Raw genomic sequence first — 144,179 nt, 5'->3', positions numbered from 1 at the left:
CAAGCAGGGGGAGCAGCAGGCTCCTGGCTGAGCAGGGAGCCAGACATGGGACTCGATCCCAGGACCCTGGGATCATGACCTGAGCCAAAGGCAGACGCTCAATGGACTGAGCTAACCAGGCATCCCAACAAAAAGCCATTTTAAAGGAAATGTAGAAAATGTGAGTTATGAAGGGTAATATTGTTGTTTTTAATAAAAATAATTGAAGAAAATAGTAGAATTGCACTGTCGATGCATTTGCTTGCATTCGATAGGGACAGCAGTACACATTTACTCTCCTGGCTCAGGTTATTTAGCTCTTGTTCTTTGCTACATGTAATTGACTGGCTCGTTATTCTTCAGGGCACCACCCTAACTTACTACATTCATAATGGCAGGCCAGTGGGATCCAGAGCTAGCAGGCCCCCAAGATGCCATGTATGACACAAATTTCCAGCATCCAAAAATAAAAATCTGTGAAAATACAAGACCCTGCCACATTCCAGAAGTTATGCCTTTAGTGGAAGAGACTGTGTCATGATATTTTCACCTGTGTCACAGAAAAGTTATTTCATCTTTTGCCCACAACCTCAGAGAAGACGGGACAGTAGTTGCTGGGTCTTTGAATTCTGGAGGCAGCATTTTTAATTTCCTATTTTCCTGCTCCAATACATTTGCCAAGTGACTGAGAAAGCTGCCAGATTTGTTTTGTGTCTAGCTGGTTCAGACTACAGTACAAACAGTTCTGGTACTTGGTCCTTGTGCCTCAGCAGATCTAATACTTCTCAAAGAATCTGAGCTAACTTGGATGCTCTAAGAAGTTTGTTGCAAGTCCCAACAGGACGATCACAGTGTAGGGCCTGAAGATTTTGAAACAAGATCAAACCTCTTCACAGAGGTCTATTTTTCTTTAAAGAAACCACCTGCTTAACTCACAAAAATTCAACCTTGCTTCTCTTACAATGATTGAATTCAGTGACACAAATATCCTTCTAAGCATCATTTTAGCTGTGTTCCCCCAAGTTTTCATGTATTTTTTTCATTTTGTTCTGTTTAAGTATTTTTAAATTTCCAATACAATTTCTTCTTTGACATATTATTTTAAATGTGGTTTTAAATTTCCAAAAGTATGCTATTTTTTGTTTGTTTTATCTATATTTTGTTATTATTTTATAAGTTTAATTGAATTCTGATCAGGAAAGGTGGTCTTTCTGAAACCAATTCTAAAATTTGTTGAGATTTATTTTATAATTAATACATCTTCCATTTCATTGTGACTTTAATCTGCATTTTTCTGATTGTTGATGAAGTATGTTTTCATATGTTCAGTAGTCATTTGGCTATTTTCTCATGTGAAGGGCTTGTTGAAGTCTCCTGCCCATTTTTAAATCCTCTTCAATGTTTTTAAAAATTGCTCTGTAGATTTTTTTTTTTTTGGCATATTCTGTACACAAGTTCTTTGCCCCTTATATGTATTGAAAGTATCTGCTTCAACTTTTTGGGCTACATTTTTATTCTTTCAGTGGTATCTTTTGAAGAATAGAAGTCCTTATTTTTATTGCAGTTAAATTTAAAAATCTATTCCTTTATTGCTAGCATTTTTTATTTCTCTTTTAAGAAGTGTTTCCTGGAGCACCTGTGTGGCTCAGTGGGTTAAGCGTATGATTCTTGATTTCAGCATAGGTCATAATCTCAGGGTCCTGGGACAGAGCTCCACATCAGGCTCCATGTTCAGCGGGGTGTCTGCTTGAGATTCTCTCTCTCTTCCTCTCCCTCTGCCCCTCCCACCTGTTCTCACTCTGATCTCTCCAAAATAAATAAATAAATCTTTTTTTTTTTAAAGAAGTGTTTCCCTATGCCAAAGTAATGAAGATACTTTCCTGTTTCAATTTCTAGAAGCTTTGTTATTTTGCCCTTCACATCTGATGCTACAATCCACTTGGAAGTGATTATCACATGTAGTTTAAGAGCCAAATTTGATTTTCTTCCAATTTAGATGTCTAATTATGCATAATTTATTAAAATTTACCTACTGCTCTATAGCATCACCTTTGTCATAAATTATGTGTCCATGATGGGGTGGCTGGGTGATAGACATTGGGGAGGGTATGTGCTATGGTGAGCGCTGTGAATTGTGCAAGACTGTTGAATCACAGATCTGTACTTCTGAAACAAATAATGCAATATATGTTAAGAAAAAAAAAGAAGAAGATAGCAGGAGGGGAAAAATGAAGGGGAGTAAGTCGGAGGGGGAGACGAACCATGAGAGACAATGGACTCTGAAAAACAAACTGAGGGTTCTAGAGGGGAGGGGGGTGGGGGGATGGGTTAGCCTGGTGATGGGTATTAAAGAGGGCACGTTCTGCGTGGAGCACTGGGCATTATGCACAAACAATGAATCATGGAACACTACATCAAAAACGAATGATGTAATGTATGGTGATTAACATAACAATAAAAAATAAAAAAAAATTATGCGTCCATATACCACACTGTCAAACTTATCATAATTTTGTATTAAGTCTTCGTATTCAGTATAGCAAATGTTAAACCAATCTTCACTACAGGAACAAACACAATAAATAAACACAAATTTGTTGAGATCCATTATCCTTTTAGACAAAGCTGAATTTGCATTGCTGTTGTTTTGCTTAGGATTTTTGCATCTATCTTTATGAGAGATTGTCCTTTAATTTTCCTTACTGGGTTTTGGTATTAAAATGATGCTGCCCTCTTTTTTTTCTTATTCTATTTTTCTGGAAGAATTTCTGTAATATTGGCATTATTTATTCCTTAAATGTTGGTGGGCTTTAATCACTGAAATAAATAGTCCATGAGTTGTGTGTTTGTATGTGCATGTGAAGGTTTTTATATTTTGAATTTCTTTAATAATTATAAGACTATTCATATTTGTGCTTCATGTCTATTTTCATAACTTATATTTTGCCAGGAGTTTGCCCATTTACCCAAATTTCTAACTATTTAGCACAAAATTCTTCCTCATTATCTTTTTTAATGTCTGTAGGATATTTAGTGATGTCTCCTCTTTTGTTCCTTATATTGGTTTTTGCAGCACAACCTGATCACCCAGTGAGCAGTAAAACAATATATATATTCAAGTTAGCTCCGTACAAATTATATATACTTATATGTGGATTTTACCCACACACAAATGTGTGTGTGTGTTCCTATTAAATTGAACCATTTTTCATTAAGAAGTGAACTTCTTTATCTTCAGTAGCAGTTTTTGCTTTAAAAAAATCAACTTTTTATGTATTAATAAAGCAGTGAACCAGCTTTCTTCAGATGAAGGTTTGCATTATCTTTTTCCATCTTTCAGCTTTCCTGTACCCTAATATTTTAGATATGTTACTTATAAACAGCATATACCTGGGCTTTCTTCTTTTATTCAATGCACCTATCCTTGTATTTTAATTGGACCCATTAATACAATTACATTTAATGTAATTACTGACATACTCACTTTTTTTTAAAAGATTTATTTATTTTATAGAGACAGAGAGAGAGTGTGTGTGAGCAGTGGGAGGGGCAGAGGGAGAGGGAGAATCCTCAAGCAAACTCCCCGCTGAGCAAGGAGCCCGACATGGGCTCAATCCCAGGACCCCAAGATCATGACCTGAGCCAAAATCAAGAGCTGGCCACTTAACCGACTGAGCCACCCAGGTACCCCTTGATATATTCACTTTAAATTGCCTTTTTTTTTTTAATAATCTCTACACCAAATGTGGGGCTCAAACTCACGACCCCAAGATCCAGAGTTGCGGGCTCCACCAACTGAGCCAGCTAGGTGCCCCTGACATATTATTCATTTTAAATCTACCATCTCTCTATTTGCTTTTTTTTTAGTTTCATCTACTCAGTGTCACTCCTTTACTCCTTACTTGCATTCTTTTGGATTGACATAATTTTTTAAAATCCTTTCCCCCAGCCCTCTTCCATTTCTTAGTCTTGCAATTATATATTTGACTATTCTGTTAGTGGTTCCCTAAAGATTGCAGAATAGGGGCACCTGGCTGGCTCAGTTGATTAAGTGTCTGCTTTCAGCTCAGGTCGTCATCCCAGGGTCCTGGGATAGAGTCCCACATCAGGCTCCCTGCTCAGTCGGGAGTCCGCTTCTCCCTCTCCCTCTGCCCCTCCCCCCTGCACATGCTCTCTCTTTCTTTCTCTCTCAAATATATAAAATCTTAAAAAAAAAAGATTGCAGCATATACCCTAGACTTATAAAAACCTACTGTTACTTTTACCTTCCTCTTGAACAATGCGAGTACCATTCTCCTCCTTTTAATTTATACGCTATTGTCATATTTTAAATGTTTTATGTCTTTTAAATCCCACAAGCTATTACTAATGTTATTATTAGTTTAGATAATGGGTATTGATTGGATTAACTGAAATATTTACCATTTTCACTACTCTTTGTTTCTTCTTGCATTTCCAGTTTTCCATTTGGGATTGTATTTTCTCTTGCCTGAATAATGGGTGTGGGTCTGTATCCTTATCAACACTTGTTGTATTTTGTCTTTTTGATTCTAGCCATTCTGACAGGTGTACAATGATATCTTATTGTGGCTTTCATTTGCATTTCCCTGATGGTTAATCATGTTGAGCATCTTTTCATGTATCTGTTGGCCACACATATGTCTTCTATTCAGGTCCTCTGCCCATGTTTTGTTTTGTTGTTTTTTTTTTTTTTTTACTAGGCTCCATGCCCAGTGTGGAGCCCAACAGGGGACCTGAACTCACAACCCCGAGATCAAGACCTGAGTTAAGATCAAGAGTTGGATGCTTAACTGACTGAGCTACCCAGGCACCCCCCTCTGCCCATCTTTTTAATTGAATTATATGGTTTTTTGGTGTTGAGTGCAGGACTATTCATGGCCAATTCTATCAACTTTTTTTGGCCAAAAAAAATTTTTTTTTCTCTTGTTGAAGGATATTTACTCTGGATAAAGAAATCTAAGCTGGGAGTTATTTTCTTTCAGCCATTTAAAATATCATTGCATTATATTCTGACTTGCATTGCTTTCAGGCTAGTTGTCAGCCAATCAAATTGTGGCTCTTTATTATTTTTATTAATAAAATATTTTAAAGTCCTTTTGTTTTGGTCTTTTGGAAAAGAGGTAGAAAAATAGAACAACCAACAAGTTTACTTATTTACCATTCTCTATATAAGCCACTGGTGTATGCTAAAGGCCTAAAAGCTATGTTTTAGGCTTTTAGAAGAGGAAGCAAGGAAAACACATTTTTGTTTAATGTTAAGAGCTGTTTTTTAAATGTATTGTTTATTTCTTGTTATTTGAAATCATCTTCAAATTCTATACAATCAGTAAAACTAGTCAAGCAGAAATGTCTCTACTGGTCATATTTGAAGAGCTATAAGAGGGTTTCTTTATTAAGTGCATCTTTATTTTTTAACCACAAAATACACTGTAGGATTGTTTATTTGTTGAAAAACTGGATTACACATGCAATAGAGTTTTCTGTACTCTGGATTTTGCTGATTGCACTTCCGTGATATGGTTTAAAATGTTCTTCTCTCATCATAGACAATTTTCTGTGTTTTGGTAGTTTCTGAGATTCAGGTTAAATTTTTTGGCAGCTACTTCAAAGATGGTGTTATGTTCTTCCACGAGGAAGTACATGTTTGTTTCTTTTTGTGTAATGTTAGCAGCTATTGATGAGCAATGACAAGATCCATTAATTTATTGCAAATGAATAACATTCAATTCAGTTGCTTGCTCTGCTTATTAGCTTGAATACTTCTCTAAAAAACAACTTGCTCTCATTTATGAGTTCAGAGTGTGTAAAGGAAAGGCAGAATAAACGCCTGGTTCTTTCCCTTTATTTACCAGTTTTCTAAATGATGTATTGCCTTACTACATCCTCTAACAGTGACCTATGAAGAGCTTAACTGGGGGAGGGGAGAGTGTAATTATGAGCTTGTGGATTTAAATATATCTAGCATGTTTCGATCTCTTCCAGTTTTCTTAGTTCTCAAATTGTCCCAACTTTGTCTTGAATAGCTATCTCTTAATCTTCTGTTCTTTCTTATTTCTCCAGCAATTTTCCACTAGCATTTGATTAACTTCAGCTTTAATTTTATTTCTTGTTGTTTCCCGCGTCTCATAGAACTTTCATTTAGGATCTCGGCAGTGGCCGGTGGAGTGTGTTCCTCCATGGAGGAATGTCTGGGCAGAGGAAAACAGAGCAGAGGTCAAGTACCACAGAGCACAACAGCCTACCACACTTGCTGTGAATCACTTTCATTCTCCATTCTTAAGTCTTGTCCACTCAAGAGTGAAACTTCATCTCTACCACATCCATCAATCTTGTTCACTAATTCTTGCTTTGGCTGTATCCATCTATTTGTTTTATGGAACCAGAATATCTGTTTATCTTTATTTTATTTTTTTAAAGATTTTATGTTTAAGCAATCCCTACACCCCAATGTGGGGCTCAAACGTACAACCCCGAGATCAAGAGTCACATGCTCTACTGACTGAGCCAGCCAGGCGTCCCCAGAATATCTGTGTTTAAATCCTAGCCCCAACCTGAGCAATTTTCTTAACCTCTTTGTGCCTATTTCTTCATCTGTAAAGTAGAAATCATAGTAGTACCTACCTCATAGAGTTGTTGTGAGAACTTAATGTGTAAACATAGAGCATTGCCTGGTACCAAGTAAATAATACATACATTCTAGCTCTTACTATTATTATCATTATTGTGTGCTCTATTATATTTTTCATAACAGTCATTTCTACCTGCTCTTTTTTTTTTACCTCTCATACCAGCTTTATATCACTAATATCTTCTGTGAGAATATTTGTCGCTTATTTGAAATTCATGATCCATCTGTACCAATAATTCTGCTTTCTGAATTCATGTGGTGTATGCTATTCAGTTTTGTTGTTTTTCTAGGTAACTATATACATGTTAGAGAAGAGTCAGTGCCCAGGCCTAATCTATCTTCCTCTCGGTGACTTTAAGATAATAGAGATGAGCCTCAGGGCAGAGAACCCCAGGTACCACGAGGCCACAGTCTCCAACCCTATTTTCTTCCACCACACCCGGGAACTCCTGGTTGGTCAGGCTTTGCTCTTAAGTCACAGCAACACGCTCCTGTGCTGGGAAGAAACAATCTTCTTGGCACGTGACATACCAGTGCAGGTGTGGGTGCTTAGGGAAGCCTGGTCAATCAGTACCTGTCTCCCTCAGCGCCTCACCACACCCCAGCAGCCTTCTGGGCTGCCCTGATGGTTTCCTGAGACACCAGCTGGCCCGGCTCTTACTTCCATGTGATCCTCCCAAGGCAGTGTGGGGGAGAAGCAAGTGTAGAATTGAAAAGCTCTGGTCTGGCTCTCTGGGCCCAGTCTGTTCTCCTCCCCAGGCTGAGGCCCCTGCTTCCCATCCCATCTCCACACTCACACCAGTTTATGAATCCTCCCACCTCTACTGAGGTCTCTCGTGATCTTTAGGTTGGATCCTCAGAGCCTCACTTCACTCTCCTTCTGCTTTGGGGAGATGGAACCTCCAGCCGATATTCCTTATCAGGAGCCGGGAGTCTCCTCTTCACAGAAATTGTCTAGTTTCTCTTCGGTTTCAAAGATAAACTTGATTGTCAAACATTGTGAGTTTCTTGGATGAAACGTACTTTGAAAGATGTAGTCATTCGGAAGCTCAGTCTGACTTTACTCACTCTTAAAAGGGCACCGCTGACTTGGGCTCTTTAAAACGAGCTTCAGGGAAAGATCAAACACTCCCCGCTCCCCAGCCCAAAGGAGATACTGTTTCTCTTTCTGTGCTTTCTTCTTCTTCTCTTCCTTCTCTTTCCTTTCCCTCCTCCTCCGCTTCTTCTTCAAGCACAGTTCCTTGCATATAATGGCCCCTTGATAAATACATGTTGCCTTGATTTGGATCTATATCTAACTCTTGTCATGCGATGTTTTCAAATGAATTAAACCATCAACGATAGAAAGTATCTGCCTTTCTTAATTTTAAGTCTGAGTAACTGAAAATTCTGTTGAAGGGTGCGTACAAGCGTAAAACAAATTCCTTATGTGATTAGTCAAGCTACCTGACTTCAAACAAGTTTTATTTTTATCTATATTACTGGTAAACCACTTGGCCTACTTCTACTTGGCTCAGATCAAGTTTGATCAACATGTTTAGCAAGGGTAAATTAGTAAATCCCCAAATAAATCAACCTGTTTGGGCAAAATAAGCAAATCTATTATGACATGAGCCAAGCAGAAACTTCCCCTGCAACTTTCCTATGAATATGACACATGTTCGGTGTTTAAAGGTTTCGCCCACTATTGCAGGGAGCCGAGTCGTACCTGCCTCAGAGCACGTTGAAGTTTACACAAGTTTACGAGTGCGTGTCATGCTGTTGCTTTGACTCAGAACTAAGTGATGGACAGATTAATGTTACCTGGAGAGTATCCAATCGTAATCTCAAATCTGCCTCTGTTTTTGTTGAGACTGTTAAGAACTGAGAAAGAAGACAGAAATGCTCTCTTATCTGGCATGTGAGAGATAAATGAACTGTGTACATTTAATTTTTAACAGCACTCTTTGAAAGTGCATAAATGAGCCCATGAAAGTGGGAGTTCCTGCCATATGCATGTTGCTTTCAAGTCTACTAAAAATATAGTTTCTCACACTTGGTATTTCATAATGAATTATCTTTGGCTTTCAGCGATGAGTAGGTACCTGTATAACAAGAAAATCTGTGGCTCTTGACAGTTCACACACAGCCTCAGAAATTCCCTACTCATTTATAGATATTCGAGGTAGAACTGGCAGCTAAAGTATGTTCTTGGATTGCAGGAGGACTCATATTGAGAAGCAGCACAGGGGAGCCAAATAACATAGTTTTGAGTATTAGATGGACGTTGATTTGAACATTTGGCTCTCCCTCCAGGCTAAAGCTTCATGCTTTCAGACATGTAACTTCATCTCTCTGGGCCTCAGTCTCCTCATCTGTATATGATGGTAAATAAGTGAGATGGTGCATACAAAGTGATACATAAGAGGTGCACGAGCACTTAAGAGCCATTACGGTTATAACATTCACTTATTTATTAATATTGTGTGCAATCCCGTGCAATTGCCAGGAAAGAATAAAATACAAATGTTCTCTGTTTTTCAGAGATGGATTTCTCAATATATAGAAATTTATGTTACACATATGCATTTTGGATTCATACATATAAAAAAAGTCACATACCTCCCATATAACTCTGAGAATTAGAAATTGGAGAGTCATTGAAAATTGCCACTTCTTTTTATCAGAGTTTAAATTGTCCCAGATCCTTGAAATGGCCATAATATCAACTGAATATAAATTGAAGTATGGTATAGCCCCTGACTTATCACATTCACGTGTTTGGGAACACAGTAAATGTTTTAACATCTTATTTCATCACTTTTATTCATGATCTTGGTTTCAGCACTTTTTATTACAAATTGTAGAGATACATGAAATAAATTATGTTAGACCTGTTTAAGTTCTTGCATAAGAAAGAATACTTTCAGTGTTTTAATAAAATTAGCACAATCTTGTTACATCAAAACTTTATAAAGATAGCACCAAAAAGAAAAAAAAACAAAAACAAAGCCCAATCTCACTAATAAATGTCATTGCAAAAATTATAAATAAAATCTTGTTCAGTGGAACTCGGTAATATATTTACCAAATAATACATGAATAGCAGGTAGAATTCATTATAGAAACATAAGAACAGTGCAGTATTAAGAATTCTATAAATGCACCTTACTCTATTAGTATGTGAAAAGTGTATGATCTTGTGGTTGCTTTGTAATGTGTCCTCGCGGCTAGACCAACTCAAATTCCACTGAATTCCCCTTCCTTAATTATAAAATAAGTCAGCTGAGGTGATGGAAATATTAACAACCATGAACAACTTGTGCACACACAAGCAAGGACAATTCCTTCACCTGACTAACAGCAGTAATAAAAAGTTACCAATTTTAAGACATATTCTGATTTCAGAGGCTTTAAGAGGTCAAAAAGATGTGCATTTAATAATGAGTGAAATATTTCATGTGACATTTCAAATTGTTGAAGAAAAGATGGGATTATCCATTACAATTAATATATTTGGCAATACTAAAACATTTCTCTTTGACAAAATAAAAACATGATGTAAGACAAATGACAAGTTAGGGAAAAAATTTTTTAGGACAGTTATTTTTAAAACATGACAAAGGGGAAAACATTACAAAGGGTCATTACCTTACTATAAGAAGGATTCTTATAATTAACAAGAAAATGATCAATATTTAAGAAAAATGGGCAAAAGACATAACCGGAGAGATCTCTGCAAAACAGATATAAATGGACAATAAATCAGTGTTAGTGTACTCAACTTCACCCTTAACTATAGAAATGCAAATTAAAAGAAAATACTCTTTACACTTACCAATTGGCAAAAGTTTTAAAGTGTGATAACACCCAGTATAGCTAGGAGTAAGGGGGGAAACAAACATATTCATACAATATTATTGGTGGAAGTATAAATGGCACATCCTTTTTTGGGACAAATTGTTATGGTATGTTAAATTTTAAGATATGTTCTCAAATTAATTGAATTTAAATAAAATAAAATGTGTTCTCAGCTTTATAGAAATTAATCAATGTCAATGATTTAAAAAGTCCTCTAAAATAGAGCATTTAAATTCAAATTTGTCAATCATGTGTTTTTGTAATGAAATTAATCTGGACGAAGTCTAGGCCTTGAGATTTGTTGTAGAGAAGTTAAAAAGCTGGGGCTTCAGACAGCTGTAAATCTATATACTTCAGGGTTTTTTTAAGGTCCATGTAAGCACTTACTTACTTCTTACAGCTTACTTACTTACAGCTTCATGTAAGTACTTACATATGTTGTTCTGCCACTCATGAAAAACGATGCCTATAAATGCTGCTTGGAAATGGAGATGCCACAGAGCTTGGAGCCAGGCAGAACTGTGAATACCTCTCCTTTCTAGCACTTACTTGTTATGAGACTTGGGTAAGACATTTTCATCAAGATTTGGAAAATAGGTAGAACAATATCTACAGAACTGCGGTGAGGACAGAATGAGATAACATATCTCAGCCTTCTCTGATGTCACCAGATACGGATACACAATAAATACTATTACTTTATTATTAGCTTACAATCTTGGCTGTTGACTCATTTAGAAATGCTTTTCTTGTGCTTAATTTAATAGGGTTCTGGATAAAATGAGGGCATTTGAATTCAGTAATTCATCTGTAATGCCTTTCTTGTTGTAGACATACATGTGCTGTTTGTTATTTTTGTTTTAATTCTTGCCGTAAAATTCTCACCTTATATCTTTAGTCAACACTTAGGTACTGCTCCAGGCCTCTCTTGTCTGACTAACAGCCATATTCAAAAACATTCTGCATTCCATAATGGTTCAACCTCTTTGTAGGAGCCAAGTTGATAGAAGGGACAGCTAATCCCAAAGAATGTTACAGTTTGCTGGTGTTGGAATCTGTAGTTGGAACTCTGGTAGCATCTATTCCTAACAGTCCCCTGGGTGACATTACATTTATGTTTGGCAGATTATCTCAGGAAAAGCTACTTACTATTTTTTTGGAACTGAAAAATCTCCAGGTCAAAATCAGCTACAGTGAAGTTTTTATTTATTCAAAATATAGTATCTTGGGGCGCCTGGGTGGTTCAGTCATTAAGCGTCTGCCTTCGGCTCAGGTCATGATCCCAGGATCCTGGGATCGAGCCCCACACCGGGCTCCCTGCTTGGCGGGAAGCCTGCTTCTCCCTCTCCCACTCCCCCTGCTTGTGTTCCCTCTCTCTGTGTCTCTCTCTGTCAAATAAATAAATAAAATCTTTTAAAATATATATATATGGTATCTTGCTCTGAAATAAGAGAATCTGACATACTAGAGCCAGGTATGAAGAGTAGAGATTTGAATGGACTGTAATAAAGACCTTAATTTGAACCAAGTGGTTGAACATGAAATGATGTTTACCCTGGAATGTGTCCATGTCAACTGATAGGTGGATATGTCCTGTTATAGGGATGAGTGAGACCTAAATTATAGACACAGGTATTGTGTTAATTATATGAAGTCATTTTTTTTTAAGATTTTATTTATTTATTTATTTGACAGAGAGAGACACAGCGCAAGAGGGAACACAAGCAGGGGGAGTGGGAGAGGGCGAAGCAGGCTTCCCGTGGAGCAGGGAGCCCGATGCGGGGCTCGATCCCAGGACCCTGGAATCATGACCTGAGCTGAAGGCAGACGCTTAACGACTGAGCCACCCAGGCGCCCCTATATGAAGTCGTCTTAACTGTAGAACATCTTCTAGGCCTCAGACAAAAAGAGAAAGTTAATTATTGCTGAGTTAATAAAACAAAAACTGCTCTGGAAAAAATTGGTATTAATATATCTGAATGGAGAAGGCAGGAGTCAGAAGGAGATGGTGAGCATCGTAGAGTGTTGGGGTGGGGGGCACATCCAGCACTGTCTAGAGTAAACTGAAGAGCCATAAACATAAACATGACATCTTTTGTACTGATTGTTGTATCTGGAAGATGCTCTTGGCTGCAAGTAACGGAACGCTCCAACTGTCCTAGATGTGAAGGAAAGGTATTATTTCACCAAACAGGAAGTCTAAGTGTAGGACAGTCTCCAGATACAGCATAATGAAGGCTCTGGCTCTGTTTAATTTTATCATTCTGCCCTTTGTGATTTAGCCTTGTCCTCAGGAGGGGAGAAGTGGGGAGGAAGAGAGAGAAGAGGAGAGGAGGAGTGGAGAGAGAACTTTCCCATCAGCCTGATTAAGCGAATGCCAGGTGCGCAGCTAGCAAATCATGCTGCTTGTACTCCTTAAGCAACCTTCTGACTGGAAATCAAAATTTAAAAATTCACTGTCCATAGGGCATAAGGTCTGATCACTTTGCCGAATATAGTTTTCATAAGTTAATATATTTGTATCTGGGGCGCCTGGGTGGCTCAGTCGGTTAAGCATCTGCCTTCAGCTCAGGTCATGATCCCAGGGTCCTGGGACCGAGTCCCGCACTGGGCTCCCCGCTCAGCGGGAAGCCTGCTTCTCCCTCTGCCTCTGCGCCCCCCCATGTGAACTCTCTATCTCACTCTCTCTTGCTCTCTCAAATAAATAAAATCTTTTAAAAAAAGGATTAAAATATATATATATATATATATATATATATATATATTAGTAGCTGGGTTTATACTTTTATCTCTCAAGATCTCCACAGGACTGAACCACTTTTTTTTTTCTCTTAGAATTTTTTTTAAAAATTCCGGTATAATTAATTTACAGTGTTATACTAGTTTCAGGGGTACAATATAGTGATTCAACAAGTCTGTACATTAGTCAGTGCTCATCATGATAAGTGTGCTCTTAATCGCCATTGCCAGTTTCACCCCTCCACCCACCCACTTCCCTCTGGTGACCATCAGTTTGTTCTCTCAGTCTGACAGTCTTTTCTTCAGTTTGTCCCTTTTTTTCTTTATTCATTGGTTTTGTTTCTTAAATTCCACATATTAATGAAATCATATGGTATTTGTTTTTCTCTGACTTATTTTACTTATATAAATTATAATTATAATTTTTAATTATATAAATATATAATTGTATATAATGGAATATTACTCAGCCATTATGTATATATATACATATATATGGATATGTGTGTGTGTGTGTGTGTGTGTGTGTGTTCATCTATCAAATGGATACTTGGGTTGCTTCCATATCTTGGTTATTATAAACAGGTAAAGCATTCTTTTTTTTTAAGATTTTATTTACTTATTTATTTGAGAGAAAGAGAGCATGCATGTGCAAGCAGGGGGAGGAGCAGAGGGAGAGGGACAAATAGACTCTGTGCTGAGTGTGGAGCCTGATGCAGGGCTCAACCTTACGGCCCTGAAATCATGACCTGAGCCAAACCAAGAGTTGGTCGCTTAACCAACTGAGCCACCCAGGCGCCCGCAGGCAAAAGATTCTTAATAATCTATAGGAAAAGTTACAATTGTTCCATGACTATCAAAATTCACCTAAACAGTAAAGACACTCTAATGTCAGTTATCAGTGCATAGCAAAGTGAAAAAGTAGTAAAACTAATATTTAGTTTACTGTAATTTAAAAATTAGAAACATGGACAAATAAAATGTTTTATTTCTCTGAAAAAAGATGTTTATCAAGAGTGGTTTATACAGTGCTTACCTTCTCATTGTATAACTTTTCAGCTGGAATGGGTATATTCCCTATGCCTTGGCAAATTGTCATACTCCTTTCAAAGTTTGGATCAATTCTATATGATTGAACTTTCAACGTGGTGAGATACCTCTGAGAGTTCCTTTAACATGAAATTTTTGCCAGCCTCAATTCCTCTGGATCTTCATCTTTTTCAGCCACAATCACTTTCCTCATTTATGTTGTTCAGATTGCCTTCATAACTAGCTACAGCTGCATATTTAGATTTTCTCAGGTGGCGGTATTTCAGCATTCCCAGGATGAGCTATTTCTTGTAACTATGTGTGATTCGAATTTCACTTTCTGGGTATCCCTTTTCTTCCTTTGATTCACTTTTATCTTTGTTGACCAATTCCTCTTTCAGATACCCATTTTTGTAAAATATCATGTGGGTTTATCATTGGGAGACAGGAGGCAATGCAAGTAAAGGCTTTGCAGTCTATGCCTGAACTGAGTAACAGGTGCACAATGGGGCCAGTCCCTTGAAGAGTTCCGACAGACTTTAAAGAAGTGATATGAATGGTCACTGATGATGACGTGCATCTGTTATTTACCTAGTGATCTGAGGACTGAAGATCTAGCAGCAAAGTTTGTATTCTCTGTGACTACTCACAGTTAATGCACTGTAGTAAATGAAACTTGCCAGATTGTTGGAGGACTGGTGTTATTTATATATAAACTGGAGTATATAAACTCCAATAACTGAAATTCATGTGTAGTGATACAACTGTGCAAATTGAAGACTGCTTGTAGCGTAATGAATAAATGAATGAATAAATGACCTCTTGATTGTAGGGAAATATTTATTATATAGATAGCAAGGACCATTTTACAAAGTTTACATATCCAAAGCGGCTATTAGAATCATATTGTGAGCAAGATGGACACAAGTCGGACCCTCTGGAACTTACATTTTATGGGAGGATTCAGGCAAACAGTCAATCACAATACAGCATGATAAGCAATATAATGGGAAAATAGTAGAATTGGTAGAATTCACCTGTGGAACGATCTGAGCTTTGTGCATTTTGGGGGGATGGTTTCTTAATAATTGTCTCCATTTCTTCTGTGGAATTTGATTAAGACTTTTAACTCCAAGGGGATCAACCTAGGTAATATATATTTCCCCAAGAAATTATGCATTTCATCTAGATTTCCCAATCTATTTACCTAGAGGTCAGGAAAGTAGTATCTTAAGACATTTAAATTTTCTTCTGTTTAAAAGGTTTTTCCTGGGGCGCCTGGGTGGCTCAGATGGTTAAGCATCTGCCTACGGCTCAGGTCATGATCCCAGGGTCCTGGGATCGAGCCCCACATCCAGCTCCTGGCTCAGCAAGGAGCCTGCTTCTCCCTCTCCCTCTGCCTCTCTCCCTGCTCATGCTCTCTCTCTCTCTGTGTGTGTCTCAGATGAATAAATAAAATATTTTAATAAATAAATAAAAATAAATAAATAAAAGGTTTTTCCCTCATCATTTCTTATTCTATATATTTGTACTTTCTTTTTTCTTGATCCATCTAATTAGTGATTTCTCTCTTTCATTAATTTTTCCACAAAAAAACAGGATTTTGATACATTAGAGTTACTGTTTTTCTCTTCTCTAGCTCATTAATTTCTGCTTTTATCTTTCATATTTTCTTCCTTGTGCTTTCTTTTGTTTTACACTGTTCTTTTTCTAGGTGTTTAAACTACCAATCTAACTCATTATTTTTGGTCTTTCATTCTTATTGAAAAAGTATTTAGTGCTATTAATTTTTCTCTAATAGGTGTTTTAAATGCATTTCATAGATCCTGATATGTAAAGTTTCATTGTCTATTATTTATTTAAAGTGATATACTTTCAGCTTGTATTTCTCCTTTTAGCCAAGAGTTAATATGAGGTTTTGTTTTTATATTTCCAGGTTCTTTTTGTGTCCTTTTGCCTGGTATATTTTTGCTCATCCCTTTACATTTAGCCTTTCTGAATCACTTTGTTTTAGGTGTTATCTCTTGTATACAGCATATAGTTGAGTTTAGTTTCATGAGCCAAATTGAAGATCTTTTTGTTTTAATAAATTAAGCCCATTCACATTTATTATTATGACTAACATATTTGATATTAATTCTATCAAAACATTTTATTATATTTTGTTATACTTCCTGCTTCTTTCTCTATGAAATACGCATTCTTTGCTCTTTTATTTATAACTTTTTAAAGATTTTATTTATTTGTTTGTTAGAACAGAGAGGGTGAGAGCACACAAGCAGGGGGAGCTGCAGGCAGAGGGAGAAGCAGGCTCCCCACTGAGCAAGGAGCCCGATATAGGACTTGATACCAGGACCCTGACATCATGACCTCAGCCGAAGGCAGATGCTTAACAGACTGAGTCACTCAGGCATCCTTTATTTATAATTTTTAGGAAGGTTTATATTTTTGTTGTAGTGGTTACTTTTGTATTTATATCTTTTTTAATGCTCTTGGTCCCCTGTTTTGTTAATTAACATTTTATTATCTGGTTTACCAGGGTTTTTAATTTGTTCATTATCTTATATTTATTTTTTTAAGATCTTATTTTTAAGTAATCTCTACACCCAACATGGGACTCGAACTCACAACCCTGAGATCAAGAGTCACACACTCCACCAACTGAGCCAACCAGGCACCACAATTTTTTCATTATCTTTTAATACCCACCTAATACCTACCTAACAATGAGAGTTTTCTATTTTCCTTTTTCTCTCTTTCTTATCTTCCCCATTTTTAAATGCATTATTTCTACTGTTTCATAATATATAATATTTGTATGTTAGTGGTCTATCCTCATACCCCGCTTTATTTTTATCTCACACATATATATATATAGATTATTGAATGCTTACCCTCAGCCCTTTTACCCAAGCTCCCCCAGTGTCATTTGGTTGGATGAAGTTCATTCTCTAGTAAATTCTTCAAGAAGGGCTTATTGAGGGGCGCCTGGGTGGCTCAGTTGGTTAAGCGACTGCCTTTGGCTCAGGTCATGATCCCAGGCTCCTGGGATCGAGTCCCGCGTCGGGCTCCCTGCTCAGCGGGGAGTCTGCTTCTCCCTCTGACCCCATCCCCTCTCATGCTCTCTCTATCTCATTCTCTCTCTTAAAATAAATAACTAAAATCTTTAAAAAAAAAAAAAAGAAAGAAGGGCTTATTGATGGGGCGCCTGGGTGGCTTGGTCGGTTGAGTGTTGGACTCTTGGTTTCAGCTGACGTCATGATCTCATAGGCTGTGGAATGGAGCCCAACATCAGGCTCTGCTCAGCAGGGAGTCTGTTTGAAGAGTCTCTCTCTCCTTTGCCCCTCCCTCCACTCACAAGCTCTCTCTCAAATAAATAAATAAATCTTTTTAAAAAGGCAGGGGCTTATTGATACAGAATTCCCTACATTTTGTGTGTTGAAACTGTTTTTCCATAGCTTTAATATTTGGACAGCTTGACTGAATATAAAATCTTTGATTCAGGGGCGCCTGGGTGGCTTAGTCGGTTAAGCATCTGATTCTTGAATTCAGCTTAGGTCATGATCTCAGGGTCCTGAGATCAAGCCCTGTGTTGGGCTTCACACTCAGTGCAGAGTCTGCTTGAGATTCTCTCTCTCCCTCTCCCTCTGCCCCTCCACCCACTCGCACACACGTGTGCATGTGCTCTCTCTGTCTCTCTAAATAAATATTTTTTTAAAAAAGAAGATAAAATAATGGAAAATAATGAAGCTGAACAAAAGAGATAATGAATTTTCCAACACGAGAATATACTTAGGGAACTCAGTAACTCCATCAAATATAGTAACATCTGTATCATACAAGACCCAGAAGAAGACAGAGTAAAGGAGGCAGAAAATTTATTTGAGGAAATAATAGCTGAAAATTTCCCTAATCTGGGGGAGAAACAGACATTCAGGTCTAGGAGGCACAGAGAACACCCATCAAAATAAACAAAAGCAGGCCAACATCAAGACATATTGTAATTAGGTTTGCACAATATAGCAATAAAGAAAAAAATTCCTAGGGATGCCTGGGTGGCTCAGTCGGTTAAGCATCTACCTTCAGCTCAGGTCATGATCTGGGGGGTCCTGGGATTGAGTCCTGTGTCGGGCTCCTTGCTCATCAGGGAGTCTGCTTCTCCCTCTGCCTGCCACTCCCCCTGCTTGTGCACTCACTTGCGTGCTCTCTCTCTCTCTCCCTCTGACAAATAAATTTTTTTTAAAAATCTTAAAAAAAATTCCTAAAAGCAGCAAGATAAAAGAAGTGCCTAATGTACAAGGGAAGACCCATAAGGCTAGCTACAGATCTCTCCACAGAAACTCAGCAAGCCAGAAGACAGTGGCATGATATATTCAATGTGCTGAATGGGAAAAATCTGCAACCAAGAGTACTCTATCCAGCAAGGCTGTCATTCAGAATAGGAGAGATAGAGAGTTTCCCAGACAAATAAAAATTAAAGGAGTTCATAGCCACTAAACTTGCCCTGCAAGAAATGTTGAAAGGGACTCTGAGTGGAAAGGAAAAACTAAAAGTGACAAAGACAAGAAAGGAACAGAGAAAATCTCCAGAAACAAAAACAAAACAAGTAATAAAATGTTACTAAATACATATCTATCAATAATTACTCTGAATGTAAATGGACTAAATGCTCCAATCAAAAGGCATAGAGTGTCAGAATGGATAGAAAAACAAGACCCATCTATATGCTGCCTATAAGAGATTCATTTTAGACCTAAAGGCACCTGCAGATTGAAAGTGAGGGAATGGGGGTGCCTGGGTGGCTCGGTCGGTTAAGTGTCTGCCTTCAGCTCAGGTCATGATCCCAGGGTCCTGGGACTGAGCCCCGCATCAGGCTCCCTGCTCAGCATGTGGGTTTATCATTGGGAGACAGGAGGCAATTTGTGACCTAGTACGTGATCTAAACTGCTCAGCAGGGAGCCTGCTTCTCCCTCTCCCTCTCCCTCTGCCACCCCCCCACCTGTGCTCTCTTGCTCTCTCTGTCAAATAAATAAATTAAATCTTTAACAAAAAATGAAAGTGAGGGAATAGAGAAACATTTATCATGCAAATTGATGTCAAAAGAAAGTTGGAGTAGTAACACTTATATAAGACAAACTAAATTTTAAACCAAAGACTGTAACAAGAGATGAAGAAGGGCACTATATCATAGTAAAGGAGACTACCCAACAAGAAGACCTAACTATTGTAAATATTCATGCCCCCAAGATGGGAGCACCCAAATATATAAAACAATTAATAACAAACATAAAGGAACTAGGAGGAAATAATACAATAATAACACCCCACTCACAACAATGGACAGATCAGCTAAGCAGAAAATCACAAGGAAACAATGGATTTGAATGACACACTGGACCAGATGGACATAACAGATATATTCAGAGCATTTCATCCTAAAGCAGCAGAATACACATTCTTTTCACGTGCACATGGGACATTCTCCAGTTTAGATCACGTACTAGGTCACAAATCAGCTTTCAACAAGTACAAAAAGATTGAGATCATACCATGCATATTTTCTGACCACAACATTATGGAACTTGAAGTCAACCACAAGAAAAAAATTGGAAAGACCACACATACATGGAAGTTAAACAATATGCTACTAAACAATGAATGAGTCAACCAGGAAATCAAAGAAGAAATTTAAAAAATACATGGAGGGGCACCTGGGTGGCTTAGTCGTTAAGTGTCTGCCTTCAGCTCAGGTCATGATCCCAGGGTCCTGGGATCAAGCCTTGCATCGGGCTCTCTGCTTGGCGGGAAGCCTGCTTCTCCCTCTCCCACTCCCCCTGCTTGTGTTCCTGCTCTCACTATCTCTCTCTCTCTGTCAAACAAATAAATAAAATCTAAAAAAATAAAAAAATAAAAATTTTTTTAAATACATAGAAACAAATGAAAATGAAAACACAATGGTCCAAAACCTTTGGGATGCAGCAAAAGGGGTCATAAGAGGGGAGTATATAGCAATACAGGCCTACCTCAAGAAGCAAGAAAAATCTCAAATAAACAATCTAACCTTACACCTAAAGAAGCTAGAAAAAGAACAGCAGGGGCACCTGGCTGGCTCATTTGGTGGAGCATGCAACTCTTGATCTCAAGTTTGTGGGTTTAAGCCCCACATTGGGTATAGAGATTACTTAAAAATAAAATCTTCAAAAAAAAAAACATCAAATGAAGCCTAAAGCCAGCAGAAGAAGGGAAATAATAAAGATTAGAGCAAACAGAAATAAATGATATAAAAACTTAAAAAAAACCACACATTAGAACAGATCAGTGAAACCAAGAGCTGGTTCTTTTAAAAACTTAATAAAATTGATAAACCCCTAGCCAGACTTACGAAAAAGAAAAGAGAAAGGACCCAAATTAATAAAATCACAAATGAGAGAGGAGAAATAACAACCAATACCACAGAAATACAATTATAAAAGAGTATTATGAAAAATTATATGCCAACAAATTTGACAACCTGGAAGAAATGGGTAAATTCCTAGAAACATATAAACTACCAAAACTGAAACAGGAAGAAATAGAAAACTTGAACAGACTGATAACCAGCAAAGAAATTGAATGAGTAATCAAAAATCTCCCAACAAACAGAAGTCCAGGGCCAGATGGCTTCACAGGGGAATCCTACCAAACATTTAAAGAAGAATTAATACCTGTTCTTTTCAAACTATTCCAAAAAATAGAAATGGAAGGAAAACTTCCAAATTCATTCTATGAGGACACCTGAGTGGCTCAGTCTGTTAAGCGTCTGCCTTCGGCTCAGGTCATGATCCCAGGGTCCTGGGATCAAGTCCCGCATCTGGCTCCTTGCTCAGCGGGGAGCCTGCTTCTCCCTCTGCCTGCCACTCCCCCTGCTTGTGTGCTCTCGCTCTCTCTCTTTCTCTGAAAAATAAATAAAATCTTTAAAAAAGAAATTCATTCTATGAGGCCAGCATTACCCTGATACCAAAACCAGACAAAGAATCCACTGAAAAAGAGAAGTACAGGCCAACATCCCTGATGAACATGGATGCAAAAATTCTCAATAAAATACTAACAAATCGAAACCTACAGTATATTAAGAGTCATTCACCTTGATCAAGTGGGATTTATTCCTGGGCTGCAGGGGTGGTTCAGTATTTGCAAATCAATCAATGCGATGTATCACATTAATAAAAGAAAGGATAAGAACCATATAATCCTTTCAATACATGAGAAAAAGCATTTGACAGAGTACAACATCCATTCATGATAACAACCCTCAAGAAAGAAGGGCTGGGGGCGCCTGGGTGGCTCGGTCGTTAAGCGTCTGCCTTCGGCTCAGGTCATGATCCTGGGGCCGTGTGATGGAGCCCCGCATCGGTCTCCCTGCTCAGCCAGGAGCCTGCTTCTCCCTCTCCCGCTCCCCCTGCTTGTGTTCTCTCTCTAGCTGTCTCTCTCTCTCTGTGTGTCAAATAAATAAATAAAATCTTAAGAAAAAAAAAGAAAATAGGGTTGGAGGAAAAAATTATAATAAAGGCCATATACAAAAGACCCACAGCTAATATCATGGTCAATGAGGAAAAACTGAGAGCTTTTATTCTACATTTAGGAATAACACAGGGATGTCCACTCTCACCACTGTTATTTAACATAGTACTGGAAGTCCTACCCTCAGCAAATCAGACAACAAAAAGAAATAAAAGGCATCCAAATCAGCAAGGAAGAAGTCAAACTTCCACTATTTGCAGATCGTATGGTATTCTATATAGGTAACCCAAAAGATTTCACCAAAAATTGCTAGAACTGATACATGAATTCAATAAAGTCACAGGATACAAAATTAACCTATAGAAATCTGTTATATTTCTATATACCAATAATGAAGCAGCAGAAAGAAATAAAGGAATCAATCCCACTTAGAATAGCACCAAAAACCACAACATACCGAGGAATAAACCACAAAGCAAAATAAGTCAGTCTGAGAAAGACAAATACTGTATGATTTCACTTGTGTGGGATTTAAGAAACAAAACAAACATAGAGGGGGAAACAAAAGAGAGGAAAACCAAGAAACAGACTCTTAACTATAGAGAACAAACTGATGGTTACCAGAGGGGGATCGGCAGGGGGTGGGTTAAATAGGTGATGGGGATTAAGGAGGGCACTTGTGATAAGCATCAGGCCTCGTATGTGTTGAATCACTAAATTCTACACCCGAAACTAAATTTACACTGTATGTTAACTTACTGGAATCTAAATAAAAACTAGGAAAGAAAAAAAATATCATTGTCTCAATGTACAGTTCCTGATTTTGGTCATTATACTGTTAGTTGTGGAAGAGAATGTCCTTGTTTTTAGGAAATATGCAATTAGGATCTAGGGATTCCTGGAGTAGCATGTGTACAACTCAGAAAAAAAACAATATGGATGGATGGATGGATGGATGGACGGACGGACGGACGGATGGATGGATGGACGGATGGATGGATGGATGGATGGATAGAACAAATGTGGTAAAATGTTAACATTTGGGGAACTTGGGTAAAGGACATATGGGAACTTTTTATTATTCTTGATACTTTTCTATCAGTCTGAAATTATTTCAAAATAAGAATTTGAAAGAGTGAAGGCAACTTTATGGAAAGGGATGTAAAGAAAAGTTGAATTTGCTGATTTATGGAGACAAGGTAAAAATATACAGAAATCAGGGAACGCTGTGCAGTAAGCAATTCCAAGACAGAGCATGTGGTGGGACTGAGCCTGGAGAAAGCATGTGGGCTGAAGGTACATGGCTGACCCCGGTGCATTTGTGGACTTTGCATTCAGCTGCTATCATGTGGTGGCACACAGTATGGGCCGATGCTACTTCAGCTCTCAGAGGTAGCATTACCTGGTTTACCAATTACATATGGGCTAATTTGCCTTACAGAAACAGACATGCAGCAGAATAGGTTGGATTTTTATTCCCACTTCACAGATTGAAAACTGAGGCTTAGGGAAGATTAGAAACTTAGCTTAGGCCACATTGCTATAGGTAGCCAAGGTCATTGTGGCCGAGATGCCACGCTGTTCACCAAAGACCCATGCTTCCTGTCCACGGTGTGGAGCTGCTGCTGGGAAGTGGCTGCCTCTCTGGAAACTGCCTCAGCCAGGTTCCTCTGCATGTCAGTGGAGCCCTGTGACTAAGTTCTGCCTAGCAATGTGGAACAGCGATGCACACTTCTGTCGGAACTGGCCCATAAGAACTCCTTCATGATCCTCCACATACTTGCTTTTATAATCTGCTGGCTGAATGGAGAGAAGTCCAAGGACCTAGAAGGGGCTGAGAGCCGCGACACAGGAGAATGGGACCCTGATAACCATGTACATAGAAAGCCGCCTAACCAGGAACGTCAGACCCTGGAGTGAATGACAAACGAGTCTTGTTACTGTAAAGCCTCAGAAATTGAGATTTATCTGCAATGACCACTAACATCACTTTAACTAAATCACTGGTATTGGTCCTTGAGGCTGTGTCAGACTGACACCAAGGTCCATGCCTTGAGCTACAATCCTGTGCTGTTTCCAACAAAAAACCCCAGGAAAAGTTGTGAGAAATCTGATTCACTTAGGCGATAAGATTATGGAGTAACAGGTTCCACATTTACCTCTATACCTACTTACCTGTATTCTGCACATGTATACATTGTCCACCGTTCTCTATATCCTGGGAGTGGGAGCTGGAGGCCCCCTTAGTTTGCCTAAACAGTGACTTCACCCAAGACCCTCCTCCTTACATTTGGTCCTTGGTCACTGGCTCAAGCTTAACCCCTAGACTCCTGTTTCACACCATCTTTGGACATTTTGGACAAGAACCCATGGAGAAGGTGCTCTGAGACACTCAACTCCTGCTGTGTTGTCATCCAACCCCTACAAGCAACCACCCAGGTAATAACTGTTTGGCAATTCCAGTATAATGACATTTCTTGAGACACATTTATGAACCATTCTCTACAAATCTGCACGTTCAGATGCCGTAACAGGGACTGTTCACTAAGAAGATAAGCCTGTTCAGTGCATTTTACTCAATAAACTACAGTTGAGAGGTTTTCCTTTTGCAAATATCTTACATCATTAAAAAACCTCTCTGGCTTTGACCTAGTTACTGAGTTAAAAGTAAAACCTAGATCTTGATAATGAGAATTACTATAACTTATCATTTCCAGCAAATCCATTTTCCCCTTAGTTTTCTTGTTCAGAAATTTGCATTAACCCTGACATTCCAAGAATTGGAAGCCATACACAGTGGTGGGGAAGGCATTAGCAATCTAATCTTGATTTTGCTCTCAACAGTGATGCGACCTTGGGAAAATCATCTAAGCTGAAATTTGTCATCTGCAAAAGGAGACTAAATAAGTTCTCTCTAACGTTGTATGGAAGAGGAAATGAGAGACTCTGATAAGTTGTAAAGCACACCATTCTGACCTGGGGCCTACACAAGGGGTATACCTCTTTTAGTGGCCATGCCCATCACCGTTCACAGCCCAGGGTAGATTAGAAAATGTTTGACTAAATAAAAATATCAACTTACAGAGTGTTTTCAGAGTTGATGCTGGTGTGTTCTAACTTGTTTAAATGCCTGGCTTCTCTGACTGTGATAGTATAAGACAGTAAGGAGCCAGCTACATGATTTGTAAAGCCCAGTACAAAATGGAAATGTAGGTAGGGTCCCTTGTTCAAAAATTATTAAAAATTTTAAGATGGCAACAGCAGCTCATGTAACTAAGTGAAGATGTTTCTAAGTGTGGGGCCGGGATGACTGAAAAGATCCCAGGTCCCTGGAGGAGGCTCTGAACATAATTAGGAGAAGAGACTCAGGAGCTAGATTTCTTGTGTTCGAATCCCAGCTCTCCTGCTTTTTAGATCCATGATCTTGTGCAAGTGATTTAACCATTCTCTGCCTCAGTTTCCCCATCTGCTAAAAGAAGGTAATTAGAATATCCAACTTATAAAGTTATTGTGAGGTTAACTGAGTTATTTTCATAAAATGATTAAAATTGGCACATTGAGAGCACTCAATTACTGGTAACAATTATTACCATTAGTTTTTATTTTTGTACTGAGCCCTGTGAGATAAGTGTTATTATTATTCCACTGGAGACTAAGGGCTATATGTATCTTGGTATCTTGTGTAGTAATGTGTACCCAGGGCTTAGAAAAGATGCTGGTGCTTTTACTGCATGAAGCCACTGAAAATTAAGGTTGATCTCAGATAAGGTAAACGCAACTCACTTTACTTTAATACACTGGTATTAGTACTTGAAGCTGCATCAGACAGACTCAAAGGTCGATTCTCTAAGCTAATATGCTATACTCTTTACAACATTAAAAACACAGGATACCTGGGTGGCTCAGATGGTTAAGCGTCTGCCTTCAGCTCAGGTGATGATCCCAGGGCTCTGGGATCGAGCCCTACATCGGGCTCCTTGCTCAGCGGGGAGTCTGCTTCTCCCTCTGCCTGCTGCTCCCCCTGCTTGTGCTCTCTCTCTCTCTCTGACAAATAAATAAAATATTAAAAAAAAAAACCCACAGTAAAAGGTTTTGGAAAAAATGTATGTGAATCCCTTAAACAAGATTCTATAGCACCATTTAACTTAAATAGACTGTCCCTGGAAGATTTAAAGTACAGATTGGCCAGGTATCCATCCTGGGAGTGGGACTCTAGACATGAGTTTGCCTGAGAAAAGGTGACTTCACCCAAGATCTTCCTGTTCACAGTCAACCCTTGCCCATGTTGGTTAAATAAACAATGAAGCCTCATTTTACCCATGAGGAAACTAAGTTTAGAAAGGCTCGATTACTTGCCTAAGTTCACATACCAACTACTTGGTCAAATCAGTATTTGAACTTGGATGTCTCAGGGTTTATCATAATTTTTCTACTCTGTTCTACAGCCTCCCAAATACATTGTCTCCCCTCTGTTGCTTCGCCAGGCTGGGGGCTTGTTGAACTGTAGCAAACGCAGAGTTCAGGGCAAAGAGAGAAGTCCAGTTTCTAGCCTCTTTCCCACCTCCACCACATTTTGCTCCATCTGACTATTAGCAGATATGGAACGTACATGTTAATTTTGGAATGTGGTTAAAAAAATAAAGAATACTTACTGCTTGCTCTTGTTTGAACAGCTCAATTGTTGGAGTCATTGAATCTAACTACTTGATAAAATATTTAACCATTTTAAACTAGCCACCTTGATGAAGAATCGAATCATAGTTTCGGAAAGGGCAGCACAATGTGTGTAAGTCACGATCCCAGTGGAATTTTCTACTGGAAAAGATCCATTTCCACTTTATTTATAGAGTGCATGTTCTGGAAACTTCTCTGACCCTGTAACAGAGATGGCAGCTCCCACAGCTTTGTCCATAAAGTTACCAATGTAGCATAATAATAGCTACATGACATTTATAGAGTTTGATTTCTGCTATGACACTTCTTACTAGTTTTATAAGGAGAGAGAATATCAGGATGTCTAGTTTCTTGGTTTTACCAGTGTGATAAAATTTGACAGGATTAGAGAATTAGTCCTAAATTATTCAGTCTATTAATTTATATTATTATTTTATATTATATGAATCTATGAAAGTGTTCCTGTGTTGGGCTACTTTTTCAAAAATTTTTATTTATTATTTTCTTAATTCCAGTGAAGTTAACATACAGTGTTATACTAGTTTCAGGTGTAGAGTGTAGTGATTCAGCAGTTCAGCGATTCTGTACATTACTCAGTGCTCATCACGGTAAGTGTATTCTTAATCCCCTTCACCTCTTTCACCCATCCCCCCTCCCACCCCACCCCCCACCTTGCCTCTGGTCACCATCAATTTGCTCTCTATAGTTAAGAGTTTGAGTTTTCTTTTTGTTTGTCTCTTTTTTTAATTGTTTGTTTTGTTTCTTAAATTCCACATATGACTGAAATCATACCGTATTTGTCTTTTTCTGACTTAGTTCACTAAGCATTATACTCTCTAGATCAATCCATGTTGTTGCAAATGGCAAGATTTTGTTCTTTCTTTATGGCTGAGTAATATCCCATTGTATATATATACCACTTGTTTATCCATTCGTCTATCTATCGATGGACATGTGGGCTATTTCCATAATACGGGTATTGTAAATAATGCTGCCATAAACATAGGGGTTCACATAGCTTTTTGAATTAATGTTTTCATATTCCTTGGATAAATACCCAGTAGTGGAATTACTGGATCATATGGTAATTCCATTTTTAATTTTTTGAGGAACTCCATACTGCTTTCCACAGTAGCTACACCAGTTTGCATTCCCACCAACAGTGCACAAGGATTCATTGTGTTTTGTTTTGTTTGAACATCCTTGCCAACATTCGTTGTTTCTTGTGTTTTATATTTTAGTCATTCTGACAGTTGTGAGGTGATATCTCATTGTGGTTTTGATTTGCCTTTCCCTGATGATTAGTGATGTTGAGCATCTTTTCATGTGTCCATTGGCCATCTGTTTGATCTTCTCTGGAGAAATGTGTGTTCATGTCTTCTACCCATTTTTAATTAGATTATTTGTGTTTTTTAGTGTTGAGTTGTATGAGTTCTTTATATATTTTGGGTACTAACTCCTTATTAGATATATCATTTGCAAATATCTTCTCTCATTCAATAAGTTGTCATTTTGTTTTCTTGATTGTTTCTCTTGCGGTGCAGAAGCTTTTTATTTTGATGTAGTCCCAAGTATTTATTTTTGTTTTTTTTTTCCCCTTGCCTCAGGAAACATATCTAGAAAAATGTTGCTACAGCGGATGTCAGAAAAATTACTACCTCTGCTCTCCAGTTTTTTTTATGGTTTCAGGTCTCACATTTGGTCTTTCATTCACTTTGAATTTGTTTTTGTGGGACACCTGGCTGGCTCAGTCCGTAGAGCTTGCAACTCTTGATCTCAGGGTCTTGAGTACAAGCCCCATGTTGGGCATGGAGCCTACTTAAGAAATAATAAAATAATGAATTTGTTTTGTGTATGGTGTAAGAAAGTGGTCCAGTTTCATTCTTTTTCATGTAGCTGTACACTTTTCCCAGCATTTGTTGAAGAGGTTTTTCCCATTGCATATTCTTGCCTTCTTTGTCAAAGATTGATTGACCATATAATTGTATGTTTATTTCTGGGCTTTCTATTCAGTTCCATTGATGTATATGTCATTTTTTGTGCCAGTACTATACTGTTTTGATTACCACAGCTTTGTAATATAACTTGAAGTCTAGAATTGTGCTACTTCTAGTTTTGTTCTTCTTTTTCAAGATTGCTTTGGCTACGTGGGGTCTTTTGTGGCTCCATACAAATTTTAGGATTATTTGTTCTAGTTCTGTGACAAATGCTGTTGGTATTTTGATTGGGATTGAATTAAATCTCTAGATTTCTTTGCATAATACAGACATTTTAACAATATTTGTTTTTCCAATTTGTTAGCATGGAATATCTTTCCATTTGCTTCTGTCATCTTCAATTTCTTTTTCTTTTTTTTTAAAAGATTTTATTTATTTATTTATTTATTTATTTGACAGAGAGAGACACAGCGAGAGAGGGAACACAAGCAGGGGGAGTGGGAGAGGGAGAAACAGGCTTCCCACCAAGCAGGGAGCCCGATGTGGGGCTCGACCCCAGGACCCTGGGATCATGACCTGAGCCGAAGGTAGGACGCTTAACAACTGAGATGCCCCTTCAATTTCTTTCATCAATGTTTTAATAGTTTTCAGAGTACAGGTCTTTCACCTCTTTACTTAAGTTGATTCCTAGGTATTTTATTCTTTTGGTACAATTGTAAATGGGATTGTTTTCTTAATTTCTCTTTCTGGTGCTTCATTATTGGTGTTTAGAAATGCGAGAGACTTCTGTACATTGATTTTGAATTCTGAGACCTAACTGAATTTCATTTATGAGTTCTAGTAGTTTTTTAGTGGAGTCTTTAGGGTTTTCCATATATAGTAGCATGTGATCTGCAAATAGTGAAAGTTTTACTTCTTCCTCGCTAATTTGGATGCTTTTTATTTCTTCTTGTTGTCCGATTGCTGTGACTAGGACTTCCAGTACTATGTTGAATAAAAGTGGTGAGACAGGACATTCTTGTCTTGTTCCTGATCATAGTGGAAAAGCTCTCAGTTTTTCACCAGTGAGTATGATATTAACTGTGGGTTTTTCATATAAAGTCTTTATTATGTTGAGGTATGTTCTCTCTACACCTACTTTGTTGAGGATTTTTATCATGAATGGATGTTGTACTTTGTGAGATGGTTTTTCTGCATCTACTGAAATGATGTGATTTTTATCCTTTCTCTGATTTTTTTAAAGATTTTATTTATTTATTTGACAGAGAGAGAGGGAGAGAGCACAAGTAGGGGGAGCAGGAGAGGGAGAAGCAGGCTCCCTGCTGAGCAGGGAGCCCAATGCGGGGCTCCATCTCAGGACCCTGGGATCATGACCATGACCTGAGCCGAAGGTAGATGCTTTAACTGACTGAGCCACCCAGGTGCCCCTATCCTTTCTTTTATTTTATATGATGTATCATGTTGATTGATTTGCAAATACTGAACCACCCTTGCATCCTGGAAATAAATCCTGCTTGCTTGTGGTGAATGATATTTTTAATGTATTGTTGGATTTGGTTTGCTAATATTTTGTTGAGGAATTTTGCATCTATGTTCATCAGAGATATTGGCCTGTAGTCTTTTTTTTTTTTTTTTGTACTGTCTTTATCTGGTTTTGTTATCAGGGTAATGCTAGCCTTATAGAATGAATTTGGAAGTTTTCCTTCCTTTTCTATTTTTTGGAACAGTGTGAGCAGGATAGACATTAACTCTTCTTAAAATATTTGGTAGAATTCATGTATGAAGCCAGCTGGTCCTGGACTTTTGTTCGTTGGGAGTTTTTTGATTACTGATTCAATCTCATTGCTGGTAATTGGTCTGTTCAAATTTTCTGTTTCTTCCTGCTTCAGTTTTGGTAGGTTATATGTTTCTAGGATATAATTTTTCATAATATTCTCTTATAATCCTCTGTATTTCTGTGGCATTAATTGTTATCTCCTCTTTCATTTCTGATTTTATTTGTATCCTCTTTCTCTCTCTCTTCTTTGTTTTTGTTTTTTTAATGAGTCTGGCCTAAGGTTCATCAATTTTGTTAATCTTTTCAAAGAAGCAGCTCCTGGTTTCATTAATCTGCTCTATTGTTTTTTAGTTTCTATTTTATTTATTTCTAATCTCTTTATTTCCTTCCTTCTAATGGCTTTGGGCTTTGGGTTTTGATCTTTTTTTTTTCCTAGCTCCATTAGGTGTAAGGTTAGGTTGTTATTTTGAGATTTTTCTTGCTTCTTTTTTTTTTTTTAAAGATTTTATTTATTTATTTGAGAGAGAGAGAATGAGAGATAGAGAGCACGAGAGGGAAGAGGGTCAGAGGGAGAAGCAGACTCCCCGCTGAGCAGGGAACCCGATGCAGGACTCAATCCCGGGACTCCAGGATCATGACCTGAGCCGAAGGCAGTCGCTTAACCAACTGAGCCACCCAGGCGCCCGAGATTTTTCTTGCTTCTTAAGGTAGGCCTGTATTGCTATCAAATTGCCTCTTACAACTGCTTTTGCTGCATCCCAAAGATTTTAGACCTTTTTTTTTCATTTGCATTTGTCTCCATGTATTTTTTTTAATTTTCTCTTTGATTTCTTGGTTGACTCGTTATTGTTTAGTAGAATGTTATTTAATTTCCATGTATTTGTGCTCTTTCCAGATTTTTTTCTTGTGGTTGGTTTCTAGTTTCATAATGTTGTGGTCAGAAAAGATGCATGGTATGACTTCAGTCTTTTTTAATTGGTTGAGTCTTGTTTTGTGATCTGGAGCATTCTGGAGAATGTTCCATGTGCATTTCAAAAGAATGTATCTGCTATTTTAGGATGAAAGGTTTGAATACATCTATTAGATCCATTTGGTCCAATGTGTCATTCAAAGCCACTGTTTTCTTGTTGATTTTCTGTTTAGATGATCTATCCATTGCTGTAACCGGGGTGTTAAAGTCCCCTACTATTATTGTATTTACTATAGATTACTTCCTTTATGTTTGTTATTAACTGCTCTATATCTTTGGGTACTCCCATGTTGGGTACATAAATATTTAAAATGGTTATATCTTCTTGTTGAATTATTTCCTTTATGATTATGTAAAGTTCTTCTTTGTCTCGTTACAGTCTTTGTTTTAAAGTCTATTTGTTCAATATAAGTATTGCTACCCCAGCTTTCTTTTCACTTCCATTTGAATGATAAATGTTTTTCTATCCCTTCACTCTCAACCTGCATTTGTCTTTAGGTTTGAAATGAGTCTTTTGTAGGCAGTATATAGATGGGTCTTCCTTTTTTATCCATTCTGTCACCCTCTATCTTTTGATTGGAGCATATATCTGTTTATGCTCAAAGTAATTATAGATAAATGCACATATTGCCATTTTGTTACTTGTTTTATGGTTGTTTTGTACCTCTTCTCTGTTCCTTTCTTCTCTTGCTCTCTTCTCTTGTGGTTTGCTGGCCTTTTTTAGTGATATACTTAGATTCTTTTTCTTCACTTTTTGCATATCTATTACCAGTGTTTTGATTTGTGGTTGCCATTACGTTTATATATAATATCGTATGCATCTAACTGTTTATACTAAGTTGATGGTTGCTTAAGTTTGAACCCATCCTAAAAGCACTAGATTTTTACTTTTCTCCCACCCACCATGTTTTAGGTGTATAGTGTCACACTTTACATCCTTTTAGTTTGTGAATCCCTTGACTGATTTTTATAGATATACTTAATTTTATAGCTTTTTTGTTCCATACTTTTCTTATTCCTGCTTATGGTCTTTCCTTTTTCACTCAAAGAATTCCCTTTAACATTTCTTGTAAGGCTGGTTTAGTGGTGATGAATTCCTTTAATTTTTGTTTGTGTGGGAAACTCTTATCTCTCCTTCTATTCAGAATGATACCTTACTGGATAGAGTATTCTTGGCTGCAGGCTTTTTTCTTACAGCACTTTGAATACATCATGCCCCTCCCTTCTGGCCTGCAAAGATTCTGCTGAAAGATTAGCTGATAGCCTTATGAGGTTTCCCTTGTATGTAACTGTTTTCTTATCTCTTGCTGTTTTTAAAATTCTCTCTTTATCACTACTTTTTGTCATTTTAATTACTATGTGTCTTGGTGTGGACCTCCTTGGTGTGGATCTCAATTTCTGTTTCTTTCCTCAGACTAGGGAAGTTTTCAGCTATTATTTCTTTAAATAAATTTTCTGCCCCCTTTTCTCTCCCTTCTCCTGGTATCCCTATAATGCAAATGTTATGCTTGATGGTGTCACTGAGTTCCCTTAATCCATTCTCATTTTTTATTAATCTTTTTTCTTTCCCCTGTTCCACTTGATTGTTTTTTTTCTTCTTCTTCTTTTTTTCACTTGATTGCTTTCTATTACTCTGTCCTCCAGGCCAATGATCCATTCTTCTGCTTCATTTAGTCTTCTTTATTTATTCCCTCTAGTGTGTGTGTATATATATGTATATATATTTATATTTAAAATTTTATTTATTTATTTATTTATTTATTTGACAGAGAAAGAACAAGCTGGGGGAGCAGCAGAGGGAGAGGGAGAAGCATGGGATCCTGGGATCATGACCTGAGCCGAAGGCAGATGCTTAACCAACTGAGCCAGCCAGGTGCCCCCTCTAGTATATTTTTAATATCAGTTATTGAGTTCTTCATCTCTGATTGGTTCTTTTTTAAGCTTTCTGTTTCTTTGTTGGGGTTCATACTGAGATCCTCCACTCTTTTCTCAAGTCCAGTAAATAACTTATGACCACTACTTTAAATTCTCTATCAGACATATTATTTAGCTCCATTCCATTTAGCTCTTTGATGTGATTTTGTGCTGCTCTTTCATTTGTGACATACTCCTCTGTGTCTTCATTTTGTCTAACTCTCTGTGTCTGTTTCTATGTGTTAGGAAAGTCACCCATGTTTCCTGATCTTGAAAATAGTGGCCAGGAAGGAAGGAAGGAAAGGAAAGGAAAGAAAGAAAGGAAGGAAGAAAGAAAGAAACGGCCTTATGAATAGATGTCCTGTGGTGCCCTGTAATGCAGTGTTGCCTGTTCAACAGAACCTGGCACTTCATGGGTATCTCCTGTGAGTGTCACATGCACCCTACTGTTGTGGCTAAGCCTCATTTGCCTTCAGTCCAGTTATCTGCAATGGCTCTCTTTGTCTGTTGTAGGCAGGGTTAGGTCCCTGTGTTGTTAGTAGGCCAGTCTGGGTTTGCCTTGGGCTTGAGTTGAGTCAGACTAGGCATTTGCCAGAGCTGCTGTAGCACCAAAATGCAGGGTACTCTCCCTGTGTCATTCCCTGAGAAGTTTTGTTGGTGGGCAGGGCCTGCAATCAGACTAGATGTCTGCCCCCCAACCTACCGCTTGGGCCACAGTGGAAGTGGTGTATGTGGTTATCTTCCCTTATCTACGGGGCAGGAGTCATTTTGGGATGTGCTGGCCCCTGTCAGGGCTGTTTGCACAGTGCCAGCCTTGGGTGGATTCCTGCTAAGGACGGGTTAGAAAGGGTGGGGTGCCTGGTGTTAGCAAGCCAGGTGGAGAGTGTTGGTGCTAGTCTGTATCTAGCCTGGAGGGCGGGGGAAGGAAATGGTGCTCCCCAGCTCTTTTGTTCTTGAAGAAATCTCCTAAAGATCTCTAACCCTCCAGCACATGTTCTGAGATTAGTAGATAAATCTTCCTGTATACCCCAGGCATTTTTCCAACTGCTGCTTCTGTGCGGTATCTCAGCAGGGCTGTTTGTTGTGCTGCCTCTTTAAGGGCAGGGACTCAGTTTCCTACCACCCTCTACCTATCCTAGAGCCAAACCACTGATTTTTAAAGTTCCAGATGTTAAGTTCCACTGATTGTAAAAACTCACAATGTTAAGCCCCTCTGGTTTTCAAAACCAAATGTTATGGGGATTTATCTTCCCAGTGCAGGTCTCCTGTGCCTGGGGTGCCCAGGGATGGGTCCGCTCCTCTCTCTTCTCCCTGCTTGCAGTGTCCCTCCTTCCCACAGACATCTTGTAGGTCAACTTTGTTCCCATCATGTCTCCACCCTTCCTTCTGTTTTTGATGTGGCTTCTTCTCTACGTTTAGCTGTGGAGAGTCTGTTCTTCCAGTTTGGGGTTCATTTTTTTGGGTTATTTACACTTATGTGGGTGTTATGTAGGTGTATCTGTGGGACCAGGTGAGTTTACAGTCCTCCTACTCTGCCAGCTTCCCCGGAAGTCCTGTGTAGAACTACTTTCAATGGAAAACCTGGCATTGGTAGTCATCAGCTAGCCACTAGGTTCTGATGTCACCCATGTTTCCTGATCTTGAAAATAGTGGCCAGGAAGGAAGGAAGGGGGGTTCTGATGGGGGTTGTGGGTAGGGGGGTAGATTTTGTTAATAGCTTTCCTTATCAAAGCAATGTTGACAATATTGACACTTTGGTATCTTAGATAACAAAGTGAATCCATCTTATTATATGATAAGGTAGCAGGTGATTCACAGTCCTTATCACCACCTTCAGAAAGTTTTAAAAATAGATTCAGAATATTAGGTTTTTGTTAACTGACAACTTTTATAAGAGTGAAATCAACCTGCTCAGAAAACATGGGAAAAGTAAGGTAAACCTTATTCTGAAGTATTCTTTTCCTCTTAAAATATACTGAAAGGGTTGTATGATTTATTTTCCATAGAAACACCATAAATTTTATTGGGGAAAAGAATCACAGGTCATCAACAATGTGTTCAGAGCTATTGTCAAATTCATTCTGAGTAAAATGTGGAAAGAACCCAATATTCTTTGTTTGGTTGTTTGATTCATAATCCATAAGCCACACTGAACTGAGTTGGAATTAATCAATTTTAATTGATATCAAAATTTAAAAATTTCTAAATTATTTCTCAATAAAACTGGTCAGGGGGGAATGGAGAGTTCCATGTTACACATGGTAAAAAACCCAAAAAACTTCTGTGCATCAGAGGACATAACCAATGGAGTGAAAAGGCAACCTATGGCATAGGAGAAAATATTTGCAAATCATATCTCTAATAAGGCGTTAATATCCAGAATATATAAAATCTTCTATAACTCACCAATAAAAAAACAACCAACCAATTAAAAAGTAGGCAAAAGACTTGAATAGACATTCCTTCAAGGAAGACATAAAAATGGCCAATAAACACATGAAAAGATGCTGAATATCACTAATCAATGGGGATATGCAAATCAAAGCCACAATGAGATACTATTTCATACCCATTAGGATGGCTAGTATCAAAATAATGGAAACAAAGTATTGGCAAGGTTGTGGGGAAATTGAAACCTTTGTGTACTGTTGGTAGAAATGTAAAATTGTGCAACCACTATAGAAAACAGTATGTCGGTTGCTCAAAAAAATAAAAACTAGAATATATGATCTAGGAATCCACTCCTGCGTATATACCCAAAAGAATGAAAAGCAAGGTCTCAAAGAAATATTTTTACACCCATATCCATGACCCATTATTCACAAAAGGTGGAAACATCCCAAATGTCTGTTGACTGATGAATGGATAAAGAAAATATGTTTTATACACAAAATGGATAACTATTCAGCCTTAAAAATGAGGGAAATTCAGACATATGCTGCAACATGGATGAACCTTGAGGGCATCATGCTAAATGAAATATGCCAGTCATAAAAGGGCAAATATAGTATGGCTTCATTTATAAAAAGGTGCCCAGAGTGGGGCTGGAAGTGGGGGGAGAGGGAATGGGAGAACTCTCCCATTAGTACTCATTGGTTAATGGGTACAGAGTTCCAGTTTTGCAAAATATAAAGAGTTCTGGAGATGGATGGTGGTAATGGTTGCACAACAATGGGCATGTACTTAATACCACTGAATTGTATGCTTAAAAATGGTTAAGATGATTTATTTTATGTCATTAGTGTATTTTACCAGAATTTTTAAGATAAAGGAATATATGACTCTTATTACAGCAGCTTATTTATGTTCATTGCAATGATCTCCATATCTAATTAATCTAAACCCTTTTGAAAATAAACCTATCAATTTCTTCCTTCTCTGTATTGTGGCCTTGGGTTAAAAACTCTCAGTGCTACTTAGTACACTGCACAAGAGAATTAATTAAATCCCAGACATCTTAGCAACTTTAGACACAGCTGATCACTCCCTTCTGGAAAGACTCTCCACTCTCAACTTCCAAGGTATGACAGTATTTTGGTTTTCCTTCTACTTACTGATGATTATTTTTTATCTTTGCTGGTCTTCCTCCTCTACTTGATCTCTAACATTTCTAGTAAATTTAGACTCCACTATGGGCCTCTGTTCCTCTCTGTATGTATTCCCTCCCTAGGTGATTGCATCCATTCCATGGCTTCAATTCCACTGAGAAATCCTGAGAGGGAAATGGTATGGATGTGATGTGCAAATGGAAGGATATTTGTGGATGTTACTGGGACAGCGAGTTGGCCCTACTCCATAGCTAGGCTCTCAGGGGGTGCTGGAGAATCTCTGATACCCTGTAGGATTCTCTACAACAAAATGGTCAGACCAGCTATTCTATAGTTGCCACATAATCATTTAAAAAAAAAAAAAAGCAAACAAGATTCACTGTATTTAGACTGTCTACATTCTTTTTTTTAAATCATTTTTCCCTTCCTCCCCTCCCTCTTATCAATCCTGTTTTTGTCTTTATTCCTTAACACCAATAGTCTAAAGACTGTGTCCCTCACTTGAAGTTTCTTGGAAGCCATCTATACCCTGCTGTTTCTCAGAATTGTCTAGATTGAACCTGTCTTCTGAGCACCGTACATATATGGAGGTCCAAAGGAAGATCTGGTAACTTCATGTCACGGGATGCTTGAATTATCGCTAAGGAATCTGAATTCCCAAATGCCCTCGAGCTTTTCCCTCTCTTAGTCATCCCCTCTCAATAAATGGTACAAACATCCACCCAGTTTGTCAAACAAAAGCCATGGGAGTACCCTCAAGTTTTCTTTTTTTTTTAATTAATTTCTTTTTTCTTTATTTTCTTTTTTCTTTTTTCTTTTTATTTAAATTCAATTAATTAACATATAATAAATTATTAGTTTCAGAAGTAGAGGTCAGTGATTTATCAGTCTTATATAATACCCAGTGCTCATTACATCACATGCCCTCCTTAATGTCCATCACCCAATTACCCCATCCGCCCACCCCCCACCCCTCCAGCAACCCTCAGTTTGTTTCCTATGATTAAGAATCTCTTTGGGGGGTGCCTGGGTGGCTCAGTCATTAAGCGTCTGCCTTCGGCTCAGGTCATGATCCCAGGATCCTGGGATCGAGCCCTACATCGGGCTCCCTGCTCAGAGGGAAGCCTGCTTCTCCCTCTCCCACTCCCCCTGCTTGTGTTCCCTCTCTCGCTGTGTCTCTGTCAAATAAATAAATAAAATCTTAAAGAAAATAAAATACAAAAAGGATCTCTTATGGTTTGTCTCCCTCTCCGATTTCATCTTGTTTTATTTTTTCTCTCTTCCCCTATGATCCTCTGCTTTGTTTCTTAAATTCCACATATGAGTGAAATCATATAACTATCTTTCTCTGACTGACTTATTTCACTTAGCATAATACCCTCTAGTTCCATCCATGTTGTTGCAAATGGCAAGATTTCAATTTTTGATGGTTACATAATATTCCATTATATATATATATACATACACACACACACACACACACACACTCACACACCACATTGTCTTAAGCCATTCAATGTCCATGGACATCTGGGCTCTCTGCATAGTTTGGCTATTGTGGACGTTGCTCAAGTTTTCTTTTCACTCCCTTATTCAGTCTCCCACAACAGCAAACATTTGGTTGAATGAATGAAATGAACTAATGAATGATTTATAGCAAAGGAACACATTTCATAGGTGGGTTTAATGGTGAAATTTTTTGATAGTTTATTCATGTTAGAAATTTATTTTAACCGTCTACCAGGAACATAGAACTGTTAGGGGAGCCAACAGAAGAAGTAAGCATGGCATATACCTTTGAAAACATTCTAGCTAAGTAAAATAAGATAATGCGCAAGGTATTCTTCAAAAATGAATTAGCTTAAGCTTCACCCAAGACTGTGGAATGCAGAAGAAACACTTGAAAGATGAGCAAAGGAAGAGAAGATGAGAGAAGGAGATAGGGGTAGGTACAGGTGCCCATAAAGGGATCCACTTGACGGATGGCTTTACTGATTAGTGAGGCTTTTACGTCTATCCCAGAAATAGCAGGGAGGCATTGCATTTATTGTGCATGCAAGTGACTTGATATTTTAGGGTAAGTTCACTGACATTCTGACACACCTTCATTAAAAATACTCACCATGATGGTTTTCATTTATTTTTAGATGCTCTTTAGGTTCTTTTCCAGCACCAAAGTCAATAATAAAATAATTTGTGAATATTTGTGGAGTGTTTATTCACTCCCCAGCCTCTGTGCCTGAAAGTTTTGAAAGATGCTACACAGATGGGCTTTTCCTTTTGGACTAATGGAGGTAGGAAGCATTTTTTGTGCTTAGGCACCTCGGTGGAAACCCAAAGCCAAGACAAGGTATGGGAGAGGGTGGTTCTGGTATCTTGAGAGCAGACATGAACCAGGGCTGACCAATATTCTCAAGTGAATTGCTGAAATTAACCTCCAACAGGCAGCTGGAGTGTAGAGGAACTACTAGGCTTGCCTCTGAACACACTCAGAAATACCTGGGGACTCAGCCTCTAATGGTAGGGGCCTAAGCAATCAGCAAATGTGGATTTTAATATCATTATCATCTCAGTTAAATCCACAGGCTGGTGAGAGAGTGATATTTGAGCAAAGATCAAAAGAGGGAGCCATGTGGCTCTCTAGCAAAGACCATTCCAGGCAGAGCCTAACATGAAAAGGCCCTGGGGACAGAGGGTGGGGGATTGGAGTTGGGAGGGCTTGCTTAGTGCATTCAAGGACCAGCAAGGAGTCTGTGTGGCCCAGTGATACTAGGGAGGGTAAAAGCATTAGGAAATGCGATCCAGAGGAGGGGGCTGGGAGGTAAATCACAGTAAACCTCAAAGATCATGGTTAGTTATTTAGATTTTACTTTTTTTTGAATGACAAGGAAGTTCATGGAAGGGTTTCAAGCAAAGGAGTAACAAGATCTAACAACATTTTAGAATGGATCTTTTTGGCTGCTCTAGAGAGTATACACAATAGGGGGCGAGGGTAGAAGCAGGAAGACCAATGAGGATGCTATTGTAATGGTCTCAGCAAGAGGTAAATGCGCTTTGCACTATTCTCTCAGCAGTAGAGAGAAGTGTTAGGTTTAAGATATAATTCCAAAGTAAAGTTGACAGAATATACTTGCAGATTGAGTGTGCAGTGTGACAGCCAGGTTATTAACCTAAGCAACTGGAAGAATGGAGTTGCATTTTGTTTTATTTTATATTTATTTTAAGATGGGAAAGGAGGGAGAGGGGCAAGTTTGAGGGAAATGGAATGAAGAGTTTTACTTTGAACCCGTTCAACTTGGAAGTGCTTCCTAAATGGGTATCTAAATGGAAGTGTAGAGTGGGGAAATGGATATAGGAGACTGAAGTTCAAGGGAAAGATCCAGGCTAAAGATACATTTCTGGAAGGTATCCTTGTACAGATGGCATTTAAAGCTGTGGGACGAGAAGAGTTCATCTGGGCAATGAGTGGAGGTAGAGAAGAGAAGAGAAAGGCAGGCTACCTGCTTGATGCTGGGCTAGAAGGCAACTATCTGTTATAACCACCAACAAAATACTGTGAATTTTGTAAATATTGTGAATATTGAATTCTTGTAAATATTGTGAATTTTGTAAACATACCAAGACTTGTAAATCATTTAGCTGGATTTGTTCCCAAACCTATTGTGTCAGTTGATCTGTTTCCATAATTACAACATTTAAGTGAACATTAGAAAAATGAATTAGTACTCATCTAAAGTAAAACCTGTTTCTTTGACCATAGGAGACTCTCAATGATAGACAAACTGAGGGTTGAGGGAGGGAGGTGGATGGAGGAGGGCCTAGATGGGGGATGGGCATTAAGGAGGGCACCTGTTGGGATGAGCACTGGGTGTTGGATGTAAGTGATGAATCACTGAATTCTACTCCTGAAACCAATATTGCACTGTATGTTAACTAACTAGAATTTAAATAAAAATTTGAAAAAAGAAAAGGAAAAAAAAAAGACCTGTTTCTTTGAAAGTTACAGATATTTTCAACCATGGCGAATGGCTAAAAAAATTATTAATAAAAAAATTAATTCTGTAGAATTAAGTATAACAACTCTAAGAGATTAGAGAATGAATGAAAATTTTTCATAAAAAATGAAAATCTGGATAAATCTGTATTCAAAATGCTTCTCCTCACAGTGCTTTTTTGTCTTTTGCTGTAGTTTCAACAACTAAAACTGGAAATAAAAAGTATGTAGTTTGTGCAAGAAAGGTGGCGTGGAACTCCAATCAGTGGGTCTATATTCAAAGAAAGGGCCTTGACCTTACATCACCTTAAATGGCAGTGTATCCACTGCCTTTCTGGGTGGAAAAGAAATCTAATAGCAAACTATTGGGAACTGTCACCCACATCCCCCCTTACTTACATGCCTCAGTTTGCAAAATAGTGAAGAGCAAAATGCAGGACAATGTTATGCTACTCAAAAATCCAGCATTTTGTTACAGCAGAGGTGATTCAGGAATGTACCATGGCGAGGGACAAAGCCAGATGTTCAGAACGTCCTCTCAGATGCAGGGCTGCCTGGCACCGTCCTATGCCTGGGCTGCCATCGGGAATTTGTGAGCAGCAAGGATGGTTAAATACCGGCACTTGAGCATTCAGCAAAAGACAGATCACAGCAGATGGGGGCAGTCACTCGCTCCATCCTTTACAGCTGGATTTCTAGCTTGTACTTTGGCTTGTCTTTGAGTCATTCTTTAGTATAGCCTAATCAGAGAAAACTGATGTTTAAAATCTTAGTTGATCCTCACCTCGGCATGTCTACAATGTTCAAAATTCAGAATATTATGTTTAGTCATCACATATAAATAGTGTCTCCTAACAACTTCACTGGAAATCCCCAGGATGTTAATTTATACTCATGACTTTATTATGAAGCCCTACCATCACCTACTAAGAACTATTTCTGGAGCCAGACTTGGCAAAGCCCCAGGATCACTGCCAAACTTTTGCAAAATTTCCTCATGGTTTTTTTGTTGTTGTTGTTGTTGTTACAATGTTTAAATTGTGGCAAGATGTACATAACATAAAATTTACCATTTTAACCGTTTTTAAGTGTACGGTTTTTAAGTCTCCAGAATTTTTTCAGAACCATTAAATGACAATTCCCCATTTTCCCCTGCCTCCGGCAACCAGTACTTTCTACTTTCTGTCTCTATGAATTTGACTACTCTAGGCGCCCCATATAAGTGAGATTATACCATATTTGTCCTTTTGTGACTGGTTTACTTCACTTAACATGATGTCCTTAAGGTTCATCTGTGTGTAGCATATATCAGAATTTCCTTCCTTCCTTATTAAAGCTGAATAATATTCCTTGTATGTATAAACCACATTTTTTTTTATCCATTCATCTGTCTGTGGACACATGGGTTCCCTCCACCTTTTGGCTATTATGAATAATGCTGCTATGAACTTAGGTGTGCAAATAGTTCTTTGTGTGCCGGTCTTCAATTATTTGGAGTGTGTCCTTTAACTATAATTTTAACGTAATTTTTATGCTTCTAATTTTTAACTTCATCTCATTATTATTTTCTATATTCTTTTGTATAATTTGAATTATAGAGTTGTAAGGGACTTTACAGATCTGGCCCAACCCGTCTCATTTTCCAGATGAAGAAACTATCACCCAGCAGACTTTAGGGAATAACGTCTCACAGAGAGTTGACAGCAGAATTGAAACTAGAACCCAAGCCTCTGAACTCCTAATCCAGAGTGGGCTATCCTCTAGGTCCGCCCTGTGGCCACCTGGTAGTAATACCCAACCCCTCTCCTGCTTGAATCTAAAAGTTGTCAAAGATGATCTTATATTCTCCCACCTACTGTCTTACTAGATAGTTGAAAAACTGGGCAAAGTTGTACTGCCTGTGCCTAAATGAGTAATTTTTATCTCTGGAAGAGAATTAACCAGCAACTAGCAATGTACATGCCTCGCCAATGTAGGTTTTTAGTGTCAAAAGCAAGACTCCCAAAAGCAGAGAGGCTACAAGATTTGTGAGTTACAGAGCTACAGCTTTGTGACTGGTTATTTCTCATGGCAAATGCTCAAGGCGGTAAAAGGAAATTCTAAACTCACACTGGATGCTAGGCAAAGGTATGCTGGAGCTTGCAGGAGCTAATTGTGACCATCTCTCTCCAATTCCAAGCTCAGTGACATCACTTTGGTAGCTTGAAATCAGCCATCTTAGAAGTATTTATACCACAAAAACTGTGAAATGCTGTAAATCGCACCCGTGTTCTCACCAAGAGCTGGTTGTTAAGCATTTATCAGCACGCTACTGTTGCCAGGGACTATGTTCAGAGTTTTGGGGGCTGGGGGGAGACAGTGTTACATAGCCAAGCTTATAATTATTTTAGAGAGAGTGTGAGTAGGGGGAGGAGCAGAGGGAGAGAGAGAATTTCAAGCAGACTCCCTGCTGAGCGCTGAGCCGCAGAGCCCGACATGGGGCTCAATCTCATGACCCTGAGATCACAACCTGAGCGAAAACCAAGAGTCGGACACAGCCGACTGTGCCACCCAGGTGCCCCTCCAACACATTCTCTTAATAATAATTATCTGCCGCCTTATGGCACCAATTTTATTGTTGTATTTTAAAATAAAAATTGAGTTCTTATTATTGGATCCTCTACGGCACCTGGAAAGATGCCTTATATGTAATAAATTCCTAAATAATTATTGACTTGATGTGAAACAGAAATTCTGGTCTTGTTTAACCTTGTCCTTACCCAATGAACGGCTATAAACCCAGTAAAATTTAATGAAGTGATTTAAACCTCCCAAATTAAAGAATATTATATCTTTCTGTCTTGTTTTGACATTTCAAGGAAGATGATTTGTAATGTCGGTGGAAATAACTGATATCTGTTCCTTTCTCAAAGTGAACAATACTTCCTGCAGGGTGAAAAGTGTATCTTTGTTCTTACACTGGCCGGTTTGGAGTCCTTAAAGCTCAGGATTTTCGCACCTACCATAACTTTTTCCAGTATCACATATTGCCTCACGTTTCGTGAGCCCTGCACTCTCTAAGTCATGGTAAAAATGAGTTTGGTTTATTTATTTTCAGAGTTTACTTAGTTGCCTGGAAGACAGATATGTTGTAAAACTTTGAAAATATTTCTATATATGTTTCATGGGGGTGAGGGGGTGGTCTGTGAATTTCATTCACACTGCAACTTTTGCATGAACAGAAAAAAATGTTTATTTTTCTTTATAACTGATTTGGTCTTCCTGACAAGCCCCTATTGTTTGAGGAGTGTGAAATAACATTTAATTTTTATCCTAATATGGTAATTTTTGCCTGAGGCAGTACTTTAAAGAGGTCTTTTTCATAAATCTTCATTTGTTTAAGATAAAAATCACCAGTCTCAGATTTCCTCTCTCCCCTTCCCTTGCTCCTCTACAAGAAAGGAAAAGGTGTGGCTTACTGGAAATGTGCTCTTTTCTCTGGCCTCTTCAGCAATGACAGCAGGCTCCTGGTCATATTTTGTCTTCCCAACACCCTGGGGTGAGGTCTGCAGTCAGTGTAATTTATAGTTGGGGCTCTTAGCTTTGGGATGCTAGTGGAGCTCCCTGTATAAATGGGCCTCACTGGTAATGAAGATCCTTCTTCAATGTTTACTTTGCCTTCCTTTATGTTTTGGCCCAGGTAACCACTGCTCAGCTGTGACTGTTTTTCACATATTAGGCCCCCATTGCCCCCAGTGGAGCTGCCTGGCATATTCTCTATTAGGTGCTTATGGAAACTCCTAGATCCTTCTCACATTACCCAGGAACTGAGGGATAGCTAAGGAAAATTAAAGAGCTGCCCTTACCAAACTCCTCCACCAGTGTCAATGTGATATGGCCTTGACCTAGTTTGTTGGCAAAAAGGGATGGCGATCAGGACGCATCAGCCTCCTCCTTCAAGCTCTCTCCTTTTCCCCACAACACTCCAAGACCTAGAGCAAGCTTTCCCCCACCTCCATTTTCCCCTTCCTAAAACTCTTGTGGTGTCTTTCCCTCAAGATTGGATCTAGATATGCTGGGTTGGGGAAGGGAAAGGACACCAGGTTGGTCTTTTGGTAGAGCATGTGACTCTTGATCTTGGAGTTGTGGGTTCAAACCCCACATTGGGTGTAGAGTTTACTTAAAAAAAAAAAGATATGCTAAGGGGGAAATGAAGGAATTTGAAAAATCCTCTATCTTAACAAAGCCTCTCTTGCAACATTATTGCTTTTGTGTGAAATTTCATCTTAAATGTCACAGCCAAATATGAACTCTATTTTCCTTTTACATTCTTCTGATGCTGTCCTAACTGACATTCCCTGATTTTCTGCAGGTTACCATTCTCAGCTAAGGAGAGGGATGAATGCAGAAATATAAGAGAAAAAAAATGTATTACATGCTATTATCCCTGTTAATGACTGTATTAACTTTGAGATTAAGATAGTATAAATACTATAAGCAATATTGTAAAACAAATATTTTATTGTAAAGTAAGACAGAGTTCTAAGTCAGGGGTGGGAGACACAGACTAGAGAAAACATTCTACCTGCTAATCAGTGTGTACTGCAGAGTTTCACACGAAGGAATGCAACCTGGGATAAATACCACTCTAGAGAGTTAAGAGATAAAAAAAAACAAACAAACAAAAAACAAAACTATGAATTCTGACAGTCCCATGGTGTTATCGTAGATCAGTTTTTTTTTTTTAAGTAATCTCTACACTCAACATGGGGCTCAAACTCATGACTCTGAGATCAAGAGCTGTTCGCTCTTCCAACTGAGCCAACCAGGCGTCCCTAGATCAATTCTTTTTAATTTAATTAAAATTAATTAAATCAATTTTTATTTTAAGTCCAAAATATGGGCTATCAGTTATTTTAAAAATAACTAAGGTGAAAAAATGCAAAATAAGAAACTATAGAGTTCGGTAAAAAATACTGACAATGTGCAATTAATTCTCACTTTGTTGCAAGTGGATTTTCACTTGGTGGATTGTCTGAGTAAACCCAGGGGCACTTTTCTTATTTTGACTTTCTCCCCATCCAGGCTGTTCATTGGCCGTGCCCTCCCACGTCTAGGTTATAGTTTCCAGTTTTGGACTATTGAGAGTTAGATAAAGCCAAGACTATGGTTTTAATCCTACACAAAGAAAATTTAGTTTGCATTGTGGAGGAAGGGGGTTGGGCAGATATTTGCCAACATTTCAAAATTAAATACCAACTGTTTAATATTGATTCATTAATTTGTCCATTCTTTCATTCAAACATGTTTTAAACATCTGTCATATAGTCAGCATAGTGCTAGGTCCTGGGTGAACACTGATGAATATAAAATAACTCACAGTCTGGTGGGAAAGACTGATTTATAAAATTAATACTTTTAAAAAGATTATTCTGGTGATATGCATGATGGATGGGAAGAGACAGGGGCTAAAGAGGGGAGTATTATCATAATCCAAGTAAGAGTAATGCGGACTTAAACTAGATCACTAGGACTAATAAAGAAGGAAAGAATTTATTTCAGGGAACTTCCTGAAGTAGAACCAGAACTGGATTAAGATACAGACCAGCAGGGCAGCTGCCCAGGTCCCCCATCTATAAAGAGTTGCTAAAACACCATTCAAAAATTGGAACTGTTGGGTCACTTCCTCTAGATTTCTACAAACTGTTCTTTACATAACTGACAAAATATAAACCAGTATTCTCTCATCAAAGTAGATAATTTCTCAAAGAAAGAACTGTGAAAGATGTCTTGCCTCTGCCAGCATAAGCCTACCACTATCTACTATCTCTATAAAAAGCACATACGAAACTTATGGTATGACTATGTAGTAGGCTGCTATTTCTAACCCCACTAACCTGATGATCACATGAACTTGGCAGTCATGATAACAATCAGAAATTCTAGATCACCATTAACACAAGCAACAGTAAACACATTCTTTCCAAGTGCACATGGAACAATTTCCAGAACAGGTCATATGTTAGCTCACGCAACAAGTCTTTTTTTTTTAAGATTTTTTATTTATTTATTTGAGAGAGAGAGAGAGTGAGAGAGAGCACGAGCAGGGAGGAGAGGGAGAAGCAGATTCCTTGCTGAGCAGGGAGCCCATTGCAGGACTTGATCCCAGGACCCTGGGATCCTGACCTGAGCCAAAGGCAGATGCTTAACCTACTGAGCCACATGGGCGCCCCTCACACAACAAGTGTTAATAAATTTAAGATTGAAATATCAAGCATCTTTTCTGAGTACAGTGTTATAAAATTAGAAGTAAATTACAAAAAGAAAACTGGAGAACTTCAAATACATGGAGATGAAACAACATGCAACTGAATAACCAGTGGATCAAAGGAGAAATCAAATATCTTAAGGGTGCCTGGCTGGCTTAGTTGGTGGAGCATACAACTCTTGATCTCGGGATTGTAAGTCCAACCCCACATTGGGTGTAGAGATTACTTTAAAAAAAAATCTTTAAAAAATATATTAAGACAAACGAAAATGGAAACATAACATACAAAACTTACGGGATATAGCAAAAGCATTCTAAAAAGGGAAATGCACAGCAATAAACACCTACATTAAGAAACAAGAAAGATCTCAAATAGACAACCTAAATTGACATATCAAGGAACTATAAAAAAGAAGAAAACAAAGATCAGAATGGAAATAGATGAAATAGAGACTAAAAGATGAAAGAAAATAGTGAAACTAAGAGCTGGACTTTTGAAAAGATAACAAAACCAACAAGCCTTTAGCTAGATTCACCAAGAAAAAAAGAGGACTCAAGTAAAACAGAAATGAACGAGTAGACATTATAACTAATACCATAGAAATGCAAAGGACCATAAGAAACTACTAGGAACAATTATATGCCAAAAAATTGGACAACCTAGAAGAAATGGATAAATTCCTAGAAACATATAACCTATCCAGACTGAATCATGAAGCAATAGAAAATCTGAAAAGACTGATTACCCATAAGGAGATTGAATCACTAATCAAAAACCTCCCCCCCCAAAAAAAAGTCCAGAGCCACATGACCTCACTGGTAAATTCTACAAAGATTTATAAAGATTTATTTATTTATTATTTGAGAAAGAGAGAGAGAGTGCACATGCAGTGGGGAGGAAGGGGCAGAGGGAGAGGGAGAGGGAGAGAGAGAATCCCAAGCAGATTCCCTGCTGAGCATGGAGCTCAACATGGGGCTCAATCTCAACAACCCTGAGATCATGACCTGACCTGAAATCAAGAGTCGGACACTTCACCAACTGAGCCCTCCAGTCAGTGCCCCCTACCAAATATTTATGACTAAAAATTCTCAACAAAGTGGGTGCAGAGGGAATGTACCTCAACATAATAAAGGCCATATATGACAAGCCCACAGCTAACATTATACTCAAGTGGAATGCTAAAACATTTTCTCTAAAATCAAGAACAAGGCAAAGATGCCCACTCTTGCTACTTTTTTCCTACATAGTATTGGAAGTCCTAACCAGAGCAATTGGGCAAGACAAAGAAATAAAAGGCATCCAAATCAGAAAGGAAGAAGTAAAACTGCCTCTATTTGCAGATGACATGATTTTATATATAGAAAACCATTAAAAAATTGGTTAGAACTAATAAATGAATTCTGTAAAGTTGCAGGATACAAGATCAATATACAAAAATCTGTTGTTTCTATACACTAATAATGAACTATCTGAAAGACAAATTAAGAAAACAACACCATTTATAGTTACATCCAAAAGAATAAAATGCCTAGGAATAAATCTAACCAAGGAGGTGAAAGATCTAGACACAGAAAACTATAAGACACTGATGAAAGAAACTGAAGAAGACACAAATAAATGGAAGGATATTCCGTGCTCATGGATTGGAAGAATTAATATTGTTAAAATGTCCATACCACTCAAAGCAATCTATAGATTCAGTGCCATCCCTCTAAAAAAAGTCTGATGCATTTTCCACAGAAATAGAAAAAACAAATCTAAAATCTGTATGGGGCAACAAAATACCTTGAATAGCAAAAACAGCTTGAGAAAGAACAAAGCTGGAGACATCATACTCCCTGATTACAAATTGTATTGCAAACCATAATCAAAATACTATGATATCAGCATAAAAACAGACACATAGAGCAATGGAACAATATCAAGAGTCCAGAAATAAATCCACACATATATAATCAATTGATTTACAGTAAAGGAGCCAAGAATATACAATGGGAAAAAGATAGTCTCTTCAACAGATGGTGTTGAGGAAAGAATGAAACTGGAACGGGGGAGCCTGTGTGGTTCGGTTGGTTAAGCATCTGACTTTTTTTTTTTAAGATTTTATTTATTTATTTGACAGAGAGAGACACAGCGAGAGAGGGAACACAAGCAGGGGGAGTGGGAGATGGAAAAGCAGACTTCCCGTGGAGCAGGGAGCCCGATGCGGGGCTCAATCCCAGGACCCCGGGATCATGACATGAGCCGAAGGCAGACACTTAATGACTGAGTCACCCAGGTGAGCATCCAACTCTTGATTTTGGCTCAGGTCATGATCTCAGGGTCATGAGATCAGGCCCTATCTCAGGCTCCATGCTCATAGGTGAGTCTGCTTGAGACTCTCTCTCCCCCTCTCTCTCTTCGCCCCTCCCCCCACTTGCACTTTCTCTCTCTCTCTCTAAAATAAATCTTAAAAAAAAAAAGAATGAAACTAGACCATTATCTCACATCCTACACAAAAATCAACTGAAAATAGAATAAAGACTTGAATGGAATAAAGATCTGAAACCATAAAATTCCTAAGAAACCATAGGCAATAAGCTCCTTGACATTAGTCTTAGCAATGCTCTGTCTTTGACACCAAAAATAAAGGCAACAAAAGCAAAAATAAGCAAGTGTGGCAACATCAAACTAAAAACCTTCTGCATAGCAAAGGAACCCATCAACAAAATGAAATGGCAGCCTATGGAAGGGGGGAAGATATTTGCAAATCATGTATCTGATTAGGGGTTAATAGCTAAAATATATATGAAGAACTCTTACAACTCAACAGCAGAAAATTGGTGAAGGTAGTAAAAAGGTACCCATATCCGGTTATAAAATAAATCAATCCTGGGAATGTAATGCACGGCATGGTGACTATAGTTAATAATACCATACGGTATATTTGAAAGTTGCTCAGAGAGTGGATCTTGGAAGTTCCCATTGTAAGAAAAAAATTTATAAATACGTGCAGTAATAGACACCTATGACTTTCAGTTCTAAATGCTGGGGGGGAGGAAAAAAGGACTGAGAGAAACTCTGCTCAAGCAATCCCGTTTTCCACAGAGTGGAAGGCAGCCGTCATCCAAAGACTGGTAGCAGTACAGAAGGACAGAGATTTCCTGAGGTATAGAAAGCTAGAGCCAGTACTAGAGAACAAAGATCTCTTCAATAACCCCAAAAGTTGGCAACCAAGCTGTAAGGCAGAAAGAGATCACCCATGTTTTAAAGAACCAATAGCCCAGCTATAAAGTACAAAGAGACCTCTGGAAACTTGCCATTGCTCAGATCTTATGCCCTGTAGAATGGAAAGTACTGATTCCACCATCAAAACATTTAGAGACAATGGTGAACTAAATCCAACTAATGATGCAACAAAGCTCAGACCCAGGTCAACTACTAAACAAATTGACTCAGCCCCCAACTCTAGGGGCCTGACATAAAAAGGGCATGCACTTTTCTAGAAGAAAATATTGTTTATTTAATTCTTTATGATTTTTTTAAGATTTTGTTTTTTAAGTAATCTCTACACCCAACATGGGGCTTGAATTCATAACACCAAGCTCAAGAATCTCATGCTCTCCTGACTGAGCCAGCCAGGTGCCCCTTTATGATTTTTTTAGACATATCATCCAGTACGCAATCAGAAATTATAAGATGCATGAAGAAGCAAGAAAATGTGACTCATTGAAAAGAAAGTCAATAGAAACAGACACAGAAATGGACCTAGAATTGGAATGACCAGACAAGAACTTTAAAATAACTGTGTTATTTTATGCTTATGGATCTAGTAGAAAAGGTGGACATCTGCATGCAAACATAGAGAAATTTAGCAGAAGCATGCAATCTATTAAAAAAGAGCCTCATGGAAAAGTCAGAAGTAGAAAGTATATCAGAAAAGAAAATTTCATTAGATAGGATTAACAGCAAACCAGACAGCAGAAAAAAGGATCAATGAAGTTGAATACAGGAAAACAGAAAGTGTCCACGCTGAGCAAAAATAATGAAAAAAAACCCTCAATGCCCAATATATATGTGGAACAATATCAAAGGCTTTAATATATGAGTAATGTAGGTCTCAGAAAGGAGAGAGAAAGAATGCAGAAGCAGTATATAATGAGATAAGACAATGTTTTAAAATTTGATGGTAAAAGGTATCAGCTAATAAATCTAAGAAGTTGAATAAACCCCAAAGAAAAAAAAAATCTAGGCACATCATAATAAAAAGTTTAAAAAACAAAGAGCAAATATAAAAAGCAGCTAAAGAAAAAAAAATGGCACATTAAATCAGGAATTGGGGGTCCCAGGGTGGCTCAGTTGGGTTAAACATCTGACTTAGTTGGTTCAAGTCATGACCTCAGGGTCGTGGGATCAAGCCCCATGTGGGGCTCTGTGCTCAGTGCAGAGTGTGCTAGAGATTCTCTCCCTCTGCTCCCCTCCACTGCTAGCGTGCTCTCTCTCTCTCTCTCTCTCTCTCTCTAAAATAAATAAATAAATATTTTTAAAAATCTTTAAATACAGAAAACAATAGCTAATTTTTCATAGAAACAATCGTGAATAGTTGAAAATAAAAGATAAAATGCTAAAAGAAAGAAACTTAATCTAGAATTCTATGTTCAGTGAAAATATCCTTCAAAAACAGGGGAAAATAAAGACATTTTCAAATAGACCACAGTGAAGAAAATTTATCTCCAGCAGACCTGTATTATGAGTTTTTCAGGATGAAGGAAAATAATGCCAGATGAAACTCAATATATGCAGGAGAGAATAGTGAGCAGAAAATGTAAATATGTGGTTTAAAAAATGTTTTATTTCAATCTTCATCTCTTAAATATATTTTATTTTTCCTTTTAAAAGTTGCTGATGTTTTAAAACATAAATAATGCATCATAGCGTTTATGATATATGCAGAAGGAAAATACAAGAAAATAAGAACACTTAGAGTGGAAGTGGATAAATGAAATATACAAGCATAAGGTTCTAATACATAAAGTTAATATTATTTAAAGATAGACCATGGTAACTGAAAAATACTAAAATCTCTAGAGCAACCTCTAAATATAACACAAAATGGGATATAACATTAAAAAGTGAATAGATGAGGTAAAATAAAATATTAAAAATAATACATGAGTTATAAAAAAGAAGAAAATACAAGAAGAATGGAGAAACAAAGAATGAACGGAAAATAAAAACCAAATAACAAGATAGGATACTTAAACCCAACCATATCAGTAATCGCATTACATGTGAATGGAATAAATGCCTTATTCAATGGCAGTGATTACCAAATAGACAAAAAGCAAGACTGTTATTTACAAGAAATACACTTTAAGTGTAAAGTTAGAAAAGTATTGAAAAGATACGCCATACAAAATGTAAAAACTGCTAAAATCTAAATAAAGTCTAGTTAATAGTATGGTACCATTGTCAGTTTCCTGGTTTTCAACTGTGCTTCTTTTTATGTCATATGTTACCATTGGGGAGAGCTAGCTGAGGGGTACATGGGAACTCTCTGTACTATTTTTGCAAGTTCTATGTGAGTCATCCTTCTCTATAAGAAATATAGAGAAGAGTCACGTGCTTTACCAATGGGCTCAGTGAGTAAAGCATGCGACTCTTGATTTCACAGTCATGAGTTCAAGCCCCATGTTGGGCATGAGCTTATTTATTTATTTATTTATTTTTAAAGATTTTATTTATTTATTTGACAGAGAGACAACGTGAGAGAAGGAACACAAGCAGGGGGAGTGGGAGAGGGAGAAACAGGCTTCCCTCGGAGCAGGGAGCCCGATGCTGGGCTTGATCCCAGGACCCTGGATCATGACCTGAGCTGAAGGCAGACATGCTTAATGACTGAGCCACCAGGTGCCCTGGGCATGAGCTTATTAAAAAAAAAAAGAAAGAAATACCTTTTTAAAAAGAAAAAGAAGAAAGAAAGACTGGTACCTACAGCCAAGTGGTTTTTTTCTGATTTGGAGTTTTTCAGTTTTTAGATTGTTTCCTGCTCATGGTAGTTCAGAGAACCAAAGGCCACCTTTTATTTTGTAATGTCTCTGTCCCTCTTAAACTGCTGGTGATATTTCCACCAATGCAATTCTCTTACAAGCTTGGTGGACTTCTTAAGAATCTTATTGGGGTTTATTACATTCAACAAAACCACACCCACAAATATCACAAAGATAAGCTCTTTCTACCTTGGGCTTCCTGTGAGATTGCTGTGGAACTACAACTTTAAGATTCTTCCAAGCCCTATTGTTTCATACAGAGCTTTTAAGGTTTCAGAGAGACTTTTTTCTGTTTGAAAAGGTCTATGATGTACCACTGACACCTTTCTGGGGTCTTTCCCCGCCCCCCTTTTTAAAAAATATTTTATTATTTATTTGAGAGAGATAGAAAGATAGTGAGAGAGAAAGTGAGAGAGAGCACAAGTGGGAGGGATGAGCAAGCTCCCTGATGAGCAGGGAGCCTGATGCGGGACTCGATTCCAGGACCCCGGGATCACAGTTTGAGCTGAAGGCAGACGCCTAACTGACTGAGCCACCCAGGTGCCCCTTTCTGAAATCTTTTTATTATTATTATTTTTTAAAGTAGCCTCCATGCCCAACATGGGGCTCAAATTCACAACCCGGAGACCAAGAGTCACATGCCCTACTGAAATGTGCCAGCCATGTGCCCCAGATCTTTCTGAGATCTTAACAAAAAGTTTTATAGTCACTCTTGGTTTCATCTCTAGGCCTTGTTTTCTTGACAGTGCACTTGACTTGATCTCTGCCTAAAAGTAATTTCTTAATTTCAACATGTTTTTCACTTGGAGAGTCTGAAAATAACAGTGTAGTGTTTTAACCCATTAAATCTTAGATCCTTAATATTTTCTGATTGTGGTAAAATATCACAAAATACACTCTCCCCAAAATTTCCAAGTGTAAAATGCTGTTGAACCGCCTTAAACACATTGTTGTGTAACACATCTCAAGAGCCGCTCACCCCCACCCCCGCCCATGCTGCTTGACTAAACCTCTATATACTCACTAAACAACAACTCCCTACCTCCCTCTCTCCCAAGCTCCTGGCAACCACCAACCTCCTTTCTGTTTAAATTAGTTTGACTACTTCAGCTCATATAAATGGAATCATGCAGTATCTGTCCTTTTGTGACTGGCTTTTTTCACTTAGCATAATGTTCTCAAGGTTTATCCATTTTGTAGCACGTGACAAAATTTGCTTTCTTTTTAAGGCAGTAATATTCCACTGTATATAAATACCACATTTTTATATTCATTCATCCATCAATGGCCATTTAGATTGCTTCCACCTTCTGGCTATGGTGAGTTATACTACAGTTGGCATGAGTGTGCAAATACCTCTTCAAGATCCTATTTTCAGTTCTTTAGGCTATATACCCAGAAGTGGGTTTGCTGGGTCATATGGTAGTTCTATATTTAATTTTGCTCAATCCTTACTATTTAACAATACTTTCTTTTGCTTATCTCTATCTGTACCTTATGACAAGCAGCTTAAAGAAACTAGGTAACACTTTTGACATCTGATTGGAAATACCCTTGGCTGGATCCATCAGTTTATTAGGTACTTCATCTATTTTCCATGTTACTACAGGTAGCAACATTGCTAACCTTTCCACCACTACATAACAAACATCTCCTTTCATCCAGGTTCCAGTATTTTCTTCACTCCCTTTAAGTCTTCATCAGCAGTCGCCTTGAGGGCCATCAGGATTCAGCTAATGGTATCTTTAAGGCCCTACTACCTTCGTCCCACTGCCTGTTCCCAAAGCCACTACATGTTTTATTATATAGCAGCACCCCAATTTCAGTTAGCAAAATCTGTTCCAGTTATATATCCTGCATAATGATCACCCCATTCTTAATGGCTTAAAACAACAATTATTGGATTAAATTTTTTCTCATAGTTGGGGGCATGCTGAATGAGCTCAGAGATTCTTGCAACTGTTGATCTCACGGTCATATAGTCAGAAGGGGGCTAGCATCATCTCAAAGCCTTCCTCATTCACATTTCTGGTGGCTGATGTCGGCTGTCATCTTGACCACACTTGTGCTATTAGCTGGAACACTTACATGTGGCCTTTTTGTGTGACTTGGGGTTCCTTCCTCATGGCACTGAAATTTAAGGGTATGCTTCCTAAACAGAAAGAGCTGGATGGGAGCTGTATTGTCTTTTATGACTTAACTTGGGAGGTTTTATTTCTGAAGTCATCACAAGGAATCAACCACATTCAAGGGTAAAAGACCTTCCACCAATTAACTGGGTGAGAGGCAAGTATCTGGAAGATCACGTAAGACTGGAAATATTTTTTGCAGTTTTATTGTTGTTGCTGTTTTTGGAAAAGACATGAATCTGCCTCAGGTGTCATTTGATGAGATGGTGACTTGGTTAATTTCCAAGTTCTGTGCCATTCCTACAGTATTTTCTATATGGCCCTTTACAGAAAAAGATAGATTATTCATGTCTCATCATAGGAGCAGGTGGTGAATGTACTTTCCCGGCCTCTAGATCTTAGGATCAGAAAGATTTATCCAGTCTCTTTCACTCTCATCTCTTTGATTAAGGTGCATGGGGGGGAGGGGCTGATGGAATGCTCTACCACTAAGAGGTGGGAGGATGGTGGACATCTTGGCCACCAACTTCTCTGATGAAACTAAACAGACCACGAACCAGAGGTGGATGTTTATATAGACCTTTCTAAAGAAGACGTCAGAGTAGATGGAGTCCTATTCACAGTCTCCAAATCACTTCTTGTCACATCTGTTTAACTACAAGTAAATGAGAGGGGCATCTGGGTGGCTCAGTCGGTTAAGCACCTAACTCTTGATCTCAGGTCAGGTCTTGATCTCAGGGTCATGAGTTCAAGCCCTGCATTGGGATCCACACCCATAAAAAAAGAGAGAGAGAAAGAGTAGATGGCAAAGTCCGTGAAACAGTTTTTAATGAGGTTGGTATGGGCTGACACAGGAATGAGTCAAAAGAATCGACTCAGAAGGCTTCTCTGTGGAGGGATTAGAGGGATCAGGCCTTCCTGATCATTGCTTTTAGAGCTTAGTGGTTGAAGGGGAGGGAGTTCTTTTTATCTTATGCTCATTACTTTTTTCTTCTCTCCAGAAAGGGCTTTCCATAGCATAAACAGGGAGTCAGTTGTCATGGGTTCTCTCTTAATAATAACAAATTGCTATTCATGGAAACTCTTTTGTTTTCTGAAATCATCCTCCATGTCTTGAATTCTTCTGCCTGTAAATTTTTGTTTCCTCCACATTGACAATTTCTGTTCATTCCACATACTCTTCATAAATTAGTTCCTTTTAAAGAATGTCTGTTTGCTCAGGGAGTTCTTTAAGAGTTTCTGTTTTCAGCTAGAGGGCTTTGTATTTTTTTTCCAGTTGTGCTTTCGTTAATTGCAGAGGTCAAAAGTCAAGTTACAACTTTTTTGTTGTTGTTCTCCCCATTCATGTGTAGAGCTCATACCCTATCACTCATTTTGGATTGTGATTTGAATTGTGATTTGAATCTATCATTTCAACTAATATTCATATAGTTTCTGCACACGGGACATAAATCATCTCTTTTTTTCTCATCTTTCAGTACCTCATTCCAATGATCTACCAGTTGTCAACTAATTTACACCTTTCATTTTCTATTTTATTATATGGTATTTGCCGCCTGATTCAGAATGAAGATCTGGCTATTGCAGTCGCACAATGCAATGATTACAATGTTCAGTTTCATTTTCCTTGTAAACAAGAGTTCTTCTGTGTCTTTCTGAGAGTTCTGAATTAATTAAGTTTGTCCTCTCAGCAAGTTCTGAATTCCAGGCTGCTACTTCCTCCTATATGCTCTTTAATCTTGTATTTTCTTCTCCAGTAGGAAGGAGGACTTTCAACTTTACATCGTCTTTATTGCCTTTACTTCATTAGGGATATTTTTATATTTTTGAAAATTTTGTGGAATTCCTTAGAATCCTTCGTAACATGTGTATGGATTTCTGTCTTTATAATATTTTTTAAAGATTTTTTTTTTTTTAAAGATTTTATTTGACAGAGAGACACAGCGAGAGAGGGAACACAGCAGGGGGAGTGGGAGAGGGAGAAGCAGGCTTCCCGCGGAGCAGGGAGCCCGATGTGGGGCTCGATCCCAGGACCCTGGGATCATGACCTGAGCCAAAGGCAGACTCTTAACCGACTGAGCCACCCAGGTGCCCCTGTCTTAATAAAATATTTTTATCCCAGTTCTTTACTCCGTATTCTTTCTTGGTTTCAAGATGACAAGCATGTAGGGCACCTGGGTGGCTCTGTTAGTTAAGAGACTGCCTTTGGCTCAGGTCATGATCCTGGAGTCCCAGGATCGAGTCCCGCATCGGGCTCCCTGCTCAGCGGGGAGTCTGTTTCTCCCTCTGACCCTCCCCCCTCTCAAGTGCTCTCTCTCTCAGGTAAATAAATAAAATCTTTAAGAAAAGAAAAAGATGACAGGCATGTATTTCAACATGTTTTGGTCATCTTAATCAAGCCCAAGGATTGTATCTTTTTTTTTTAAGATTTATTTATTTGAGAGAGAGAGAATGTGTGGTGGGGGAGGAGCACAGGGTAAGGGAGAGAGTCTCAAGCAGACTCTGCGCTGAGCTCAAGCCTGACATGGGGCTTGATCTTAGGACCCTGAGATCACGACCTGAGCTGAAACCAAGAGTTAGATGCTTAAACAACTATGCCATCCAGGCACTCCATATCTTTTTTTTTAAGATTTTATTTATTTATTTTGGAGAGAGAGTGAGAGCACAAGTGAGGGGAACAGAGGGAGAGAGAAGGGAGGGGTAAAGAATCTCAAACAGACTCTGTGCTGAGCACACAGCCTGACACCCAGCTTGATCTCACAACTGGGAGATCATGACCTGAGCCAAAATCAACAGTCCAAAAAAAGACGCTTAACTGACTGAGCCACCCAACCCCCCCACCCAAGGATTTTATCTTTAATCCCAGTCCCTCCATCGGAGATATCTCTATTTTTGTTTATTGGTTTCTTCAAATATTTACTCTTAATATTCCATGTTTTTTTTTTTAAGATTTTTTATTTATTCATGAGAGACAGAGACAGAGAGAGAGGCAGAGGGAGAAGCAGGCTCCCAAGGAGCAGGGAGCCCGATGCGGGACTCGATCCCAGGACTCTGGGATCATGACCTGAGCCAAAGGCAGACGCCCAACCATCTGAGCCACCCAGGCGCCCAATATTCCATGTTTTTTAAAAAAATTTGTTTGGGGACGCCTGGGTGGCTCTGTCGGTTAAGCGTCTGCCTTCGGCTCAGGTCATGATCCCAGTGCCCTGGGATCGAGTCCTGCATCAGGCTCCTTGCTCAGCAGGGAGACTGCTTCTCCCTCTGCCTGCAGCTCCCCCTGCTTGTACCCTTGCTCACTCTCTCTCGCCCACGTTCTCTCTCTCTAACAAATAAATAAAATCTTAAAAAAAAAAAATTGTTTGTCCTCCAGAATTTTAATCAAACTCCCAGATCTTGATTTTCAAATATTTGGAAGTTTCAAATTTTCTTCATTACATCAGAATGTATTTCTTTAAAGAACTGAAGTTCCCGTCCAGGTTATTTACCACATTATTGGCTAGACTTCTTCCTGGACTCACTTTAACTTTGGCTTAATGGTGTGTAGCATGACTTTAATTAGAAGGAATGTTGAGAACCAATATACTTCTTGAACTATCATATAGTCCATTTGTCAACATGAGATGTCTTTATTATAAGCAATGGTTTCATGGGATTACTTTTTCTTCACCCTATAGAGGCAGATAATCAGGTTATATTTAAGTTCCTTTGAGTTGATTGATTCTTCTCTATGAATTTCTTCGAGTTCTCATGACATACTTAACAGAATTCTATGTTAGGTTTTTTAGTAAGGCTGAAGATTTTTATTTCCATGGAGTTATTTTTCATTCTAGCAAAATCCCTATTTAGTTAATAAATCTATTTCTCTCTCTCTACCCCCCTCCCTCTTCCTCTCCCCCTCTATCTTCCAAGCAGGAAAAAAATTGAAGGGAGTCCCAGGCAGAAGAAAGAACATACCCAGACACAGGCATGAGGAAACTGCACTTATTTGTGGAAGAACTCATGTGAGCATAATGGGAGATGTGGCAGGAGCCTGAGGTTGGAAAATCAGAGTGGAGCCAGTGTGGGGAGGGTCCAATATGGTCCAACCCTACGGAGTCTAACCTAGCTTGCTGAATGGACAACCACCTAAATGTATTTGTTTTTACACAGGAGCAGCATGTAATTTCTGTGTTGAGGAAGATAATTCAGAAGGTGGATTGATAGTGGGAGACAGGTTTTGGAAGGAGGGAGACCAGTCAGGAGATAGCTACAGTAATTTAGGGAGAGCTGGGGAAGGTCAGTTGTGTTCCAGCTCAAGCAGCATCTTTGAAACACTGAAGGGGAACGCTCCATTGATCCACATATGAGAGGCCTAACCTAGGGTGCCAATGAGGAGGAGGGGAAAGTCATTGGAAAGAATTGGACATAGACTGAATTCTTGGTAGCCTGAGTAGTGCCTGACTGTTCTTCAAGGTGCTATCCCTACTAGGGGCACCTGGCTGGCTCAGTCGGTAGAGCATATGACTCTTATCTCAGTGTTATAAGTTCAAGTCCCACGTTGGGTATAGAGATTACTTAAAAAAAAAAAATCTTAAAAAAAAAAGACACTATCCTGACTGAATTAAATCTTTCTGACCTTCCTGACTCTTGCTACTCATTGCTACTCCTGTGCATTGTTTCATCAGTTGTGGTTACATTTATGTAACTTCATCTGACTATGAATGACTTCCCAATATCTGTCTGTGCAGCGCATACACTGTACCAGGTAAAAAAGTGGTAATGGAGCCACTGGAAGACTGACTTGAGAGCCCTTTCATCACTATGGCTGGTAGGGCTTACTTGACACCTAAACGGATGTGAGAGATAAACAAGAAGCCAATGGTGACTCTAACATGTCCATCTCAGGGGCGCCTAGATGGCTCAGTCCGTTAAGCATCTGACTCTTGGTTTTGGCTCCGGTTCATGGGATCAAGCCCCACATTGGGCTCAGTGGGGAGTCTGCGTGAGGTTCTCTTTCTCTCCCTCTGCCCCTACCCCTGTGTACCCTCTCTCTCTCTAAAATCAATCAATCAATCAATCAATCTTTAACATTTCCATCTCAGACAACTGCTTGATTAGCAAAGGTTAAGCGTTACATAGTGTATGAGGCTCTTTAACAAATGGACCATGATCAATTGTGAGAGAAATCTTAATCACCAGCCACAACCTCGACCACAGCTTCTTCGCAGTACACATTGTGGCTACCCTCAGAAGATGACTTGCACTTTAATGCCCTCCCCTGCCTCTACTGCCATCCTAACATTTCAAGGAAATTCACAGGTCACTCTTAGACATTCTTTTTATAAGGATTCCTTAGACCATTCCTATCCAAAAATAGTTTTTCTCTCCCATCTTTCAAAAATACCTCTTGCTCCATTCCACTACTCCTTTCTTTTCTTTTTTTTTTAAAGATTTTATTTATTTATTTGAGAGAGAGAGAGCACGAACACACGCAACAGAGGGAGAGAGAAAGGAGAAACAGGCTTCCTGCTGAGCAGGGAGCCTGACGTGGGACTTGATCCCAGGACCCTGAAATCATGACCTGAGCCTAAGGCAGATGCTTAACCGACTGAGCCACCCAGGCGCCCCTCCACTACCCCCTTCAATTACTGCCCTATTTCTGTCCTTTCTAGAATAAAGGCCCTATTATCATTATCAGCAATTCTCCTTCCATTCTCTCATGAACCAGCTACAATCAGGTATGCAGCCACGCCACCCCCAAACCTTGAGTCACCTATCATCTCCACCTTTTCAGAGCCACTAGTCGCTGCCCAGGGCTCATCTTACTCACACTATTAGCAGCATTTGTCATAGTTGGTTGCTTTCTCCTCCTTGAATCACTTGCATTTCTTAGCTTGCAGGACACTTCTCTCTCCTGGTCCCTTTCCCATGTTTCTGCCTGCCCTTCCTCAGTCTTTTTTCCCCATATTCCTCCTCATCTCTCTAACCTGTAAATGTTAGTTCCCTATCACAAACCTCGGTCTTCTCTTTCCTATCTATACCCATTCACTTGTGACCCTGTTGAGTGTCATGGTTTTATATATCATCTATAGGCAGGTGACTCCAAGTTTCTATCTCCAGCCTGGACCTTAGTCTTTCCACATTCCACATTCCAGACCTGTGTATCCAACTGTCTGTTTGAATCACCATTCAGACAGTAACATATATTTCAGATTTTGCAAGTCTAAACTGATTTTTTTAAAGTGATTTCTACTCCCAGCGAGGGGCTCAAACTCATGACCCTGAGAGATCAAAAGTCACGTGCTCTACTGGCCGAGTCAGCCAGGCACCCCTAAAACTGATTTCTTGATAGCTGCCCTTCACAAGGGCAACTCCATCAGTTCTCTCCATCTCAGTGAATGGCAACTCCATTCTACTGTTGCTTGGTAAAAAAATAAAAAATAAATATGTTGGTGTCATTTGACTTGGACTCATTTCCCTCTCTTTCTCGTCCCACAGTTGATCTGTTAGTAAATGCTGTCAGTTCTACCTTCAAAATAATGGGACCACTTCTCACCAACCCTTTTATTGTCACCATGGTCCAGGTCACTGCCACCTCTTGTCCAGATAATTACAAAAGCCTTGGAGACACCACAGTGAAAGGAAAGAAGAAAGCTAAATTAAGGGTCTTGAAAAATAGGTTACACCAATACTTCTACCCTCCAACACTACCAGAAACTCATTAAAAAAACAACTGTAGTTTTGGGGCACCTGGGTGGCTCAGTCAGTTGAGCTTCCAGCTCTTGGTTTGGCTCAAGTCATGATCTTAGGATCGTGAGATCAAGCCCTGCATGGGACTCTGTGCTCAGCATGGAGTCTGCCTGAGATTCTCTCTCTGTCTGTCTGCCCCTCCCCCTGCTCACACACTCTCTCTCTCTAAAATAAATAGAAATCTTAAAAAAAAAACAAAACAAAACTGTACTTCCATATCTTGGCTGAACTCCATCTCCCAAGAATAGCAAAATATTAAACCAACTCTATACAAAGCAACTATAAAAACACAAATACAAAAAAAAAAAAATACTTTTAGCTGATAAAAATTCTCCTCCCAAAATGAAACACAAAGTAGTATACTGTTACACAAAACTCTATACTGAATTACATATTCTCAAGCATATAAAAACATTTTTTTAAAAACCACTTAGAATGATAAATTTCAACACTAAGAAGAGATAAAAACAAACAAATCCAGGATGAGTTACAAGAATTGATCAAACTAAGAAAAGTAGTTGAAGAAAAAGGTGTAAGTGTCTAAAAAAATGAAGGATAAACTACAGTGTGCCCAAGGAAAAAGGAATTCAAATAAAAATTTAAAAGAAATATTGACTCCATTGATGTATGAATGGAATATTATTCAGTGATAAAAAATTAAGAAAATTCTATCGTTTGCAACACCATGGATGGACCTTGACGGCATTATGCTAAATGAGATTAGTCAGACAGAAAAAGATAAATACTGTGTAATCTTACTTACATGTGCAATCTAAAACACACATCTCCCCGCCAACACACACAAAACAACCAAACGCATACAAAAGAGATCAGATTTATGGTTACCAGAAGTGGAGGGTAGAGGAAGAGGAATTGCAGGAAGGTGGTCAAAAGGTGCAAACTTCCAGTTATAAAATAAACTGTACTAGGGCCAAGATGTACAATATGATGACTATAGCTAACTCTGCTGGGTGATACAGAGGAAATTTGTCAAGAGTAAATCCTGGGCGCTTGGGTGGCTCAGTTGGTTGGGCGACTGCCTTCAGCTCAGGTCATGATCCTAGAGTCCCTGGATCGAGTCCCGCATCGGGCTCCCTGCTCGGTGGAGAGTCTGCTTCTCCCTCTCACCCTCCCCCCTCTCATGTGCTCTCTATCTCTCAAATAAATAAATAAATAAAATCTTTTAAAAAAATAAAATAAAATGTTTTAAAAAAAAAGAGTAGGGGCACCTGGGTGGCTCAGATGGTTAAGCGTCTGCCTTCGGCTCAGGTCATGATCCCAGGGTCCTGGGATCAAGTCCCGCATCGAGCTCCCTGCTCCTTGGGAGCCTGCTTCTCCCTCTGCCTCTCTCTCTCTCTCTCTCATGAATAAATAAATAAAAAAATCTTTAAAAAAAATAAAAAAAATAAAAAAAGAGTAAATCCTAAGAGTTCTCATCACAAAGAAAAAGAAAGAAACATTGAAGAAAGTGAGTAAAACAACAAGAGAATGAAACTGAGATAAAGATATTTCAAAAGAAATCAAGAGAATGTGATGGGAATGAAAAATAGACAAAAAAAATCAGCGTACACATAATTGGAATTCTTGAAGAAGAGAAATGAAACAACAGAATAAAACTCATGTTTAAAAATTTTTTAAAAAACTTTCCAGAAGGGAATTTAAATATATTTCAATATTTTGAATTTGTCACTTTATTAAGGGTCCACCACATGCTTGGGGAAAATGACCTATTATAATGAGCTCTGAGTCTTTAAAGCAAAGGAAAAAGGCTTAGAGCCTTCAGGCATAATGATAAAATTACTTATAAAGGTAAGAAAATTAGGCTGACATCAGACTTCTCAAGAGCAACCTACAGAACTTTAAAGCTTCAAAATACATATAAATTCATGCCAGAATAAATCTAATCCTCTTAACACAACAAAATAGCACTCAAAACTGAAATACTCACAATGCTTAAAATACAATTAAAAATTACTAAACATGCAAAGAACCAAGGAAATGTAATCCATAAGTAAAGAAAAATTGGTCCAATTGCAAGAGACCACAAAATCACATGTAAAGTAGCAGACAAAACACCTTTATAAATACATCCAAGGATGTAAAGGAAAATGACATAATGAAGTGAAAAATGGAAGCTAATTGGAAGAAAAAGCCAAATGGAAATTCCAGAGCTGAGATGACATGTCTGAAATGAAGAAATTCATTGGATGGGATTATCAGAAGGTTAGACACTGCAAAAGAAAAGATTATGTACCTGAAGATATAGTGATAGAAATGTTTTCAAATGGAAGCAGAGAGGGGGGATAAGGGTTGGGGGGAAGAAAAGCCTCCTCTTTTTTGTAAATGAAGGGGCCACGTGCATATTTACTTCAGTAATCTGTGGAACATTAAGTTATCTAATATATGTATAATTTGAATCTCAAAAAGTGGACGCAGAAAAATATTTAAAGAAGTAATAGCCAAAATGTTTCCTAATTTGATGATATATAAATGTATATATCCAAGCAACTCATGAACCTTAATCAGAATTAAAACAAATAAAACAACACCAAGTCATGTTTTCATCAAATTGGTAAAAACTAGTGAAAAAGAGAAACTTTAAAAAGCTTTTGGGTTTTTTGTTTGTTTGTTTGAGAGAGAGAGAGAGAGTGCACCCGCGCACGTGCATATGCACGCATGCGGGAGGGGAGGGGTGGGGCAGTGGGAGAGAAAGAATCTTTTTTTTAAAATTTTATTTATTTTATTTGAGAGAGAGAGAGAGAATGAGATAGAGAGAGAGCATGAGAGGGGGTTGGGTCAGAGGGAGAAGCAGACTCCCCGCTGAGCGGGGAGCCCGAATGCGGGACTCCAGTATCATGACCTGAGCTGAAGGCAGTCGCCCAACCAACTGAGCCACCCAGGCACCTGGGAGAGAAAGAATCTTAAGCAGGGTCCACACCCAGCGTGGGGCTTGATCTCAGGACCCTGAGATCATGACCTGAGCCAAAATCAAGAGTCGGTGGCTTAACCAACGGAGTCAGCCAGGTGCCCTAAAAGCATTTGAAAACAAAACTCATTAGTAGTGGACCAAAGGCAAGAAATAACAAAGACTATTTTCAGAAATAATGGAGCCAGAACACAATGAAATGACATCTTTATTTCGCTAGAAGAAAAACTCTCAACCTAGAATTCTATATCCAGCAAAAACATTTTTCAAAATAAAGGTAAAATAAAGACTTTCAGACAAACACTCAGAAAATTTCTCTCTCTCTCTCTCTCTTTTTTTTTTTGCCGGCCAGACTTGTACTAAGGAAATATTTATGGACGTTTGTTGTGCTTAAGGAAAATCAGACCAAGAAAACATCACTCTACCAAAAGAAGAAAAACAAAGAGATAGAGGAAGCTAAGGGGCAGAAGAAAGGAGAGGAAGAGAAGAAAAGAGGAGGGAGAGGAGAAAGAAGGAAGCAGAGGAAAAGCAGAAGCAAGAACAGAATGAGCAGGTAGAGAAGCAAAACAAGCAGAAGCAGAGAGAGCCTCCTCTTTTTGTAAATGAAGGGGCCATGTGCATATTTTTATGTACTTTCTATAGATAAACACCACAATAGCAGAGCTGAGTAGTTGTGACAGAGACCAGTTTACCCTCTGGCTCTACAGGAAATGTTTGCAAAAGTCCAGTTTATAGAGCTCAAATAGAGATCATCAGACTGGATATAAAAGCAAAATCCAACTACATATATTACCTCCAAGAAACATGCCTCAAACACAGAGACATAAGTAAAAGGATGAAAATTATATGCCAGCAAACATTAATTGTAAGATAAAGTGGCTATATTAATGTCAAAGTAAACATTGAGATAGGTAAAATTAACGTGAATAAAGAGGGGTATTTCCTAAAGACAAAAGGAACAATTCACTAAGAAATAACAGTTTCAATTGTGTATCTAATAACAAAGCATCAAAATATAAAAGCAAAAGCTCTCAGACCAGAGAGAATATGAAAAACCCATATAACTATAGCTGGAGATTTCAACACTCCTTTCTCAACAAGTGATAATACACAGAAAATAAGTAAGAATATAGAAAACTTGAATCCTGTCAACAAACTTGACCCAACTAACTTCTGTAGAACATTCCACTCAGCAACAGTAGAAGATAGTTTCTTTTCAAGCACACATGGACCATTCACCAGAGCAAACCGTTTGCTGGGTTATAAAATAAGTCTCAATAAACTGAAAAACAATTGAAACAATAAAGAATATGTTCTCCATCCAAAATGAGATTAAATTAGGAATCAATGGCAGAAAGATACCTGGAAATTCCAAACATTTAAAAATTCACACACACACACACACACACACACACACACCCCTTTAAAAATTAAATAACCCATTTCTAAATAGCCATGGGTTAAAGAAGAAATCACAAAGGATATTATCTCAAAACATATTTTACTGAATGAAAATGAAAACACAACATATCAATATACATGGATTGCAGCTAATGTAATGTTTACAGAGGAATTTATACTTTTAAGTGTTCATTTAGAAAAGAAGAAAGTCTAAACATGTTCCCAAGTTTCTACCTTAACAAACCAGAAAAAGACAGTTAAATCCAGAATGAATTGAAAAAGGAATTCAGAAAGTAGCAGAAATCAGTGAATAGAAAATAAACGATAAAGAAAATCAATGAATCAAGAAATTGTTTTCTTACAATCAACAAATCTGACAAAACATTAGCTAGATGAATCAGGAAAAAAAGAAAGAAAATAAAATTATCAACATAAGGAAATTACCTAAACATTCAAACACAGGAGACTAGTTGAATACACTATACTATATTCACGTGATGGAGACCCATGCAGTTATAGCAAAAAATGAGGAAGGTCTCTGGGGAAGAAATGTGCAGTGGTTTCCAGAATATATTAAGTAAAGTAAGTAAAATGCAAATCAGTACATGTAATATGCTACCTTTTATATGAGAGAAGAGGAAGTTAAAAATATACATAAATCTCCTTATAAAGAAACTTCTACATTTATAAATTTATTATTATTATAGATTTCTTTATAAAAAGAAATACAGAAGAAATTACAACTGAAACCACAAAAATACAAAGAATTATGAGAGACTACAATAAATAATTATATGCCAACAAGCTGGATAAACTAGAAGAAATGGGTAAATTCATAGAAACATAGTGTCTACCAAGAATGAATCATGAAGAAATAGAAAATCTAAACCTACCAATAGAGGTAAGAGGGTTGAATCAGCAATCAAAAAACTTAATTCTGGGGTGCCTGGGTGGCTCAGTTGGTTAAGTGACTACCTTCAGCTCAGGTCATGATCCTGGAGTCCGGGGATCAAGTCCCACATCGGGCTCCCTGCTCAGCGGGGAGTCTGCTTCTCCCTCAGACCCTCCCCCCTCTCATGCTCTATCTCTCTATTTCATTCTCTCTCTCAAATAAATAAATAAAATCTTTAAAAAAAAACTTAATTCTGACAAACAAAGAATTAATGCCAATGCTTCTCAAACTCTTCCAAAAAACTGAAGAAGAGGAACACTCCCAAATTCATTTTATGAGGATAGCCTTACCTTGATGCCAAAGACAAATACACTTCAAGAAAAGAAAATTATAGGCCTGATGAATGTAGATCTAAAAATTCTCAAGGATACATTAGCAAACTGAATTCAATAGTACATTAAAAGGATCATTTCACCTTGAGCACATGGGATTTATCCCTGGGATGCAAGGGTGTTTCAACATCTGCAAATCAACCAGTGTGATACACCATTAACAAAATCAGTGACAAAAATCATATGATCATCTCAATAAACGCAGAAAAAGCATTTGACAAAATACATTTTTTCATGATAAAACATTCAACAAATCGGGTTTATAAGAAATAAATGTTCCTCAGCATAACAAAGGCCATATATAACAGGCCCACAGTGATACTCAATGGTGAAACTTAAAATCTTTTCCTCTAAGATGAAGAACAAGAGAAGGATGCCCATGTTCACCACTTTTATTCAACATAGTATTGCAAGTCCCAGCTAGAGCAAGTAGGCCAGGAAAAAAAATAAAATCCATCCATATTAGAAAGGAAGAATTAGTTATCTCTGTTCATAGATGATGTGGTCTTATATATCGAAACCCTAAAGACCCTACTAAAAACTGTTAGAACTAAGAGATGAATTCAGTGAAGTTGTATAATAAGAATACAAAATCAACATACAGAAATCAACTGCATTTCTATACACTCACAAAGAACTATATGAAAAAGAAATTAAGAAAATAATTCCATTTAAAATAGCATGAAAAACAATACTTAGGAATAAATTTAACCAAGGAAATGAAAGCTCTGTACAATAAATTTAACCAAGGAAATGAAAGCTCTGTACACTGAAAACTGTAAGACATTGATGAAAGAGATCAAAGAAGACACAAATAAATGGAAAGATATCCCACATTCTTGGATTGGAAGAATTCATATGGCGAAAATGTCCATACTACCCAAAGCAATCTACAGATTCAAGGAATCCCAATCAAAACTCCAGTGGTGTTTATTTTCACAGAAATAGAACAAACAACTCTAAAATGTGTATAATCACAAAAGACCCCAAATAGAGCAATCCTGAGAAAGAACAGAGCTGGAGGCATTACAGTACCTGATTTCACGCCATATTATAAAGCTGTAGCAATCAAAACGGTATAGTACTGGCATTAAAAACAGGCACATTGATCAGTGGAACAGAATAGAGTCCAGAAAAAAACCCTACATATATGGTCAATTGATTTTGGACAAGGAGGCCAAGAACACACAGTGGGGAAAGGACAGTCTCTTAAATAAATGATGTTGGGGAAACTGGACAGCCAAAAACAAAAGAATGAAAGCGCACCCCTATCTTACACTACTCACAAAAAATAACTCAACTGGATCAAAGATTTCACTATAAGACCTGAAATCACAAAGCTCGTAGAAAAAAAACATAGGGGAAAAGTGATTTCCTGGATATCAAATGTAAACCACAAGCATCAGATGCAAAAATAGACAGGGGACTACATTAACCTAAAAAGCTTCTCCAAAGAAGATATATAAATGGCCAACAGGTACATGAAAAGGCGCTGAACATCCCTAATCATCAGGGAGATGCAAATCAAAACCACCTGTGAGCTATCACTTCACACCTGTTAGGATGACTGTCATAAAATTAACAAAATGCAGTTTTCCCTCCTTTGGCTCCCCCATATTACTTCGCATTTATCTCTCTTATGGAACTTATCATGTTTTGCCAGGGGATTATACATCAGATCCTTCAGTTTAATTCCTCCTCCTCCTCCTTGTGATCTTGGGAACTATGGAACTTGTTAGTACCTCACTTTCCCTAAGTGTAAAGCAGAGGTGGTAATACCCACCGATAGGTTTACTGTGAGGGTTAAATTAGATGATGCATGGGAAGAATTTAGAACAATGTCTAGCTATATGCTATGTACTACATAATTAAAGGCAATTATATCAAAAAGGAAAAAAAAATCAATCGCCTAAAAATTGAAAATGAAACTGGAAGTAAACTAACTACATCTCAAGTTGATGGCACAGTCATACAGAGAAAATAATTAGATCAGGTGACTCTAAAACACACCGTTTTAACTATCTTTCCCTAATGGGATATATTACATATACAAAAAGAATACAATAAAGGCAAGATAAAGCAGATAAGTAGTTTTGTAAATGTCATCAGGAAAAAAAGTTTCATCTGAGAAAATAAAACACAAATATAAAATCAAATAAATTAAGATACAACCTTATAGGGACACCTGGGTGGCTCAGTCCCTTAAGCGTCTGCCTTCGGCTCAGGTCACGATCCCAGGGTCCTGAAATTGAGTCCCACATTTGGGCAACTTGCTCAGCGGGGAGACTGCTTCTCCCTCTGCCTGCCACTTCCCTGCCTGCGCTCTCTCTCTGACAAATAAATAAATAAAATCTTAAAAAAAAAAAAAAGATACAACCCTGTAATGTTACATTTGAACTAGAATATTAGTATGAATTCAAGACTTTTTTCTCTTGACAAAAATTACCTATTTCCTAGCTCTATTCATTGAAAAGATCTAGAAGCAATAACAACTCAGTGGCAATGAGTACTACTGATGGTGGTTTCTAACTACCAGTTCCTACTAAAAGGAACCCGCACTTTTTTGGAGAAATGACTGATTCCGGGTCAAGAGCAGGAAAATGTACAGGATGAGTCTGGGCCTCTTATGCCAGAAGGCAAGAAAATTATCAAGGATTAATGTGAACACATCTAAAATACAGAGGAACCAGGATGCCTGGGTGGCTCAGTCAGTTAAGTGTCTGCCTTTGGCTCAGGTCATGATCCCAGGTCCTGGGATCGAGTCCTGCATCCGGCTCCTTGCTCAGTGGGGAGCCTGCTTCTCCCTCCCCCTCTGCCTGCCACTATCTCTGCTTGTACTCTCTCTCTGACAAATAAATAAAAATCTTTAAAAAAAATAATAAAATAAAATAAAATACACAAGAACCACCTTGAATAATTTCTACTGGCCAAGCTAAGCATCAAAAAGAATAATTCAAATAATTCAAATATATGAAAATCCATGCATTCACAATTTTTTAAAAGGCCTTAGTCACAACTGAAGTTGCAAGGGCACCAGTTCATTATTCTAAAAATTGATAAATGAGGGGCACCTGGGTGGCTCAGTTGGTTAAGCGTCTGCCTTCAGCTCAGGTCATGATCCCAGGGTCCTGGAATCAAGCCCCACGTCGGGCTCCCTGCTCAGCGGGAAGCTTGCTTCTCCCTCTCCCACTCCTCTGTTTGTGACCCCTCTTTCTCTGTCAAATAAATAAATAAAATCTTTAAAAATAAATAATAAAAAAATTGATAAATGAAAAGAAACACGTACCGATGCTTTCTTTCATCTACGAATTGTTTTTTTTTCATCTATGAATTGTATTTCAAGGTAACAAAACAGTTGATGATAAAAAGTTCTCTATGGTGGCTTTCTACCTGGTAAATTCAAAAGGAATGATAGAATTATAAATTCATTATTCTACAACCTCTAATAAAATATTGGATCACAATCATCAACTGATGCTAAAACAATCAGGTGAAAGGTTGATGAAAAACTTCATAATATAGGAATCAAGCTGACACCACTTGAACCCATGAGCCAATATTTCATCAACATCGACACTACAACATTATGTGCCTCAAGATGTGATACATTAGGAAGTATAGAGCAAGTACTAGGAAATAATCTTATCTAAAATACAGAACTGAATTTAATAAAAATTATAGATCTAACTACCTTTCTACAGAAATAAGAGGAATATCTTAAGGAAGGGATATAATAAGGAAGGAATCAGCTAAATCCAGAATATGTAATTTGTCATTTCTCCAGCAAATCAATGGTAAGAACAAAAGGGTAGGGTACTAGTAAAACTGAGTAAAAGGGACTTAACTAAGTGCCATGTATGAACCTTGTTTAGATCTTGAATAGAATAAAGCAACTGTAAAGAGAATCTTTGAGTCAATCAGAAAAATTTAAACACTTCATGGATGATGGATAATATTGAGATTTTCTTTTTTTTTTTTTAGTATTTTATTTATTTGTCCGAGAGAGAGACAGAGAGAATGCACAAGCAGGGGGAGCGGCAGGCAGAAGGAGAAGCAGGCTCCCCGCTGAGCAAGGAGCCCAATGGGGGACTCGATTCCAGGACTCTGGGATCATGACCTGAGGCAGATGCTCAACCGACTGACCCACCCGAGTGTCCCTCAAGCGTTTCTTAATTTTGTAAGTGTGAGAATGGCACTGTGGATATGGTTTTACTTAAAGTCCTTATTAGGGGCGCCTGGGTGGCTCAGTCAAGTGTCTGCCTTTGGCTTGAGTCATGATCCCAGGGTCCTGGGATAGAGCCCTGCCTCAGGCTCCCTGCTCAGTGGGGAGCCTGCTTCTCCCTCTCCTACTTCCCCTGCTTGTGCTCACTCTTTCTCTCTCTCTCTCTGTCAAGTAAATAAGTAAAATCTTAAAAAAAAAAAGTCCTTATTAGACACACACATTGAAGTTGGGATATGCTTTATGATACTTCAGCCAAAATAAGGGATAAATTTGGAGGCCACTATGAATTATATGCCAACAATTTGGACAATCTAGAAGAAATGAATAAATTCCTAGTAACGCACCACTTACCAGGACTGAATCATGAAGTAATAGAAATTTCTGCTCCCTGATTTCAAAGTATATCATAAAGCTATAGTAATTAAAATAGTATGATATTAGCACTAAAATAAGATCACTAGAACAGAATTGAGAGCACAAAGATAAACCCACATACATATGGTCAATTGATTTACAACATAGAAGCCAAGAATATACAGTGGGGAAAGGACAACCTCTTCAATAAATGGTGTTGGGAAAATTGGACAGCCACATGCAAAAGAATAAAATTATACCACTATCTTACAGTATACACAAAAATTAACTTAAAATGGATTAAAGACTTGAATATAAGACCTGAAACCATAAAATACTTTGAAGAAAACTTAGGCAGTCAGATCCTTGACATTGGTCTTGGTGATGACTTTTTAAATTTGACACCAAAAGCAAAGGCAACAAAAACAAACAAGTGGAACTACATCAAAATAAAAAGCTTTTGCATGGCAAAGGAACCCATCAACAAAATGAAAAGGCAGTCTATGGAATGGGAGAAAAAAATATATATATGTGATATATATATATATATGGTTGTGATATATGGTAGAATATTATTCAGCCATAAAAAAAGAAGGAAATTTTGCTATGTGTGACAGTATGGATGGCTCTTGACTGCATTATACTAAGTGAAGTAAGTCAGACAGAGAAAGACAAATATTGTCTGATATCACTTATATGTGGATCTAAATTTTTAAAAGCCCACTAAGCTCATATATGCAGTCAACAGATTGGTGGTTCCCAGAGGTGGGGTTTGGTGGGGTGGGCAAAATGAGTGAAGGTGGTCACAAGCTACAAACTTCCAAATAAGTCTTGGGGATCTAATGGACTATGTGGTGATTATAGTTAATAATACTGTGTTGTATATTTGAAAGTTGCTAAGAGAGTAGATCCTAAAAGTTATCACAAGAAAAAAAAATTGAAACTATGTGAGGTGATCGATGTTGACTAAACTTATTGTAGTGATCATTTCATGGTATATACATGTATTAAATCCTTATGTTGTACACCTAAAACTAATACAAGGTTCTATGTCAGTTTTATCTCAGTGAAAAATATATTTTAAAAAAGTCAAAATGGGGGCAGGATTAGGCTGTTAAAATGTTAACTGTTGAACTAATCGGGGTTGAGGTTGATTATATGATGATCTCTATTTTTATGTATGTTTACATTTTTTTCACACAAAACGATGTTACGGAAAAAATTATTTAGCTGTCTCCAGCCTGGATTGGTGTAAGTTACTTACTGGTAATACAGTAAAAGTCAGTTCAACGTTAAGTAATGTTTGTTGGCGGGGGGGGGGGAAGCCCTCATTGTGTAATTCCATTAACACGTAACATATAGTATCCCATGTTTGTGAGTAATAAAAAAAAATTCACTATAGTGAGAAATGGTTTAAAGTTTTAGGTTCTGTCTCTTGAGATGATCAATTTTTAACTGGATTGCTAAGTTTTAAACCGTAAGCTGATAAAGTTGGGTGATAGATATATTTTCCGGAATACGTAAGAAGTCTTTTGAAATATCTTATTTTCTAAAGCAACCTTAGTAGACAGCAAAGCTGGCTCCACATATGTGGGGAAGCACACAGCTTATGTGTGCATCTGGCAGAACCCCCAGTACAGAGAAGAGCAGGTACTATTTTCCAATGACACCTACTTGTGCGTGTCCCAATACTATAGTTAGAATATGGCTCAGATTTTTAGTTGCTTTCCCAGAACTCAAAGATCGTCTTCCTGTTTATCTTGGTGGGATGCCTATGTTATACTTGTGATTTTTCTGTTCTCTGTAACATATTAAAACAAGATCGTCACAGATGGGGAAACAAGAGGTCATTAGTTAACAATCAGATGTTTATTTCCTGAACAGCAAAGATACTCTCTTGTGAATTTTTAACATATTTTTCAAGGAGAAATGGGTCTAGTCCCTTGAAGGTAGGTTGTTCCTTGGGCTTTCCTCAAGAGTCAACACAGTCATTTGTAAATTCGTTTCCTCACTTAACTCTGTCCTGTGCATTGACTCTCAGCATTGCCTCAATCTTAGTAAGTCTCTGGTCAGTTTGTAGTGGTTACTGCTTTATAGTTTACATAAACATTGCCAGAAGAGCAAAGGGAAGCCAGATAGGTGGTGGGTTAGCTTTGGGCCAAGCCAGTGTGCTATGGAGATGACAGCACTTTTAATTCATCCTTCGGTTTCTAGAACAGTTGATCTGGATTAGATTGGGGGCAGGAAAAAACTCGTAATAATTCCTGGCTTTGGGAGACACAAGCCTTTGTTCTCCCCCAGAGTATTAGGTAACACTCCTAATGCTACTAATCATATAATCCTGAGAATTGGGAGGGACACTCATTCATTGCCTTACTCTTGTTTCACCCTCTGTAAATGAGCATAATAATAGTACCCACCTCACAGTGTTTTCATGAGGATTAAATGAGTATTTGTAAAATGCTTAGGACAGAGACTGACATAATACAAGCACCATATAAATGTGTATAAGGTTAAGTTCCTTCATGCCAACGTAAATCTTCTCTATAACATCTGAGTAAGTGGTCACTGCTACAGTGCTGGTAGAGTTCCAGAATCTCATTGGTGAACTTCTCATTGGCTGTTGCATTGCCAGGAGACGGTTTGGTGAAACCTCACTAACTTGGAAATAGTTCACAGATTATTGAGCCTGAATAAGTGAAAAATCAGAAATTGCAGATCTTTGGAAATATCTGAAATAATATTTTATATTTGACCGCTCTGTTCATGAAAATTTTGCCAGTGTCATATTTGATTAAGTATTTTCAAGGTATACATGTTCAGTTTGTGATTTTGTGTACTTGGTTGGTACAAAAGGGAAGCTAATGAAGGTTTGTTTTTTTTTAAAGATTTTATTTGAGGTGTTGGGTGGCTCAGATGGTTAGGCATCTGCCTTCAGCTCAGGTCATGTTCCCGGGGTCCTGGGATCAAGCCCCACATCGGGCTCCCTGCTTGGCGGGGAGCCTGCTTCTCCCTCTCCCTCTACTGTTCCCCTGGTTTGTGCTCTCTCACTCTCTGTCAAAATAAATAAATAAAATCTTAAAAAAAAAAAGATTTTATTTATTTGGGGCGCCTGGGTGGCTCAGTCATTAAATTTCTGCCTTTAGCTCAGGTCATGATCCCAGGGTCCTGGGATTGAGCCCCACATCGGGCTCCCTGTTCTGCGGGAAGACCGCTTCTCCCTCTCACACTCCCCCTGCTTGTGTTCCCTCTCTCACTGTCTCTCTAATAAATAAATAAAATTAAAAAAAATTGTTTTTATTTATTTGTCAAAGAGAGAGAGCACAAGCAGGGAGAGAGGCAGGCAGAGGGAGAAGCAGGCTCCCCCATGATGAGAGAGCCCCACATAGGGCTTGATCCCAGGACCCTGGGATCATGACCTGAGCTGAAGGTGGACGCTTAACCGATTGAGCCACCTAGGCATCCTGCTAATGAAGGTTTTGATATGAGCATCTGTTCTTTTAACTAGACATCAATGAAAAGAGCATACGGAGATGTAAGTACACTTGTTTGCACACCATAGACCTAAATAGTAATTTTTAACAAAATTGTTGGACTACTTTTAGTACCTACAAATAACTAAATTTAGAAGAATCAAATGTTTGTGGAATGAGTGTTCTCCAGTAAAGTTCCTGCCCTTGAGAATAGTTAAGAATCACTTATAATTACTCTAGCAAAAGGACTACAAAGTAATTGATTTTACTTGTATTGGAATTATAATTCATATAATTTATTTATATCAAAAATGTTTTAAAAGTTTGCTTTTTTAAGCCATTGAATAGCTTCTTTACCTTTTTAAGAATTTCTTAACTAATTTGCCTGGAATCTTGCTTAGTGCAAAAGGCAGACCTAGCAATTCCTTTCTCTTTGTTCCCATCCCATTCTATCCATCCCTCTCTTATGAAACTTAGTCCACATTCTAGGTTGTCATTATCTGTTTACACGTCTGCCCCCTGCACTGGACTATATACTTGCCCTGTGTACATACTAAAACTAGTTCATTTGTGTGTCAAACACAGTGTGGCATGTAGCATGCTTCTAATGCATTTGTTGAAAAGCCTAATTAGCAGTATCTGAAACAATATTTTACTGTATTTAATAAAGCTCTGGGAAAGTTGGATACACAACTGAGATTGATCCAGGTCTTGATTCTTTCCAGAAAGTTGGGACTTTTAGTTTGGTTTGGAATTTGAAACTGTGACTATAACATTTACCTCAGTTCCCCAAAGTCCAAGCTAATTGGAATTACTGTCCTCTTTCACCAGACTGGATCCCCAGGATACTGGTTATTTATATAGAAGAGTTGAGTGACACTTGTAAGTTCTGTATAATTGATGGAGAGCTGTGATTTTTTTTTTATTCAGGCCAGTTTAAAAATTCTACAAAGTAGCTTATAATTATTCCTTATAGTCTTCTGCCTTTGACCTACACCTTTCAACTCTGCGTTAGTTTGAAAGGCTATCATCTCAAGGACTGATGTTACTTTCAATCTCTTCGGATGATATGCAAGCCTCGCACAGCATTTTCCACATCAGCAGGTGTTCAATAAAAACTGTGAAAATCTAAATTGCAGCTCTTTTTATTCTTAAATGGCAGGTGGAAAGAAATCTTCGGCTTATTTCTGAAAAAGTTTTTATGTTCTCCAAAACAAAAATTGTATTCATCGGCGTAGCACAGATTCTAATCCGAGATTTTTAATTTAAAAAAGTCGTTAATGAAGTAGTACTCGTTGACCGCCAAAATCCCATTCTCCGGAGTAATTCCATCAGTTTGAATTTAAATGCCCGAATGAGGATACTGGAATGGCACTGATTAACTTGAATTTGGTGGCCAAAAATTTCTTCAGAGGGTTTGACACTCGGCAGGATTGCATAAGGCTTAGAAACGATTTTTTTAAAAGATAAAGTAAAATTTCAGTACCTGTAAAGCTGGCTCAAACGGGGCGTAGGGGCTTAGATGAGTGCTGCAGCAATACTTAACTTTTTGTTTTTAACCACTTCAGGCCTCGAAATAGAGGCTGTGTTGGTGTAATGGAAAAAGCAGCCTTGGAATCTGACAGAGCCTAATTCCTGGATTCAGTCCCAGTCCTGCGTGACCTTGGGCAAGTTACTTTACTTCTCTGAATTTCCGTTTCCTCCTATGCAAGACCAGGACTGCGAGAGCCACCTTGCAGCGTAGGCTGCGGCGCGCCCAGACCACACCGGGTGGGCCCTAAACACATAGCAGCCATATTCCGGGCCCCCGCTCCGCGCAGCTCTCGCGGCCGCGCTCTCCCCAGCAGGTGTAGGCACCGTCCGCCGCGCAGGACCGGGCTGCGGCCGGGCGGCCCCGCCCTTCCGTTCTCGCGGGCCTGCCCCTCGGCGTCCCCGCGCGGGCCGCGGCGGGAGGTGGCAGCGTGCCGGCCTCCGCGTCCCGGGACCGCCCCGGGCGGAGCCCGCAGAGGGGCGGGGGGCAGGGCGCCGGGACCGGGCTCCCAGGCCCAGCCCGGCCGAGTGCGGGCGAGCGGAGGCGGCTCCGGCACCGCCCGCGCCCGAGCGTGTGTGCGCGGCCGCCGCCCCCTCGGCCCTCCCCTCGGCCCTCCTCCCGGCCCCCTCCGCCCTCGCGCGCCGCCCGCCCGGGTCGCGGCGGGGCCGTGGTGTACGTGCAGAGCGCGCAGAGCGAGTGGCGCCCGCACGCCCTGCGCTCCTCCACAGGCCGGGCCGGGCAGCCCCGGACGTAGAGGCGGCGGCGGCGGCGGCGGCCGAGGCGGCGGGGCTCGCGCGCCGGGGCCCGCGTGCCCGAGCGGAGGTCGCCGTCCGCCGCGCAGGCCGCGGTCCCTCAGCTCGCGGCAGCGATGAGGCGCTGAGGCGGCCGCCGGCGCTGCGCGGCCGGAGCCGAGGACGAGGAAGCGGCCGGGCCGAGGGCGCCGGGCGCCGGCCTCCCTCAGGCGGGGAGTGGCGGGTGCATGGCGCAGTGACGGCCTCTGTCGCTCCTCCCGCTCCCCGGCCCCGGGCGAGGCCCTCCGGCCGCCACCCCTCCTGCTCGGCTGCCGCCTCCAGCGCCGCCGCCGCCGCCATGGCTAATGACAGCGGCGGGCCCGGCGGGCCGAGCCCGAGCGAGCGAGACCGGCAGTACTGCGAGCTGTGCGGGAAGATGGAGAACCTGCTGCGCTGCAGCCGCTGCCGCAGCTCCTTCTACTGCAGCAAGGAGCACCAGCGCCAGGACTGGAAGAAGCACAAGCTAGTGTGCCAGGGCGGCGAGGGCGCCCCCGGCCACGGAGCGGGCCAGCACCGGCACCCCGGCCCCGCGCCGGCCGCCTCCGCGCCGCCGCCCAAGGCCGGCGGGGCCGGGGCCAGGGAGGCCAGGAAGGCAGCGCCGCGCCGGGACAGCGCCGCCGCCGCCGAGAATGCGGGCCCGCGGGCTGCCGGGGACGCGGCCAAGGCAAAGGCCAAGCCCGCGGCCGACCCCGCGGCGGCCGCCTCCCCGCCTCGCGCGGCTGCCGGCGGCCAGGGCCAGGCGGCGGCGGCCGAGGCGGAGCCCGCGAAGGAGGACGACCCGGAGAAGACGAACCTGTACCCGCCGAGCAACACGCCGGGCGAGGGGCTGAGCCACGGCGGCGGCCTGCGGCCCAACGGGCAGACGAAGCCGCTGCCCGCGCTGAAGCTGGCGCTGGAGTACATCGTGCCGTGCATGAACAAGCACGGCATCTGTGTGGTGGACGACTTCCTGGGCAAGGAGACCGGGCAGCAGATCGGCGACGAGGTGCGCGCCCTGCACGACACCGGCAAGTTCACGGACGGCCAGCTGGTCAGCCAGAAGAGCGACTCGTCCAAGGACATCCGAGGCGATAAGATCACCTGGATCGAGGGCAAGGAGCCCGGCTGCGAAACCATCGGGCTGCTCATGAGCAGTATGGACGACCTGATCCGCCACTGTAACGGGAAGCTGGGCAACTACAAAATCAATGGCCGGACGAAAGTAAGTGAGTGCTAGGGGGTCGCGCTGGACATCCCTTACTGGGCGGGCCGCCCCCTGCCCGGCGACAGGAGCCGCTTAGGGCGAGGAGCGTGGTTTCTCCTCTGTATGGAAGTGATTTGCTTCTTGTGTAGCACCCCGTCAGGAAAACGGCTCTAATCCGTACATAGGTGTTTATCTAGGTAGCCCCTTTCTCTGTGCGCACCATTTCCCACCTACTGCCCGTTTACAAACGTCTCTTATTGCATGGTTTTGTGGCTAAACTTAGGCCCTCCCTTTCGCTTTGCTATTTTTTGCTATTTTTCCTTTTCCAGTGCGCTGTCAGTTCAAACCTTATTGGAGCTTTAGCCTCCCGATTGGGGCGTCTTAGAGTAGTACCCCAAGCAAGTGCTGGTTCTGCATCTGTCTTGTGTTTGCATATACCTCTAAATTCTCTCTGTGGTGTTGGAGCCACTCATCGGATTCTGGTTTACAGAGTGGAGTGCTGTGTTTGGTTTAAGAATCTGCCAGCCTGACCGCCGAAAGGTAATTTTAAAATCAGTACCTAGTCGGAAGACTCCTCGCATTCAGGAAGAGCTTGGCCACTCCCCTCCTTCTGCTGTCGCTCCTATCCCCCTCCCTGTCCCTACTGTTTTGAACCCCCCCCTCCCCGCCCAAAACGGGGAAAGAAGTATTTCCGTTTTTAGATCTTGCTGTGTAGGTAGGTTACATTTTTAGCATAGGTTTCCTTTATTTGCTTTGTTAATATAATTCTGTTGAAACAGAACTGTGTTGTAGCTTCCTGGGAAAAAAAAACAAAAACGCACGGAATTGGAGCAGGAGGGAGGGCTCATTCTGAAGTCTCAATTTGGTGGAATCTCTTTGTTTTCTCTTTACTGTTGTAGTTTTCCCCCCACAGATTGTTCTGCTCGTACCTAGTCTAATCCCTCTTCCCTCCTCTGCATGGTAAACCGGTGACTCTTCCCTCCTTAATACTCTCTCGCAGTTCTTTCTCATTTTGCTTCCCCGGTCTTAACCTTTTCTTTGTATCCAGCTCCTCCCCAGGCTGCCCTGCTCCACCCTCCTCCACCATCAATCTCTGTCTGATACTTTGAGTTTTAAGAGCTTGTCTTAGGAGATCATCACGTGTGTGTTTGTGCACACACACTGAGTCTTCCCACTAGTTCTTTTGTGTGTTGTCAGGGCATCTATTTTGGCAATCATCACGGGTGACTCTCAGGCTGCCTGAAGGCTGAGCATAAGGCAATGAGGAAAGTTCTAAGCATGAAAATTTTGTGGGGAAAAATACAACATGAAGTCTAATTTATATATTGCCGTCTCATTACTGGATGAAGGTCCGTGTCATAATATCATGTAGTTTCAAAAAAATGAACAGCCGCTTAATATGAAGCTAGAAGAAAAAAAAAGGGAGCCTGATTAGACCTCAGTCTCAGTCTTCAATAAGAATTTCATTTATATATATAAAAAAAAAAAAAACACCAAAACTTTGTCACGGATCGAATCTTAATGTAGTCATGAACTCCAGAGCAGGAAGGGAACATCAACATAGCTCTATGCAGACTGACCAGTCAGCCATTAGTTGAGGTATAAACTTAAGGCGAAGTCATGAAGAAGTTAATGTCCTAAATCTTCCTTGAAATGCTTTCCTTAGTTAATTTAGCTTTCCAAGTTAAGTCCTCTCCTGTCCCCCCGTTTTCATCTGTCCTCAGGGAAGGGACGGTAGTCAGCCTAGCTCTTAGAGCAGTTGCTTCTCAAGGGGAGGTTGTTAGAAAATAGCCACCTCTTCATCAGGCATCCCAGTGGCTGAAGGGAACAGTAGTCGAGGTTGTAAATCACTTTAGCGCACATATTTTATTTAGGGTTTTTTTTTTTTTAGGAGATTTATTTATTTGAGAGAGAGAAAGAGAGTTTGGCACGCACCAGGTGGGGAGGGGCAAAGAGGGGGAGAGAATCTGAAGCAGACTCCCTGCTAAGTGCAGAGCCTGACGAAGGGCTCAAGCCCATGACCCTGAGATCATGACCTGAGCCAAAACCAGGAGTCGGATGCTTAACTGACTGAGCCACCCAGGCACTCCGGAAAGGACAGATTTTAAATTCTTTAGATTGATCTTATGCTTACATTCATTTTCAGCGCACAATTTGAGAATCTGTGAATGATTTTAGGGAATCCCTTTCGTTGTATTTGGTTGAGAGAGTTTTTGTTAATTGTGCTTAACCATGTAATTTTAGTATTCCTTAAAAAACCAAAGGTCTTGCTTTGGGGGAATGGGAAAGCAGTCCGATTATTAGCGACCATATATTGAGCAACCACAGTGGGGTAGGCACCAGAGTAGGCCCAATACAGACATGATCACAATAATCTTAATCCTATGAAGTGTAGGTAGTAGTACTCCTAATTTACATTTAAGGAAATACCAGGTCAGACTTGGCTAAGGACTACCGCATATGCTAACCTTGATGGGATTCAAATTTAGATCATTGAGATATCAAGCCCCAGGCTTTTTCTACTATACTGCATATAGGTAGGATATTAGATGAGCTGTAGATTACTTAGCATACTGCTGGGACTAAAACTTGATACATTTTATTGACAGCTATAGCATTAGGCTTGTATGTGAATAACTGTACTTCATGGTTGGCCTCTGTAAACTTTTTAGTAGATGACTACACAGTGTTTGTTTCAGTATCTGAAAAGCCACTTTATAATTACCCATTTGAATCATGTTCATTTCTCTAAAACTTTTAAGAGAGGCAGAATATAGGTACTATACTATATGGGATTGAAGAGACGGTCTTCAGTTAAGAATTTTGTTATTGTTTACAACACTATAGTAATTTAAAAAGTTACTTGCCACAAATGTGTAGTGTTTTTCTCACTTAGATTTTCACAGCAACACTGTAAAATAGGTAGATTGTTGATCTGTTTTTCCTGTTCATAGTTTAGAAAGGTGAGCCTCAGGAAGTCATGCACTTGTGGGAAATCATGCAGCATTCCAGGACTTAAATTGAAGTTTTCTGACCAAGATTCAAATGTCCTTTTTTGTTTATATTATCTATTCTGAATGGTCTTTGTGTGTATGAGGGCCTCATAATCAGATGATGTATAATTGGCTGTGGCTCATTCAGTGTTAGGCTTTGATTTCCCCCAGGTTTTTACTTCAGACATGCTTCTCTGGCCCACTGTTTGTCCAGCTCCTTTAAAAGAGGAACTGCAGGGGAAGGATGAAGTAATGCACGCGGACGCTGATGGAACTGAGCTTCAGTTTCCACTTTCTCTGGTCCCTTTTTCAGGATTTTCCCCTCTTTTGCCCTTAAACTGACCTTTGATCCTTTTTCCTTTCTCACACCCTTCCTTCAGCCAGCAGTGGTGTTCAGTAGGAAGAAATCATGGTCTGCTGATTTGTGAACAGTGGTGTTGTGTGGGCCCTAAGAAATCATAGGTGGCTTTACTTGGGGAGAGAAGAAAAGGAATGCAGATGAGCGGGGATCATGGGAAAATGCTGAACTATTCAGTTGGAGTTTCTCAGCTACTCTGAAGGAAACGATTTGCCTGTTAGAATAGAAATACCAGAACCATATACATATTTTTGGAATTCATCCAAAATTTAACTCTATTCAGTTAAAATGAACATAAAGAAAAGGAGTGATAAAATGGGTTGAGACTAATAAGAAGCAGATTATATTCCTAAGATTTTTCATTAGTGTCAGTGTTAGTCAGCTCTGGCTGATGATGGCTTTCAGAGCAGAGAATAGGATGAGGAAAATCCTGTTGGCTTTATTATCACTACTGAAGAGATGTGGTGACAGTCCTTTTAGATGTTACAAACAAAACTTCCTTCTCAGTCCACTTCTGCCACTTTCTCTGTACTCTCGGCATCCACCATGTACAAAGGGGAGCAGCCTGTTTAATGTTTTAATAGCTCTATCAGTCTTAAAGATCAAAGTCCGTCATTCCGTATGTGAAAAGGTTGAAAACATGCAAGTGCGGTAATAACAGTTTCTCATAGTGCTTTACGGTTTAAAAGAGAGATGTGCAGACTGAAAAAGCAGTCTTCCCCGTAGGTTGTGACTGAACCAAGTTCAACTTTGTAGGAAAACATTTTGTATAGTGGATGAGTTTACATGTAGTTCACATACAAGGTAACTCCTTTAACTATTAAAGAATTTTATTTTAAATTAAAAGGGTTTGTGTGTTTTGGATGTTTATAACTCTTCACCCATCTGTTACTTAGTAAGCCGCAAAAATACCCCGCAAGACCTTAGTCACTCACGTGGGAGGACGGCATCTGAACGTAGAAGGATGGTGGACTCTGCTGCTGTCACATCTGGCTGGGATCCTGGATCTGCCACGGCTGCTGTGTCCTTGAGCCAATTGCTTAATATTTCTGAGCTTCAGTGACTCCATTTGTACAGTAGTTTTAAATCATAGTCGCCTTTTCTGCCTCGTAGGCTTGCTGTGAGGAGTGCATATAATTATGCCTGTAAAAGCACTTTCTAAATTGTAAAGCCCAGTGTGAAACTGTTGTTAACTATTACTCTACTTTTTTTTTTCTTAAGGTTTTATTTATTTGACAGAGAGGCAGCAAGAGAGGGAGCACAAGCAGGGGGAGCGGGAGAGGGAGAAGCAGACTCCCTACTGAGCAGGGAGCCCAATGCGGGGCTCGATTCCAGGACCCTGAGATCATAACCTGAGCTGAAGACAGACACTTAACGACTGAGCCACCCAGGTGCCCCAACTATTACTCTACTTATCTTAAAATTTTCCTGTTTTTCTGAATCCTTCTGTAAGAGTTAGTGCTTTTCCTGTCTTTTCCCCCTTATAAGCTAGAGGGAAAAGAGACTGAGAATGATCACCCATTTTTGACCTGACCATTCCCCTCCCCAACATATACATTTCTTTTTAAACAGAGAGAATAAGTCCCAGAGAGGTTAAGTGACTCGTTCAAGGTCTTGGAGTTCCTTACTGACAAAACTGATGCAACTTAATGCTGCATCTCGTGTAAAAATGACATATTCCTACTTAACTTATTTTGGTATATTTTTTTGCCATTTTTGAGAATTGCGTGAACATATATAACTTACTTTTTCTTCTCCCTTTTACTCCTATCATTGTACACTTTGGCTTATCTGACATTCTAGTTTAAATTTTCCTCCTTTAGGGACACCTGGCTGGCTCAGTGGGTTAAGTGCCTGCCTTTGGCTCAGGTCATGATCCCAGGGTCCTGGGACTGAGTCCCACATGGGGCTCCCTGCTCCGCGGGGCGTGGCTGCTCCCCCTGCTTGTGCGCATGTGCTCTCTCTCTCTCTGACAAATAAATTTAAAAAATCTTTAAAAAAAAAAAGATTTATTTATTAAAAATAAATAAATTTTCCTCCTTTAGTTAGTTCCTCCCTAATTTCCCTAGATGTTCTTTATTCACCTTTTTTTTCCTCCAACATTAAAGCCATTTTCCTGAAGCAGGCCTTCTGCATTTCTGATTTACACATTCATTCTCTCTTTTCCCTTCCCTTTTTTTCCCCACTATCAGGCTGCAAATCTATCTTTGTTCATCTTCCCCAATGTTTCTTGAAGCCTGTGTCTTTCTGGTATGCCTTTGGATAGATGTTATCAGCTTCATTTTTATTTAATTTTTTGCTTTAGGCCTTTAAAGTGACACCAGATGTTTCAGTCTTTCATTTGACCAGATGCTTAGCTGGTTTTCACTGATGCAGTTTACTACCATGCCTGCCTTTTTGTATTGTGCTTGCATTCTACCTCCTTTCCCACTTGTTTCTGCACTTGAAATACTGTCTATAACTATGGGATGGCATTCATATCATTTATGAACCATATTCATAGCTTGTCTTTATTATTCCAGTTAAAACCTTTCTGTTCTAAAAAAAATAAAACAACAAACAAACAAAACTGATAGATGGTTAACCAAAACCTTCCCTTAAAATGGTTGTTTTCACACTTGTATTTCCTAGTCCAAATGCTGAACTGTTCTGCCACCTTTATTGGAATGTTTTGTACTTCATTATCACATTTTCCCAGAATCAACTCACAGTTCTGTTTCCAAAGAGCTCTGCTAGTATCTGTAGCCTCTATTTGCTCATTGTGGCCACTATAAAGTTTTCATGAGTTTGGAATCCTCATTTTCCTTATTCAATGTCCCAAACTCCATTTCTTTGCCAAAGCAAAATGTATGTCCTCTTGGTTCCCCTTGTTGTGTTCTCTGAGTCCTGTTTTGATAATTTTTTCCTTCATTTGTTCATTCACCAAATGCCTGAACAACGACAACACCGAAGAGCCCTTGTTCTCATGGGGCTTAAATTCTGTTTGAGGTAGGCGAGAGGTGGGGAGAGACAGTCACTAAACAAATGTATAAGTAAATATATAACATGTTAGGTGGCAAATATTAAGGCAAAAAGTAAACAGAGTGAACAGTGGTTACTCTCAGGATCGATAAAGTACTCAGATGATATTTAAGTAGACACTTGAATGAAGTGAGGACCTGGGTTATGTGGATACATGCAAGATGAACACCCCAAGTGAAGAGACTACATAGCAAATACAATGGCCTTCACATGGAATGTGCTAGATGGGTTCGGAAAACAGCAAGAAGGAGGCGGCTGTGGTTACAGGAGAGTGAGGAAGGGAGCATGGTAAGAGATGCGGCCCATGAAGTGGTGGGTTAGGAAGTAAGATCACATCTGGTCGGATTTTGCCTTGTAAGCCATGGCAAGAACTGTGGGTTTTATCCTAGGCAATGGAGAGTAACTGCAGACATGGTGAAAATGAGTTGCATTCTGGGCATATTTTAAAAGTAGAGTCAGTGAGATTTGCTGATGGATTTGATGTGAGGTCTGAAAGACAGGAAAGAGTCAAGAAGGACTCCAAGGTTTTTGGCTCGGGCAGTCAGAAGGAAATAATGATTATTTTGTCTTGCCCTAACTCTTCTGCCTTTCTTCTCTTGTCCCACTTTTTCAGTTGCCATTTATAGCAGGTGGTTGACACTTATTTTGCAGCCAAAGCTACAGGAAAAGGTTCTCTGCTCTTCCTTTGCACATTCCTTGGTTGGCTGTGCCTGCTGCTACTGGGTTGGCCTTACAGCCCATCCTTTCTTCTCCAGAGGCTTTGGGGCTTTGCCGCAGGGGCTGCCTGCAGAGTTACTGTAGCATTTCTGGTGCTGCCAGCAAGTGTGGCTGTGCTGTCTTGCATGAATTGCTCACTTAAGATGGCTTATAGATACAAATCATGTAAAAAGAATTACACAGATTCTGAAATTTGAGGGAAACATTGGAGAAAATTGAATGGTTCCATGTGAGAGACAAACAGACTTAGATGTCGAGATAAAGTCAGAAATAAGACACCTTCATTTAAATATGCTGTTGAAAATAAAACTACTGTAGAAAATTGAGAAGTAGAAGGAATATAAAATACCAAAAATAATCCCATTGAGGGGCACCTGGGTGGTTCAGTCAGTTAAGCCTCTGACGTTTGATCTCAGCTCAGATTTTGATCTCAGGATTGTGAGTTCAAGTCCAGCACTGGCCTTCATGTTGAGCCTGGAGCTACTTTAAAAATAATAGTAATAGGGCGCCTGGGTGGCTCAGTTGGTTAAGCGACTGCCTCCGGCTCAGGTCATGATCCTGGAGTCCCGGGATCGAGTCCCACATCAGGCTCCCTGCTCAGCAGGGAGTCTGCTTCTCCCTCTGACCCTCTTCCCTCTCGTGCTCTCTATCTCTCATTCTCTCTCTCTCAAATAAATAAAAAAAATCTTAAAAAAAATAAAAATAATAGTAAAAATAATAAAAATAAATAAAATTTAAAAATTAAAAAAATAATGTCATTGACATGTACATAGGATGATGTGATAGCTTCCTATAGTAGTAAGAAAAGCGGGGGTAAATTTAGAATAGCTTAGGCCCCATATTCAATGGTCTGAAAAAATCCCAGAGAAATAGGAGTTCTCATCCCCTTGCTTTGGAGCCTGATCCTGGAATAGAAATAAAAGTGCTGTCAAATGGCAACTGGGTGGCTCAGTTGGTTAAGCAACTGCCTTCAGCTCAGGTCACAATTCTGGAGTCCCTGGATCGAATCCCGCATCGGGCTCCCTGCTCTGCAGGGAGTCTGCTTCTCCCTCTGACCCTCCCCCCTCTCGTGCTCTCTCTCTCTCTCATTCTCTGTCTCAAATAAATAAATAAAAATCTTTAAAAAAAAATAGTGTTAAAATTAGAATATTGTATCCAGGATTTTGAAGGATAGGAAGCCTCGCTCTTGACTCCAGATAGAATTATGGATAAACATTAGGTTATTGTGTGTGAAATGGTTTTTAAAAATTTAAACCTGAGGGACACCTGGGTGACTCAGTCGTTAAGCCTTCGGTTCAGGTCACGATCCTAGGGTCCTGGGATTCGAGTCCCACATCGGGCTCCTTGCTACACAGGGAGCCTGCTTCTCCCTCTGCCTGCCATTCCCCCTGCTTGTGCTTACTCTCTGTCTCTCTCCCTCTCTCTCTGACAAATAAAAAATAAATAATCTTAAAAAAATTTAAACCTGAGGGTGCCTGGGTGGCTCAGTCGGTGGAGCGTCTGCCTTCGGCTCAGGTTACTGTCCCAGGGTCCTGGAATCAGCCCTGCATTGGTCTCCCTGCTCAGTGGGGAGCCTGCTTCTCCCTCTCCTGCTCCCCTGCTTGTTTGTGCGCTCTCTCTCTCTGTCAAACAAATAAAATCTTGAAAAAAAATAAAAATAAATTTAAACCTGAGAAGTCAAACATGAACTATAGAATCCAGGAATCTATATTCTCAACTTAATTCAAACAACTTCAATTTAAGACTGAATTTTGTATAATCAAACTTAGATAGGAAACATCAAATCTAGCCAACTAACTGAAAAGGTCTAATCAGGATTTTGGAGTCTTCAGAGATTTACCATGCATCCGAATTTTTTTCTCAGTGTTGGTACTCAGCTCCTGTCTATAAATGGTAACTAGAAGTTCTGAGTCTATAGTTTTGTCATAGAAGTATCCTTCGTTTTGGCTCCAGGCATTTGTTACCTTCTCTTATGTCTTCCACTGACTTCTTAGCACTATTTCTCTGAAATAGATGCCTTAAAAATTACTTTTTTTTTTTTAAAGTAGGCTCCATGCCCAGCGTGGAGCACAACATGGAGCTTGAACTCGTGACCCTGAGATCACGACCTGAGCTGAGATCAACAGTCAGATGCTTAACTGACTGAGCCACCGAGGTGGTGCCCCTTAAAAATTACTTTTTTTTTTTTAAGATTTTATTTATTTTGAGAGGTACCTGGCCCAGAGACCTGGAATTGAGCCCTGTGTTGGGCTCCCTGCTCAGCGGGGAGCCTGCTTCTCCCTCTCCCTCGGCCCTCTTCCCCAACCCCCGCTCATGCTCTCACTCTCTCAAATAAATAAAATCTAATAAAAACAATTTTATTTATTTGAGAGAGAGCGTGCAGGCGGTGGGGGGAGGAGCAAAGAGGGAGGGGGAAAGAATCTCAAGCCGACTGAAGGCTCAGGCCTTTGCAGTCTAACCACAGAAGAGACATCCCATCACCTGTACTGTATTCTTTTGTTAGCAGCAAGTCACTAGATTGATTCCACATTCAAGGGGAAGGAATTACACAGGGGTGTGAATGCCATTTCTTGAATTGTTTCTTCCTTTGCAGTGTCTGCCCCTTAAATGTTATTGTTCTTAACGGTCTGTGCTTTGTCTTCTCTCTTTGTTCTAGTCAACACTTTTTCTCTCTGGCTGATACCGTGACGCGCTTGGGAAGCACAGGTTCTTAAGTTAGTTTGCCTGTGTTCAGACCCGTGTTTAGCTACTTAATTGCGTTCTGATTTTAGGCAAGTTTTCTAACGAAGCATCAGCTTCCTCATTGGTATAACAGGAGTTAATAGCACCTAATTCAGTAAGGTTTGTTTGAAGATAGATGGGATAACGAGTGAGAAATGCTCAGCAGATGATCAGTTAGTGCTCATTTAATATTAGCTGTAACTGTAATAGTAACAGCAGGACAGTGAGGAGAGGAAGAGCCATGAGTTCAGCTATTAGGGTTTGTCAGAGCTCCTCGATCTGTGCCTTACCCTGGTGTCTGTAGAGGACTGATGGATAGCTCCACCAGAATGTTCTGGAAGTACTGCAAACTCAGCATGATCAAGACTGAAGTTCCGTCCAGGTTTCCTGCCGGAGGGGACAAGGATTGATGGGGCTGTCTGGTGGGGAGAGGACGGAACAGGTTTAAAATTGACTCTATCTGTGGACCGCATTTACTTTTTTTGACAAGTGTTTACAGATGCGTATGCCCGGACCAGTGCTGGGCACTGGTAATGTCACAGCGCCCAAGCCAAGGTGATGTTCTCTGCCGTTCTGGAGCAGGAGACAACCTTGAGCCTGCATTCCCATGCGTGGCGGGTGTTGCTGAGACGGACAGGATCCCACGGGAGCACGTCAGAGGAGGCTGCAGTTGGTCTGCAAGCCAGGAAAGGTCTTCTGGAGGCAGTTACTTAGACTGAAACTTCCAGCACCTCAGTCGGTCTCCAGTGGAGCAAGTCCATTGAAAGTCTCCAAGTCTGAAAAGAGCACGATGTTTTAGAAGACCCTTCTTTTATCAAAGTGGAAATTGTACTCATTTAAAAATTATTTCCTATCCGTGTCTTGTTCCTGTTCCTATTTACACTTTCCTGTTGAAGCCCATCTTTTCTCTCTAGGTTATTACAAAAGCCTTTTTCTTTTTGTCTCTTTCCTTTCCAGTCCATTCTGTCCTGGTGTTACATTTCCAAAACACAGATCGTATCATTGTCCTGCTTGAAAATATTTGTTCCCCCCAAAGTCTTCGTATGCTATACAGACCTAAAAAAATTTTTTTTTTCACCTCATGATATACTTTCTCCTCCAGGCACTGGAGCCTTCTTGCAGGTTTCTTGAACCTGTATTTGCTTTCTGCCTCAGTGCATTTCCCTGGCGCTTTCTGTGTGGAAAGGTGGTAAGGAGGTTTCTCTAAGTTGATTCTTGCCCCAGTGCCTCTATGCAGAATTACACTTCTATCCTGTCTGTTGCTGTGACACTTCTTATCATTGATAGAACACTTTCTACATTGGTGGGTTTCCTCTACTGAGTTTGAGGCACTTGAGGATAGGACCCGTCTTATCCATGTTGCCTGATGCTCCTTGCACCAGGCATCCAGTAAGTATTATATTGGAATTTCCACTGCACTACTTCTGTTGAGATTTTGATCACTTTATACCTGGATTGTTTCACAGTCTTTTTTCCTTAATTCACTCTTCTGTTTTTTCCTTAATTCACTCTTCTCTGTACCACATCTATTCTTCTTACATAAATTTACCAACATTTATAAAAATCTTACTCAAAAACCTTCCTGAGTTTTATTTATAAGGGTACAGTTTGGTTTGATTCTCATGTACCTAATGCTCAGCAACTGCTTAGGCCTACACCATCTATCTGTTCTTATTTGCTACTCTTCTTGGAGAAACAACCATTATTTCTGCCTTACTGTTTTCTTCCTCTTGCTGCCCTTCTCCTCCCAACACATCTGTGAATTCTTTGACTGGTTTATGACTCCCGCACCCCTGCTCCAGCAATTTAAATCTTATACATTTTTTAAGATCCAGCTTAACTCCCTATTCCCAAATACCGCCTTGAACTCTGTACCTCCACCATTGTTTTTTCTCAAAAACTTTGTGTACCTTTTATTCCCGCGGTATCTTCTCCAGGAAGTTATATAGGGCAGGGGGACTGTTTTATAGTATTCTGTCTGACACAAAACACCTTTCGTTGTTGTTTGTGGTTTTTATTATTCATATATTAATACTTAGTGAATGGGACTCAGCTGTCCTGCCCGGTACCTCACCCTGCTTCCCCTTATTTCCATCTAATTTCTAAAACTACACTTTTTGAAAGGCTGTGAGGGTTTTTATCCTATTGTGGTGAACTCTCCATTCTGTGCTTACTGTGCTGTTTCTAGTCCCTATTTTCCGGATAAAAATAACCCAGGCCAATATGGCCTTAAACTATTTTTAACTGCAGTTACGGGGAGAAAGGTCTGCTGTGAAGGTGGAATGAAGTTTCATGCCATTGCCTAGGCCCAAAGTCAGTTGATCAGGTTACAGATTGTGGTAGAACCCTGTATGTCCATGAATCTCAAGGGGAAGGACCTGCGTGTCTTCCCTCCCTTGCCCCCACCAGTGGCATGAGACTCCCTAGGGAACAGGAGTCACTTCACAACAAAGCAACATAATAGACATGTTGAAAGTGACCTCTTGTTATTCTCTTGTGCATGACCTAGAAGAGAGAAGCTTGTGGCTAATAAGCTGACACAGAGTTCAACATTGATACGGCATGATTCATGTACAAAGTAAAAATTTTCAAGAACAAAATTTTAAACTTCTAACATATCACAGTTTTGTTTTGGTTTTAGAACTATAATCTATTCAGAATTTCAAATACCATTAAAGGAGGTTTAAGAGTGATATTTAACAAAAGAGGGCGTGGGTTAAACAAGGTGAGAAATACTTCTTTACAACCAGAAAACCTTTGACTTTTAGCTGCATTCAAACATTTAATCAGCTTGGGGGAAACAGTTGATTTAACTGTTCGAAGAGGGCACTGGTAGTGTAGATGATAGTAGCTGGACAGTGTAATGGTCATTTGAATTTGATCTTGAAATGCACTCAAACATTTGTATGCTTAAAAAGAGTTGCACTTCCTAATTTTGCTAAAGTTTGGAACTTAAGATGTTTTCATTCTCTGAGAACAGTTTTTGGGTTGGTAAGGAAAGTAGCCTAAGATTTCGTATTTACTGCAGATAATTTATGTGCAGAAGAATGGTTGTAGTTTTGGGTGTGTGTTACCCAGAGTACTTTGTATCAAATTTTTTGAGTAAAGAAAAATTGGGCTCAAAGTCATGTATGATAATAAAAGAGCATCCCTTACCAAGAGCTTAGAAGTTTTTTTTCAAGGAATGACATGTTAGTGCTTCATAACTTTGTTTTGCTTCTGGACCCCTTTGGGAATCTAATGGAAGCTGTGTACCTTCTCACCCTAATAAAGAACATACACATAATGTTTTGCTTATAATAAGGCCCATCCATAGACCCTACATTAAGAACACGTTACAAGAAAAGTTCTAAAGAATAAAACAAAAAGCATTTTTAAGCATTTAATATCTTGTTATGGTAGAGAGGTTCCTTTATTTATTCAGTTGCTCTTCTTCCCCCATGTCTATAAAACTATGCTTTGGATTTTTCCCCACACGGTAGTAGTCAGTTTAAGTTATAGAGACCCTGATAAAGGGATATACATTATAACTTAAAACTAGTGGAATGTGTGTATGGACTTCTGAAAGATGTTTGCCTCATACAATCTGGATATAAAACAAAACAAAGTTAACTGGTATGTACCAAGGTGGAATCCATGACCTCAGTACCTCTCCAAGCACACCTTGCTGGGTTAAACCTTGCTCTAGAATTCTAGGCGTGCACTTCTGCCACAAAGGCTGAGAACCTTTATCACTAATGATTAACACTGGATTGCGATTCTCTTTTTTCTCTTCTCTTCACACTGTCTTATTCCCGGCTCCCATTGCATATGTTCATTTGTGTTTTGCTTCTCTTTTGGTTTTTTACTTGTGGCATTTCAGTAAGATTAATTTAAATTTTTAAAAAATAACCTTAGGTCACCTGAGTGGCTCAGTTGGTTAAACATCCCCACTGTTGATTTCGGCTCAGGTCATGATCTCAGGGTGGTGAGATCGAGCCCCAGGTCCAGCTCCTCGCTCAGCAGGGAGTCTCCTTGTGATTCTTTCCCTCCCTCTCCCTTTGCTCCTCCCCTTGCATGTGTGTGCTCTCTCTCAAAAGCAAAAACAAAAAACACCTTAGTAACAGTGCACCAGGGGCCCAGCAGTAGGGGTACTCTTAAAAAATGAAACTAGAATTCATATTGGTTGGTTTTATTTGTGTTAAAAAGTAGTTCCTATCATTGTTGGATCTGAAGCATTTAAAATAATGGTAAGGTATTTCTCTGGTGTATACTTACTCTCAAGATTCTTGCAGGTGTTTCTTTTGTCTTTGAATTGTCTAGGGTTAGGGAGGACAGTGGGGAACAGAGGTGATTGTGGACAGAAGCCAGGAATGGGAATCGCTCTGCTAGCCCTGCTCTGCTCTGGATTCTTGTCCTCTCTGAGCACTGAGCATGTCACTCAGCATCTCTCTCAGTCTTTTCATCTATGAAATGGGAATCATGTTGACCTAATTAGCAGGAGAAATATTGAATAATTGATTATTGTAAGAAGCTTTTTATTTATTTAAAAAATTTTTTTTAACTTTTTTTTTTAAAGATATTTATTTATTTGAGAGAGAGTGAGCGAGCGAGAGAGAGCATGAGTGGGAGAAGGGGCAGAGGGAGAGGGAGAAGCAGACTCCCCACCAAGCAGGGAACCGGACACCGGGCTCCATCCCAGACCCCTGGGATCATGACCTGAGCAGAAAGCAGATGCTTAACCGACTGAGCCACCCAGGCGCCCCTTAAGATTTTATTTTTAAGTAATCTCTCTACCCAACTTGGGGCTCAAACCCACAACCCTGAGATCAAGAGTTGCATGCTACACCAACTGAGCCAGCCAGGCACCCCTGTAAGAAGCTTTTTTTAAAGTGATTATACTTTTAGCTTTCAGCACCGCCCTATCCAGTTGTTAGGATTTGGCTTGGCTGCCCTTAACTCTAGACCTTTGTTCTCTGTGCGTTGTGTTGGTTAACATTAGCATCACAAGTTAAAGTTCAGTTTTAGATTCAGAATTCTTGACTTCTTTTTAATGGGATATCAGAACCTTATTTATACTTTGGTGTTTTTTTTGTTTGTTTCATTTTAATTCCGGTATAATTAACATACAGTGTTCTGTTAGTTTCAGGTGTACACTATAGTGATTCAACTATATTGTAGTTCTCTAAATTGCTGATAAAGTTACCCTTAAATTCCCTTCATCCATTTCTGATAAATGTACTCTTAAATTCCCTTCATCTATTTCACCCATCCCCCCACCCCCCCACCCCCCGGTGACCAGTTTGTTCTCTATAGCTACAGTTTTTGGATTTGTCTCTTTTTTTGTTTGTTCATTTGTTTTGTTTCTTAAATTCCACGTACGAGTGAAGTTATAGGGTATTTGTTTTCTCTGACTGACTTACATCACTTATCATCATTCTCTAGCTCCATCCATGTCCTTCAAATGACAAGATTTCATTCTTTTTATGGCTGAGGAATATTCCATTGTGTGTGTGTGTGTATGTATATATATATACATATATACATAGACACACACACACACACACACCACGTCTTTTTATCCATTATCTCTCCATGGACACTTGGGCTGCTTCCATAATTTGGCTGTTGTAAATAATGTTGCAATAAACATAGGGGTGCGTGTATCTTTTTTTAATTGTATTTATTTATTTGAGAGAGATCAAATAAATAGAGAGATCAAATCCAGAGGGAGAGGGGAGAAGCAAGCTCCCCGCTGAGCAGGGAGCCTGATGCAGGGCTCGATCCCAGGGTCATGACCTGCGCCTAAGGCAGACGCTTAACCAGTTGAGCCACACAGGCGCCCCAGGGTTGCATTTCTCTTTTTGAATTAATTTCTTTGGTATTCTTTGGGTAAATACCCAGTAGTGGAATTACTGGATCATATGGTAATTCTGTTTTTAGTTTTTTGAGGAACCTCCATACTGTTTTCCATAGTGGCTGCACCAGCTTGCATTCCCACCAAAAGTGCACGAGGATTCCTTTTCCTGCGCATCCTTGTCAACACTTGTTGTTTCTTGTGTTTTTGATTTTAGCCATTCTGACAGGTATGATGTTATATCTCATTTTAGTTTTGATTTGCATTTCCCCGATGATGAATGATGTTGGGCATCTTTTCACATGTCTGTTGGCCATTTGTATGCCTTCTTCGGAGAAGTGTCTGTTCACATCTTCTGCCAATTTTTTAATTGGATTATTTGGGGGGGTTTGGTGTTGAGTTATATAAATTCTTTACATACTTTAGATACCCTTTATCAGATATGTCATTTGCAAATACCTTCTCCCGTTCAGTAGGTTGTCTTTTAGTTTTGTTGATTGTTCCTTCACTGTGCAGAAGCTTTTTATTTTGATGTAGTCCCAGTAGTTTATTTTTGCTTTTGTTTCCCTTGCCTCAGGAGACATATGTAGAAAAATGTTGCTATGGCCAGTGTCAGAGAAATTACTGCCTGTGCTCTCCTCTAGGATTTTTATGGTTTCAGGTGTCACATTTAGATCCGTAATCCATCTTGAGTTTATTTTTGTGTATGGTGTAAGAAAGTGGTCCAGTTTCATTCTTTTGCAGGTAGCAGTCCAGTTTTCCCAACATTTGCAGAACCCTGTTTTTAATTAAAACAAATCTGTTGTTGATTAAGCAGTTGGCACATAGCCTTGGCGCTGTGAAAAAAAGAAATGGTCAGTTGATAAGGGCATCTTGCACTGAATTTCAGATTGTTGTGTTACACCATGGGTCATGAAATAACAGACCAGGATACCTTGATCAAAGGATTTCTCTCTTGCCCCCCTCTTCCCCACTCCTACCCTGCTTTCACCCCCCTTCACCACCCCCATATCCTCTTAGTAAAATGAAGTCAGATGGCAATGAATATTTTATTTATTATTAATTTAATTATTTAAGGTGCATTTTAAAAATTGAAACTCTTAGATGTTAATTTTACAAAGCTAGTCATGCATATAAATAAGCCAGTACCTATAAAACAATTGGAGTAGATCGCACACAAATGAGTTTATACTTATTTTATAGTTTTTATTGATGTACACATAAATTAGATTGTTTCATAATTTGTTGGTATTACTTAGTATTTCTTTTATTTGCCGTGTAGTCTATAACTTAATAGGAGGCTTTTAAATTCCCAAAAGTTAATTCTTCCGTAAAATGATGGGGAGTGTTTGGGGTTAGCTATTTTTCAGCGATGCTTTGTGGCTGAAATTTTACCTTTACCTTTAATATATCATCATCTTGTAGTCGATCATCAATTCATAGAATTACTTTGGTGTCTGTGCTATTGAGTTTGACTCATGATAACTGTGCTCATAGTGAAAAATGCATTTTAAGAAGCCTATGTTGCCCTTGACTTAAATTGCTTGTAAGTTCCACACTTTTTTCCTAAAGTTGATTGTTCTTAACATTGTTAACAGTGGAAACATGAAACTGTTGAGAAGTCAGCTCTACATGTTATAATATGTAGCTTTTTTTATGTCGACACTGGATAAGATCATTTTAGTCATTTACAAAAAAAATTAAGCTTATATGAAAATAAGTAATGATAAGGGCGCCTGGGTGGCTCCACCCGTTAAGCGTCCGACTCTTGATCTCAGCTCAGGTCTTGATCTCGGGGTAGTGAGTTCAAGCAGTGCGTTGAGCTCCACACTAGGCGTGGAGCCTGCTTTTAAAAAAGAAAAAGAAAAGGAATGGAAGGGCAAGTGAAGTTAAACTGCATGAATCCATAACTGAATTTTTCTTATAGAAATGTATCTATCTAGGTATTATATAGAAGAGTGATTGCTTTGAATTATACAACAGTTTAATAATTTAATATAGCTTAAATACTTGGTAATTTTAATGATTGCTATCTTTTTTTAATTTGAGAGGGAGAGAGTGCATGCTGATGTGCATGTGAGTGTGTGGGGGTGGGGAGGGAGGGGCAGAGGGAGAGGGAGAGAGAATCTTCATGCAGACTCCGTCCTGAGCGTGGAGCCCAGTGTGGGGTTCCATCTCCACCGCGAGATCATGACCTGAGCCAAAATCAGGAGTCTTGACACTTAGGCCCTCCTGGGTGGTTCAGTCGGTTAAGCATCTGCCTTTGGCTCAGCTTGTGATCTCGGGGTCCTGGGATCTAGCCCCATGTTGGACTCCCGGGTCAGTGGGGTGTCTGCTTCTCCCCCTGCCTCTCCTCCTGCTCGTGCATGTGCTCTCTCTCACACAAATAAAGAAAACCTTAAAAAAAAAAAAAAGCCACCCAGGTGCCCCAATTGCTACCTTTTCAATTTGGGAATTGCATATATATCTGAACTGTAAAAATCTTACATATGGAAAAGCAGTTGCTGCTTTGTTTGTGACTTTATATGTTTCTGATTATAAAAATAATACAATGCTTGAAAATACATGAAGCAAAAACTGACAGAAAAGCAATAGACAAATTAAAAATTACAGGTGAAGATTTCAATACTTCCTTCTAGTCATTGTTATAACCAAGAAGAAGAAAATCAATAAGGGTATAGAAGACTTGAACACTGTGAACCAACTTGACCTAATTGACATCTGTTGAACACTCCTTGAAATGACCGAATAAAACACATTCTTTGCAAGCACACCTGGGACATCACTGGAATCGACCATATGCTTAGCCATAAAACAGGTCTATCGATAAACTTGAAAGGATTGAAATCAATTCAGAGTATATTCTTGGACCACAGTGGAATTAAATTGTAAATAAATAATAGAAATCTTGCGGGCGCCTGGGTGGCTCAGGCCTTAAGCATCTGCCTTCGGCTCAGGTCATGATCCTGGTGTCGTGGGATCGAGCCCCGCATTGGGCTCCCCGCTCTGCGGGAAGCCTGCTTCTCCCTCTCCCACTCCCCCTGCTTGTGTTCCCTCTCTCGCTGTGTCTTTCTCTGTCAAATAAACAAAATCTTTAAAAAAAAAAAAAAGAAATCTTGCAAATCCCACATCTGTGGCAATTTAACAACACATTCCTAAATCATCTGTGAGTCAAATAAGAAATAGATGTAGACATCTAGGTCGATGGACAGGATTAAGAGTCCAGAAATAGACCCATATTTAAAACATCAATTGATATATTTTGTTGTTTTTTTTACAAAGATACTAAGGTAATTCAATGCAGGGTAGTTTTTTTGTTTTGTTTTTCCTTAAGATTTTATTTATTTATTCATGAGAGACAGAGAGAGAGAGAGAGAGAGAGGCAGAGGGAGAAGCAGGTTCCCAAGGAGCAGGGAGCCCGATGCGGGACTCGATCCCAGGACCCTGGGATCATGACCTGAGCCGAAGGCAGACGCCCAACCATCTGAGCCACACAGGCACCCCCCTGTTTTTTTTTTGTTTTAATAAATGGTGTTGGAGTACGTGGATATCTATCTGGAAAAATAAACATGACCCTTACCTCACTCCATACACAGAACTAAGTTCAGAATGGATCATTGACTTAAATGTAAGACCTAAAGCCATAAAAATTTTTAAAGAAAACGTAGGAGAAAATCTTTGTCACCTGGAGATGGGCAGAAGTTTTTCAGCACAAAACAAAAAGATGAACCATGAAAGAAAAAGACTAACAAATTGGACTCTAAACATTAAAGCCTTTTGCTTATAGAAAAACACCACTTAAAAAGAGATGATATTTTATCTTCTTTGGGGACAAAATATTTACAAAACAAGTATCTGACAAAAGATTTGTATCTGGAATATATAAATTTTTTTTAGATATAAACCTATATTATAATGTACATATATGGAGATAAAAGAGGAAAGAAGTAACCACTGTTAATGTCTTGATCTTCCTTTTTTCCTCTCTGGGTTGTGCTCTTATGGCTATTTATTTCTTCTTTATAATTTGCTCTTAAGTTTTTGTCACTTAGCTTCTGTTTTCTTTTATTAGAAAATATTTTTAAAGGCAAAGTTCAGTGGTAGAGTGATTCCTTGGATGATAGAGTCATGGAGATAGATGGGTCAGTGAGGGCTCACTTATGTAGCAACAAAGAACGGGTGGAGAAAACCACGCTGTGTTTTCCATTCTCCCATAAATGTGTCTGTCTCTCTTTTTTCCTCCCTGGTGGTGGGTAGGATCCAGTTCCTTGCGGACTGTTGGACTGAAAGCCATAGTTCCTCATTGGCTGTTAGATGGAGGACTTTCTCCTTTCCTTGACCTTTTATAGGGTAGGAAACACGACAGAATTTCACAATATGGCAGCTGGCTTCCCTCAGAGTGGGCAAGTAAGAGAGGGAGAAAGGTATAACTATTTCTTACAACTCAAAAATAAGAAGTGAAACAACCTAAAAGAGGCAAAAAATTTGAACAGATATTTCGCAAAAGAAGATACATAAATGACCAGAGTCTATGAAAAGATTCTCAGCATTACTGGTTGTTAGGGATATGAAAATTAAAAGCATAATGAGATAGCACTGTCCATACACTAAAATGGCTAAAATTTAAAATACTGACAATACCAAATTTTGGTAAGGATGTTGCACAACTGGAATCCTCATATACTGATACATTCATTACTTGTGGGAGTGTAAAATGGTACAGCCACTTTGGAAAACAGGTCAGCCATTTCTCAAAAAGTTAAATATAGACTCATCATATGGCCTTAAGTATCTTAAGTATTCACTCCTCTGTATCTATCAAAAGAAATAAAAACCTGTCCACACAAAGACTTGAGTAATTATTCATTGTAGTCAAAAATAGGAAACAACCCAACGTTCCATCATGTGGTGACTAGATAAATAAGATGTGATACATGATGCAGTGGGGTCCTATTCAGCCGTAGGATGAAATGAACTGTACTCTTTGGGGCAACAACATGGATGAATCTCAGAAACATTGTGCTAAGTAAAAGATTGTACCATAAATTATTTAACTAGCTCCTTGTGGTAGAAGTTTGTGTTCTTTCTGGTTTTTTGCTATGACAAGTAATTCTGCATTAGATACCCTTGAAAATATCTACAGGTTTTATAAGAGAAATTTCCAGAAGTAGAACTGCTGGGTTAGAGAAGATTTTTATATGCTTACCTGGTCAACATTACTGAATGCTTATGTACAACCACAATTATAAGTACTCTTTCTACCCAGATTATCTTGTTCAATTCTCCCAACAACCATATTAAGGTGTAGGTACTTATTTTCCTCATTTTTTGGTTGAGGAAACTGAGGTACAGAAAGGTGGCGGTGGTGGTTGTTGTTGTTTTTAAACTTGTTTCAGATCACACAACTAGGAAGTCACAGAGCCAGGGCCCAAATCAGGATAGTGTGATTGCAGAGCTTGCCCTGGTTAAGACATGTGAAGGGGAGTGTTCTATTTATGCATGTTTTGAGGTTGCTGTATTTATTTTCAGGTCTCCTACTTGATCTTGCTCCATGCATGACAGAAATTTCTTAATTTTAAAAAGTTGGGGAGAAGCCAAGAATTTATCAAATGAGTCTTTCTCCTTCCTAACTGAAATAATTTCAGAAATGCACCATTGGAATGTTGTTTAATTTCAACACAAACTCATAGTCAAGAAAAATACCAACCATTCACTTAAAGAACATTCTTTTGAGAATATACAAATATAGTATACAGTTCTTTGAGCTGGTTTTTTCAATGTAAATCATAAAGAGTATCGATCAAATAGTAAGTTCATATTAACCTCAGACACTTAACCACGATCCACGATCCTGTCTTCAAAAAGGCAGTGTGTGCCAAGCATCCTCCAGGCATGTAAGCTTCACATCAGAATTACCCTAGTGTCAGGGGCCCTCTAGAGCTTCTGAATCAGAGATTTTGATCCAGGGGGAAGGCCAGACAACTTTTTAGAACTTCATGGAGCTTCTAATTCACGTTTGGGTCTGAGAAAACTGGTATAGAGCATACTCTTAATTGATAAGGGATCTTAAAAATGCAATGTCTGATATATCAGATACCCAAAGGACATTTGTTGAATATTCTAAACACCTCTTAACAGCAAAAAGCTTGACAAAGAAAAAAGTTGTTATTAGTGAAAACAACTGGTTGACATTTTCTTGGTTGTATTAATCTCATAAATTGATATTCTCTCACCTTTTCCCCCATGGCTTCTACAAGTAGGTGATAACCATCTGCTTTTACTTGTTCATCATGTATTTATTCCTTAACCTCCCTAGTAATATGATGCGGGCCTTCCAAGCCTTCAGGTAGACCCGGGTTTCACTTGCACCCCTGCCACGTATTAGCCGTGAGACCTCAGAACTTAACCCGAATGCTTTCCAAGCTCAGGTTTCTGATCTGTAAAACTGGGGTGATTCCTGTACCACGGGATTGCTGGGAGGAAGAGAGCAAACCCAGGGCCCAGTACAGGGTCTGTGCGTGTAGTTGCGGAGTAAATGGGCCCTGCTGTCCCGCTGCCATCTCCAGCTTATCTCAGCCCCTTGTGCTCACCCAGTTTTCTTCAGGTTTCATCACAAAACTGTGGCCCCTTAATGCTGTTTGTCTAGTTGGATTTCCTTCTCGCACCGTGAAGGTGTGCTTCCTGTAGGTCTTAGTGATTTTTAGAGGTTATAAAACCTCTAAATCTGATCTCAACTAATCCTCTGTCATCTTCCCTCTGAAACTTTATCCTGTGTCCCATTTTAAAATCCATGGTCTTGACATCCTCCCCGTCACAATACTACTAAGCCTTGAGTTGATTTGTGCTCCTGTTCTGGCTCTGGTTCCCCCCGGTGTAGATTCCATTCTCACCCACACCGAGGTACAAGCTGTGTTTGACCTGCAGTCCTCACTACTGTATTTAGACCTGCACTTGTTTTTCCCAGTAGCCACGAATGTCATCTCCCCACCTCCATTATTCCTTGTCCTTCCTAATCTATTTTTTACATTCATTTTTCCCTTCTCGGAGTCCTGTTCCTAAAGTGGGAGATCAGCAGATTTTTTCCCCCAAAGGGCTAAATAGGTATTTTAGGCTTTGTGGTCCATGTAGTCTTTGTTGCGACTACTCAAGCTCTGCTGTTTAAATGGGAAAGAAAGCAGCCTTAGATGGTGTGTAAATGAATGAGTGTGGCTGTATTTCAATGAAACTTCATTTTAGAAAACAGGTGGTGGGCTAGATTTGGCCCACAGGCCAGAGTTTGCTGATTCCTGTCCTAAATGACAGCTCAGATTATTATCTGTGCTTGCTTACATGACTTCAGGCATTCAGTAGCTCGAAAAATGGAGCCTGAATTCCTTAGTGCAGAGTATGTAAGATCTGCTATTATGTGGCCTTGATTTCGCTTTATCTTTCTGTACCCCTCATCATGCATTCTTTATTTTTTTAAAGATCTTATTTATTAATTAGAGCGAGCGCACATGCGCTTGGGTTGGGGTGGCAGAGGGAGAGGGACAAGCAGACACCCCGCTGAGTGGGGCGCCCGATGTGGGGCTCAGTCCCAGGACCGTGAAATCATGACCTGAGCCAAAGGCGGACACTTAACCACTGATTAGGACCTGCCATGCTATAGTGGGGCATCTCATGGTTCTTCTGTTGATCAAGGTCCTAGAGTAAGCACCCTGTGTATCCTTTTTTTTTCTCCTTCCCTCCTCCCTCCCTAATGACCGCTCTCTACAGTATTTCTTCAAATGGTTTTCTTTTTTAATATTGATTGCAACATAGGACAGTCTCCCTAGTGCCCCACTTTCTTATCCTTCACTAAAGTATTTTGGTTTTAAGTGTTCTGCTTCCCACCATTTGGAGAAGAAGAATGTGATGCAATAGCACAGGCTCCAGAAAGACTAGTTCTCATAGCAGCTGCTCTGGGTGGTAGCTCCTAACTCTTAGAGGCCACAGACGCACGTGTTAGTGATACGCTGCTGTATGGAAGTTCTTTGGGAAGGCAGCTTTAGGTCTGATGAGCCTGTCAGTTTCTTCAGAACATGTTTTGACCTCCATAGAGTAAGACACTATTTTCCCTGTCCCCTCTCAGCCTTTCAGAGTTCACTGGGTGATGAAGGAACATCTCTGGCCCTGTATGTCTTCCTTTGGGCTTGGAGGCATTCTGCATCAGCTTCGTGGGCACATCCCTTATGGGGCCTTGGAAATCTTCGGGGCAGTATTCTAATTCTTTAAGTTAAATACTTGTCAGTACTCTGTCTAGACCTGGGGCATGCGCAAGTACAACGCGGGCCTCGTCTCAGCAGTCCTCATGGCCGAATGCGGGGGCCTGTAGACTTTCCCAAAGGGCCAGACAGTCAGTATTTTAGGCTCTGTGGGCCACATGGCCTCTGTTGCGCCTCTCAGCTCTGCTGTTCTACTTCTTTTTCTTTTTTTTAAGATTTTATTTCTTTGACAGAGACAGCGAGAGAGGGAGCACGAGCAGGGGCAGCGGGAGAGGGAGAAGCGGGCTCGCCGCCGAGTAGGGGGCCCGACGCGGGGCTCGATCTCAGGGCCCCGGGACCGTGACCTGAGCCGAAGGCGGACGCTCAACGACGGAGCCACCCAGGCGCCCCCTGCTGTTGTACTTTGAAAACAGCCCTAGATGATACATGAATGACCGAACTTGGCTGTGTTCCAGTGAAATTTTATTTACAAAAACTGGTGAGGGGCCAGATTTGCCTTGCAGCCCATAGTTTGCCAGCCCCTGGCCTAGTGGCATTGTGCCAAAGGATATTTTGAAACCACAGGTAACCAGTGTATCAGGGTTCCTTGAGTGTCAGTTTTACTCCATTACCATGTGGAAAAAGTTAAGTAGTTTTAATTGGTAAGTAATTTAGAAGATTCTTTTAATAATATAAGTAGCTACCCATGGCCTAGAATGGAAAATTGAAAGGACTATTTAAGATGAAACTGAGCCTTGCAAGAAGTATCTTGTTTGTGGTGAGCTGCTGAGATCTCTATCTGCAACTTTCGGTGGTTTGTTGGAAAGGTTTGAAAAGCGCTGCTAGGCATTGGAGCCATTGAAGGATTTAGAGGAAGGCAGTGACACCAGATTTTAATTTTAGAAAGCTAACTTGGGTGGGGCACAGAGGAAGGTTTAGAGCAGGCAGGACCCAGCCATCCTGGAGGCAAGGAGACGAGTTAGGAGGCTGTTACAGGAATCCAAGCGAAAGATAAGGACCTCTTTTAAGATCGAGGTAACAAAGATGGAGAGATTCAGACAGATTGGAGACAAAGCAAGGATGTTTGGTTTGATTGATTGTGTTGGGGAAGGCACATAGAGAAGGGAAAGGAAAGGGTATATGAAGAAGAGCCACCTGAAGGCCAGGGAAGACAGGCAAGTAAGGTGTTTTGGCATAGTTGAGCTTACTTTGCCTGTGTACTGTACACACAAGGAGAAGTCGGTTTTGGAGGTCGAAGAGCCGTCCGGACTGGGGTGGTTGGCATATGGATAGTAGCTAAAACCACAGGGTCCAGTGCAGTCTGTGAGGGAAGAGTTTTACATAGCAGGAGTAATGCTAATCATGGAAGCCTTAGGGGAAACAGTACTTCATTGGTGGAGAAGGGGGGTGGGCAGGTAGTATTGGAAGGAAAAGAAACCAAGGAAGAATAGAGGTACAAGAGGAAGATTGGTAATGTCAAACACAGCAGAAGGGGCTTCATTAGCATTGGAACTGGAAGACATGTATTGCGTTTATTAAAAAGGGGGGACGGTGTAATTTGGGACTTTGCCCATGGCAGTTTTACTGGAGTTGTGAGCCGTCAGAAAGCAGTGAGTTGAGCAGGAATGGTGGAAGTGAGAGCTGGCAGGCAGGGCCAGACCAGCCTTCTCAAACTGTAGTGCTGTCTTAGTCACTCAGAGATCTTGGGAAAGTGGTCTTGAGTCAGTGAGTAAGTCTGGGGTAAGACTTCAGCTTGTGCATTTCCAGCCACCTCCCCAGCAGCGGCCGTGCTGTTATTCTGAGCACTGCCTAGACCCACAGGTCCCTAATTGTGCATTGAGGCCCCCCAGGGCACTACAGCAGCCTCACAAAGAGTGCCTTGGAATATTTTTTAAATTTTGAGGGAAATACGGCAACATCTCTTGGATGGTACAGTATTAAATCACTATTCCTTTCCTTGATGTCATACCTTTGGAACCTGGGTTAAATTTTAGTGCTTGTTCTGATAAAAGAATGTAAGTACCACCTAAAAATAACAGTGAAGCAGGAAATGAGGCTGTTGTGTCCAATCTGATTCCAGGGTTGGAAAAGTTATGCAGGGCCCCCAAGGTACAAAATTATTAGGACTTTCATACCTGCCAAGTGGTTTGGTGTGTACTGCTTAATCAAGAGAACTAATAGATATTTCTTTTTTTTTTTTTTTTAAAGATTTTATTTATTTATTTGAGAGAGAGAGAGAATGAGAGATAGAAAGCACGAGAGAGAAGAGGGTCAGAGGGAGAAGCAGACTCCCTGCTGAGCAGGGAGCCCGATGCGGGACTCGATCCCGGGACTCCAGGATCATGACCCGAGCCGAAGGCAGTGGCTTAACCAACTGAGCCACCCAGGCGCCCCTAATAGATATTTCTTATGGCTTAGAAGTGTCATGAAAAAAATTGCTGAGACATTAATTACTCTGTGCACCAAGATAGTCTGAGAACCACTGACATAAACTGTACTTCGTAGAAACTGTGGAGCCAAGCAGTTGAAAACATTGGATGGCAGCTAATAGAGGAGCAAAGGAGGGTTTGTTTTAAAGTAGAAGAGACAGGTCTGTGTTCAGTGCTGGTGCAAGGAGCAGCTGACGGAGAAGGAGAGGTGAAGATACAGGGGTAAAGATGTTGTCTTGGAGTAAAAGGTCTCTGAGGAGATGGAACAGGACGGACTATAGATCCTGCTTTTCTAAATGTTACTTCAAACCAGCGGCATTGTTTTGTTGGGAGAAATGCAGAATCTCAGGCCCTAGCTTCAAACCTCCTAAATCAGAATATGGATTTTTAATAAGATCCTCAGGTGGTTTGTATGCATGTTAACATTCCAGAAGCGCTGTAGGAGGCAGGAGTGCCTTACCTAGGAGAAAGGACACCTCCTTTATTTATTCCATCACCACACTGTATCTTGTACACACCAGCCATTCTGGTTAACGGAGATGAGATGGGGCTTTTACATTCAGATGCATTGAGAGACATGGGAGTAAGAAGCTAAGGAAGTTTCTTCCTGGTTGCCTTAATTACCTCAGATAAATAGGGAACATCTCCATTAGTGAATTAAAAATTGGGGCTGAAATAATGGCTGAGACAGCCTGCAGTGGTGCTCAGTAGCTTGGGTGTAGCTACAAAGATTGGATTCATTTAAATTTGCTAGTTTGCAGGGTGAGGTGAAGGGAGACATAAAGAGGGCTGGTAAGACATCTGTCCTGGATCTGGACAGAGATGAAGCCAAAAGGAGAAAGATGAGAAGGAGGGGTAAGAGGATCGGAGGTCTCCTTGAAAAGCCAATGAGAAAGTCACACATCCTGGAGTGGGAGGGGTCCTGCCCTTATTCTTACCACCAGGAAGAGGAACATTCTTTCCTGGCAGGCTACAGAGATTTAGCGGGACTCAGTGATGGATTGGCTAACAGGGAAGGAGGATCAGTCTAGAGTGACTCCTAGGATCTCAGGAACACATTCATTGGTGAAGAATTGATCTCTAATGAGGGTTTTTTTGGAGGGGCAGGGGGAGTGATGGGGCAGCGTGGAGATGGGTTAAGATGAGATTTGGCAATGTTAAATTTGAGGACGGGGGACTGTGCAGTTGGAAATGGCTAAACCACTGGAAATACAGACGTGGAGCTCAGATCATATATGAAGATCGATCTGAGATCAATAATACATTAATAGCTTCTACTAATTGAGTGTTACTCCTTGTCAGGTGGAAGGCTGAGCAGTTTATAGGCATTGTCACATTTATCCTTTCTTCAACCCATTTTATTTTTTTTTAAGTTTATTTATTTAAAGATTTATTCATTTATTTCAGAGACCAGGGGGAGGGACAGAGGAAGAGGGAGAGAATGCGCAAGTAGACTCCCCACTGAGCGCAGAGCCCCACGCAGGGCTTGATCCCAGGATCCTGAGATCATGACCTGAGCTGAAACCAAGAGCCAGATGCTCAACCGACTGAGCTACCCAGGTGCCCCTACTTATTTATTTTATTTTTAAGTAATGTCTGTATCCAACGTGGGGCTTGAACCCACAACCCTGGAGATCAAGAGTAGCATGCTCGGGGCGCCTGGGTGGCTCAGTTGGTTAAACTGCTGCCTTCAGCGCAGGTCATGATCCCAGGGTCCTGGGATCGAGCCCCACATCGGGCTCCCTGCTCATGCAGGAAGCCTGCTTCTCCCTCTGCCTGCCACTCCCCCTGCTTGTGCTCTCTCCCTCTCTCTCTCTCTCGCTTTCTCTCTCTGTGTGTCAAATAAATAAATAAAATCTTTAAAAAAAAAAAAAAAGTAGCACGCTCTTCTGACTGAGCCAGCCAGATATCCCTCTTAGGAACCGTTTGAGGCAGGTATCAAACCACTTCACAGATGAAGAGGTAGGCTTAAACAAACTGCCCATGGTTCACGTGTTTAGTGAGTGGTAGAACCAGGGTTAGAAACCAAATGTTGCTGATTTCAAATCCATGCCCTTCATGGCAGAGCTCTACTACATCCTTGGTCACCAGCTTAGTCTAGGAGGTGACTGGTACCAGATGTGTTAGATCTCAGATGCAAATGTCAAAAACAAAATGAAAAATCCCTTGGCTTGAGCAAAACAAAAAAGATTGGTCCCTATAACTATAGATCCTAATGATCAACCTTCTGACACAGTTGGAACCAAGGGTGCAAATAATACCATCAAAACTTGCTCTCTCGGCTCTTCTTTTCTGTTAGTTATTCCCTTGCAAGCTTTCTTCATGTGACAGCAAGTTGGCCCCAATGGTTTTAGATTTACATCCTAGAGGTGTACATAGGAAGAGAGCCTCTCTTTACCAAGGGCTCCAGATAAAATCCTGGAGTTGTATCCCGTTGGTTCCGATTGGTTTGGGTCTGTGCCCATTTCTGAACTAGGCTCTGACTAGGCTTGACACACTCATCCTGGAGGGTAGAGAGTGAATCTCACCCAAACAGGATTGAGAACCACAGGTCAGGGTTGCCCAAGGACAAGGGGCAGTGGGTACTGGGAAAACAAAGGCAAATGTTCGCACATGGGCAGAGAGGACATCCTCCTGTGTCATCAGTGTTTGAGGGGCAGACTGGCAGTGATGCGAATAGCTCACATTTATTGGGTGTTTACTGGGTACCAGGTGCAATATACATTCTATTTTTAATCCTCATAATATCCCTTTGAGGTGTATACTGTTGTTATACCCACAGAGAGATTATAAGTAGTGGAGCTGAGATAGAATCCAGTCTGGCCAACTCTAAACCTTGCTGTACTTGATCATTATACTGTATGTTGTTTTACCCTGTCTGTAGCACCATAACATTTGTAGTTTTCTCATTGTATTTTCACATTTTGTACATTAAAGTTAATGGATTTATGGTGAGTGAGAGCATAGTGAATCAGACAGATCTAGGCCACCATTTGTTCTATTTAATATGCATAATAAATAATTTATATGACAACGTTTACATTAAGTGTTATAGTCGAAATTGCTTGTTTTTTTAAATTCTTATTTCTCTTTTGAAATGTTTTGTGTTTTATAGTTTCATGTTATAGTGACTTTTTATATTTAGCCCTAGTACTCTTTTTTTAAGACTTTATACCATCCTTGAATATATAAAATTGTAGTTGAATTTTGGCATTTTAGTGTGTGTCTCCAGAGATTTACGATAATTTTTAGTTATTCTTGGTTTGTTTAGCCTTCATAATAGTTTCAGAATCTTACCCAGTATTTCTTTTTCTTTTAATTAATTAATTTATTTATTTGAGACAGAGAGAATGAGAGAGAGAGAGAGCACATGAGAGGGGGGAGGGTCAGAGGGAGAAGCAGACTCTCTGCCGAGCAGGGAGCCTGATGCGGGACTCGATCCAGGCACTCCTGGATCATGACCTGAGCCGAAGGCAGTTGCTTAACCAACCGAGCCACCCAGGCACCCGAAATAGACCTTATTTTTATAATTTTATAATAGTGTTAGGTTCGCAGTAAAATTGAGCAGAAAGTACAGAGAGCTCCCAAATGTCCCTCCCCCTACACAGTATTTCTAAAAATGCTTTTTAAAAATAAAAAAAGAAGCTAGGGTGCCTGGGTGGCTCAGTCGGTTAGGCATCAGACTCTTGATTTAGGCTCAGGTCATGATCTCAGGGTTGTGGGATGAACCCTGCACGGGCTTCCCACTCAGTGGGGAGTCGGCTTGAGAGTCTCTTTTTTTCCTCTTTCGCTGTCCTCCCTGCCACCCCACTCTTCCAGTCTCTCTCAAGAAAATTTTTTAGGGGCACCTGGGTGGCTCAGATGTCTGTTAAGCGTCTGCCTTCAGCTCAGGTCATGATCCCAGGGTCCTGGGATAGAGTCCCACATTGGGCTTCCTACTTAGCGGGAAGCCTGCTTCTCCCTCTCCTACTCTCCCTGCTTGTGTTCCCTCTCTCGCTTTCTCTCTCGCTATCAAATAAGTAAATAAAATATTTTAAATTAAAAAAAATGTTTTAAGCTAATTAGTGCCCCTGCAGGGCTTTTATTATCAAAATAATTTATTCTGAGGTTACCCTGTTTGTTTATTAGAATTTGGTATTCACAAAATTAGAAAATAATAGCTTAATGTGTCTTTGACATGCTATTTTAAGCAATAAAACCTGGTGTTTGTAGTGACTAATAAAGTGAGTTTTTAGAATATAAAAGTTACCACTGTCTAACTTTGGTACCCATTATTTTTGGACTTTGTGATGCCAGTTATATTTCCTTTAATCCTGTTTGAAATGTCTACTCAGTGTCATTACAAAAGATGCAATGTAGGTTTGGAAATTGATTGGGAAACCCAGATTTTTGTCCTTTGGGATTCCCATGTCTAAAGAGTTTGGGCCAGACCTTTAAGATTTCTTTCAGTTTTGAAATTCTATAGAGTTTTTAGAATGCTTTGTCCAGAAGTGTTGCCACAAGGGGGCCGCCTGGGTGGCTTAATTAAGCATCTGCCCTCCGCTCAGGTTGTGATTCTGGAGTCCCAGGGATCAAGCCCCACATCAGGCTCCCTGCTCAGCAGGGAACGTGCTTCTCCCTCTCCCTCTGCCCCTTCCCCCACTTGTGTTCTCTTGCCCTCTCTCTCTCAAATAAATTAATTAAATATTTTTTAAAAAAAGTGTTGCCAGATGGAACCATTATGGTCTTCAAACCAGATTGAAAGACTGTATAGTCCAGGTTCCTTATCTTAGAAATAAAGAAACCTGGCCCAGACAATGTGATAGATCTCCCTGCACTTCGTGGCAGGTGCATGGAGCAGGGACAGAGGCTTTTCTACAGCTCCTCTTTCCTTGCAGCAGTTGTACCACGTTGAAGACCGCTAACATTCATTTATTTGATTAAGGAAACATTCACGTTGTTAGCTGCCAAGATGTGTAAATGCAGGAATGTGTATGAAACGCCATAGAGCATGGAGGCTCTAAAGTGGGCTACAGAGTCCAACAGACCTCAATCTTGCTGACCAGTTAGATCTGCGGCCTCATGTAAACTAGCCATCCTAAGCCTGTTTCCTTGTCTGTAAAGCGAGGCTGGTAGAAGTAGGCATTTTATATAGTTACGGTGAGGATTAAATGAGATAACAAAGATTATGCTTAGCATAGTGCCTGGCGTGAGGCTTTCTTAGAGATTATGATGAAGGTGTTTATGAAAGAGAAAAGCAATTAAGATTTACAGAACACTTCCCTTTTTTGTCTTATTTAACTCATAGCCCTGTAAGTAGATAGTGATAATCCTAATTTTTGGAATGAGGACACGGCTCTGAAGGCCTGGGACTTACTTGGTGCCCCATAGCTGTTGGTCATAGCTATCATTAACCTGCTGCACAGGCAGTGTTTTTAAGCACTTTTTTGTGTACTAGTTCATCAGCAGTGCAGGTATACCATTGTTATTTTCACTTTACAGACAAGGGAAGTCAGGCACAGAAAAGTTAAATAATTTGTCCAGAGTGACCCAGCCAGGAAGGGGCAAAGTTGGAGTTTGAGTGCAGGCAGTCTGGCTTCAGATCCCGGTCTTCTTAATCTCAGTGTGCTTCCTTTATTTTGTGTGGCCTTTGGGGAAGGTAAAAGCCATTTTGCAAACTGGAAAGCTCTACGTAAAATGTGGTGCTATTTTTATCTGACTCGGGCCCTGTATTCCGGAGATTATGGTCTACTGGGAATGTGTCTTCTCCAGGCTAAACCTGTTCACATCCTGCCACTGTTCCTTACTAGACGTTGCCCTCACCGCTTTGGCCATTTAAAAAAAAAAATACTTACTCTAATGTATCCCCAGGAATGAACAGGGCCTGAGTAGTACATAATCTAGTCAAACTGTTTAATGTAGCTTAATGTGGCCGTAGCTTTTTAGCAACACAGTGGCTAGTTAAAATGTATGGTCAACCAGAACTCCTAGGTTTTTTGTTTTGTTTTGTTTTAAGATATCTTTTCTCCATACCATCGTATCCCCTTGCATAGTTTACTCCACATGATGAGCATAATACCTGTGTCGCAGGGATTCTGAGAATTAAGTAAAACCACGTAGTAATACCTCAGTCCTTGGTGGTGGTTTTCCTGTGAAGTGCACTTATCTAAACTTTTCCTATTCAGAAAAGTTACACTGATAAATCCCTGCGTCTCTTCATTCAAAATTACTGATAAAAATGTAAATTAATTGGCTAGAGGCTAAAGACAGTAGACTCTTCTCCCAGGCTGGCACAGGCCTACATGTGGCTTCAAAAAGAAGCGAACTATTAGATTGCGCAACCCACATCTCACCATCTTACCAATCAAATACAGGAGGATTTTTCTTCAAGACTCTTTTAAATGTATCTGGTTGGTTCTTCATAATTAATTTACTTAAAATTCTCTCAAATTATATGCAAAAGTGGAGCCTCACCTTTAATACTTCACCTTAAGGCTTCTTGCAACATTCTCTTCAAATTCCTATCCTTACAGCAATGGTCCTCAGTTTTTATCTTACGGCCCATGAGTCACTTTGGTTAGAGTCACTGGGCCTCACAAAGCACATTGATTATGCTAAGTGAAATAAGTCAAGTGTAGAAAGACAATTATCATATGGCTTCACTCATATGTGGGACATAAGGAATAACATGGAGGACCACAGGGGAAGGGAGGAAAACTGAAGGGGGTGAAATCCGAGAGGGAGACAAACCGTGAGAGATTCTGGACTCCGGGAACCAAACTGAGGGTTTCAGAGGGGTGGGGGTCGGGGGATGGGGTAGCCCAGTAATGGGTATTAAGGAGGGCACGTGTGGTGATGAGCAGTGGGTGTTATACACAACTAATGAATCGTTGAACGCTACGTCAAAAACTAATGATGTACTGAAAGCTGGCTAACTGAACATAATAATAAAAAAAACCCAGCACATTTAGACACAATACTGAATGACAGTCTGTAGAACTTCACCTATAGTAGACTGACACGTAATGTTGATCAGATGAGCAGGGTAGATGAGTTATTAAGAGGATTCAGTAAACACTGTGACATGAAGACTAAGCCTGGGCCAGGGGAAGACTGTGGGTCAAAGAAGCAGGTGGCTCTGAAGAGCAGGGAGAAGCAGCAAAGTGGCCCAGATGCTTGTTCTCGTGGCCCGTGGGAACGAGGGTTTGAGAGAAACACTGGAGGTTGCTGGTTCCTGGCACTATGCCTGAAAGTCAGTAGGTATGAAGGCTTAGAGAACTTAACTTCTTAATGCTTGTTGTGGAAATCTTGGATTCTATTTAGACTCTTCTCCTAAACCATTCACTAGGTATACTTGAACTTCTTCTTTTTTAAAGTAGGCTCTATACCCAACGTGGGGCTTGAACTGACAACTCTGAGATCAAGAGTCACAGGCTCTACTGACTGAGCCAGCCACATGCACCTACCTGAACATTCCTTTTTTTTTTTTTAGTTTTTTTGTTTTGGGGGTTTTAAAAATGAATTTATTTAAGTAATCCCTACACCCCACGTGGAGCTCGAACTCATGACCCGAGATCGAGTCCCATGTTCCTCCGACTGAGCCAGCCAAGCGCTCCCTTACTTGACCATTCCTAAAAATAAGCTGTGCCAAGACCGAAAATAAAGCCATATGGTCCTGAATGAAAACCAGTCTGTTGGCATAACTTAGTAACTACGCTTCTTTGTGTATGTGTACACACATGCACATACGTACATAGTGTATGTTATTTTTGTCATCCTGTGCAAATGGAAGGTTGAACTTCAGATTTATTTCTCATAACCTAGTAATACTTCCGTCAACTTTTACCATAAGATGGCAAAACTCAGCTTGTATTTTGTGGCACAGATTAGTAAGATCTGCTTCATGTTCTATAGGAGTCCAAAATCTGATGGGGGAAACCCAGAAAATAAATATTATAAGGGTGTCTAGGTAGGGCGATTTATAAGAAATTCGGCCACTTTTCTAAGAATGATGCAAAAAGCCAAGAACATTAAACTCGTTCAAAGTGATAAAAGCAGAGTAGAGGTTAATGTTATTTGAAACAGGGCCATCGTTATTTTCTGGGACCAGAGCTGGTGCTATACTGTGTAGTATGAAGGCTCGGCGGAGTAAGCCCTTCGGCGCTGCGACTTTCCCCCATCACTCGTGGAGGTGTGGCAGGACTGATGTGAGGTGCCCCATATGCAAGTTCTGTAAACTCAAGTTCTGTCAAAATACAAAGGCTGTGACTGGAACCTCTGTTGGTCACACCACAAACACTTTTCAAAAGTGTGGCTATGGGCCGCCTGGGTGGCTCAGTCGTTAAGCGTCTGCCTTCGGCTCAGGTCATGATCCCGGGGTCCTGGGATCGAGCCCCGCATAGGGCTCTGTGCTCTGCAGGAAGCCTGCTTCTCCCTCTCCAACTCCCCCTGCTTGTGTTCCCTCTTTCGCTGTGTCAAATAAATAAAATCTTTCTCTGTCAAATAAATAAATAAAATCTTAAAAAAAAAAAGTGGTTATCTGCCTAGGAGTTATGCTGTTGTTGTTACGGTTATTGTTATTATTGAAAAACTTCTTAAGGGTCTGATTTATATGTTTTTAATGACCAGTCTTTTCAGCTAAGAAAGAGTCCTGATTCTCTGCCCATTTAAGTCTTAAACTGAAATAAGCATTTTAGCATTTATGGACTCTCTCTCCAAAGCAGTAAGGCTAGGGCGAAGTTGACACTTTCAAGTACTTCATTTGAGTGCATTCATTCCTTTTGGGAAATTTTTATTTATTTATTTTTAAAAGATTTTATTTATTTATTTGACAGAGAGACAGTGAGAGCAGAAACATAAGCAGGGGGAGTGGGAGAGGGAGAAGCAGACTCCCCACTGAGCAGGGAGCCCAATGCAGGACTTGGATCCTAGGACCCTGGGATCATGACCTGAGCCCGAGGCAGATGCTTAACAACTGAGCCACCCAAGCGCCCCTGGGAATTTTTTTAAAAATCAGCTTTTTGTTGTATTGATTCTGCATCAAGAATAGCAAATTAAGAACAAAACACAAAAATTCCTTTGAAGAGTACCCCACAAAAGGAAGTAGTTGTGGTTTACCAGCTCCAATATGAAAAGCAGACTGATGGGCGCCTGGGTGGCTCAGTTGGTTAAATGACTGCCTCAGGTCATGATCCTGGAGTCCTGCATAGGGCTCCCTGCTCGGCAGGGAGTCTGCTTCTCCTTGACCCTCCCCCCCTCATGCTCTCTTTCTCTCTCTCTCAAATAAAATCTTAAAAAAAAAAAAAGGCAGATTCATGACTTCATAGCTGTGCTTCAGAAATGTGCCTCACAATCACCTGCCCAAGTGAATGAAAACTTAGAGTTGATAATGTCACTTCCCTGCTCAAAACTCTTCAGTGGCTCCCTATTACCCATAAGATAAAGTCCAAGTTAATCATCAAGGAACACTAACCTTCCGGGGAGTGGCCTTGGATATGTGCTGCCTCATCTGTCACACCCCTTGCCTGGTGCTTTGGGTTCCCCCTTGCTTGTAGTTTACACACAGGACATGCACACGCACACACACTGTGCTGTCTGTTGTCTTTGTGACTTTTTCTTTTCCTGGAACATTTTCCCTGACCTCTTTTGTCTGGCTAATTCACATTCTTCTTTCAAGACCCATTTTTCAAGAAGCTTTCTCTGACCCCAGCTTCCTCTGCCTGGCCTGGTCATTTGCGTTGTTGGCTGTGTTGAAATATTAGTTTTCCTCTCTGTCCCACTGGAATATAAGTTCTTTAAGAGCAGGTCTTCCTAAAACTGTGCCTTACACGTACCCTAACTGAACATGTTCAGAACTGAATCCCTGATCTCCCACATCCCTCCATCCTCAGGCTGTGCCACCTGTTGTCTTCATCTGTTTACAGTAATTACATTTTTCCAGCTTCTCAAGCCAGAATCTTAGAGTCTTAGAGTCATCCTTTCATACCCCATGCCAGTCTTTCTGGAAATCTGCTTATTCATCCAATCACTTCTTACCACCGTGGCCCAAGCAGTCATTGTCCCTCACCTGATTTAGTGTAATAGCCTTCTAAATAGTCTTCCACTCCTGCTAGCCTTCAGTCCATTTTCTGCACCAGGGGTCAGCAAACATTTTCTGCCAAGGGCCAAATGGTAAACATTTTAGGCTTTCTGGACCACACTGTCTCTATCATGGCCACTCAGATGTGCTTTTGTAATGTGACAACAGCCATACAAAATGTAAATGAAGGAGTGTTCCAATAAAATGTTACTTCCAAGGACAGTTGGCTGTAGTTTGCCGATCCTTGTTCTACATGGCAGCCAGACTACTCCAAACCTGCCAGTGACTTCCCCTCTTGCTTAGTCTTTACAGTGGTCCCTAAAGCCCTACATGATTTGTGTCCCCAACTCTTGCCTCTCTGATCTCATCTTCCAATCTCTCCTGCTTTGCTCTCCTTTCCGGCCACAGTGACCCTCCTTTTCCTCAGACATGTCAGGCACAGAGTGTGCATGGAACATTCACTTCCTCATCTCTTTAACATTTTCTCAGATGTCAACTTCTCAATGAGGTTGACCTGACAACCCTATTGATAATTATGCCCCAGCATTGTATTCTCCATTCCTGTTGTTTTCCCCCATAGTGTTGATCTTCTAACATAAGAAGTACACCAAATGATTCTTACTGAACACATTTGGCTATACTGACTTATAAAACAAAGCTCCTCAGCAAGCCAGTAAGAGCCTCTCTGCCCCGCCCCTGCCTGTCTTTTCTGCCCCATCTCCAGCTGCTCTGCACTGAGCACTTCCTCTCCCAACAGTGTTTACCCATTTGCATTTCTCTTAAGGTGCCATATTCTTGCTTTTTGCAAATACTCTGTTCCCTTTACTGGGAATCTCCGCTTACTCTGGAAAACTTGTATTTTTATCCTTCAAAATTCTGCTCATTTGTCACTTGGCCTGCATAGTCTTTTCTTTTGTCTTTTTGTCTTTTTTTTTTTTTTAAGATTTTATTTATTTATTTGCCAGAGAGAGAGAGAACAAGCAGGGGGAGCAGCAGAGGGAGAAGCAGGCTCCCCGCTGAGCAAGGAGCCTGGTAGGGGCTCGATCCCAGGACCCTGGGATCATGACCTGAGCCGAAGGCAGACGCTTCACTGACTGAGCCACCCAGGCGTCCTCGCGTGGTCTTTTCTGGCACCCGTTCCTAGGAGAGCATTCATCATCTTTGCTGTCTGGGTAACTTATGTAAGACTGTTGTGTATATCACACTGTCCTGGATGCTTTTGCATGACTTCCCTTGTTGTGACCCAACTTGATCCAGTTCAGTTGTTTGAGTATTAGGTTCTTTTTTTTTTTTTTTTTTTTAAAGATTTTATTTATTTATTTGACAGAGAGAGACACAGTGAGAGAGGGAACACAAGCAGGAGGAGTGGGAGAGGGAGAAGCGAAGCAGGCTTCCCGCAGAGCAGGGAGCCTGATGTGGGGCTCGATCCCAAGACCCTGGGATCATGACCTGAGCCGAAGGCAGACGCTTAATGACTGAGCCACCCAGGCGCCCCGAGTATTAGGTTCTTTTAAGAGATACTGCTCGTGTTTGCAAGCTACAGATAAGTGAGCATGATAGATCTACTCCCCCAAAACCTAACATCCAAAAAGCACATTACTATGAAAGCAAAACTCAGACGGAGCTCTGCCACACATACGGAAATTTATTAGTCAGCAAGTGCAAAAATAGTCTTACAAACTATTTTCTAAACTGCATAAAGTCCCTCCTCTCCATCCTTTTAGGAACTCTGGCAGGTACCTTTTATGAGAGTTTTATTCCAGGCAGAAGTGCTAATCTGGTTGTAGGATTCAGTTTAACCTAGTTGGGATCAGACAACAAAAATGCCCTTACAGGGAACTAATCACAGAACCAGCAGGAATCCCAAGGCCTAGGGTCCATTTCCAAAGAATATATGCGACAGGGTTCGTTAGATTCATATGTGTGCTTATGGAGGAGCAGTGGTACCCTTTATGATAACTGTAGCCAAACCACATATCCTGAACACCACTCTTTTCTCCTACTGTAGTCATTTCTCTGTTATGCGAATTACCATACCCTCTGGATTTGAGGAGAGAAGAGAAAACTGGACTTAACCCCACTGGAGTGAGGTTTTGTTTTGTTTTTAAGATTTTTTTTTTTATTCATTTGAGAGAGTGAGCGAGAGCATGAGCAGGGGAAAGAGTCAGGGGGAGAGGGAGAAGCAGACTCTCAGCCAGACGAGGGGTTGATCCCAGGACGCCGGGATCATGACCTGAGCCAAAAGCCGACGCTTAACCAGCTGAGTCACCCAGATGCCCCTGGAGTGAGATTTTTTTTTTTATTAGCAGCTTCAACACTAACCAGTGATTGTGTATATCCAGTAGGGGTTTTGCAAATGTTAACTCCGTGCTCCAGAGGGAATATCAGGAACCTCTAATCCAAGCCCTCCAGTCCATTTAAGATAAATAAATATGCATTACACTCTATGCTGAAATAATGTACAGAGTAGCTTAAAATCACACCTCTCTTCTGGACTCTGGAATTGAAACAAGTATTGAACTTTTCATCCATGTATCCCCATGCCGAGTGCAGTGCCTGCTCAGTAGGCCTAGGGAAGTGCTGAAGCAGATGTTTGTAATATGAAACAGCTGAGTGTTTGTTCTGTTTTTATTTTTCTTTTAATGCTAAATTGCATACTCTGCCAGGGAGTTATATTAATAACATAACAGGTTTACCATAGCTGTCTGAGTATGTGTCTTACCAGTGACATCTCCTTGCATGGGCTCAAGTGAAATCACGCCACTCCCTGGGTGGGGATCAAGCTGAGGCCTGCCTGGGATCCCCAACCTCCTCACGGGAGAGAGGTTGCTCTGTCCTCCTCCTTGAGTTTGCGGTTGGGGAGGGGGGTTTGTGGGTGAGTGGCGTAAATACAGAGCCCTGCTTAGGAGCCCAGGGGAAGGTTTGTGCATAGCTGGTGAGATTGCAGCCGAAGTTAGCAAATTATAGGTCTCTGTTCTGACAGCAGGGCTAGACAGCTCAAATAGAAACTTCTTCACCAGATGGCTTCCTAATTTATAAAGTATAACTACAATTCCTAAAAGGGAAATGGAGAGTGAGTAAGGCATCATTATACGTCTGTAGATCACACTGCCTGTTGGGAGCATTGCTCTTAAGTTGATTTTCAAATGTATATGGAAGTTCTTTTCTCTTGGGCTAGAATAAGGGCCTAGTAAGGAAAGTAGTGTGTGTGGTGTTAAACAGTCCATCATTCCTGAGCCACTTGGGGAGTAATTTGGAACAATGCTATTTATTATCTTTGGGTTTTTTCTGCATTTTTCACATTCCTATGAATACAGTCAGAAAGTCTCTTGGACTTTTTAAAACTTCAGTTTATATTAATAATTAATATGGTTATACTCTGCTTTCCTGCACAAATAGTAACTACATTGTATTAAAGTATTCTGTAGGAGCATAGTAAAAATGTTGAAATTGCTGTCATGTCACAGGACAGGAGACTAGTAGCTAAGGAGCTTAAAAATGGTTAGAAAAAGAATGAACAACCCAAGAGGAAAGCGAGTTAAGGATGTGAGTAAGCAGTTAACAAGAAATAAATGGCCAATAAAAATACGAAAACTGCTTTCACAAATTGAGATGTAACTAAAATAATAATATATATTTTTACCTATCAAATTGAACAGTTTTTAAAAGAATAAAATTCAGGGGCGCCTGGGTGGCTCAGATGGTTAAGCATCTGCCTTCGGCTCAGGTCATGATCCCAGGGTCCCGGGATCGAGCCCCACATCAGGCTCCTTGCTCAGCGGGAAGCCTGCTTCTCCCTCTCCCTCCACTTGCCAATTCCCCTGTTTGTGCTCTCTCTCTCTGTTAAATAAATAAAATCTTTAAAAAAAAAAAAAAAGAATAAAATTCAGTAGCCAGGATTGGCAAATGAGTGGGAGGATGTGTAGACTCCTACAGAGGTGGAGGGGGTATAAGCTAATAGAACTATTCCAGAGAACATTGTGGCGATAAAAAAATTTTAAAGACTTATAATTTCACTTGTAGGAATTTAATTTTAGGGGGGTACTGAGGATGTTTACAGTGACAGAGCTCCAGAACTGTTGTCGGTCAAAATATTGTTTATAATGGCAAGAAGCTTCTTAAAACGTTTTATGGAAACAACCTAAATGCGCTTATAAGTCCTGTAGTATGTATTTATCATTTTCAATTAGTCAGCTTTTGCCTGGTTATTTAACTGTTTTTGCTGTGATCAGGAAAGCAAAGTTTAATGAATTTTTATTCTAAATGAGTTTATTCCATAAGAATCTGTCCTCTGTGCTCTTCTCTCCCTACACTCTTCCTTGGCAATCTCTGGCAGCCACATGGCTTCAGCTCTCCCATATGAAGGTGGCTCCTAAGTCTTCATCTCCAGCCATGACCTCTTTTTGGAGTTCCAGACTCACATTTCCAACTGCCGTTTGAACATCTCACCTGGATGGCCCACCAGCATGGCAAACTCAGTATGTCCAAAAAATGAACTGGCCTCTCCCAGGCCCGTGCTCCCTGCTTCTGTTAATGGTCTGTTCCTCTCAACCAGACACAGACTCTCATAAGCCATCTTTGGTTCAGCCATGTGGCCCCCCACCCCCCACCCCCGGTCTGTGAAAGCACTTACGAGTCACCTCCCTTGTCTCATGGTCACGACCCCTCCCCATTCCACTCAGCCCCTGCTCCCTCTTTCCCCACCCTTCCCAAAGCCCCTCCTTTACATCAGACTGCTTCCTTTCTTTGTCTGTAGCACTTGTGTTCTGACTGGTCTCTTCGGTGTCTTGTTTTTTCCTGCCCCCTTTCCCAAAGCCATCTTACGTTCAGCTTGTCATGTGTCTGATGCACAGTTCTGACCCTGTTGCTCCCTTGCCCCAAAATGCCGGCTTTCCTCCCTCTCCCTGTAGGGTAAGAAGGCACTCGGCTGTGTCCACAGGCTGGCCCCCTCACCTTTTCAGTTTTCTTCCCCCTTCTCAAGAACTCTGTGCTTTAGCGAGTCTGAATATTCCTTGTCACCAAATTGCTCTGTATTTTCTCGTGTTTAAAACTTCCCTTACATAATTCATTCTGTTTGAAATACCCTCTCTCTAACTTATATATTTCTTTTCAGCTTAGTTCAGATGCAGCTTCTTCCATAAACTGCCATGATCTGTCATGGTACTTTCTCAGGGCCTCCTTTTCCATTCTTCTCTTTCTGCTTGGAATTGGTTCATTTCAGTCCCTGCTGATCTTCTGAATGGGCTTTGTTGCCCCACGTGGACTAGAGGCCTGAAACAAGAGAAACTGTCCTTGTTCTTATTCCTGAATCCTGTTTGTCAGTTCGAGTTTCATTTTTGCCATGACATGGATTTGGAAAAATATACCTCCCAAAACACACAGTCTGAGGGTATTTATGGTGCGATACTTATTTACAACATTAACGTTTAGCAACTAAGGGCGCCTGGGTGGCTCAGATGGTTGGGCGTGTGCCTTCGGCTCGGGTCATGGTCCCAGGGTCCTGGGATCGAGTCCCGCATCGGGCTCCCTGCTCCTTGGGAGCCTGCTTCTCCCTCTGCTTCTTTCTCTCTCCCTCTGCCTCTCATGAATAAATAAATAAAATGTTAAAAAAAAAAATAAAGTTTAGCAACTAAGTCAAGAGATTTAAAAAAAAATTTTTTTTAAGATTTTGTTTATTTATTTGAGAGAGAGCATGAGAGGAGGGAGGGTCAGAGGGAGGAGCAGACTCTTTGCTGAGCAGGGACTCCAGGATCATGACCTGAGCCAAAGGCAGTCACTTAACCAACTGAATCACCCAGGCGCCTGCAGAGATCTAAAATTTTTAATGCATGTAGATTGCCCTCCTCCATTACCCTCCCATGCTAATTAATGCAATGAACAAAATTCATGAGTTTTTAGAACGTTTTTAATTGTATTTTTTTGGAAATGAGATTTACCCAAACAGGTATAATTGAAGTCTGCAGTTTTAAAATTAGGTTATTCTTACAATAAATACCAACCTGTTCTTATTAGTTCACTTCTTTTGGTGACCTGTTTTTCTCCATATTTAAGTGGGATGTATGTAACCCCAGAGGGTAGCGATGGTGGTGGGTGGGTATGCTTTCAGGGTGGTTGGGAAAGAGACTTAAAAGGTAAGGTATAGAGTTGGAAAACACCATATGTACTACATCTGTGTGTTTGAGAATTGAGCATTATGCATGAGTCCGTGGTATTATAGCAGCTGGGGAATCACGCAGGAGCCCGTGTTACCAATTTCATCTGAACTCCAGACTGAATACAAGCCTTACTGGAGCCAGAAATTGAGGAGGAGTACAGACAGACTGAGTTTTCTCTCTAGGCTGCTTCAGTTCGCATCCCACCTCCACCACTTAGAGTCTCTCTGACCTTTGGCAAGATTTTTATTCTCACCGTAGTTCAGTTTTCTAAACTCTAATGGAGAGATTAATTGTACCTGCCTCATAAATTTGTTATGAAGTCTAAATGACTGGCTTGCAGTAAGTTCTTACTAAATGTTCACTGTCAACATCCACAGAGGGCCAAGTACTGTGTACACTTAGACAGTACTTTTTTTTTTTTTAAGTAGGCTCCATACCCAGTGTGGAGCCCTGTGTGGCGGGGTGGGGTGGCGGGGCTTGAACTCGGACTGTGAGATCAAGACCAGCGCTGAGATCCAGAGTCAGACCCTTGCCTGACTGAGCCACCCAGGCGCCCCTAGGCAGTACATTTTAATAGGATAAATTTTCAGATAGTACACCGTTTCCCCTCATTCAGGGAAAATATTACTTTGATAGCCCAGAAAATTTTGGTTCTCTTAGCTTTGAATCAATGTTTTAAAATAATTCTGTTCAAAAAGGAAAATTTTTTTTAAAAGTTTCCTGATTTCAGCTTCATACTGAATACAAGTCTTCCAATGCCAGAAATAAATGTCTTCAGATTCCAAAGAGGTATCACAAACCTCTTCCTTCCTTTTATTCTCAGAGTGAAAAACAAATTTATGGTGTTTCTTATCTTAAGAACATCCTCAATCATGTATATTTTCATATCAAAAAGGAAAAAATAGTATTTAATTGTTTTGCTTATGTTTCAATAGGCTCTTCCCAGTGGGAAATTGAAATATTTAAAGCTGGCATCTCAAAGAGATGGCAGATTAGAAACATACCTCAGAATTATAAAGGAGCAATTGTATTGTTTCTTTTTCAGACAAATGCCTGGATTCTTCTGCTGTCCTCTACCCCAAACCTTAGAGGAGTGCAGGGTCATTTCTGGTCCTGCTGCTTTTGGGAAAGGACAGGACAGCCAGGGAGTATCACTTCAATCCTTAATAAGTCTCATTTCAGTTTTTCTTGATAGACATTAATGCATTTCCTTATCCTTAGAACTGGTACATCTAATGTAAATCTGTTGGAATAGTTTTATCTTTTATAGATGTGGCTTAGTCCATGTGGGCTGCTATTAAAACAACAACAAAAAAACCCAGATTGGGTAGCTTACAAACCACAGAAATTATCACAGTCCTGGAGGCTGAAAAGTCCAAGATAAAGGTCTCCATGCCTTCTGGTGAGGGCCTTCTTCCTGGCTCGTGGCCATCGACTTCCCACTGTGTCTTCCCATGGTTAGAAGGGCAGGGATCCCTCCACAGGCTCTTTTGTAAGACACTAATCCCATTCCTGAGGGCTCCACCCTCATTACCTTAGCACCTCCCAAAGGCCCCTCGTGTTGCCATCATCTTTAGAGGTTAGGATTTCAACAAATGAGTCCGGGGGTACACACATGCAGACCAAAGCAGTGTGCTTTATAATATCTTCCATGTAAATCCTAGAATAAAGAAGCTGCCTTCTTAAAAGCTACCCCACTGTCACTTAACTGTTGGCTGTATTTGTAATCTTCAGACACTTTGCTTTTCTTCCCTTCACCTTTATCAAATCACATCAGTTCTTTAAAGATAACCTTAGGTATTCTATGTAGCTCAAAGCCTCGTCCCCTTATTTTATTTTATCCCACACGAAAACTTCCTTTTTTTCCTAATTCTTTTTATTTTTTATACTACTCAGTTCATCATTTGTTTTGTGTGTGCCCACTTTTTCTTTTCTTTCCAGTTAAGTCCTTTCAGACTGACACCGTAGCAGCCCTTGTTGTAGGCTGATAATGGTAGGTATGCCATAAGTAGTGCTTTCCACTCTTTTGTTTATAGTTTTTTATTTAAGTTCCTGTTAATGCCATAAATATTTTTTCATGCTGTCAATGACATCTATACTAATAAGATGCTTAAGGAGCACCTTATGAGTAGAGAATGAATGGTTATTAGTTGCTTTACCAAGGAGTTAATAGAAAAGAAACTGAATTTACTAAAGTATTGTGAATAAGAGTATATTAGTTGCATATTAAAAGCAAGCAAAACAGGAACAGCAACATCAGAGTCTTCTTTACACAAATATATATAAAATGCACCAGGAAAACAAAATTAACCAATTAAGAAGTAGAGCATGAATATTATTTCAGAACTGGAAAAGCTGTGTTACATTTAAGGAACTTTAAAATTTTGATGATGCAAATCATAGCTAAGGATAACTGTTTAAATGTGAATACTGGTTGTAAGCTTCATCACTGCCACATTTCATGAAACTTAGAGAAATGTTCCCCCCTCCTTTTTTTTTAAGTTTTGATTTTAATTTCAGTTAGTTAACATACAGGGTTACCTTAGTTTCAGCACTTCCATACATCACCCGGTGCTCATCATGACAAATGCACTCTAATCCCCATACCTAGAGAAACACCCTTTTTATGTTTGCTGTAGTCCCAATGGAGAAGAGTCTCAGTACATGCATCAGTTACTAAATGCAGTGTCACTGTGTCGTCACTGTGCCGTGCAGTTACTTGAATAAATTCATGACCCTTCCAAACCTTTTCAGGTTTCCTACAGAGTGTCTCTTTCCCCAGAACTCTAGGAGTGTGGCCCCCTGGGTCTCAGATTTTTTGTGACAGCCTGTCTTTTCTGGGTGTGCTTAGGCTCTGTCCTCCTGTAGTCTCTCCTTGTATGGCTGGAGGGGCTTGTCTGGCCATCTTCTGAGACTCTTACTCCTGTCTTACTTCCCTCACAGTTATGTACCAGCTTGCAGTTAAATGCTGCCCCTAGTTGAAGGTTGGGGCAGAATCTGCTTGTTTGGTCTCTTCTCATTTCACTGCATCCCTCCACCAGTCGCCACCCTGGGTACCACCATGTCACCCAAGGTGACTGATACAGACAGATCCCATGTTGAGGCACAATCCAGATGTCTGCAGTTTTGTTCTGTTCTGGGGTGTCTGGCTCCTCACGACCATTGCTGAGAAACTCCTTTCCTCCATGACGCGTTATTAAAACCACTCCTTCACCTCGTCTTTCCATGTTTGGAAAGTGTTAATCCCATCCATTCCATTCCATAGGGAGAAAACCTCAGAGCCGTCCTTGACTCTTCTTACTCTCCACTTCCGATCCATTAGCGGGTCACGCTGGTTTTCTGCCTTCAGAATTCTCCCCACTTTGCCGCCCTGGGCGGGCCTCCTTTGTGTTACTCTCCTAGAAACTGCGGTAGCCAGCCAGCCACCTTCTTTCTCTCCTTCCCGCCCACGGTCTGGAGTAGCGGTTATGTGGGTTCTGAAACTACATTGCCTGCATTCCTACCTCCCTCTACTGTCATAGACACTGAGAACGTTAATTAGCCTTTCTGGGCCTCGGTTTCCCTTTTTTTTTAAGGTTGAATTTATTTGAGACAGAGCGAGAGAGAGCACGGGTAGGGGGAGGGGCAACAGGAGAGGGAGAAGCAGGCTTGCCCCCCTGAGCAGGGAGCCCGATGCAGGGCTCGATCCCAGAACCCTGAGGTCATGACCTCAGCCGAAGGCAGACGCTTAACCAGCTGAGCCACCCAGGCGCCCCCAGGGCCTCAGTTTCCTTAACAGTTAAATGAAGATGAAGATGATGATACTTTTTACCTCATGTGGTTGTGCCAGATGAGTTAGTACACACAAATTACTTAAAAGAGCGTGTGGCAAATAGTCAACATCCAAAAAATACTAGGTAGTGGGTGATACGGAGGTTATTGCACTTGTTAGTTTTTATTCATACAGAATTGAAACTGACTTTCTTAAAACATTGATCATTGATCTCCGTGATCATCGATCTCCGTTGGCTTCCTGTCACTTTTAAAACAGTATCCAAAGTCCTGACCAGGGCTTGCTGAGCCCTCCATTGGTTTGCCCTTGCTCATTCAGTCCAGCTGGCCTGCGGTGCTTTACCACTTGGCCCACCCACTTCTGCCTTTGCTCTCATTTTCCCTCGGCCGGAAATGCTGACCCCACAGATATTTGCACAACCTGCCACTCCCTTCACTGAAGTCCCTGCTCAATGTGAGCCCCTCACATAGGTCTTCCTTGACCACTGTTCTAGAAATCATTCTGTTGTTTTCTGTATCCTTCAACTTATGAAAAGATAACTGCCTAACAGTGTATTATACATGTTTGTTTATGGGTTATAAATGAAAGCAAGGGACTCTGTTTTGTTCATCATTGTAGTCACCGCCCCCCTCTCTTCCCACCACGGCCTTTCAGATACATAGTTGGTGCTCAGGAGGTGTTTGCTATGGGATGGATGGGATGGGGTGGGGTGGAGTGGGGTGGATGAACAAAGAAAGATTTTCCCCTTTGTTCTTCGCACAAGAGATTCTGAGGTTACGAGATAGTTGGAGACGCCTGAGTGAACTTTTTGGAGATGAGACCACTTTAGAGAAGAGTTCAGGTTGGGTGTTTTGGTTTTTGTGTTTTTGGGGGTTTTTTGTTTTCCATTCTTTTTGTGGATAATACTTTATCATGTAATTTACGATAAGTGTCTTTATTAATCACAAGTGGGTTAATTGCGCTGTTAAACTGGTATCTTATAGTTCCTGTTCAAGGTCTGTTGCATGTGCCTTACATTAGTAGCTAGTGACAAGGAAATTATTTATCTTTTATTGAGCATTATTAAATCCACTAAACCCATGCTATTCTGCCTGTTATTAACAACCTCAAGTCCCAAAAGAAAGCATTTAAGTCTGTCTGGAATCAGGAAAAATGGAGACATACGAATATTCACCAAAAATCCTGCTTCTGAAAAAGCAGTAGGTCCAGGGTGTCTAGGAAAATGTGATTTTTATTTTTTTTAAGCTTTCAGGTTTAAAATGCTTCCTAGTCTCCCAGAGGTGGAATACTGAGTTACTTATTCACTAATCAGTTGAATATGAATTTTAAAAATTAGCATTTGCCTTTTATCTTAAATAATGGTGTAATCTCACTACTGTTTGATAGCTTTATACTAATTCACTGACATTAATACTGACCTGTTGACTTCAATACATGAAGAAATTGGAGAAATAAAAGATTTCAGGAATAAGTGGTAACCTTGATCATCTTTGTTTTTGTTTTCTTCATAATTCCTGAGTTTTTTTTCTGTGAAATCACTCTTTCTAATTTCATTCGGTTAGTATGTACGACAGTTCTAGAACACGTGAGTTCTTCTGGTGCTTTTTATTTTGGACCTCTCTTGCACCTTCATGCTTAATACCCAACAATCTTCTGAACTATGTCCATTACAATGTGAGCAAAAAATTATTTTCTGGTTTGAAGAGGAATTAGTCACATGCTAATTTGTCACTTAGCCTTTTTTTTTAATCATGGAAATTAAGTGAGTGAATATTTGGAGTTGACCTTGTAAATTCAGAGACAGTGTCAGATGAGGTAGTTGGCTGTCAGACAGTAATGCAGGTGTTCTTTCTGCAGGAAGCTCAGGGAGGACAGAGCCTCCCATGGAGCAGAACAAGAACTCACTTGATCTTGATCATCAGTGTGAATAAAGATCCTGAGAGTGTGTCCTGCAATCCTTCTGGCCTCTGATTCTCCCATGTGGGTTTTTCCCTTCATCTTTAGGCAGACCTCACCAGGCCTTGGATTATTCACCAACCTACCCTTGTATTCTTTTTATAAGTGTCAACATAGGCTATCTTTGCCTCTTCTTATCTACAAAATACGATTTTTATTTAGAAGAATTTAAGTGTAAGAGTAGCCAAAAATCAGAGATTTCTTTTATAAGCTGTTTTGCCTTTTTTATTCATCTATGTATAGACTTTTAAAATCATCATCATTATTATTACAGGCCATGGTTGCTTGTTATCCAGGCAATGGAACGGGTTATGTACGTCATGTTGATAATCCAAATGGAGATGGAAGATGTGTGACGTGTATATATTATCTTAATAAAGACTGGGATGCCAAGGTATGCAACTCACTTGACCATGTATTTTTCCCCCATGGCTATTAAGACTCATACTCCTCTTAGGGAGACTGCCTTTGCTTTAACACATGGAATAGTTAAACATTTCTTAGATTTGTTTCAGTTTTGGGTATTAGGAGTGGATCTTTGTAAAGTGAAATATAATATTATCTCAAAAAGTGGATTCCCTTATTTTCAGATATTGAGGCATGCATCCAAATTTTAACTTTTTTTGTTTGTTGTTGTTTTGTTTTGTTTTGTTTTTTAAGTAAGCTCTACGCCCAACGTGGGGCTCGAACTCACGACTCCGAGATCAAGAGTCGCGTGCTCCACTGACTGAGCCAGCCAGGTGCCCCCCCAGAATTTAACTGTTACCAAAATGTATTTCATTAAAATATATGCCTTTTAATAGTTTTAATAAAAAAAAAAAACTCCTCTGCGAATAATTGCTTTATAATGGCTTTTGAGAGAGATTATATATAAACAGCTATTGTGGATTATTTCCTACTTATTTCTGTTGCGGAGATCTTATCTGGCATTGGGTTATTGAATCGAATATTGGAGGCAGGATTCCTTCTTTCCCTGATTATGGAAAAAAACGAAGTTTTATCAATACTGACAAATCCTTTAAAACCAATTAGAGTGTACAATACATTTAATTTTCTCTTGTTTTAAATATTTATTTCCTTAATATTGGCCTGAGTTTCACTTGAGTTTAAATGATTGAAACTTCAGAAGTATGTCATGCTTTCTTACTGCTTTGGAGGTTGTCTAAACTAATTTTTGGTTGATTTTTAGAAATCTTTATTTACTTTTATTGAAGCAAAATATTCAAATAGAAAAGTGAACACAATGTATAACCCAGTGGATTTCGCAGCATGAACACACCTGTGTAGCCAGGGCACTTTTTAAAAACCAAATAACCTTTAAAACACTTCCCCCCACACACACACAAACATATACACAGAGATGAAAATCACCAAGTCTTAAATATGTAAAAACCTAGTCCTGTCCTAAAACTTAGGATATGCTCATCATGCTCTTTCTGTGTCATACTGATTTAAAGATTCTCCTCTGTCCAAGTTCAAAAGGGAGGTAAGTTTTACTGCTAAGTAGATTAAGTAAATTACAAGCATGGTTTTTCCGTTATAGCTTTCTAAGTTTAAAATAGAGACATAAATCTGGTCATTTGCCTTGAGCCTAATGCACAGAACAGATTAGTATAATTTTGGTTAAAACTTAAAAATTCATTTATTTATTTATTTTAAAGATTTTATTTATTTGACAGAGACACAGCGAGAGAGGGAACACAAGCAGGGGGAGTGGAAGAGGGAGAAGCAGGCTACCCGTGGAGCAGGGAGCCCAATGTGGGGCTCCATCCCAGGACCCTGGGATCATGACCTGAGCCGAAGGCAGATGCCTAATGACTGAGCCACCCAGGCGCCCTAAAAATTTATTTTTTTCCAATTTTGTGAATATCTTGAAAGCTAGAGATATGTTTGAGTAACTCCTAACTTCTTTTTGTTAGGTCCTTTCTAGGCTGATCTTTTAATTTTGATCTGACCTAGCCAGGGTCATTAATATGTAGTTTTTAACTTAGTGCATAAGCTGAAAAAAGTCCTTATTAGTATTTTTGTATGTAGAACTGAAAACTTCTTTGCAAGATTGCACTGAATATGTGCAGTGTGCCAGACATTGTTCTGGGTGCTGGAGATAGAGCAGAAATAGAAATAGCCTTCATAGAGCCTCGGATCGAGTGGAAGGTACAGATCAGTAGATTAACAATGACAACTGGTTAGGCCCAGTGCAGGCAGGAGAGATTGCTTTGGGACCGCCTGGGCGGCCACCTAATTCAGGGGTCAGGGAATGTTTCCCAGAGGAAGAATGGAAGCCTTAATTATCTCTTTTTAAACATTTTCAGCAGATCACCTGTGATATTCCCAGTGACTCCAGTCAGAGGTCAGGGGGAAGAAAAGGATGTGTTCTTGGTCACAGTCTAGAGATTCTTTAGATGTTTGCATGAGTGCCGTGGGAATCAATCTGAGCAGAATCTGAGGAAGGTGGTGGGCAAGGGTACAAGTAGCTTGAATTTAACTTAAGGATGAGCCTGATAAACAGCTTGCCTAACTACAGATTCTAGGCTCAGCCTCCATGATGTCTTGATTAAGTATTAAAGTTCCTTTCAATTTAAGCATCTACCTGCTTAGGAGTTTAGTTCTTCAAGGGTGAAGGGCTACTCAGTTGTGGGTGGGTTTGGCCTCGCTTTAATTCCCCCCAGATTGTAAATACCACGAGGACAACATCCATGTATGTTATTCCCTACTCTGTACCCGGGGTCCACCTCAGGTCCCAGAATACCCAGTTGGTATTGGAATGAATAGGTGAGTCCATCTAATCCCCAATAGAGATGGATGTGTATTTGGGTAAATAGTAATTATCCTTTCTGGATGGAGCCCAGTTCTGTAAACAGGTAGCCATCAATGTGTCAGGCGCAGTCTAGAAAGGGAGAGCTATGGTCTCTAATAATGACCACAGTGATGATGGTGGTGACAATAAATGATGACACTTTCTCCTGATGAAGTTGAATTCATTATTTTTTTTTTTTAAGATTTTATTTATTTATTCATGAGAGACAGAGACAGAGGCAGAGGGAGAAACAGGCTCCCTGCTCCATGGGTACTCGATCCCAGGACCCTGGGATCATGACCTGAGCCAAAGGCAGATGCTTAACCGACTGAGCCACCCAGGCGTCCCTAGTTGAATTCTTTAAGTAAGAGGCATTAAACTTGTGACTGTCTTATTAATTACTGTTGAACCTTAGAATACAATAAACCGTTTATTTGACATCACCATTTAGAGTAATTTAGTCAAGATGATTTGAAACGGACACATTTTTAAAGAATAGGCTAATTAAGCACATCATAAGCATCCCTAAATAAGAAACATGTACTAGTTTTTACAACTTGGTTCTCAGTGTCATTTTAAGCCTTTTGAATTCAGATAATACTTCTGTTTCATCAGTAGCTACAGAAATCCCTAAAACAAGAAATGAATTTTTCCTTGTATCAGTGCATGTGCTTGGAATCTCAACTCCTCTCCATACCTTGTTATTTGAGATACATTTGTGAATAATCCAACTAAGAATTTTGATTCTGAAATCGTCTTTTTTTCCTCCCTAAATTTCATTTTGTAGCTTTCTTGCTCTCATACTTACATATTTGGCTCTTTTCCATAGGTAAGTGGAGGTATACTTCGAATTTTTCCAGAAGGCAAAGCCCAGTTTGCTGACATTGAACCCAAATTTGATAGACTGCTGTTTTTCTGGTCTGACCGTCGCAACCCTCATGAAGTACAACCAGCATATTCTACAAGGTGTAGTATTCCTTTTAAGAAAAAATTGGTAAAGACTATGGCAGGAGAGGAGGGGGTAGATAGGATATACCTGAGAGTTTTCTAGTGTCTTCCTGTTCTTTAGTTACCTTTATCACAACGCTTCAGTCATAACTATTCTAATTTGAATAATTTTATTTATGATTTATTCCCAGTTAGCGCTAAAAGTTTGTGACTTTGCATAACCACTTCCATTTGGGGTAAGAAGTGGAAGTACAGGTCCTCTCCTTCCTCCAGCCTGTCTCATTATTTTGTGCGTCTCTGACTATAATCCATTCTGATCCTGTGAGTGGATTCACTTGGGGGACAGAAAGATTCAACAGAGAAAGAAAAGGACAGCTTTTCAAAGGCAGTGGTGGAGGAAAAGGAAAGGGATAATGTAGGGAAATTAAAGCAGAAAAACAAGAGGCACCCGGAGAGTAGAAAGGAAGAGGGAAGAAGAAAGGTTGCCGCGTGGGGGAGTTAATGTTAGAAAAATAACGCTTTAGCTTTAATAATAAGCATCTAGGAGCCTTATTATACTATTTGACGCTTTCTGCATTGAAATGTTAAGGCTCTTAAACTAGAAGATGTTGCAGACATTGTTATAAATATTTGTAGAAGAATTGCAGTATTTTGTAAATACCTATTTTTCATTATAGAAGGGACTTTGAATCTTGTGATAGTGAGTTACAGGCCTGCAGTTGTTGGGTCTGGTGAGAAGAGGCTTAGTCATAGTCACAGCGGGAGAAGAGCTGGCTTTTCCTGGTGGTAGTAGGCATGGGCCAGCCCCCGGGGGAGGTTTGAATTCCAAAGACTTGATTGTCACCTCTCTTTTTTCTTGGTTCTCTTTTCTTTTCCTTATTTTCTTCCTTTCCTTTCCTTTCTTTTTCTTCCTTCCTTTCTTTCTTTTTTTCTTCCTTCCTTCCACCCCACATGGGGCTCAAACTCGTGACCCCCAAGATGAAGAGTCGCATGCTCACCAACTAAGCCAACCAGGCACTCCTTTGTAACTTACTTCTTCCTGAGCTATGTTGCCTTTAACCCTAATTCACATAGTGGGCAGCAGGCTGAGTAGTTTGTGGCTAGAGATCCTAAGAAGCCGTGAATGGGAACCAGGGGGGGACGCTGTCCCATCACACGATGTGCCATCCTAAACCCCCCGTCTCTCTTCCCGGCATCCCAGTGCCCATCTCCGCCCCTGGTGTTTCTTTAAAACCCTTTTTGACCTAGAACCTGCTTTGTAGACCTTCCCTTTTATGGAATCTTGAGTATGGCCGCTTGTATCATTTCTAAATAAAGAAATAATGAACATTTTTAGGTAGTAAATGCCAGACAGCTGTGGAGGAGAGACACTCAGAGGAGGGAGAAAATGGTGTCAGTTGGAGTAGATGGAACAGATGGGCCAGGTTTCACAGTGAAGAGGGGAGCTCAGCCGGGCCCGGAATGACCAGGAGCAAGGAGTTATGATAGTGTTAGGGAAGCTCTGGGAGAAAGGTCAAGGTTGTTCAAGTTCAAGACTTTAATCACTAAGTAACTGAAAGTTTGGGGCCTGGGCAAAAGAGAGAAAATTACCTATCTGTGCCCCTTTCCCATTCCCAAGGCCACCTGGGCAAATAGAAGAGGCTACATGGAAGGAGCAGAATCTGGAAGTCAGGAGGCCAGACTTTGACCTCAGTGTCATCACTCAGCAGCTGAGTGATCTGTGGGCCTCACTTTCCCCATTTGTCCAGACTTCCAGGCTCTGACTCTACTCTGCCTTTGACTCCTTTCCTGATTCAGGTCTGTCACTGTATGGGCTCTTCATTCGACCAGTGTTGCCCCCTTCCCCCTGCCCCGGCCCCAGGGAACACTGGCTAAAATTTGCAAGATACTTTAACTAACTGTTGTGTTCTACTAAGGAATTCCCATGTATAGTGTGTTTCTGCTTCCTCTGGCGTATGTACACTTCCCCCATTATTGGGACCAGGATTGTAACTGTGTGCCTTGTAGTATTTAATAAACCAGACAGTCTTCCTTTATTTATGGAACGAGCTGTTCCAAATAAGTGAAGTTTTCAGAGGAATAGAGTTTAGTTAAATAAACTTTAAATGTCAAAACACAGTATAATTATTTTGATAAAAATCCCCAAAACTCTAAGCATAATTTAACTCTTTCTTGATGACACCAGGTTATAAAATTACAAACCTCCACTGTTGGTCTTTGCTGTCCTACAGTGATGTCCTCAGAAGCTGTTGAAACCGTGAGCCCCCCCGTTCGCCACCGGGCCCTGGCCTCGGGTCCTCTTCTGCTTCTCTTTGAGAACTTGTGCTAGTGATACTGTGCTTTTTCTGCCGGGGCCGTTCTTTTCCTTTCTTCCTGTCTGTTTCTGATCTGCTGTGGGGTTGCAAAACAGATAAGCAAGCCGGTTAAGTAGGTATTAAGAAAACCCTAAAAACTCCTCAACTTTGCAACATCCATTTCGGCTGTTCCTGGGTCTCTGCTGCGCTCTTGAGCGACGAGGTTCCTGGAGAGGTGGGTTGTTACTGCGCTCAGTTATCCCCTGACACATCCAGTCAAGGCATTGTTTGGCATTACACGTTTTAATAGACCATTGCAAGAGCATACCACTATTTTTTCCCCAGTGTGATCATTCTTACCCTATTCTAAATTTTCTTTTAGGTACGCAATAACTGTTTGGTATTTTGATGCAGATGAGAGAGCACGAGCTAAAGTAAAATATCTAACAGGTAAACGTTATTTGGGGCCAGGGTATCCCGCAAGGCAGGCGCCCCGCAGTCCCGCGGTGCTGGCCGTGAGCGCAAACACGGTCTTTATTAACTCCACAAAGACTTGCTCCTTGTTTATGTCAGATTCCTTAATTCCCTTATGTAAAAAAGGACTTCTCTCAAGTCATCTTCATTGTTCTCTTTAACCAACAACATTGTCCAAAGATGAGGAAAGTTTGAGGCAAGAAACCTGAGTTTTTCTGTGATTACCCTTTCCAGTCACCGGCTGCCCAACTTGCCCAACTTAACTGCCATCTGGCTTCCTCTCATTCTCCCGTTAGAAGGAAGTCAATAAATACCCTTTCCTTTTTAAACGTACATGCTCTAAAGAATATCCAGGTCTTCCACGTTGAATGTGGACACGAAGAAAATGAATACAAAGGAGATGAATTGAAATGCCGAAATCAATAAGTCAGACAGGCGTGTCGATGCCATCCCTGCCAGCCGGTGGTGTCCATAAATCAACACACTTGAACCAAATCTGAGGATCCTTCAGGATGCCAGCCCCACCCACCCCCAATTCCCACCCCGAATGGTCTCCTGAAAGCAGGGAGTCTTAGTTTTCCATCGGATGGACCACTTCCCTCTTTTCTTTAACCCTACCTCATAGCTCCAAAAGTCTGCTCAGTGCTCACATTACTGATTCGCTGTATTTTCACGAGCCATTGATAATCCCACATCAGCCTTTTGTAAAATTACAAAATTGGATGTGCATTGCTTTTTCTGTGTATTTTTAAAGTTATTATTTGTGGCAGAACCCTAGTGGTGTGCTTTCAGTGACGCTGAACACACTGCTCTTTTATAGCAATTCAAATTGCTTTTCAAGTAAAAGGAGATAAAATTATTATCTCTGTAGAGAATGGCTTTTCCCTTTGAAGGTTTACCAGTTCAGAGTAACACGTTCATTATAACAGTGCTGCGGGGTAGCGAGTACAATAGTTTTCAGATGATGTATGTTTGCAAAGCTGAGGCATTGTGCACACTGTTAGGAGCTCAGTGGGAAACAGTATCAGAATAACAGATGCTCTCTGGCGCTTAATGAATGAATGAATGAATTTTTTTTTTTTCCCCTTGCAGGTGAAAAAGGTGTGAGGGTTGAACTCAATAAGCCTTCTGATTCCATCAGTAAAGACGTCTTATAGAGCCTTTGATCCAGCAATACCCCACTTCACCTACAATAATTGTTGACGCTCTTTGTTAACTTGTGAATACGAATAAATGGGATAAAGGAAAATAGACAACCAGTTGGCATTTTTATAAGGAAACAAACAACTTTGTCGTGTTGCATCAGAAAGAAGATTTTGACTGTGTGACTTTGTACTGCATGATTGACTCCAAACCTGTGATTGCTCACGGGAAGAATATAAGCTACCAGCAGAAAATGGGGTTGACATCTGGACGTGAAATAAGTGCCCTAGGTAGAAGTTTTTCATTCTTATATTTTGCCAGATCTGTCATCTAGATGAGTTCATTTCATCTCTCCCTTTTTTATATAGTCAAGTTTGAATTTGAAGTAATTTTTGTATGATCAGGTACAATACATCAAAACTGCATTGAGAAAAAATTACAGTATTACTCCCCCAAATAGCATCAATCTATTTTTGTAAACTTCTTCGTACTATTAAATTTTGCCCTAAAAAAGACCTCTTATCATGATTGTTGCCAGTGACTGATGATTACTTTCATTTCCTTTTTACTTACCATAAGAAAAGGAGCACTTTAATCGCCAACTTAAAACTCAGATTGTTTTGTAGTCCTGTCTTTTACACTAATTTGAGCTCTTAAAGATTGCTGCTGTCGTGTTTTTGACATTGTTCATAATGAAATATTAACAGTAAAACCATCACCGTTTACTACCAGTAACTTTCGGTTCATGTTTTATAAGAAAAAAAATACCCAGGTTTTATTCTTTTAAGTTAGTATTTTTAAAAGACTAAAGTGACTGGCACTAAATGAACTTGAGTTTGTCCTCAGCATCAAGTTCCCAAGACAAAGGGCTCTCTCATGCTTTCAGGTATATCCTGTAGATGTAGAAGGTGACAACGTCCCCTTCCTAAGACTTTTCCTTTTGCTTCCTGTCACGTTGATCGTACTTCCAATTTTGCTGTTACGTTTTCTTCCTACTCCTGTGACGCATGTGGTCTGCAGTGGAGAACCTGGCTTCTGTTGGCTAGCTTCAGGGGGGTACTGAGCGCCGGGGCTGAGCCGCGTTGGTAATAGACCGAACGTTAGCGAATCCTCGGACCCGAGCCAGGGCAGGCATTCCTCAGGCACGATGCTTGCCTCTTTGTCAGTACTGAAAGCTGGACGTTTAGCTTAAAAACACAAAAGAAGTGGAAAACCAGGTAGCTTTATTATTCTATTCTGTTCTGTGACTTTTCTTTTACTTTTCAGAAAAAAAGAGGGACTATTAACACTATCACACAAGGCCTCCCAGACTTCTGTTTTTTGATGTATGAACTGGGAAGGATGTCTAGGACTTTGTTTTCCTGGGCTGATCTCTAGCAGAGCCCAAAGGGTGGTATCCATGTTTAGCATGAATTATGGGTCTAGACCTTGCCCACTTCAGTTTTCTCTCTCTGTCCTTGATCTTTGCCAAAATGTGTGTACAGAAATACTTCTGTATATTTCAACTCATGACAGTTTTAGCATCTGTATAGTTTGTATTCAATTAGAGACCTTTTCTATGGAAAGCTCAGTAATTTTTATTAAAAGATTGCTATTGTTCATGTAAAACATGAAAAAAAATTGTTTAGTGAAACTGACAGCGTGGACTTAGGGCGGGATGAAAGATTCAGTATCGTGAACTCACTTAGGAGAACTTGCGGGAGAAAATTCGAGTTTATTGTTGTCTTTCCTGCCCCTGCTCGGTTTTGTTCTCCTTCCTCTTCTGTGTTCCAGACAATGCAATGTAAACCTCTCTCTAGTCAGTGCCTCTGCCGGCCGGACCTGGGGGTGCAAGGTGTCTCTGCCCTCTGGTCTGTGGTGCGGCGTGCTGCGCTGGGCCCCCACTCGAAAGTGCTGTCGTTTTTAGGTCTAGTAGAAATTGTGTTCTGTTCCGGGGGGGGCGGTTTGTGTGCTTGCCAGGGTGGGACTGCAACAGCCTTTCCTTCTGGGAGCCCCTGTGTCATTCACACGTGTATCTCTGCAGTTGTGCGAAGTGTCAGATTCTACTGTCTGTGTGTGTGCTTTCCAGGCAGGTCTTAAAATTTGTATTTTTCGGAAAATTGTAACAAATTTCTTGGAGATGATTGTGAAAGGATCAGGAAATCCAGGATAGCCATTTCTTTAGTATCCATTTAAAATCTGTTCGTTTCATGTTAGTGGGACTGTTAACCTGTCACCAAGCAGGACTCTATTTAAAACAAAATTTAAAACTACTCGTGGCCTATATGTGTTTAATCCTGGTTAAAGATAAAGCTTCTAATGCTGTTTTTCATTCAACACATTAACCAGCTGTAAAACACAGACCTTTTTCAACAGCAGGCAAAGAATTTCAGGATTCATACGCAGGAGGTAAAGTCATGTAATTTGAAAAGCAGTGTTTCATTATGAAAGAGCTCTCAAGTTGCTTGTAAAGCTAATCTAATTAAAAAGATGTATAAATGATCTTGAAAAATTTATGGTTGTTATTTCCAGCTGTCTTTTTTTTTTCATCATACACTGACTTTCTTAATGGGCCCTTCCGTCAGATAAAGTGCTTTTCTGTCACGTCACATCTCTGGCTTAGTCTCGAACGTTTGGTATTGCTTTTTATAAATGATAACAAGGGAGAGAGGACAGTGACCATAGGAGTCTTAACAATTTTAGAAGCATCCCAGGGGTAATTGGCCGGTCCACGGGATCCATGAGCTCTTTGTTTAGACTGTCAATATTTGGATTTGTGCCCTTTCAATAGAATTTTTAAAAATTACTCTAACACCAGTGCTGTTGAGTATACCTGCGTCACCCCTCTGCAGGAACAGGAAGGGGCATTAGGCATAGATCTGTAATTGTCACAGGTGTCCTGGGTGTGTGTGCACAAAAGTTTAATTCGTGTGGTCATGGTCAGAGACTAAAATATAAGCGCTCTTGTAATGTGAGATCAGTACACATGTTCATTTATCTCTTAGCTAAAGACCTTTAGTGTGGTGGTTTTGTTATGTTCTAGCCTATCGTGGGGCATTTGGGAAAATGTACTGAAATATAGCGGGATGGATGAAGGGAGAGGGCAAATGAGTCAGAGATGAAGACTAATTAAATTAGGTCGTGTTGTAAAAAGAGCACAGGACTGACAAATCTCTGTTTAGTTCTAGCCCACTTAATTATGTGACCGTTGGAGCCTTTCTCATCTGAAAACAAACACCTGCCGAGCCGTGTAAGACCTGAATGAAGTACAGATTATTTCCAAGGTGCGCATGGCCCAAGCGTGAGGACTCTGTGGTCGCCATAGACCGCGGTGGTAAATATTTACACCGTATGGTTAATCATGTCCTTGTGGACTGGAGGTTTTCAGTTCACTTATAAACGCTCACGAGGAGATGCCCAGACTCCACCACTTCAGGATCGTTCTTTGGACATCCAAGGTCAGGAATCCATTCCCCCACTCTGCTGTTGGTGTTAGTGCAGATTCTTTTCCTCTTCACCAGCAAGTAAATTTCACCTGAAGTACGGCAAGTGCCCAAGGATAAACCATTGGACAAATGACGTGAAGGGCCTACCTAGAGCCAGTGAGGCGCGACGCCTTCAAAATGCTGAAGGAAAATGCTTTCCAAACGAGAGTGCTAAGCTCGGGCAAGTTATCAATGGAGTGTGAGGGTAAAACAAAGCCACAGGTCTTGAAAAATTTACCACCCACATCCCCTTTCGCAGGAAGACGTGTGAAGGCCATGCTCCCCCAGACGGAGGAAGTCAACCGAGAAAGGGGAAGCTAAGGGATCCAGGAAACAGGAGACCCAGCAGAGTGGTGGAGGGGGTCTCCAGAACAATGGGGAAAGGAGACCTCAGGAAGACGGCTGCCTAGCTGGCAGGCAGAGAGACAGCTGCTCCAGACTGCTGTGGGCTAGGGGCCCCGGGGAACCTGGGACAATCAGGACAAGACACAAGCCAGTCGTGGGTGGAAGTCATCACGGTTTAGTCTGCGTCCCAGCTCCGAATACCACCAGTCGTCTGAACTGTCGGCCTGATCTAAGGCACAACGGAATTGCATGAGGAAGATGGGGTTGAGGGCGGCCGGGGGGGGGGGGGGCTGGACAGGGCCCTACATTCTTATCTTCCATGTGGGGAGCCGGTTAGCAAACAAGCTGTCACCCGGGAAGTCCGACGTGTGGCAACGTGATGACGTTACTGAGAACTAATCAGGCAGCCAAACCCGAAGAACCACTTAAGGGTTAAAATCTGTGCTCAGGAGAAGAAATCTAAAGCCATTCCTATGCCTGACTCTCTAGATGGAGCCTCCTTCTCTGGAAGCTCGTGGAATTACTCTTTGTCCCTAGAGCTCTGTAGTTTTACAGTGTGCTTTAGTGTGATACCCCTGTCAGCCACTGTGGTAGGCATGTGGACTGCAAACTCATGCCCTACACGTGGGGGCATTGTCTAAAACTATTACATTAATTATGTCCCCCCTCCGTTCTCTTGCTCTTTCTGGAACTCCCATGGTCCAGACACTGCATCTACTGGGTTGTGCCTCTTGCTCTTAGTTACTACGTGTCTTTGTCCTTTACGTTTTTTTACGTCTCTTTTCCAGTTTTGCCAGCGAGGGTTTCATGTCTATTATCAGGTTTTAATTTTCAGGAGCTCTCTTTTGTTCTGTTTTTTTTTTTTTTTTTTTTTTTTTTTAGTATATGAGAACCAGTTCTTAATAGATACAGTATTTAACCTTGCTTTGTGTTCATTTTTTTCTCTTTCATATTAGAGGTTTTGCTCACACGTCTGGTTATTCTTGCTGGATGTTCGTGTCTAAGGGGAGGTACTCGAGCTTCTGGTTTTCCAAGAAATATCGGCAGCCGCCTAAATCTGAATCTCTTTCATAATCTTCCCAACACGTGCAGATAAGGAGAACCGAGTAAGTCACCTAGGACACATGCCCTCAGCATAACCATGAGACACAGAAGTTCAACCTGCAGGAAAGCAGAGAACTAAGCCTCTGAGGCCAGCATCAGGACCCACGTGAAGGCAGAGTCAGGTGGAAACTGTATAATAAAGGGACGAGGGCAACAGGGGCCTGGTGGTGGCAGTACACACCGGGGGGGGGAAGGCAGGGACCCCACCACGAGTGATGGAAATACAGACAGTCTCCGACTGACGATGGCTGACTCAACGATTTTTCAACTTTACAATGGTGCAAAAGCAATACGCATTCAGTAGAAACTGTACTTGGGATTTTGAGTTCGGATCTTTTCCCAGGCCACGGATCACGTGGTACATCCTCATGATGCTGGGTGACGGCAGTGGCCTCAGCTCCGAGGCAGGCACATGACCACGAGAGTCAACAACCGACCCACTTCCCACCGTTCTGTGCCCCGACAGGCTCTCTGCTTTTCACTTCCAGTGCAGTATTCAGGCGATTACGTGAGCTATGCATCACTTTATTATTAAGCAGGCTATGTGTTAGATGACTTTGCCCAACTGTAGGCTAACCTCAGTGGTCTGAGCACGCTCAAGGTCAGCTGGGCTGAGCTGTGATGTTCGGTAGGTTAGTGTATTAAGGGCATCTTCAGCTTACCATGGGTTCATCAGTTGTAAGTCAAGGAAGATCTATACTGATAAATCTGACCCTGGTTCAGCAGAGCAGTGGCCACTGGGTCGTCGAGAGGAAGAAGTTTGAAAGTTCATGAGATTGAAGGTGGCTGTTTGGGGAAGGTACCGTTTCTGGGAGGAGGGGTAGAGGTCTCCTGGAGGCTTGATGGTAAAGTGCAAGAAGGAAGCAAGGGTCTCACAGGGGGGTGGAAAAAATCACAGAATCAGAAGAGAACAACCCCTCCCAGCTCAAAATAAAAGTGTTCTCTGGGGGGAATACTGCATTTCCCTGTACCAACAGAACACGAGTAAATCGACTCCAGTGAGCCACACAAACCCCTCCTCTCTGCCTGGATAGAACCAACTGTTTCTGCAAGTCAAGAAAAGGATGCCTCTCAAAATGAGCAGAAAAAGGAAGACAACATCTATAAACACTGCCATTAGAAAACAAAATGAGAATCGTTTATAGCTGATGAAAAGTCTCCCCTCAACGATAAGGCAGAAGAGAACTGCAACAAGAACTAGCCTGAATCAAGTATCCTTAAACAGGACTTTGCAGAAATTAAACTTAACACTGGAACTTAAAAACTCAAAATGTCAGGGGCGCCTGGGTGGCTCAGTCCGTTAGGCATCTGCCTTCGGCTCAGGTCATGATGCCAGGATCCTGGGATCGAGCCCCGCGGGCTCCCTGCTCAGTGGGGAGTCTGCTTCTCCCTGTGCCCCTCCCCCTGCTGCATGTGCACACGCTCTCTCTTTCAAATAAAATCTTTTAAGAAATCTTTCAAAATGTCAGAACAAAAATGAAACAAAAAACCTTCAGCAAGCTGTAAAAAATTTAAAAAGACAAAATTATCTCAAGATTAAATTACAGGGTGGCCAAGGAAGAATAGATTTCGACTGAAAATACAGTGAAGGGCATTGGAAAAAAGGAGAAAAGCAGCCAAGAGTCCATAACAAAAGTTACAGGAGAAAGTAGTGTGGTACACACAAGTGTGTATGCATTGAGGGGCGCTCACACGGTGAAACGAGCATTGAGTCGGCCCTTACACAACATGGAGGACTCACAGACATGCTAAGAAGCTGGACTTCAACCTCCCCTTGTGGATCCTTTGGAGGTGGCTATTGAATATCTGGTGTTAAGAGTGGAATTGAACAAGTGTGGGTGGGTCCATCTTCATAAATGCGTTACTGGGGCGCCTGTGTGGCTCAGTTTGGTTAAGCGTCTGCCTTTGGCTCAGGTCACATTCTCAGGGTCCTGGGATCGAGTCCCACGTCAGGCTCCCTGCTCAGTGGGAAACCTGCTTCTCCTTGCTCTCTCCCTCTGTCAGCCGGTCAGGTGCCCCTCTACTGAATTATTTTAAATGTATACAAATGCATAAAAGAACCCTGTGAGGAATCTAATGTAAAAAAATATAAACACCCTCCCATTTCTTTCATATAGACGCAGATTTTCATATATTTAGTTTGCAAGGAATGCCTATAACCTGGAATGATTTGGGTCTTAAGCGTGTTCTAGCTTGAAAATACACAACCTTGCATTCTTCAGAGAAATATGGAGAAGAGTCAGTGTTCATGGGGGTATTATTGAGAAAGCACATAAAAATGGAACTTGAAAATGCCTAGCCATTTGATCCACTTAACACCAAGAATCTAAGAGGCTCCTCTTTGTTCTGTTAGACAAATTCTGATGTAGGGGCAAGGGACAGTATTTGTGTCCTAGGAAGCCTTCAGACTAATGTAGGCGAATCAGAGCAAAGTGCGTCGTCTCAGACATACTCAAAGGAAGAGCACTATAATTTCAGAAATAGTAGGAAAGTATAGGTGTTGCCGTGTCTGGGAGGCTTCCTGTTATGAACTGCCCGGGTTTTGCCCTATGTGTGGGTTACCGCTTGCTTTCTTGCAGACAACTGTGAAGTCAGCGTGTTCAGTGAGAGGTGAAATGGAAACAAGGCTGGGGAGGTTAGGGTGCCCTGTACATCAGTCCCTGTTTGTTTGAACAAGCACACATTCTTGGCCAGCTGTGTGTCTTCGCGCAGGACTTGAGATCATAACCTATCCTTTCCCTTCTACGAATCAGAACTGGCGATTATTGTTCCAGTTGTTGGCAAGTTTCTTGTCCATTTGGTTTGGCCTCGGCTTTGTTTTTTCCCTCCCGAGAAGTTTAACTTACCAAGAGCGCCCCCTGGTGTTCGGTAAACAAGAGGGTACATCTTTTGGCGAGTTTGGCTCCAAGCAGGGAAGGGAGCCAACAGCAGCTTGTTTCTGTATTACAGTGCACAACACTGTAACTAATAATTAATAATGATCTGGCTCCAGAGTCACCCAAGAAGAGCAGGCTTTTCATTTCAAAAGATATGTGATGATGAAGTACGTATCCTATAACCTTCTGGTGGAATGTTAGAAAAAACGAGAAAGCCAGCGCTAATCTCCACATGGCGTCCTTTTAAAAAACTCCCAAGGCAATTTAATCTGTAGTAATAATTGTCATATTAGAGTTTCACTTCAGCGGTGGATATGCTGCTAGTCAACAACTACAACAAATTGCCAAAAAAGCGAGACACAGGGTAACAGGAAACCAGTGGCCCTCAGTAAGAATGAACAAACTACAAAGAGCTCAGCTTTGTCCTGAGCAGCCTGATGAGAGGTCCTGCATGGGCCCAGGTGCAGGATCCCAGGGAGGCACTAAATTTGCAGAAGATACGGTAACTGTTTCACTTTGACAGTGAAATTTACTTAAAAATCCTGTAAGCTTTGCGGGGTGCCTGGTTGGCCCAGTCTGACACTTGGTTTCCGCTCAGGTCATAATCTCAGGGTCGTGCCCTGTGCGGGGCTCCGCGCTCAGCACAGTCGGCTTGAGATTCTCTGCCTCTCTGCCCATCCGGCTTGTGCTCTCTTGCTCTCTCAAACGAATCTTTAAAATCAAAATCTGGTAGCACTGGGTGTTACATGCAACTGATGAATCGTTGAACTAATGATGGACTGTATGTTGGCTAACTGAACATAAAAAATCCTGTAGGGGCGCCTGGGTGGCTCAGGCGGTTCAGCGTCTACCTTCGGCTCGGGTCATGATCCCAGGGTCCTGGGATCGAGACCCGTATCGGGCTCCCTGCTCACAGCGGGGAGCCTGCTTCTCCCTCTCCCTCTGCCTGCCACTCCCCCTGCTTGTGCTCACTCGCTGTCAAGTAAATAAATGTTTTTAAAAAAAATCCTGTGAGCTTTGAAAAAAACAAACTCAGTGCTTTAGGACAATGGGACAATATGAGTTTTCTGTTGTATTTTCCACTTTAGCTACACATTTATATAGCCTAAAGAGCAAGACAGAACTTTCCAAATTTAAAATTAGGTAGATAATGGATAGCCCTGACTTGAGTTTTTATAAAGTTTACTACCCTTCTCCCCTACCCCATCTCTTCGGAATGAAGGGTGATAGCATTTAAAGGTTGATCCAGATACACCAGCTGTTATTAGGGCAGGGCGTGCACTTTAATGGGTAAAAAACTAAACCAACGGAACAGAAAACGATTTCTCTGATGTAAGTGACTCAGAGTTGGGGGTAGCAGAATTCTTTTGGTGCAAGTTTTCTCAAATGCTTTAACACGAATTGAAGTGAAGGCTATATAATTCCAAACTTAAAGTTAACTTCCCTTTTCTTGCCACCTAACATGTTATCATCCATTAAAACTGACCAACTCAAGGGGCGCCCTGGTGGTTCAGTCGGTTAAGCAACTGACTTGATTTCCAGCTTGGGTCATGATCTCAAGAGTTGTGAGAGGTCATGATCTCAGCGCAGAGCCTGCTGAAGATTCTCTCCCTTTCTCTGCCCCTCCCCGCCCCCAAAAAACCACCG

The 144,179-nt window shown here is 40.5% G+C and overlaps 1 protein-coding gene across 2 annotated transcripts; it reads left to right on the top strand.

The window, feature by feature from the left end:
- Positions 1 to 77,534: 77,534 nt before the first annotated feature.
- Positions 77,535 to 137,236, top strand: EGLN1 (egl-9 family hypoxia inducible factor 1). Of its 2 annotated transcripts, XM_028104518.2 has the most exons (5): positions 77,541 to 78,868; positions 127,362 to 127,481; positions 130,714 to 130,850; positions 133,509 to 133,576; positions 134,693 to 137,236. In XM_028104518.2, the coding sequence occupies exons 1-5, from the start codon at positions 77,966 to 77,968 to the stop codon at positions 134,755 to 134,757; spliced, it is 1,293 nt and encodes a 430-aa protein (XP_027960319.1). In that variant the 5' UTR covers positions 77,541 to 77,965; the 3' UTR covers positions 134,758 to 137,236. The 2 variants fall into 2 exon arrangements, with proteins under 2 accessions (XP_027960320.1, XP_027960319.1); XM_028104519.2 differs by lacking the exon at positions 130,714 to 130,850 and having other exon boundaries at positions 77,535 to 78,868.
- The last annotated feature ends 6,943 nt before the right edge of the window (positions 137,237 to 144,179 follow it).

This window comes from Eumetopias jubatus, unplaced genomic scaffold (assembly GCF_037043125.1).
Source record: "Eumetopias jubatus isolate StellerSeaLion01/CBP00866 unplaced genomic scaffold, mEumJub1_p1.0 scaffold_17, whole genome shotgun sequence".
NCBI classification, from domain to species: Eukaryota; Metazoa; Chordata; class Mammalia; order Carnivora; family Otariidae; genus Eumetopias; species Eumetopias jubatus.
The sequence above is the reverse complement of the archived record's forward strand: the minus strand, read 5'-3'. Positions and strand labels throughout refer to the sequence as shown.

What these genes read in the sequence shown, in the direction of transcription:
- EGLN1 (XM_028104518.2), top strand. Translation starts at nt 77,966, where the DNA reads ATGGCTAATGACAGCGGCGGGCCCGGCGGGCCGAGCCCGAGCGAGCGA. An exon ending in AAATCAATGGCCGGACGAAA is followed by an intron (nt 78,869 to 127,361) that starts GTAAGTGAGTGC and finishes TTATTATTACAG; the next exon opens with GCCATGGTTGCTTGTTATCC. An exon ending in ATAAAGACTGGGATGCCAAG is followed by an intron (nt 127,482 to 130,713) that starts GTATGCAACTCA and finishes TCTTTTCCATAG; the next exon opens with GTAAGTGGAGGTATACTTCG.